The sequence below is a fragment of the Panthera leo genome, chromosome B4, assembly GCF_018350215.1.
Source record: "Panthera leo isolate Ple1 chromosome B4, P.leo_Ple1_pat1.1, whole genome shotgun sequence".
In the NCBI taxonomy this organism is placed as follows: Eukaryota; Metazoa; Chordata; class Mammalia; order Carnivora; family Felidae; genus Panthera; species Panthera leo.
In genome coordinates this window covers 46,421,553-46,565,731 of record NC_056685.1, presented here as the reverse complement: position 1 = coordinate 46,565,731, position 144,179 = coordinate 46,421,553, and the positions used below count along the sequence as shown (strand labels likewise).

At 43.4% G+C, this 144,179-nt stretch overlaps 2 protein-coding genes across 4 annotated transcripts; one reads left to right on the top strand and one right to left on the bottom strand.

Moving 5' to 3' along the window:
- Nucleotides 1-63,857: 63,857 nt before the first annotated feature.
- GSG1 (germ cell associated 1) lies at nucleotides 63,858-79,576 on the top strand. 3 transcript variants are annotated; one of them, XM_042945852.1, is made up of 6 exons: nucleotides 63,858-64,056; nucleotides 73,648-73,969; nucleotides 75,379-75,549; nucleotides 76,238-76,417; nucleotides 77,086-77,197; nucleotides 79,161-79,576. In XM_042945852.1, the coding sequence occupies exons 1-6, from the start codon at nucleotides 64,009-64,011 to the stop codon at nucleotides 79,501-79,503; spliced, it is 1,176 nt and encodes a 391-aa protein (XP_042801786.1). In that variant the 5' UTR covers nucleotides 63,858-64,008; the 3' UTR covers nucleotides 79,504-79,576. The 3 variants fall into 3 exon arrangements, with proteins under 3 accessions (XP_042801786.1, XP_042801788.1, XP_042801787.1); XM_042945854.1 differs by having other exon boundaries at nucleotides 63,860-64,056; nucleotides 75,379-75,426; nucleotides 76,265-76,417; XM_042945853.1 differs by having other exon boundaries at nucleotides 63,860-64,056; nucleotides 76,265-76,417.
- Nucleotides 79,577-80,171: 595 nt separating this feature from the next.
- Nucleotides 80,172-115,746, bottom strand: FAM234B (family with sequence similarity 234 member B). The gene is made up of 13 exons (XM_042945851.1): nucleotides 115,661-115,746; nucleotides 104,504-104,902; nucleotides 101,268-101,366; nucleotides 97,467-97,655; nucleotides 96,306-96,436; nucleotides 92,539-92,686; nucleotides 92,037-92,178; nucleotides 90,895-91,038; nucleotides 90,650-90,731; nucleotides 87,514-87,669; nucleotides 85,036-85,153; nucleotides 83,255-83,475; nucleotides 80,172-82,673 (listed from the first exon to the last, which is right to left on the bottom strand). The coding sequence occupies exons 1-13, from the start codon at nucleotides 115,695-115,697 to the stop codon at nucleotides 82,668-82,670; spliced, it is 1,872 nt and encodes a 623-aa protein (XP_042801785.1). The 5' UTR covers nucleotides 115,698-115,746; the 3' UTR covers nucleotides 80,172-82,667.
- Between the last annotated feature and the right edge of the window lie 28,433 nt (nucleotides 115,747-144,179).

Below are 144,179 nucleotides of genomic sequence, written 5' to 3'. Positions count from 1 at the left end.
AAGAAGGGCGTTTTATGTCACGCAGCCAGGACTTTGACAGTGGCTCAGAGTCTCAGAGGTGTGACAGACCGTGATGACTCGGCCACAAGGCTTCAGTTTTCTGCGGTTCCAGCTTTACTCATCTGAGAAACCTGGGACCTCCTAGCCAGGGTGAAGGAACGAACCCGAGAGAAAGAGTTGCTGATTCAGAAGCTGAAGCAGGAAAGGAGGTGCAGTTCCTGGCTTCTCCTCCTTCCGCATTCTGGCCTCCCTTCTCTTCTCCCCATAAGACTCAGAGCCCGTCTGGCCTGCTATACCACCTCCACTGGCGAACCTCAGATTCGCTCAGGTCTGAGGGGACTGAGCTCCTGGGGGCAACACCCCTTCGGAGTTTTCTCTCCAGCAGGACAGTTTGAGGTGTGGCCTCCAAGCGCGCCGCATATCTGAAAGGTCAGCCCACGTGGGAATGATTCCTTGAGTTAGTCTGGCCCCATGGCGAAGAGTTTAACTTGGATTCCATGTCTCTCATTTCATCTCTCTTCCCCTTGTCCTACTTTCCCGTGTGGCTGGGAGCAGTTTTTCCATTTCATTTTGCAGACATGTGAGGCATCTCACTCCCCCGGCTCCCCCACCCCACCCTTCCACACATCTGGAAGAGCAATATTCACATCTGGAGACCATTCGCATCTGGAAGATTTTTTTTTTTTTTGACATTCTTCTCTTTGAAACTCAATCCATGTAACCTCTTGTTCAAACGGGCCTCTGAACTACTGGAATCATTTGCAGAGGCTCAGGAAAAAAGTCCCGAGTTTTATCCCTACATGGTGGAATTTATGACTCAAACCAAGCCCAACATTATGTTTCTGATTGCTTTCTTTCTTTTCTTTTCTTTTTTTTTCTGTAGTAATTACTTTTCTGAGCTTCATGTTGGAAAGGGCTGGAAGTGCCAGCCTAGGTCACACACAAGAGGAAGGTGGGAAGTGAGATGCTCAGCAAGCACATTGGTTTAAGTCTGGTGCCTAGCTAGGTGACTCGGAAGAAAATAGTCATTTCCTCATCAGTAAAATGTTTTTTTGGGGGGGGGGGGTGTTTTTTTTGTTTTTTTTTGGTTTGTTTTTTTTTTTTGTCTAAAACTAGGTTAATGAACATGCTTCGTTGTCACATAAGATTGTTTGAGCATAAGGTGAGATAACGCAGCCAAACGTGCCTGGTCTCACACCTGGGTAAGATAAGGATCAGCGGGGGTGGGGGGAAGGAAAGACCCCAAGGCTATTGCTCTATGATGTACCACTGAGCACAGAAAGGCTGGAGTCTCTGGAACACGAATCCCACTGTTGGCCACATGCTGTCACGTTAAATGAGTTGACACTGGAGTATTTGATCAGTGGTTCTCCGTGCGCATACAAATCACCTGTCCGTTGTGGAAAAAAATGTAGATTCTGGTTCAGCAGGCCTGGGGAGGGACCGAGGTTTGCACTTCTAACAATCCCAGGTGATGCCTACCCCGTCCCCAGACATCCTAGGTACGAGGAAAGTAGAATTCCCCACCCCAAAACTTCAACCTCTGCTAACAAGTGAATCTGCCATATTTGCAGTGCCAAACCTTAATCTCAAGCACAGTCAGTGGGAGGAGAGGCATGGAGAGAAATGAAATTCACATTCCTGAAATGCACAAAGACCTGTTCAGCATAACTTTGACCCTCTCCTGCCTGAAGGCAGAAGCCACGTGGCTTTGGGCGTGAAGGGAAAACTAACTGCCCTATTTCACCCCATTCCCTGCCTTCGAGTATTTCCCCTCCTGAGTCAGGTTCATGCCAAGTCAAGAGTGCCACAGCTATGGATGGCTGCCTCTGACCTTCAGTGAGCCGCTCAACTCCCAGCCTGGCTGCTATGAAAGGGAGAAAGACCAGTGCCTTTCCGTGGGGCACTTGCAGCCAGCCTCTCTTGCCCCTGAGCTGTGTTGCCTGGCAACCAGAGGGCAGGGGGACCAGGGTGATGGGAGTCTGTAAGGAGGCTGGGAGGAAATAATGGACCAGGAGAGACAGGGCTGAAGCCATCTGAGCTGCGGTCACACAGACTCGCACACCCAGCAGGGTGGAATGTTGTTATAAGCCTCGGAGGGAGGGTCCAGTGGGTGTGAACCTAGAAAGCAGGAGGCCAGAAGTTTACAAACATTCATTTTTCCCATTTTATTATTTTAAAGATACTAATAACAAAAAGGAGGGGGGGAACATCCTCCTTCTTCGATGAGTTGGCGAGGCAGGAAGAAAAAACTGAAAACCTGCTTAAAAAAACCAAGGGAATCATTAAAGGGTGTGGAGAGGAGTGAAAAGAAGTTGGTAAAAATCCTGTACTGAAAACTAAAACATGCCTTGGAACGTGGCCCAAAAATAGTTTATAGTAAGGTTTAAAAGCTAAAATAAGATGCCTGCCCAGGGGGGCTCCTAGCGGCTCCCGAATGAGGAGGGGTGGGGCAGCTCCACGCGGTCCCCCAGAGGGCCAGGGTGATGGACTGCGGGCCAGGGAGGCAGCGAAAGTGGAAGGAAAATTTGCTACTCCATCACCATTTCCTCCCAGGTTGAAAGCCTTCGTTCAGGCCCTGAAGAGTCTCTTTAAGACTGTTGTGCCTGCTTCTGCTCCGGCGCCCCTGCTTCCTGGCGTGCCCACATTTCAAATCCTACCATAAGGATGTCACCATAAGGATGAGCCTTCTAAAACACAGATGGAATCGCACTGCTCAAAACTTCTCATGCTTCCCCGTTGCCAACAAAGGAAATTCCAAACTTCTTAGCATGGTATTCAATGCTTTCCACAGCCCTGCCCCGGTCTACTTTTCCAGAGTCATCTCCAGCTACTCCTACCGAGCCCCAGCCGCCCTGCAGCCCAGACACCCTGAAGCACACCAGTCTCCACCAAGCCCCGAACCCTTGGGCCCTTCTGTGTCACTGCACACTGCGCTAACTCCTCATCTGGCTCATCTCCCAAACAAGCCCTATTTACCCTTTCAAAAATACAAAGCGATAGAAAGGTAAACATTTCAAAGGAATACGTGGCAATGATTTAATAATTTTTAAAGGTGCAGAAGATTTGGGGGTGCCTGGATGGCTCAGTGGGTTGAACGTCCAGCTCTTGATTTCAGTTCAGGTCATGATCTCAAGGTCCTGGGATCGAGCCCCACATGGATCAAGCATGGAGCCTGCTTGGGATTCTCTCTCTCTCTCTCTCTCTCTCTCTGCCCCTCTCCCCATCTCTCTCTGTCTAGAAAGAAAGAAAGAAAGAAAGAAAGAAAGAAAGAAAGAAAAGATAAGAAATAAATTTAAAAGGTGCAGAAGATTTAAAATGCAATGAAACAGTCTCTTGCCTTCTTCCTCCCCTCCCCAGGCCCTCTTCCTCAACCAAATCACCTGCCACTCTTAAATTTTCTTTCCTGGTGGTTCCCTTCATTTTTCTAGAATCTATTTCTTGCTTTATTTCTTATTTCAGCAATTTTACATAGGATTTTTGCCTTCTGACTCTAATAAATGAGTGTTTGGCACACATAGAACATATCTCTGTTTTTTATTTTCCCGGTGGAAACTTTTAATCACTTTAAGATCTGGGCCAAGAATAAGCAAAGTATGATAAAAGACTAAGAGCTCAGGCTAGGAAGTCCTTCTGGCTGGGTCCAGATTGCTAACTGCTTATCATCCCTGTGATCTTAGCCAATTGACTTAACCTTTTCTGTGCTTCTGATGTCTTCAAAATGGCAGAGGATACAATTAGTGTTTTCTTCACTGTGAAATCCGTACTGGTCTCTCCCTAGACCTTCAGCGAAACTTTCATCGGCATTTCTCTTCACTGCTGCTCAAGGGCAGAGGGGCTGTTTCCAGAATCCAAGTCCCCCTCTGGCTTGTTTTACTCTCTCGTCCGACAGGTGTACATTTTCCAATGACTTCCTTAGAGAGATGGTGTAACAAGACTCTCCACAACTCATCCGTCTGAAAATGCCTTTTCTTCTGCCTTCAAAATTCACAATGATTTTTGCTGGATACAGACTTCTAGCTGAAAGTTATTTTCTTTATCATTTGAAGCACTGCTTTATTATCTTCTAATATCTACTGTTGCTCTGAGAAGCCTTGGATGCCCATTTATTTGTGGGTTGTCGCTAATTTTTCTTCATTTCTCTCTCTCTGGAAACGTTTAAGATATCTCTTTCATTATTAATGTTCTGAATTTTTATGTTGCATTAGGATGGCTACTAAGTAAACACTTCTTTCTTAACTTTTGTGTCCTTGAACTCCAGGAAATTCTCTTATAATGTTTCTTCCATAATTCCTTCCCACATAGTTTTCTTTTTAGATCTCCTCTCAGGTGGATGTTGAGTTCCCGGGTTATTCTAAATGTTATTCTAAATGTTGGTGGTGGTCATTTTATACTCTTTTTTCTTTCCTTTTTTCTCTATTTTATCCTCCCTTTTTTTAGTTGGCATTTCATAGTGTCTTCTTCTTGTTTAATTGATGTCGTATCTTCATGAATGTCTCTGCGGTTACAAATTAGTTTCTTTCAAGCTCCTTATTTACCTTGAATTATCTCTTGTGTTCTCATGGGATCTTTTCTCTATTTCACAATGTCTCCTTTTCATGTACCACAATTCTCTCAAATACCTAGTCATTGACGGGATTAGCAAGGCTGACGGTGAACTCCGTATAGACCGACAGGCATTGGTTGAGTATTGGAAGAAATGGAGTATTGGTAGAAATGGAGCCCAGAAGTGGCATTAGCTCCATCACTAAGAAAAGGGTGTTCAATATCGTTAGAGAGGAGCCAGCCGTCTCCCATGAGCTCACAGTGGAGAAGTAGGGGGTTTCTCTCAGCCCAAATTCCTCTCTTGCCTCCCATGAAATCTAGATATTTCTCTAGAGAAATCTAGAGATTTTGAAATCTAGAGTCTTGAGTCCTTCCAGGAATCTTCAAGAAAAATTGCCCTTGATGCCTGCCTGCACTGTGGATAATCTGTACTGCATCTTCCTCTGTCGACTTCATCTGCCCTCAGTCCTCCTCCCACTTCCTACAATCCGTGTATCACGCAATTGTTTATCCTCTGAAGACCTGTCCACATTGTGCTCATTGCTGGTAGTTTATACTAGTTTTTATTCCTTTGCTGTCATGTCATGAGAGCTCAGAAGATTAAAAAATAATAATAAATGTGTGTTTCAAGAAACCAAAAATAAAAATGACAATTCTAAAAGTTTCCGGAGAGAAGGTTTAGATCTCCTGAAAAGGAACAGGAATTCCCAATATCAACAATAGATACTGGCCAAAAGAATAATCTTTCCAGTGTTGAAAGACAAGAACCTTTAACCAAGAATGTTAACACTGATTAAACTATTTTTAAAACTTGGGGCAAATCAATGCTATCTCAGGCATGTGTATAAGGTCCTTTAATATTCTCTTTGAAGAAGTACTCTAGTAAGAAGAGACAGAAATGCAGGAAAACACTATGAGACTTATGTTAATTAAGAATGAATAAACACAGGGGCACCTGGGTGGTTCACACGGTTAAGCTCCGACTCTTAGTTTTGGCTCAGGTCATGATCTTGCAGTTTCGAGAGTTCAAGCCCTGTGTCAGGCTCAGTGCTGACAGCACAGGGCCTGTTTGGGATTCTCTCTCACTCCTCTCTTTCTCTGCCCCTACCCCACTCATTCTTCTCTGTCTCTCTCAAAATAAATAGATAAATGTAAAAAAAAAAAAAAAAAAGAAAAAAGAAAAAAGAAACATCATTTTTTTCCCTGAAGAAGAAACAATAAAATGTAAGTTAAAGATACGGAGTAGGGAAGTAGGACTGAGAAGACTCACAGAGTGTTATATGATACAGATACATAGTGCCCTCCACACCCAGGCACATTACAAGTATAAAGTATCAAAATTAGCAAAGAATGAATTAAAAACTTGCATAGATAAATAACCATTATAGAAATTAAATTATCAATTGCCTGATGAAGCTAATACGTATAAACTTGATTCCAAAACAGGATGAGAACACAAGACAAAATTCTGTTATCTACATACATGGATAATTATATGTCTAATACAGATAAGAAACTCTTACAAAGATTGGAAACTCATAAGCAAAATGAGCAAAATGTATAATACTACGCAATTTAGATAATGGATACCAAGGATGAGATGAGATATGTATTTCTAGGAAGGCCTAGAAATCAGAGAAAATTTTAATACAGTGATATACTACCTTATACACACGCAAGATAGAAAGATTAGATAGATCTGGGTAATACCAAGTGATGGAGAAGATTCAGAGAAGGAGACTTGCTCATGCGTTTCTGAAGCAACATTAAACCAGCCCAGCTATTCTGGAAAGCAAACAGGCAGGTGAGTGCGTACCTTGCGCCCAGCAATCCCCGGTGCTGGGTATGCAGGAGCTCATATATGAAGGGTATTTGTCTTATCATTAGAGAATGCCATATGTGTGTCAGGGATTGGTGGCTGGAGGAAGTGAGAAATGAGGGAGGGGGCAAAAGGGAAATGGGGACAAAGATCAGGGATGAACAGGAAAAACGAATAACAAACTAAAACCAAAGTGCGACCTTGCATTCAGTGTTCACAAACTGCAGAATGTGTTTAACTCAGCTCTCTGTATCTGAGGTTCCACAAAGCAAAGCTCACGATGCACAAGCCTCCATTTACCACCTGGTATCCTCTCCTGGGTCAGGGCACTTGTGGTAGAAAAATAAATGAGCAGGAGCTGCCAGACTGTGTCATAGCTTTGACCAAAGACCTGAGCTGTGGCACGGAGGTCACCTTCCCTGTCCCTGACCTTCCAACCATCTACCTCCCCCCCATTCATCTGGAAAAAAAGAGAAGGCCTCACCTTTGGTAAACAAACCCCTCCCTGGCCCTCATTGATCTCCAGGCTTAGTGTTTCCCACCCAAATCTCCTTTCCTTTGACAGAACCCTCGGGAGTGCATTGCTCAACCCCCAAGGGATCCTGTCCACTTCACCTGAGGTCACACTAGAGCAGTCAACATCTGTGCCCGTACTCACCAGAGCGTCACTGCAGCCACCGCATGGGTCCCAGACCCGTGTGCAGAAGAACTAAGAAAGTAGATGAAGGCAAGACCTGTGTTTTCTGGGGGAAATTATTCTCACAGCTTACTCCTGCACCCTCCTAGGTAATAAATTGCACACCAGGATAAAGAAACTCCACCTCCGGCAGATAAGGATTTGAACGAACTTTCTGAAGTGGCCCAGTGATACAGACAAGACAGTACAAAGGTGAACTCTAAGAGCTGGTGAAGTTACAAGAGGCAGATCCTTTTAATGGGCGCATGGTTGGCCCCTTTTTCCTCCCGCATAGGCCCACGCCAGACTTCTCTTTTAGAACCAAATCTTCAGTTTTTCTATTTCCCCTCGATTCCTCTTCCATGGATCTTGCCTCATCTGATTCCCCAGCTCAGACACCCACACAGCATCATCTTCCCCACCTCCCTCAACTCACCTAGAGCAGGGACCCCCAATCTCAGACATCTCCAGACTTCACCAGACCTCAAAATGGCCTCACATCCTTTCCAGCTCGCTTGTCCTCAGCTACCAAATAGATGATCAGCAGCAGCCCTCATTTGATTTACCTTACAGGCAAAGCAGCACACTGAGGCCTTATGGAGAAAAACTACAGAAATAAAAGTTATATAGATAGTCCTTGCCCTTAAAGACTGTGACTTACTATCTGTAGATCACCTGTTAAGTGAAAGCCATTATCCTCAGCACTTTGATATACTTATCATCGCAATAACCCCAGAAGCTAAAGCCTCATTTTCTCTGTTTTCCAGATGAGTAAACTGAGCCTCTCAAAGGTTGAGCCTCTCGAGCTGGCAAATGGTGAGTCCAGGACAATTTTTTTTTTTTTTAACGTTTGTTTTTGAGAGAGAGGGAGAGACAGCAAGAGCAGAGGAGAGGCAGAGAGAGAGACACACACACACAGAAGCAGAAGCAGGCTCCAGGTTCTGAGCTGTCAGCACAGAGCCTGACACAGGGCTCAAACTCATGGACTGCAAGATCATGACCTGAGCCGAAGTCAGAGGCTCAACCAACTGAGCCACCCAGGTGCCCCTGCCAAGTCCAGGACTTCTGACTCCAAGCGTAGGCAGTGTTCACAACAGCATAGTTGCATTAAAGACAATCAATCTGGGGTACCTGGGTGGCTCAGTTGGTTAAGCATCTGACTTCAGCTCAGGTCATGATCTTGAGGTTCATGAGGTCGAGTCAGGCTCTGTGCTGACAGCTCAGAGCCTGGAACCTGCTTCCAATTCTGTGTCTCCCTCTCTCTCTGCCCCTCCCTTGCTCATACTCTGTTCTCTCCTCAAAAATTAAAAAAAAAAAAAAAAATTTTTTTTAAAGCAATCAATCCTACTTGGAAATTCAGCGCACTGTGCCCTGAAATTGACTCAAAACATTTTCAAAATAGCCTGTCAAGGAGAACTAATGTGTGATAAAATAAACTCTGAGCTTGAGTGTTTTGCTCTTTTCTGTGGAAAGGAAGGGTTCAACAGAGAAAGGTTGCTAACGGGGACACCTTTGAAATCAAGTTTGAAAGAACAGAGGGCTCTAGTATTGGCAAGGGAGAGAAAATGAAGTGGGAACAAGCATCTTCCCTTACAGTTACTTAGACATTCCTCCTGTACCAGAATGAATTTTCCACTCTGTCTCCCAGAGTAAGAGGAGTCGTGCTGAAACGTGGCAGGGTGAATTCAGGTTAAATAACACAAAGAAATATCTCCGGTGATGAGATGGTTAAAGACCAAACTATTTCACTAAAGGAAGTGGTGAAATGTAGATTTTTTTTTCCCCCTTCGATGATTTTTGGCTTCCTCCTGCTGGAGACAGGGGTTGGAATACGCGAGCTCTAGAAATCTCATCTGCAAACGGCAGTCCCACAGCTCCCAGATTACTTTATTATGCTCACATAAAAAGGGTTCAGGGCAGCCTGTGTAACAACAATTACTCAACCCCAGACCCTCCCAGAGAGCTATGGCAAAGGCTTTTCTCACCTTTCCTCCCTGGTTCCCATACTCCAACAAGCATGAACCAGAAAGGGCCTGAGTCACCGGGTCACGTGACAGAAAGTGCACACGGGGCCTCTCCGCACTTGGCACGGCCTCATGAAACCGAAATCACTGGTGCCCTGCAAGCTGAGGAGCACTGGGCAGGTACAGGTTTGTGCTGGGGAAACAGACCAGCGCTGCCCTCTAGCCACTGGAGCTTTAAAGGAAACTCTTACTTGGAAATGATGGAGTCCCAGGCCCAGTGGCCTGGCCAAAAGGCCAGTTGAGTGGGCCACTTAAGGCCTGTTGTTCACATTTAGGGTCTGTGGGAAGCTGCAGGGCCGGGCCGGCCGAGGCGAGGTCTCAGCACTGCACACTGTTGTCCACAGCAAAGGACACTCGCGCGACGGCTCCTTCCCGGCCCTCTGGCTGCTGCTCAGCTGTGTGTCCATCAGTCAGGCAGTCAGTCAGTCAGTTGATGAGCTCATTGATTGGTTAGTTAGTTCGTTAGTTTTCTAAATAGCACAAGGGCACAGCCCACCTCCTAGAAAATGATGTTTCACGGGCTCATTAATGATTTCACTGCCCCTGAGGGAAATCAGAAAACTGCCTGGAACAGGAAGAACTCCTGAAGAAACGTTGCTCCTCCTGCGAGAATCATTTCCATCTTCCCAAGAATCACGGGCTCAGACAGAGACTATTCAAATTAGTCAGATCCTAGGAATCATCTAGAGCAAGCTCCTTGTTTTCCAGGAAAGGAAGCCCAAACCCCGTTGGGTTTGCCTGATATTGACAAATACAGTTTTACACATTTTTGCCTCTGGTCCATGTTTCAACCACCACCATGGTCACCAAACACACACATAAATTGCCCGTTCTACTGCTTCTGAGAACTCACTAAGCCTTTTAGTTCCATGAGAAGATCTTAAATTTATAGGTGCCTTTCATTCCTTCTAGCAGAAATGGGAATGGCTTCTGGCCCACAGAAGGGGGTGGCTATCCTTGGCAAGGTCGGGCTGAGTGGTGAATACAGGGTTTCTTTGCCATCCAGAGTTGTCATCCACCTTCCCCGCCCCCTTCTTCCCTCCCAATTCCCAGAACCCACCTCCTCACCACTAAAGGGGATCAGTCAGGTGTAGACACGTGGGTCGTTGTAAGAGCCAGGGTTTTCAAACCAAAAAGCCTTCATACACGTTAGCTGCATGGCATTACTCAAGACATTTAGTGACTGGAAGCTTCAAATTGAGGACAGTAATGCCATGGTGCCATAAGAATGAAATGAGGTCATATTTTGGGAAAGCCCTTTTGAAATTGTTGAGAGGAAACGTAAGAGATTTTCATTGCCGCCTCTGAGCTGCCCTGTGCCTGATCATTCATTAGAGTTCACAGCCCGAAGGAAGGGTGTCAGCAGCAGGGCTGGGCCAGGGACAGGGCTGGAGATTGGAAACGTAGTCTTCTCCACCTGTGTACACAGGAAAGAGTCTCTTGCCACAGTCCTCAGAGGGGACTCGGTAGAGGCAGGTCGTGTCTGGGGCCAGATGTGAGCACAATCCCAGAATGCACTGTGGCTGCTGCTGTGTGTCCGTCTCTGAAGCTTTTTTTTTTCTTTTTTTCTTTCTTTCTTTCTTTTTTTTTTTTTTTCTGATCTGGGTTCTCATGGAGCATTTTGAAGAGGCTGTGTCACTACCAGCCTGGCCAACTGGCAGCTTGTTCTAGGGCAACAACTCATTTTTTTTTTCTGAGTCTGAGCTTGTGTGAGTGGAGAATACTGGGGATGTGGGCACATATTCCCTGCTGCCCCATGTTCTTCGATCACTCGGTTCACCCTCTGACTCCACTATCTTCAGCACTCTTGACAGGACATGATAGTCTCCTATCCAACGGAGAGTGATGTCCTTCTCCATCTCAAGACTTTGCTCCTTCCAGAAAGAGCATCCTCTCTTACTCAAGTTAACCACGTCACCTATTTCATCACTTCTTCCCAAACCCTCCTCTCTCCCTCACTAAGCATGGCTGACCCCATTCAGCAGCCCCTTCCATTTCTCCTCTCCACAGACCTTTACCCCCTCTGCTTAGGAGCACGTTCAGACTTCTATTAATTTGCAAAATGCTCCTTAATGCTTCTTACCCTAATTACAATCTTATTTTGATTTTCTTTCCCTTGCCACACCTCTGAAATCAGTGATCTACACAAGCAGTGTCTTCTTTTCCTAAAATCAGTTATGTTGCCTTAACCTCATGCTCTATACAAGTGTTACTCCCAAAGGTCCCCAAGATATTATCACAAGATCAATGGCTAATTTTCAGCCCTCGTTCTTCATTGGCAGTATGGATTCTCCACTCAGTGGGATTCACTCCTCCCACGACGTTGGCGGTAACACACCATCTCATGTCTCCATCTCTCTGCCTGTTGCCATGTCCCCTTTGTCAATTCATTTTCCTTTTACTGGCTTCTTAACATTGACGTTTGTCGGGATCTAGCTCCCACGGCCTCTGCTATTCTGTTTATTCTCTTCTTCTTGTTATTTTCACCCAATCTCTTAGATGAGTGTTTGTTTCATTCTGAAAACGTGTCCAAAATCATAATTTTTATATATGACTGCTCTGACCTGAAAATTCCTACTGGATGTTGTCTTCCTCAGGGTCTTCATAGTGATTTGATATATATAAAATTAATTGCTTCATCTTTCCGGATTCTGTGTTTCTTTTAATAATACAACTTCTCTCTTAATTAATCACTGAAGAGTTAACCTTGAGAACCATTCTTAATTCCTCTTTCGTCCCCATATTTAGTCAATTTACCAAGTCAAGTTTATTTTTCTAAAAATTTTTGCAATCTCCTTTTCTTCTTATCCATTTTATTCCTATTGACTTCGCCTTCCCTAATTCAGAAAATTCACTCTTCATTTATTCATTTACCAAATCTGTATTGAGTGCCTATTCTGTGCCAGGCTTTGTGCAGGGAACTAGGCAAGTGACAGCAGACATAGACTGCCCCTGCTTCAGCAATGGAATTTACAAGCTGGTAAGAGAGACAGATGTTGCTCAAGAAAATATTAATGAACATATGACTGTAAGTTGAAATGAGTATTCTGAAAGAGAGGAACGCAATTAAGGAATGAAACATGAAGTATGAGTAGAAGTTGATTAGAAAAGTGGGTGTGGCATGCTGAGAGAAGGAAGAAAGTTATTCACTGATGGAATAATTTATTCAGACTATTTGATCAAAGGGAGCAGAGTAGGTAGGTTCAAGAAACTTAAAAGCGGCCAGTGAGGGTGGAGCTGAGAGGACAAGAGGAAAAATGAGACTGGAGGGGGGAAGGGAAAGGCCATGTCAGGCCTGGTCCATCAGGGTAAGTTAACTGGTTGGACTCCATCTTAAAATTGATGAGGAGCAAATGAAGAGTCTTTACTATTACTCACTTTGACTATAGCAAAGGCTTCCTGCCTGAGAGTCTGGTTTTCTTACTCTAATCTGCACTGTATGTCACCACAAGAGTTTTTATAAGATAAAACTCCAACCTATCTAGATTTCTTTCCCAAGACCAGCTTACAAAACTTGTACATCACAGCCAAATGGTTTACCCTTTGAGCTCTGGGCTATTTGGTGCTTTTTGACTCTGTGCCTTTGCTTACCCCCACCTCTGCTTCAATTGCCATCTGCTGCTCTGCTCTCCCGTACAGCTGCCTACCAGTGAAGGGATCATTTAAATCCATTATTTTCTGGAAAATCAGAAATATCCTGACCATTCTAACTAAAAATGGCTCTCCGTGTGCTCAACAACCGTGATGCTTGCCACCTGCATATTGCAAGAGCCTGAGTTTTAGAGCTAGAAAGTTTTGGGTTGAATCCTGGCTTGGAGCAAATTACTTAATTCTGGGAACCTCAGATGCCTAATCTATAAAGTGAATAAAATCATTGTATTTATAGGCTTATTGGTAGAATCAAATCAGAACGCATTTCTAAAGTATCTAAAAGGGTACCGCACACATAGAAAACATTGAATATTTGTTAATTACCTTGCCCCTATTCAGCTCTTACTTTCCTAAAGAAATGGTAGGCTTTTTAAAGAATAGGATTGTCTGTTATTTACTTTTGCATTTTTACACTTAGCATAGCGCCTGACCTATAATATCCAGTCAAAAATGGTGAATGATTGAAGAATTGTTTAATGAAGCGGAATTCAACATCAGAAAATTACATAACTAACAAACCAGAAAATCAGATTAAAGGGAGGAAAAGTCTGATGCTTTTAATAAACATAAAATAATCAGCCAAAATTTAATTTGGTCATGAAAAAAAAAAATCTTAACAAAGAATAAGATTCAATGTTCTTCATCCAAAACGTGTGTTCATTGAGATCCTATAGATAATGTATTTGATGGTAAAATCTTAAAAGCAATTACATTAAAGTCAGGAATAAGACAAGGATGACTGTAACAGCGTGTCCATTCAGTACTAGAAATTCTAACTAATGATATAAGACAGGGATTAGAAATAGAAAGTGTACAGAGTCCAAAGGAATTTACAAAGCTGCTCCTACTGGAAGAGGAAAGGATTATCTATAGAAAATCTATATAGAAAATTAGTATCAATAAAATTAATACAAGCGTTCTGCAATGTTATTTTAAAAATCAATATATAAAAGTCAATAGAGCATATACATGCAATGAAATACTATTCAGCCTTAAAAAGCAATAAAGGACTAGTATATGATGAAGCATAGATGTACCTTAAAACATTATGCTAAATGGGGGTGTGGGAAAAAAAAAAATAAAAAAATAAAAAAATAAAAAAATAAAAAAAAAAAAAAAAAACAAAACATTATGCTAAATGAAAGAAGACAGTCAGTCACAAAAGACCACCTTTCATATGATTCTATTCATATGAAAATCCAGAATAGGAAAATCTAGAGACAGAAAGTAGATTAGCAGTTGCTTGGGGCTGGAGGAGTGAGGAGAAATAGAGGGATCCGTGAATAACTTAAACATACCAGATTTTTTTTTTGTAATGAAGATGATTGAAAATTACGGTGATGGTTGCACATATATATATACATTTTAATTAGGCTCCACGCCCAATGTGGGCTTGAACTCACGACCCTGGGATCAAAAGTGGATGCTCTACCAACTGAGCCAGCCAGGCACCCTGGTTGCACATATTTTTGAATATACCAAAACCCATTGAATGTACACTTTCAATGGAGGAATTGTATAATATGTGAATTATAATTCAATAAAGCTGTTTAAAAGTCACAGATGTCTAAAAATAATAAACAATTAGCAAATTTAATGGAAGAAATTTCATTCACAAAATCAACAAAATCTGTAAAGTGCCTAGAAGACTAACAAATGTTGTGTAAAATCTTTATTGAGAAAATTACAATATTAAAATGCTTGCGGCACCTAGGGCACCTGGGTGGCTCAGTTGGTTAAGGGGCCGATTTGGGCTCAGGGCATGATCTCATGGTTCTTGAGTTCCAGCCCTATGTCAGGCTCTGTGCTGACAGCTGGGAGCTTGGATCCTGGAGCTGGCTTTCAGTTCTGTGTCTCCCTCTCTCTCTGCTCCTCCTTCACTCACACTCAGTCTCTCTCTCTCTCTCAAAAATGAACAAACATTAATTTTTTTTTTTTTTAATGCTTGGGGCACCTGGGTGGCTCAGTCTAAGCATCTGACTCTTAAGCATCTTGGCTCAGGTTATGATCTTATGGTTTGTGAGCCCAAGCCCACATCGGGCTCTGTGCTGACAGCATAGAACCTGCTTGGGATTCTCTCTCTCCTGCTCTCTCTGCCCCTCCTCCACTCATGCTTGTTCTCTTTCAAAATAAATAAACATTTAAATAAAATCTTTTTTAAAAACAAAAAATAAAATGCTTAAGAAAAGACCAGAATAAATGGAAAAATAAAACATGTCCATGAATAGAATATTTAATATTGAAAAAACATCAATTTTCCCTAAATAAATTCATAAAAGGAATACAATTCCATTCAAATGTTTATTTGATCCTAACATTTGCATGGAAGGGAAAGGGGCTAAAAATAACCAAGACGCTCCTGAAATAGACAAAGTGAGAAACAAGGCTTGCCCTACCAGATATCAAACTTCTCATAAAGTAGAATTATTCACAGTGTATGAGTAAGGAATGGGCAAATGAGCCAACAGAACCAAATAGAGAGCTCAGAAACAGTCTTTCATATAAATTAAAACTTGATGTATGACATAAGGGACCTTAAAAAAAAATCAATGGAAATTTTTTTGAAAGATGGAATATTTAATAAATCATCCTGATACAACTGATTACCTACAAAATGTTATCTCCCCCATCCCACCAACCACAGAAATAAATTCCAAATGAATCAAATACAAATTTGAAAAGAAAGTTTCACAACTTTTAGAAGAAAAGTGAGAAAATACCTTCATGATCTCAGGATAGAGATTTTCTTAAATGAGCAAAACAAGCACTAACTTTATGTGAAAAACTGGATTGATTTGATTAAATGGGTTTTTCTAAAATTCTGCACTATTACAAATATAAAAACAAGGTGAAAAGATAAGTCACAGACTGGGAGACTATATTTTCAATGCATGTAACAACAAAACATAAATGTTCAGAAAATATGAAATGCTTACTTAATTCAATATGAAAGAATAACCTAATAGAAAATGGTCAAAAGAGACAAGTGGGAAATAATACAGGAGAAACCCAAATGGCCAATATACTTATGAAACTATACTCAACTCACTAGAATCCAGAAAATGGAAGTTCTTTTAAAAAGCAAAGCTTGGAGTGGGGGGCGCACCTGAGTGGCTCAGTCAGTTGAGCATTCAACTTCGGCTCCGGTCACGATCTCGCAGTTGAGTTCATGAGTTCGAGCCCCACACTGGGCTTGCTGCGGTCAGTGCAGAGCCTGCTTCAGATCCTCCGTTCCACTTTCTTTGCCCCTCCCCCACTTGCATTCTTCTTCAAAAATAAATAAACATTAAAGATAAATAAATAAAGCTTGGGGTGCCTAGGTGGCTCAGTTAGTTAAGTAACCAACTCTTGATATACACTCTGGTCATGATGTCATGGTGGTAAGATAGGGCTCACACCAAGCATGGAGCCTGTTTGGGATTCTCTCTCTCCCTCTCTCTCTGTCCCTCCCCCACCTCGTGTGCACCCACCAACCCTCTCAAAATAAATAAATAAACTTTTTTTTTTTTTTTTTTTTTTTTTTAAAGTAAAGCTTGTCAAGGGTGCCTGGGCGTCTCAGTCGGTTAACTGTCTGACTTCAGCTCAGGTCATTATCTCACAGTTCGTGGGTTCAAGCCCCGCATTGGGCTCTGGGCTGACAGCTCAGAGTCCAGAACCTGCTTTGGATTCTGTGTCTCCCTCTCTCTCTCTCTCTCTGCCCCTCCTCCACTCATGCTCTGTTTCTCTCTCAAAACAAACAAACAACAACAAAAACATTAAAAATTTAAAAAAAAAAACCTCTTGCAAATAAATAAAATCAAAAACATCCATGATAGATAAATGAGAAGGTAACATGACTGGAGAATTTACAGAAAATAAAATATTGTTAATAAATATTTTCAAATAATTATTGTTAATAAACATTATCAAATAAATTCAAATGAAGAGTAAATAGATATTATTTTCCTTATTAGCTTAACAAAAATATTTTTCTTGGTAATTCTTAATGTTGTCCAAGGTGTGATTCCATGTCCACTCATATGCCACTGCTAAGAGTATAAATTACCATCAATGGTCAGAAAAACTGGCAGTTTGCATTAAAATGTCCAAAATTTTTTATCTTGCAATTACCCCTCCAGTTATCTACCAGAAATAAAAACAGGAATTCAATGAAGATTTGTGTTCAGAGATGTTATGTGTTGCATTGTTTGTAATAATAGTCCAAAAAAGGAAGAAAAAAAAACATAAATTATCCAAAATAAGGGAATGTTTTGGTAACTTACCGATCATAGTTTACCCATAAGATAGACATTAAGAATAAGATAGACATAAGAATGATGTAGTCATTCATTTCTGATGATGTTTATTAAGCATTCTTTTTTTTTTTAATGTTTGTTAATTTTTGAGAGAGAGACAAAGACAGAGCACAAGGAGGAGAGAGGCAGAGAGAGAGGGGCAGAGACGGAGGGAGGAGACACAGAATCTGAAGCAGGCTGCAGGCTCTGAGCTGTCAGCACAGAGCCCAATGCAGGGCTTGAACTCATGAACTGTGAGATCATGACCTGAGTCAAAGTTGGGGGCTCAACCAACTGAGCCACCCAGGTGCCCCGCTTATGAAGCATTCTTAAAGATACTAGGGAATCACTGTGATTGAGGGTGAAGTGATAGGTAGGGGCACAGACCTGCATTAGTGTTGCCCCAGCAACATAAACATACACAGGTGTCCTCGTTATCTACGTGTTCATTATCCAAAGCCTTCATAGTTGCAAAACTTAATGAAACAAGGAGAGTTTATTTGCAGGGCTGTGCAAATCACTAGCAAATAAGGATCTGGAAAGTTCAATCAATTAAAAAAACAAAAAACACAAAGAGAAAATTAACAAGAGTGATGACAAGATGGACCATTCAAAAGAGAATAACTTAAAAGTATTAGGAGAGGCCATTCAGGAAATTAACAAATGCTTCAAACCTCTTTGCCCAATTGGTCCTCTTTATAACTGTGCTACAAAATACTCACGTGTAAAGTGGAAGATGTAGTATTAAGCTATCTTTCCTTTTCTTTGGAAAAATCATCCCACAATCCCTTCCCCCATCATTTTCTTTATTGACATTTTCTTCTAAGAATTAGTGTATAATTGCAAGTAGAACCTAAATTTTATTTGAAAGGTTCATAGTAAAATTATTTGTATAATTTTTATTATATTTTCAAGATAAAAATCACAATCCTTTTCACTACTTACGAAATTTTGATTCTGATTTTAATTGATTAACTCCACATGAGTCTAGGTTCATAAAGTCTTCCTAACTATTAGCTATAGAAAATAAGGAGTAGAACAGCACTGTCCAACAGAAAGATAATGTGGCCCACTGGTGTTATTTAGGTGAAATTAATGTGAATGATATATTGTACTTATAAATATCCAAAGTACAATAATTTCAACATGTGATCAATATAAAAATTGTTCATTTTTTTTTTTTTTTTTTACTATATCTTCAAAATCCAGTGTGTATCTCTCAATTTGAACTAGCCACATTTCAAGGATTATATAGCTCAGGTCTAGAAGAAAATGCACCAAAATGTATTTCCAAAATGCATATGAAATGGTTGCACGTGAATGGAGGGATGAAGATATAAGATACTACCTTCATAATTTTTTTTTAACGTTTATTTATTTTTGAGACAGAGAGAGACAGAGCATGAACGGGGGAGGGTCACAGAGAGAGGGAGACACAGAATCTGAAACGGTCTCCAGGCTCTGAGCTGTCAGCTCAGGGCCCGACGCGGGGCTCAAACCCACGGACCGTGAGATCGTGACCTGAGCCCAAGTCGGACGCTTAACCGACCGAGCCACCCAGGCGCCCCACTACCTTCATAATTTAAAACTTTTAGAACTTCGGCATTTAAGGATCCCATATCTTTAGCTTTCTGTTTTCATTTATGAAGGGTAATATTTTTCTGTATCTCTCATTTGGGGCTTAAATGTTTAATATTTTTTTCCCGTTTCTCTTTATATTTTTTGCTAGTTGCATTTCCTTTTCTGCTTTAGCTCTTCTGGTTTTCTCAGCAAATTATTTCAATTTTTGACCATCCTTTTCACTGATTGCCTGGCAAACTTCCTCTTGTGAGATCATTTTAAAGCAACCCTTGACCCTGCCAATTTAATTTCTTTCTACCCTTTCCTGCTTTCTCATGGATCAAGATCTTTTTTTCTTATGTTATTAAAACCATATTGTTTTCTTATGAAACAGGCAGTTCTCTTAGACCTCTTTGTCTTTAAAAAAAAATAAAAAATAAACCCTCCCCAGGGGACCTTTTAAGCTCTTGGAATCCAGTTAGTTGATTTTCATTATTTTTTTCTCCTACTGATTTCCTTCCTTCCGTCCTTTAGAATCATACATTTATAATGCATTAAATGTATGGTCACTTTCAACCAGGTTGATGAATTTAAATTTTCTTTCCTTTTTCTAATGTTTTATTTTTGAGACAGAGAGACAGAGCGTGAGTGGGGTAGGGGCAGAGAGAGACAGAGAGGGGGACACAGAATCCAACGCAGGCTCCAGGCTCCCAGCTGTCAGCGCAGAGCCCGACGCAGGGCTTGAACTCAACAAACCTTGAGATCATGACCCCAGCCGAAGTCCGACGCTTAACCGACTGAGCCACCCACGCGACCCTATAAATTTAAATTTTTAAATACTTATTCCGTGAACATAAGTATCACATTAAGAGCTGTGTTTTAGATCCAGTGATCTGATTTCTCCCTCACTTGCCATAAAGGGCTATTTGTCCTACAGGAGCCTGACAACTTGGTTTATATCACTTCATGCTGTCTCCTTTCAAAGAAGGTATACACCGAAATTGTCGGGCTACACTGTTGCATTCTGTGCCAAAAGCTTTGGGTAAATTCTTCAAAGAAAGCCGTGGAGCTTGCTCAAGAGATTATGTATCATTTTCTTAAAGGCCAATAGCTCAATTTCACTTTTTTGATGCCCTTAAAATCCCTGAATTGGGGCTTTTGAGAGACAAAAGAATTGAGGAAAGAATTATCAATATACCTATGACCTAAATAATTTTGAAATCTTCCCTGGATAATAGGCAACTGGCACTCATTACTGTAAGAAACCACCCACTCAGAAAGTGGAAGAGTTTGTTTAAAACAATAGAATGGAACTAAAGGGGGGGGGAAAGTAATAGAGGTGGGGGGAGGGGTGCCCAGGTGGCAGCTTACTGAATACTAACAGCTTACCAAAGTGATCCAGACAAACTCACAGATGCTGAAATCCAACTCCCTGAACATCTGCTCAGGAACCCCCACAGGCCACCCACAGAAAACAAGAGGATTTTTTTTTTCTCCCTCCAGGGGTGGGAGTGGAAGACTATGGATAATAGCTTCCTAATGCAGGAAGTAGAAAGATAAAACAAACACTAGGATTTGGGGTGGAATGAATTAATGATAATTTATATTTGATACGCATTGTGGGTAAAAGTGGTGAAATGTACAAGTCAAACGAGATTATTTGGGGGAGGCTCATTATTTGTTTATATTCTGCCCTTTTCTGTGTAGGGCTTGAGGAGATTGGAGGCCACTCTGAAAACGTTAACATTCTATACACGTGAACATATAGAAGGAGATTAAAAAAGAAGAAGAAGAAGAAGAAGAAGAAAGAAGAGGGGAAGGGAGGAGGGTAGAGAGGGAGGAATTTCAGTTAAGCGTATTTCACTTGTAGAATAGGTCTCCTGGAGGGGGAAAAAAACAAGACAAAATATCGGTTACCATGTGATTAAATTAAAAAACATTTACTGAGGGGCTCCTTGGTGGCTCAGTCGGTTAAGCCTCTGACTTCGGCTCATGTCATGATCTTGAGGTTTGTGAGTTCGAGCCCCGCATCAGGCTCTCTGCTATCAGCGCAGAGCCCGCTTCGGATCCTCTGTCTCCCTCCCTCTCTGCCCCTCCCCTGCTCATTATCTCTCTCTCAAAATAAATAAACTTTAAAAAAAAAAAAAGACACTTACTGAGTATTTTCTCTGTGCTAACTTGCTCTGGGTGCTAAGGAGCATTGCAAGATGAGCAGCACCTTTAGATCTCTGCATAAGACAGGACCATGTCCTCCCTCCCACCACCACACGCCCACAGAGGATGGCCCAGTTTTTATCCCATCACAAGGCAGGAGTGCACACCAGGAGGAGCCACCAGGATGGAGTGGCCCCCTCTGAGGCCACTCGGGAGGAGCCCCCGAAAGTAGGAATGATTCCAGAATTTATCTGGGGCTTGCAAGGCTGACCTTGATCTTGAGTTATTGTGAGATCATCAATGAGGGGTCTCTGACCTTTCCCAGGACTTGGCTCTGTCCTCTCATTAACTTCTAAATGGGCTAGATAGGAGATCCCGGGAATGATCCAAATCAGAACTGGATGTTTAGGGAGAACGTATCCATCATTATTTTTGTCTAGGTGGGTTTCTTACATCAGGTCGCTCTCTTTCCCCAAGACAAAGTAGAGGTGCTGTAGGTTAAGGGAAACCCTAGTGTCCGGGGCTGAAGAAAGGAGCCGCAGGGTCAGGAGAAAGCCCAGAGAACCCGGGTATGGGCACCAGTGGCTAGCTGTGCACTGTTAACCAAATTGCTCAACCTTTCATGTCTTCATTTTCTCAACTTTCAAGCAATGGTAACAATCACCTACATCACAGTGTCACAGTGATGATTAAATGAGATAAGATACCCAAACATTCTGGGAACATCTAACACAGATGTTAATTAATGTTTATAAAATCACGAGGGAGGCACCTGGACAGGTGAGAGGATAGATTTCTAAGCAGCGAGGGGAGTAAGCAGGAGAGATTAGACCTCTAAGAAAGCATCTGGAGATACAGAAAGAACCTGATTCAGAAAACCAGAAAGAAGCATCCAAGCCGATGACGGAAACTACCCAAATAATCAGATTCTGCTCTTAATTTGCGAACCTGGGATGCTATTTTTATAATCCCATCGAGCCTACGTGCTGTCTATGATAGAATGATAACGCAAGAACACCAGAAGACAGCCCGAAATCCACTGCTGTTGAAGCTTTAGAGACAAGAAGTGTTGTGTTCCGGAAGCCATAAACATGGGAGGGACAGAGCTGGCCGCTTACAGCCATCTGGCTACAGTTCTACCACACCCTCATCCCCATCCTGTCTGAAACCGCACCCCTGGGGCCCGCCTGAAGCTGAACCAGATTCCATATAAATTGGGGTGCAAAGTGCCTTTTCATAGACAATCACCCAGGGAAACTGTTTCTTCTTGGGTCCCAGTCCTGGGTTTCTTTTCCCCCTCTCTTTGTTCATTTTGCAATTTACTTTGTAAATTGTATCTCTTAGCCACATAATAAAGCTGTGAGGAGACAAATGCTGAAAAGACAACCAGGGCCGCAGAATTGAGCTATCCTGGTGGGTGTGAAGTAACATCTCATTGTGGTTTTGATTTGCATTTTCCTGATGACTAATGATGTTGAGCATCTTTTCATGTGTTTAGTGGCCATTTGTACATCTTTGGAGAAACGTCTGTTCAAGTACTCTGCCAAATTTTTAATGGGGTTATTTGTTTTTGTAATATTGAGTTGTAAGAGGACTGTATATAGTGTATATATTTTAGATCTACTTAGACTTCTAGATAAGAGGTCTTTATATACTCTAGATCTAGATATCTAGATACTAGATACATGGTTTGCAATTTTTTTCCCATTCTGTAGCTTGTCCTTTCACTCTCTTATTTTTTGAAGAACAATATATTTTAATTTTGATGAAGTTCAGTTTATTTTTTCTTTGGTGTCTCCTGCTTTTGGTGTCATAGATAAGAATCTGTTGCCAAATTCGAGATTGTGAAGACTGACCCCTGTGTTTTCTTCTGAGAGTTTTATCTTTTCACCTCTTACCCTTAAGTTCTTTGATCAATTTTGAGTTAATTTTTGTATATGGTGTGAGATAGGGGTCTAACTTCATTCTTTTGTCTATAAATACCCAGTTGTCTCAGTACCATTTACTGGAAACATCATTCTTTTCCTCACCGAAGGGTCTTGAAACACTTGTCAAAAATCAGTAAACGCATGGATTTATTTCTGGATTTTCAGTTCTATCCCATTGATCTACATGTCTATCCTTATGCCGGTAGCATACTGTCCTGATTACTGTTATATTAGAATAAGTTTTGAAATCAAGAAGTATGAGTCCTCCAACTTTGTTCTTCTCTTTTTCTTCAGGATTGTTTCTGTATTGTGGGTCCCTGTAATTCTATATGAATTTTACAGTCAGCTTGTCTAAGAAGCAAGCTGGAATTCTGATGGGAATTACATTGACTCTGTAGATAAATCTGGGGAATATTTTCATCTTAACAATATTAAGTTTTCTAATCCATGAACTTGAAATGAATTCTATTTATTTAGAGCTTATTTATTTTTTAATTTTTATAATGTTCATTTTTGAGAGAAAGAGAGAGAGAGAGAAAGAGTGTGAGCAAGGGAGGGGCAAAGACAGAGGGAGACACAGAAACCAAAGTAGCCTCCAGGTTCTGTCCCAGCTGTCAGCACAGTGCCCAATGTGGGGCTCAAACCCACAAACTGCGAGATCATGACCTGAGCCCAAGTCGGACGCTTAACCGAGTGAGCCACCCAGGCCCCCACAGAGCTTATTTAATTTATTTCAACAATATCTTGAAGTTTTCAGAGTATAAATTTTGCACTTCTTTTGTTGAATTTATTCCTAAATATTTCATTCTTTTTGATACTATTGTAAATAGAATCGATTTCTTAATTTCATTTTCAGCATGTTCATTGCAAGTATATTCTACAAACTAGCTGAACTCATTTACTAGTTGTAATCTTTTTTTGTGAATTTCTTAGGATTATTGATATATAAAAGCATGTCTTCAAAAAATACAGATGGTTTTACTTCTTCCTTTCCAATCTGGATGACTTTATTTCTTTTTGTTGCCGGAGTGCCCTGGCTACATCCTCTAACACAATGTTGAATAGAAGTAGTGAGAGCAACATCCTTGTCTTTTTTCCTGATTTTTAGGGGAAAGTATCTAGTCTTCCAACCTTAAGTATGATGTTACCTGTAAATTTTTCATAGATACCCTTTACCAAGTTGAGAAATTTCCCTTCAGTTCCTAGTTTGCTAGTGTTTTTATTGTGAAAGAATGATGTACTTGCCAAATTCTTTTTCTAAATCTATAAAAAAAATGCTCGTATGGTTTTGGTTTTTTATTCTGGTGTATGATTATATTGATTATACTGATTGGCCCACCAAAATCTCAGGCTCACAAGAGATCCTGAGCACAAACCAACAAACTAATCTGCTCCTGAATTCCTGACCCACAAACACTGCGAACTAATAAATGCTTATTCTTTTTTAAGCTACAAAAATTTTAGAATAATTTGTTATGCAGGAGTAGATGACTAATGCAGTATTGTTATCACTGTTCTATGAACGAAGAAAGTGAAGTTTGAAGTATTTATCTGCTTCATAACCCCGCTCTGGATTAGAATGGAAGTAGAAGTGATTTGAACCAGGTCTTCTGCCTCAACTGGATTTTCCTTCACAAATGTGTATATTTGACAATTCAGCCCAAGTTCACTGCAAATTGTTGTCTGGTAGGCAAGCCCAGCTCATATGGTTGGGCAAGTAGTTCACTGCACAGAGCCAACTGGCTGAAGGGGCAGATAAGGATGCTATTCAGCCGATGATTTTCCTGCCAAGCTGTGCACCTGTATCTACCCAAAGGAAATGGCCCCTTTTCAAACGTGCCCAGAGGCAGAGTCTGATTGCCAAGCCATATACCCAGAGGGTTGATACCCATAGAGGTATTTTTCTTTTTTTTTTTAATGTTTATTTATTTTGAGAGAGAGAGAAAGAGAGAGTGTGTACATGAGCAGGGGGATGGGCAGAGAGAGAGGCAGAGAGAGAACCCCAAGCAGGCTCCATGCTGTCAGGGCAGAACCTGATGCAGGACTTGATCCCACGAACAGTGAAATCATGACCTGAGCTGAAATCAAGAGGCAGATACTCAACCAACTGAGCCACCCAGGTGTCTTGAGGTATTCCTATTTTGTGCGGAGGCACTCTAGAAGTCAGTTAGGTTGTGCCAATAAAATTATATACAGTAAAACCTTGGATTATGAGTAATTTGTTCTGCGAGTATTCCACAAGACGGGCAAACATTTCTAATAAATTTTAAATTGATAAACAAGCGATGTCCTGCAATATGAGTCGTATGTGATGCCCAACATCACATGATCATGACTAAGCCAATGGTTCTTGAAATTCGCTTCGATATACTAGTACTTTGGATTACAAGCATGTTTCCAGAACGAATTGTGCTCACAAGCCGAAGTTTTACTGTAATGAGAAAAAGTTTCGTATTTCCCTGTTTACTAGTTCTACATGCCCATTAGGCAACATTAGTCAACAAGACTAGTCCCAGACAAATGTTTAAGTCTATGACAAGACTTGTTCTCACCACCCTCTCTTAACTCCCACTTCTAACACCTCTTCCCTAGGAACTTGCCTTTAAGAGAAGAGCTTTAAGAAAAAGACCTCTTAATATATGAGTGTCTCTTATATGCCAGTACATGGCTGGTCACCTTTTAAGCTCAATAACATTAAAAAAAATTTTTTTTAATTCTTTTATGTTTATTTATTCTTGAGAGAGAGGCAGAGTGTGAGTGGGGGAGGAACAGAGAGAGAGGGAGACACAGAATCCAAAGCAGGCTCCAGGCTCTGAGCTGTCAGCACAGAGTCTCACATGGGGCTTGAACCCACGAGCCGTGAGATCATAACCTGAGCTGAAGTCAGACACTTAACCAACTAAGCCACCCAGGCACCCCTCAATATCATTTAATGTTGATCGTTCCAAGAAGAAGATATTATCGCCATTTTCCAGATAAGGAACCCCCTGAAGAGGTCAAATAATTTATCGAAGTCACACAAATGGTAAATAGTGACACTGAAGTTAGAAATCAGGCTCATCTGACTCCAGAAACGATGTTTCGCCCACCACACCTCGTTAACAAATCTAAAGGGGCTGTCCTGCCAGGAACATCAGCATTCTTGCAGAGGACAAACAACATTCTGAACAAATCACATTTAAGACCCTAAGATATGAGATTATTGTAGGCATTAGGACCTACTAGCCTACCTTCAACATACCACCTAAGTCACCACTCTGACCTAAAGGTAACCCTACTGACAAGTCTCCACGGTATAATCAGGCAATTCACTGAAGTCCACATCCTGGACCTCAGAGGCTGGTGTCCTCTAACTCTGAGACCAGAGAGAAGATCTGACACAGGAAGGCAGATGTTCATTCATTCCTTTAACCAATATTTATTGAGTGTTTACCATGTACCATGGATGTGGCAAAGAAAGAAGATAGAGGAGTAACCAAGGTAGATATGTTCCCTGACCTCATGGAGCTGAGAAGATAATTGGGCTCCTTAAACTGCCCCTTCCCATTTTCACACACACACACACACACACACACACACAGCTGAGTAGGAAGGAAACGATACACTTAACTCTCGTTATAACCCCTACAGTAGTGGAAGGCTCAATTGACTAGGGCAGAGATTGGTGGTTTAAAAATAAGCAATAGCTGAGAAAGAAGAGATGATGCTTCCAAGAAATCTTCTTATCTTCTCAAGTGAAAACAACAGCATGCACACAGATGCCTCTCAGCAGCCATTCATGAGGCCAGAGGAAGAGGTTCAGACTACCCTCCCCCTGACCTAAGGGTGAAGAGATGGCGGCGGAGGGGTGGGGGGTGGGGGGGCAGGGAAGGGCCTGGAAGGAACACTGAGGAGAAACGACCTTTAGGAAATTTGGCTTTAGAGTCAGGAATGTCAACTTATTATTGCCACAATTTGACCAGAGAATCTCAGAAGGTGGCAGAGTTTGGGTTCATTTCAGAACAACATGTAGAAAGAATTAACTGGCCACCCAAAACCTTATCTGAACCTAAAATGTCTGCAAAATTGGGCAACAACATTCAAAGAAACAGCCTTTTCCTTGCTTGCAGACTTTTAGTGCCAAGACTCCTTCTGGTCCGGTTATAACTGAGTGAATATAGAAGCCAAGAAAATTAAGTGGAATTTTTGGAACATGATCCTGGGTGTGCTGTAAGCTGAGGACAGAGGTATTTGGGTTTATGAAAGTGGGGTGTAGGCTTATTTGCTTTAGGGTCCTTCCCATCCTCCAGAACCTTGGCCAATGTCATAGAGCCAGGCTGGCTTCCAGGCTCCCTGCAAAGACCCAAGTTCAAGGTGATCAGTCCAAAAACTTCTCTTTTTACAATATATTATATGGAGAGTATTTGCTAACAACACCTGTGTAAGACGGAATAGGCCCAAAAGCTCCATATACCAGAAAAACTGGTTAGAAAAATGGAATATGACACCATGTCAAAGAAACAGATACATAAGTACTGATAAGATAGCAATGTGGGCGGTCTCAAGGGCTGCTGCACAGGGCAAAGAAAGGGCCAGTGTGCAGGGATCCAGGCCCTGCCTCTCTCGTCAGCCAGAGCAGCTCAGCTTTCCATCTTCATAAACTGGGGCTCTGGAAAAGATTTAATTGGGGGGAATAAGGCCCAAATAGACGATACAGACAGAGAGATGGATAAAATATTCAAAAAAAGAAAAACCCGATGGTGTAGAATGAATGCTGCATCGTGAGTTAGGAGACTGCTCCTTAGCCCAGACCACCACTGGGTTCCTATATGGTCTTAAGCAAGATCAGAACTTGTAAGTCTTGGGGTTGTTTCAACTGATAAATGCCCAGGGTGGGCTAAAAGTTCTCTAGGGAGCTTCAGCCCCAACATAAATTGACTCTCTGATTGCAAGGAAGCTCTAGACAAAGATTCCAGCTGCTTTTAGTGACCAGGGCTCAAATCCTCCCTTCGTCTCTTCCTCTTGAGAAGATGGACTTTTACATGGAGATAAACCTGAGGACTGTTAAGTCATCTCTAAGCTTAGCAAATCCTTGCAACTGAGCCCAGAATGCAATTTAGAGATGAAATGAGCACTCCACTGGGCTTCTCTCTCTCTCCCTCTGTTTCTCTGCCCCTCTCCCGCTCATGCTCATTCTTTCTCTCAAAATAAATACACATTTAAAAAAAAAAAAAGTAACACAATTAGAAATTCAGCTCCTCAGTCTCACTAGGCACATTCCATGCCTTGCATCATAATTACAACCCAGCACTCACTGTAATAAAAGCACGCTGTTACTGAAAACTCACATGGGTCAGACATGGGGCCCAACATTTCATACATATTGACTCCCCTAATCCCCACCACTTGGGACTATTATTACTCCCATTTTACAGATGAGAAAACTAAGGCTCAACCAGGTTAAGTGATTAGTCCAAGATCACATTGCTGCTCAGATAGCAAACCCAGATACCAATGCTGGGCAGTGTGGTGTCAGTGCTCCTGACTACTATGCCCATTCAAAGTGGAGACCAAAATGGTAGCCCTGTTGACTTTTGAAGACTCATCAGGGGAGGAAGGGGAAGTTATAAAAACAATGAAATGCATTGTCAGTAAAATCCAATGGGATGCCTCCAAGATACTTAAGAAAAGGCTTGTCAAACATACTGAGTTATTGAGGAGCACTGGCTCCACGGGACAGAGGAGAGAGACTGACAAGTAGTTCTCCAACAAAAAAAAAAAAAAAAAAAAAAAAGATGAAATCAGGTCACTGACCATTGGCAGGATGAGGGAAACATAAACAGGGAGGTCCCTACAGACAGGGTGAGGGAGGCATGCTGGCGAAGGGAAACCACCAGAAATTCATGCCAAGTGTCCAAGGGCCTGTCTCCATTGCTTAATGGGTCTGGGACTGTTTGAATGGGTCTTATACACCACTGCATTCCTGGTTTAGGTCTGAAAAGGGGTCAGTCCTGGGTCAAGTGAGCTGAGAGAGTTCTGCCTCCACCCACTGAGGTAGATTTCCTCTGTATTTGTGCTGATTTCTTCAGGAAGGGGTGAAAAGGAAGGGACATGAGCTATCATTTAATACAAGCCCCCTATAACATTGATTTAAATCTCCCACATATTCCCCTTTCCTTTTGTCCCTCAGCCTTTACCTTCTAGCCCAGAATTTCCAGAATCTCTGTCTTTCCCTCTGCTCCCCAGTCTACACTTGAGCTTAAAAATTCCACACAGTCTGCTCCTTTTGAAAAGCATTCACGTTGCCATTCTTTCTGCCCCAAGCAACAATGAAGCATCACGGTCCTTCATAAAGGGTCTGGAAAGGCTAGTCTTGCAGGACAGAGAGAAAGGGTCAGTGGTGACAGAGACCACCCCCCCCCCCAGACTAAAACCAACCAGGAGCAGATGACAGACACAGTTCCTGCCACACACTAAGGACCCCAGTAGTATTTGTTGAAAGGAAGAGAGGGAGGGAGGCAGGGAGGGAAGGAGAGAGAGAGGGAGGGAAAGAAGACAGAAAAGATATTTTGTTTGATAGTTACAGCTGATTTGATGATTTGGAAACCTCCAGACTGCACTCAGGGGCTGCCAGAAGCCAGTGAATTTTTATTTTATAAAATGAATCAGATAATGCATTTCTGTTAGTGACCTTGATGACTGCGTCGTCTATGAATTATGTTCGTATCGCTCTGTCTCCTGTACTGAAGTATAAACTGCTAAAGGCTAATGTGCTAAAATATTTTCTATTTCTATTTGCCCCTCCTTTATCCACGGTGCCTTTGGGAGGCTTGAGCTCTACCCAGGCTCCCTTGCGCCTCATCGAGTTCTCCAATGGGAGGCACCGATGAAAAATTGGAGGGTGAGAAGAGAGGATTTATTCCCACCTGCTAGGCCGTGTTTGGGCCATGGCTGTGTTCTTCTACCAAAAGCCACGACTCTCATCCAACGGCCCTTTTCCAAAACCCACAGCCCTCTCCAGGGCTGATAGCCACTCTTTCCCGTCACACCTTCAACTGAGAGGTGGTATGGGTTTGCCGCCATATTCATATTCATCCTGCACATCACACCATCCCTTCCTGGTTCTCTAAACCTTACCCCAGGGCTCTGTAATTGTCCTTTCATTAAACCTTCATTCGCATGTTTATTCATTACGGATCAGTCACTTAGTATGGAGCTGACACTATGTTAGCAACACGCCATTTTGGTGCTGGAAGTGAGCCCTATTTTGCCTTCTTGCTGCTGTCCTGGAACCCCAACCCCAGCCCTACAGGGACACCCCCTACCTAATTATTTTCCCTGTATTAAAATTCCATTGAGGGTGATTAATATACCTCCGGGTTTAGGCTTAGAAATCTCTCTTACAAAAAAAAAAAAAAAAAAAAAAGAAATCTCTCTTACAATGTAAATATGACTTCTGGGAGGATCACATTCTTATCTTGATCATTATTGGAAGTGAATAAGCTCATTAGAGTTTTTGGGAAAGTGGGTAAATATAGCATGTTTTAAAAGTCTGTGATTTATTAGCCCTTATTTCAATGTTATCGCTTATATGACTCCCTAAACACATAGTACAGCAGATGTTGCTTCTGATGGGGACTAGGGAAGGGAAAGATCGCCCATGGCAGTGCTAAGGAGGATGCCAAGAGTGGGTGACTAGAGGGGTGTGAGGATATTGAGGACAAGCAAAAAGGAGTGTGTCCAAAGATAGGGGAGGACCCTGAAAAGAAACTGAATTCATTCACATATTTGTACAGGGCTGGGCAGGCCCCACCCATTTCCTTCCTCCTCTTCTCCACCCACCATTACTGCTCTACTTGAACTCTACTTCCTCCTCCTCCTCCTCTTTCCCTCCTGTGTCTTTGGGCACCACTCATGTATCGCCTAAGTTACAGAGTAAATTCATGCTCATGATTGCCAAAAGCATGCCGGATACCTCTTGTGTACCATTCAAACCGTTGAGGGTCTGGGGGAAAGGTAGGGGATCTGAAAAAGTGGTTCCATAAGGGCCCCAACATTTGTGGCTTTGCCTGGAATGAGTGTCATCTGGATGAAACATCCCTAATCGGCAGGACTCATCCATCCAATGGACCAAGAACATCCATTCTTCCATATTGGTGTTCTCGAAATACCTGAAGGGGTGGTGCGTTGGCAAGCAAGGAGACCTCTTCCTTCTTCAGCATTTAGATAACACCAGTGCTAATCACATCACACAGGGTTGGGGGTTAATGACTCTCTGGAAGGACTCCCGCAGCTACGTGATTCTCTGAGGCACAGGCTTCAGAGAAGAGGAGAGGTGTCAGCTCTGTGCTCACATGTACAGTGTTGGGCTCTTGCTCATGGGATTTGTGGCAGAGGCAGCTTCTTCCCACTGCAGTATCTTTTCACCTTGTCACCTGGAGAAATAACATTTCCCAGCCTCCACTAAGCTCTGGCCAATGTGTTATAAGCAGAAGCAATGTGTGGCAGCTTCCAGAAATCTCTTTATAAGACAGTTGTCATGTGCTATTTCCACCACCACCACCCCCCCCTTCTTAACTTTCCCTGCCCTCCTTCTGCTATTTAGAGTATGGATGTGATGGCTGGAGTTTGTGCAACCACCCAAGACCATGAGACGGGAGCCACATGGAGAGGATAACAGAATATTAAGACCAAAGACTGAGTCCTTGACTGTGCATGATTGTACCAATCCTATACTGCTTGCCTCTAGGCTTCTTATATTTGAAAGGAAAATAAATTTCTCTTCTGTTTAAAACACTGTAATTTGGGTTTCTTTGTTATATGTCACCTGACCAGATTCTAATTGATAAAACATCTCTCCAAGCTTTAGGTATAATACCAAAGCTATCTTAAGTAAATTCTAGCCCAGAAAGTCCACTGTCATTTCCTGAATTTCTCCAGAGGTGTCTAAATATGGACCTCACTTTCCCTTTCTTTCTGGGTAAGTAAAAAAGGCAATATTCCATGGCCCCTAAAGATGCCCAAGTCAAGGTCAAATGACAAAGCAGAAAGTGCAATGGCATGTAGGGTCCCATCCAGGCCAAGTTCTGGTTCCTACGTTTCCAGAGAACAGCAGTACCCCAGCTTAACTATGGAATAGGTACGTGAAACCCACCTACATTTAGGGCCACGATCGAGATCAGTAATGATTCCATGTCTCTAGATGACTCGGGGACCCTTCATGAGAAGAGGCTCAGGAAACAGAAACACATCCTCAGCTAGAAAACAGCACTCCATGAGTCAGATCCGGCACAAAACAGGTGCATTGGGCCATTTCAGGAAGTAGTTAACCGTGGAGGGAAGTGGCAAGAAAGGAGAAGGGAGGATGGAGAACAGTGAGCTGCCGGGAATGGACACAACGTTCCCCATCACTCTTCCCTGCAGCTGTGCTGGTCACATAATGTGTCTTGATGCCTTTGTGATCTTGCCTGATGAATCTCTTTTCTCATCACACTTCACCTTCTCTGCTACCGTTACACGTGCCCCAAACATAAATGCTAGATCATACCCTGGAGACACTATACCCTCCCATAGCTACAGGCCTCCCTCTGCTCATGCTATTCTGTGTGTTTAGAAAGCTCTTGGCCCCCTACCAGTTGGAATGACACCTCCTCAGGAAAGCCTCCTTAGATTTCCTCAGGCAAAGTTAGAACATTTTTCCTCTGTGTTTTCAGACCACTTTATACAGTCATACAAACTTCCGTTTTAGGGATAACCATGGGGCTGTTTCATATGTACATTTAATTTGCATGGATTTAACTGCACGTGCTCAGTAAACAGAAAGAGGGAAAAGGAGAAAACAAAGAGAAAGAGAAAGACATATTTTTATTCCAGACACCTTACAAAATACAGCTTCATAAAAGAAAAGCAAAATTCTTTTTTAATGGAAGCTCTTGGGGTACATGAGTGGCTCAGTCAGTTAAGCATCCAAGTTTGGCTCAGGTCATGATCTCACGGTTCATGGGTTCAAGTCCCACGTCGGGCTCCACGCTGACAGCATGAAGCCTGCTTAGGATTCTCTCTCTCCCTCCCTCTCTGCCCCTCCCCCACTTGTACTCCCACTCTCTCTCTCCCTCTCTCAAAATAAATAAATAAACTTAAAAAAAAAAAAAGGGAAGCTCTCACTAAAATGTAAAATGCAAAGAAAAAAATGAAGGAAGTTTCTTAGAGTTTACTTACAGGATTTTTGAGGGGGTGACTTTCTAGACTGTCATTTCACTTTATATGCTGACTTTGGACTACATCTTTGAAAAAGATGTGATTTTCTGCATAGCATCACATAGTGACTTCTCTAACTGTCCCTACATAGACTGCTCCAGGCTGTGAGCTTCTGAATGACAGCAATTTGTGTCATTCATTTTGGGATCTTCTGGGCCTCGCACAGTGTTCTAGTAGACAGTTGGCGGCCAATAAACATTTGCAGAAAGGGAAGTTGACTGGTCCCCACATTTCCCACTGGCTACAACTGAATTCGAATCTGGGGGAAACTGTCTCACCCCATTCACCTGTACCACACCTTCTCCAAACAGTCGTCTGGTCCCCTCTTTGAAGACACCTAAACACGAGCCATTCACTGTGCAAAGCAGCACACTTCATTCACAGTGTCGTTAGAAAATGTCTGACAAAGTCCAATCATTAAGAAACAAGGACTGTCTGGAAAGCTCATTGGGGCACCATGAGCATCAAAGGGAGCTTAGTTAACGAATTCTGCATCGCCACCACCACCAGTAAAATTGGCTGCAGGAATCAGAAGCCTTTCCTTACTGAACTGATAACACTGGCTTTCTGCTATTAGAGTTTGAGAAATTGAAGGTCCACTTCACTCTCAACAATGATCCTAAGAACTGTCTTTGATATCTCAATTATCCAGAGCCCAACTTTCAGGAAGGCTCAGAATGGCTGTGAACCTGGAAGTAACAATGGAGTAAAACAGCAACAACAACAACAACAACAACAACAACAACAACACTTTTCATTGGATACATCAACTTTTGACCACCCATCACAATAGATCAGAGAGATGGGGACCTGAAGGTGACAGCTGTTGACTACTTGGCTGAGCCAGGGAGAAAATGAGCTCCAATCACAGCTGGTGCAGAGGACACGTGTAGATCTTGGTGAGAAGAGGAAGTGTTGGTTGGTTGTTTATTTCAGTTGCTTTCTCTTCTTCTATCCTCCCTCTACTTCGCTTTATAGGGGACCAAAAATCTTTGTTTTATATTCATCCATTAATTCAAGAAAAATTTTTTGAATCTCTGCTCTGTGTCAGATACTGTGCGGTCTTACAGGGACACAAAGTAACAGGAGATTTTACAACATTGTGTGGTAAGTGCTACAATGGCATACTAATTAGCATAAGAGAAGCATATATGAGAGGCACCTAACCCCATACTGGAAGACGAAATAACAATGACAATGACAACATTGGTAATTACTAAAGCATAGTAAGCGTTCGCTGGGTGTCAGATGATGTTCTATGTATATATTAACTTATATATTAACTTATATATATATGTATATATTAACTTATATATTAACTTATTCAATCTTCATTACATCTTTAAGCGATAGGTAAGCTTATTATCATTCCCATTTTCACCTGAACTAAAGTGGCAGTGGGGGGAAAGGAAGTAGATATTAAGGCCTATGATGACGTATTCGATGACAGATGTGAACAGGTGAGGGAGAGGGAGTCGTCTAGGGGAAATCTGAGTTTCTGGTTTAAGTGATGCATGGATGGTGGTGTCATTACTGACAAGCAGTTTCACCGAGGAGTTCATGTTCCATCCAGAGCAACCCATCTTTGGGAGGAGAAGGGGAGAAGTCAGCGATTCTCTAACTTTCCCCATCCAATTCTCTGCCATGGTCAGGTGCATGAAGCCATTCTACTGATGTCTGCAATCCAGCCTTTCTGGGAGATTCCTATAGGATCCTCAAGAGTCCAGGAAGCCGAGTGGTCACATCAAAGAAGTTAGCATGGATGTCGTAACAGTGGAGGAAAGACTCACTTGAGACAGAAGACCCTGTCTAGAGCCCGTCTGACCAAAGGCCACACGACAACTCTGGAGTCTTACCACTGCCTATTCTGAGAGGGCTTTTGCCTGGTCACAAGAAATCGTGGGACTGGGCGGGGGTGGTGGGGGAGTGGATCTGCGTAGCCTTTAGCCTAGACTAATAAAATTTAGCCTACAAGTAAAATTTGTAGGATATGTATCAGATGCCAGGTAGTAGCTAGATACCTTTGAGTCCAAGGTTTAAAGAAGCCAGCCTCTGTCAACCCAGTAGGGAGGGTGACTCCTAGAAAACGATCTATGGTATCCATTGTATTGATTGTGAGACTACAAAGCAAAGACTCAACATCAAAGAACCTGAATGGAACAAGAAATATAGAGACAAGAAGGGTGGTTTGGAGGACTGTTCATGCAGAGAAAACATTGATGCTTTTCGATGGCAACTCAGAAGATAAGATCAAGAGGTAGGGGAGCAATTTATGAAATGGTACAGATGAGCTCAGGTGGAAACTAGATAGAAAGGTATAAGAATAAGAAGCAATAAGAAGCACAGCATTGAAACTTACTACTGGAGATGAGGGTCTTTTGGGTCACAAAGGCAGAAAGTCCTTTTTTTTTTTTAATTTTTCTTTTAATGTTTTTTATTTCTTTTTGAGACAGAGAGACAGAGCATGAACGGGGGAGGGGCAGAGAGAGAGGGAGACACAGAATCGGAAGCAGGCTCCAAGCTCCGAGCCGTCAGCCCAGAGCCCGACGCGGGGCTCGAACTCACGGACCGTGAGATGGTGACCGGAGCCGAAGTCGGACGCTTAACCGACTGAGCCACCCAGGCGCCCCAAAGTCCTTTTTTTTTTAATGTTTTTTTTTTTTAATTTATATTGAGAGAGAGAAAGAAGGAGTGGAGAAGGAGGGGCAGAGAGAAAGAATCCCAGGCAGTGTTCCATGAGATCATTACTTAAGCCAAAGTCAAAAGTCAGATGCTTAACTGACTGAGCCACCCAGGGCCCCAAATGCAGAAAGTCTTTAAGAACTAGGGCCCAAAGGAGTAAGAGGTAGGAGATCTAAATAGCATAGAACTCCAGAGAAAGGATATGAACACCAAATAAGAATACAGATGACCCTGAAAACCTGGCCCTGACCATTCTGTGACTACAAGTGAGAAAAGGAGTATCTGCCTCCAGGGACACCAGTAGAGGCACTGTTGGTGGTACAAAGTAGAAGCTGGAGTGACTGGCCAAAAACGAGGTTAACCAGAGAAGAAAACTACAAGTGAGAGAGAAGCAAGAGGGTAAGTAATAGCATAGAAGCAGATTGAGAAGGAGAGTGCGAAGGGAGGGTGGGCATTTATGAAACGAAGTTATAAGGTTGGCAACAATGGCAAAGCCCCCAGTGAATTTAGGAGAAAATGCAATGTAGCCAAGGGGCAGATGCCTACTCTTATAAAATCATCACCCATGGAAAGAAACTATAACCCTCCCCATGACATCTGTGTTGGTGGCCTCACTGCCTGACATGGCCCTTCAGAGGCTGTCCAGTCCAGTGGTACTCAAGAAAAGAAACCTGTACCAGAATATACTCTGAGCAGATTCCCTCATCCAGAACAGAGGTAGGCAAACTACAGCCCCTCCCCCCAGCCCCAAGCCACATCCACCAACACTGGGCACTTCCCAGCTGTGTCAATTTTTGTCAAAAGAAAGAAGAGAGAGAGAGAAGAGAAAAGTCGTATTGGAACACAACCACACCCATTCATACACATGTTGTCTGTGGCTGTTTCGGTACCACTAAACAGCAACATTGAGTAATTGTGACGGACTGCAAAGCCGGAAATATTTACTTTCTGGCCCTTTACAGAAAGTTTGTCAACCTTTGATCTAGAGGCCATATTCTCCTTTTTAAAAAAAAAATTTTTTTAATGTTTATTTTTGAGAGAGAGAGCGAGAGAGAGAGAGAGAGAGCCAGCAGGGGAGAGGCAGAGAGAGAAGGAAACACAGAATCCGAAGCGGGCTCCAGGCTCTGAGATGTCAGCACAGGGCCCAATATGGAGCTCGAACCCACAAGCCATGGGATCATGACCTGAGCCGAAGTTGGTTGCTTAACCTACTGAGCCACCCAGGCACCCCTAGAGGTCATAGTCTAAAATGTTAACAGAACCTAACAGTGTGTTTAATGCCACCATTGATTTAAACTTTGGTGCAAGCGCCCTCACTAGTGATAGGCCGGTAGTGGCCTGTGGGCTGGCTTCTGTGCACACTTTGAGTAGTTCTGTCCGTAGGGCAGTGGGGGAGGATAGCTCCTGCTATCCCAAGGTCAAAAGTGAGTCCAAAGTGCATCCAAAGGTCAGGCTCTAAGGAGACAGAGCCACCGTTCTACCTCTGTAAATGCAGTCACCCAACACTACAGAGACCTAGAACACACTGACACCCTAGCCACCATGTTTAAAAGATAGGGGTGCTCAGAAACCACCGAAAGGAGGCCCTGCCTCGAGGTTATTTTGATGAGAGAAGCGCTTATGTATATTTATGCTTGTTTATTCTCACGGTAAAACTTGCCTAACCATAAACTTCTGAGTGTATACTTCATTATGAAAGGTAAACCACCAAACTCTTTGCCAGGACAACAGTAAATATTTATTTTTATTCTCTGGAAACTTTTGTGAAGTAATTTCTCAATTTTAGCATCTAATTAATTTCCTTGGATCTGACTGTATGAGAAGTTCTAGGCAGGGTAAGGAACCATCTCCTTTGTTTCCTGATGTGTGTGTGTGTGTGTGTGTGTGTGTGTTTTAAATCAAGGATGGCAAGTAATTTCAGAAATACATTTATTATAATGGTAAGAGGGTAAGAAATAAGCTTCCTAAGTTCATTCATTCATTCGTTCATTCAGCATTGCCAAGCCCCATGCAGGAGCTGTTCTAGGTACTAAGGGTACAATGATGAGAAATATACACAGAAAAGATGGAGGTCAACGTAAGTTGGGTGAGGAGAGGACTCATCCATGAATTGATGCTGGCTCTGGTTCTAAATCTGATTCCAGACTAGTTGTTTCATTCATTGCCTTTGGCCTGCTGGGCCCACACAGTTCTCTGACACAGAGATGACCCTGGCTGAATGTGGCCACATTCTGACCCGATCCCTCTGCTGGGTCAGACTCATCTCATTGCCCGGACACCCCTGGTATACTTGACTCACTACCTCACCCAGGTGGCAGGCAGGCGAGTGTGGATGCCCAGAGGAGCTCTCCCTTAGCCACGCCTTCTCCAGCCTTTCCAGAAAAGCCCTCAAGGATTTCTGCAACCAGCCCTTCCAGTTGGGCAGAAATTTCCTGCCTTGGCAATCAAGAGGACTTGGCAATCAAGAGGTATTTTGTTTTGTTTTATTTTAAATGCACAGTACATCCCCAGGCAGCCCCACCCTCTGTTCTCATTCCATTAAATCTATTCCTTTTGGACCTTTATTTTTCTCCATTGGAAAGCGGGACGAGGAGAAAAGTAAGGAGAGAGGCTGGAAAAGTGAGAGTCTTCTATAAACATGAAAATTGAGGGTCCCCTGCACCCCTGTTGGCCTCTTTACTTTCTCCTCCCTCAAATCTGTCCCCTCCATTCATCAAACACCCCAGCTTGTGCCCACTCTCTCACCCCAAGGAGTAGAGGCTGCCTTAATTAAGCTGAAATACATAATGTCACAGGAGCTGGCAATAATTAAAGGGTAAAGCAGACATCTGTGTCTTCAGAAAATAACACATATGCATACTGCTCTTAATTTAAAACTAATAACAATGTCACGCTAATATAATTAATGCCTCATTTATTAGGTCCAGTGGGGAATGAACTGTTCTACATAATTGATTCTCCCAGAATCCTGGAGCCTCAAATTTGGGAAATCAAATTGTTTTAATATCTTTCGTTGTTCTGGAAATCTTTCTAAATACATTGTATTATTCTCTATTTTGCTAAATAAAACGCACCCAATACATTTTGTTACCCTCGTAAGGACAGGACCGTTTCTGACATTATGTACTCAGTGCCTGGTGGAGTTCTCGGCCTCCCAATACATGTTTGTAGAACAAATAAATAACTATCACCTCCAATATTGAATTTTGATGGCAACAAAAACGAACTCTTGGGCTTTGCAGTTATAGGGAGCTCTTTGGCCTCATCTCAGATTGTTTTTTGCATTCTTATTTGTACTTTTATAATTCTCCTGTCTCCTCCTTCACCATAAAGTTGCCAGCTTCTGTCTCTAAAAGTTCCTCCCTGCCCCATTAATGCACTGACTATAATCTGCCATAGATCAGAATTAAGCCTATTAGGTCATGCCTGAAATAAAAGCAAAGAAAAGAAGCAGAATGGCTCTATGAATTTTTAATGCCCATATTGGCCACCCAAAGGCCTTTTTTTGCTTCCTTCTGGATTCTCAGCTGTGCTTCAGATGACTGCTTTTGCTAAAGGAGTAGCTCTCAGATAAGACAAGCGTTACCATGAAAACTACAACAGAAACTCATAATAAATGAGTCTTACTTGGGTTAGAACCTCTCACCATAGGTCATCCAGGAAAAGATTGCCACAGATCATAGGACATCACATTTAAATTAACTGGTTCCTCCACACTTGTGAAGCAAAGCCAACTGAGATCACATTCCAGAAAAGGGCGGGGGATGATAGGCTACAATATTTCTCAAAATTCAGGAGTAAACTTCTGCCAGGATATTTCAAATGGATCTTCCATTTGCTGGTTCTCTGGACCCTCTTTGGGTCCCAGAAACTCCAAATTCATCACATAAGCAATCCAGCAGGACTGAGAGTTTCCCAGAGTTTCCTTGGAGTGGAAAGAATCTCTACTTTGTGCTAAACAGCTCTCTGACAACAGAGAGCAAATGGATGAAAACCCTATTTTCAAGTTTACCAAAAAATCATTTAGCCTTCAATAATATATTCTGTCACTCACAAAGAGTGCAATGAAGGCAGCAATAAACTGGTTCTAAATAGGGAGGAAATAAGGAAATGAGATTAGCTTAGCATCAGACCATTGGCTCCCACCCTTGGTGTGCCTCTCATATCATCTTGGTTCCAAAGCAAACTGGTTTAGGCATAAGTTTTCTTCCCTGTACATGGTCTGGTCTAGGGCCAGAGAGTTTTTGGTTGGTTGGAGTAAGTAAGGGAACCAGGAGGCAGAACTTGAGCCTTACCCCTGAGTCAGCAGCTGTCTCACCAGGTGACCTCAGGCATGCTGTCTGAGCCCTTTTGGATTCTAACTCTCTGATCTGTAAAAGGAATGATGACTGTACCCCTCTGTTCCCAGCATGCGGTGAGACTTGGTTAATTGGTGTTTGGAAAAGCTTGTATCTTTGGATGAAAGCATTTACAAGTTTTGAGCTCTGTTCTTAGCTGAGCCTTTGTTCAGTTGGATTTTCTTGACTGTGGCAATGGACGGTCTATAATCCCTTTGGAGAACTAATTCCTTAACCCTAAGAGTGTGTGAATAGATGGCTTTATAAACCTCTTATGTCTCCCTCTAACTTATGTGTCATCTCATCCATGATCAACATAGATTGCTTCAACTCTAAGAAAAATCCTTTGAAAAGTTTTAATTTTAAAAATATATGGTATAAGCTAGATTTTTCTAAATCAAATTGTGGATTAAATGTGGTAGTAAATGTTCCTTGCTTTAAAATTTCAATTTTGAATTTTTAGAAAAGATAAGGTTTTTCAAAGTGAATACACCACCTTCTGATATTCTCCTTTCTTTAAACAGCTGTGTTGACGTATAATGACATACGATACGATATGACATACGATAATGACATATAATGACATACACTGTTTAAACGATATGATTTGAAAAGTTTTTGCATATATATACATCTATGAAACCATCACTATAATCAAGACAATAAACGTACCCATTATCCTCAAAACTTTTGCCTGGATTCTTTCATTCCGTAAAATTATTTTAAGATTTATTCCATACTCTTAGGTGTATCACAGTTCATTCCTTTTCATTGCTAGGTAGTATTCCATTGTGTGGAAATACCACATCTGCTTATCTTTTTGCTTGTTGATAGACATTTGGGTTGTTTCAATTCGGGGATATTACAAATAAAGTTGCTATGGATATTCGTGTACATGTGTCTGCATGGGTATATCTTTTCATTTCTCTTGGGTAAATACCAAGAAGTTGAATGACTAGGTCTTATGGTACAATATTATCTTCTGCGTACATTCTGAACAAACATATTGTATTTGGAGAAAAGCGTGATACACGTGAATCCCTACATATGGTTCTCTCGATGCCTAAAATTGTTTACCATGGAACCAAAAAAAAATGTATACTTTCTTCTTTTTTCCTTATATTATGATAATAATGGAAAGAATTTGCTTTTGTGTTACACAATGCAATTTAAAAAATGCTTTTGCACACATTATCATAAATATCCTTACAAGTCATTTCTTCTTCTCATTCTCTGATTCACTCCAGTTGATTGTCTCCTGACATAACAGTAACACCTCCAAGACTGAATGAAGTATTCTAGCTCTCCAAAGAACTACATATCCAAGGAGCTTTTTCTCCCTTGTCTCTCCAATAGCAACACTTACCCCAAGTCATACGCCCTTACCAAAGGCTGCCTTGCCCTACTTCGGAAGTGAATCAGCAAGGTGCAGACCAGACCCTCCACTGTTTCCTTCTTTCTCTCTCATTCCACATGTCTACAGATTCATCAATCACTGAGGCTGCGGTTCATATCTTACATTCTTGACTCTATTCATATTCTTGACTCCAGCCCTTTCACAGATGTCCCAGCTGAGAACATACAGAAACTGCTCTTTGGGTAATTCCCAAACAACAACATCTTACCATGTTGTTTTGGTTAGAAAACAATATTATTGGGGGAAATACTGTTGAAAACCAAACTTTACATGTTCACTGTTTCATGCCAGAAACAACTTCATTCAATGGTTGTAGAAAAATTGCAGTGAGACCTTTAGAACCTTCACTCCAAAAATCCCATCCCGTCTCTCTCCGTTCCCTACTATGCTGCCTGTTGCTAAGTCTTACTGATTTTTCTCTCTCAGATCTCCCAGCATTTTTTAAGGTGTGGAGAAAACTGTCAAAGACTATAGGAGATCATTCTAAAAAGAGTATTTAGCTTTGGGACAACTGGTTTTCTGAATGCAGAAGTTAAGTTAGATCCCTCCCCACACAAAAATGTAATTTAATATGGATTTACAAATTAAAAGTAGAACTACCCAAACACTGGAAACATATGGAACTTTTAAAGTAATATTAGGTGGGAGAAGTCTTCCTAAGCAAGACATAAAACCTAGAACGCATAAAGGAAATTATTGATAAATTAAGAGGTTACGTAAATTTTCCATTTATGTAAGTGACAACCATTGTAATAAAGTTGAAAAGTAAGAAGCTGATTGGGAGAAAATATATCTCTTGCAATATATCAACATAGAGAAAGAAAGATTACTACTGTTAATATATTGAAAAGCTCCCTACATTGAATTGTACCCCTAAGATATATGCACTTTGGGGGCGCCTGGGTGGTTCAGTCGGTTAAGCATATGACTTCAGCTCAGGTCAAGATCTCACGGTCTGTGAGTTTGAGCCCCCGAGTCAGGCTCTGTGCTGACAGCTCAGAGCCTGGAGTCTGCTTCAGATTCTCGGTCTCCTTCTCTCTCTGCCCCTCCCCTGCTTATACTGTCTCTCTCTGTCTCTCTCTCTCAAAAATAAATAAATATTTTTAAAAAGTATGCACTTTGCTGTATGTAAATTTTACCTCAAAAAATAAAAAAGACTGTAAACAAATATTAAATCCTATTATTGATAAGCAACTGGAATATTTAGTGTACTGATATCTACAACTTAGTTCAAAATGCACAAAAATAAGGTAAACTGAGGGGTGCCTGGGTGGCTCAGCTGGTTGAACATCCGACTTCAGCTCAGGTCATGATCTCACAGCTTGTGAGTTTGAGCCTCATGTCGGGCTCTGTGCTGACAGCTCAGAGCCTGGAGCCTGCTTCGGATTCTGTGTCTCCCTCTCCCTCTGTCCCTCCCCTGCTCACACTCTGTCTCTCTCTCCCTCAAAAATAAATAAACATTAAAAAAATAATAAGGTAAATTGATAAATTAATAAAGGAAGAGACAGAAAGATATATGATAAAGTAAATATAGCAAAACGTTAATTATCCATCTAGATGGTAGGTGTGTGGATGTTTAAACTACACAATTCTTTCAACTGTTCTGTGCGCTTGAAAATTTTCACACTAAAATGTTGGGGGAAACCCCCTAAAATGAAAAAGAAAATACATATAACTCCTGAGAGCAGAAAACAAAGACAATCAACAGACAATTTGAGATTGTTTAAAAAATGGATAAAAGAAAGGACTTTCAATTTCACTTGGAATAAGAAAACATGTATAATGCTTGATAACATCCAACATAAATACACACACGGGGAAAAAAATATATGCGTAAGGATATTTATTGCTTTTCTGTTTAAAACAGAAAATAAGAAAAGGAAAAAAATAGAAAAAAAGAAAAGAAAAGAAACAACCCAAACACCCCTCCCTGGGGAAATGGTTAAGTAAATGACAGCGTGTCATGGTCCAGAACCCTGTCAGCAGTGACAAAGCGTGAGATAGTGCTTTTGAACTGACACGGAGGACATCCAAGGTCTGTTGTTCACTGGAAAAATGGGCATCACAGAACATTGTGTGTAAATGGCCATCTGCATAAAAAATAATAATAAAACTACGTGTGTATACAAATATACAGAAAAGGTGTCTAAAAGCATACATATTCAACCCATGATTCATCTTAGGAAAGAGTGAAATTAGAGAGAGGGATAGAAGACAGAGAAGGACATTTAAACTTCTACTCGGTAGATTTCTAGATTACTTGGACTTTTTGCAATGAGCATGCAATACTTTGGTAACTTTTTAAATTGCCTAAATTGATCCAAAATGCTAATAATGACTAAAATCTACATATCACTAAAGCGCCCTGTGCAAATCGCAAAATTCAGTCAAGAATGCACATATTTTTCCCCGCCTAACATCAAAAGCCTGAAGTCTTGCAGACAAAACATCTGGTGATCTTTTACAGGATTTTTCTCTACTTTTCATCTCAATGTGTCAGCATTCGTGTCTATGAGCCGAAACAGTCACAAGTCTATAAATCATGTGAAAGCTCTTTCTTCTCCCAATTGCATCCCCCCAGGGCTTCACCCGACTCGGGATACAGTCTGCTCCCAATAGAAGCTCCATTGACAGAAAACTGTTCTTAAACATAATGGAACACATTCTGAGCGAAATACCAAAGACTAGATGGGTCAGAGAGGGGAAAGTTTTACAAAAACACTGCACGCCAAAGGAAAGAGAAGCAAAGATGAGAAGTGAGCAAAAGCAGAAGGAAGATGGAGGCAGGGAGCAGACAAGGCGAGGGGGGAGAGTAAGGAAAGAGTTTCGAAGTTAATGTTTGCAGTATTTTGACCCGTGAAAAAATTCAGAAGGAATTTCGCCACCTAGGCACGCACATATACATGCGTGTAGCGCTCTGTTCAGGAAACCAGAAGAGACTTTCTAGAAGCAGACAGAATGGTAAATCGTTCAGAGTGAGAGTTTTGGGTCTGCAGATATGCAGACATGGAAAGAGGAGCGGGAAGTGTAGAGTCAGGATACATTCTGAAAGATTGCATGCCTGCAAGGAACAGGTTCCCTGCCCACGGAGGGCCTCGGGGCATACTACAAACATCCTTGTGAGTGGGGAGGGCATTCAGCTTCTTGCCCAACTGCAGCTTCTCTGGTAGGGACTGGATGGTTTGCATCTGGAATCTGGCAAAAATACCTATGCTCAGGTGAAGATGTAATGTAACCAGGACCAAAATGCCTTTCGCAAAACATGTTTCTCACTACCGCTGTTTCTTACTACCATGGCGGGGGGGGGGTGGAATACCCCTCACCTCATGCCATGCTTTCCAGGGAGGCAGCGGTGCCCTGTGCACATAAGTCCTCATTTCACACTTCCATGTAGTCAACACACACATATTGGGTACTTAATTCATGCCAGACACAGTGCTTTGTTCTGGAAATGCAAAAATGAGTCATATGACCCTCTCCCCAAGAATCCCACAGTCTGGTGGGTAAATATTTACCCACCAAATAGGACAGATGTTTGCAAAAGGCACAGTGACAGCACAAAGTCAATCTCGAGCAACTGCTGGGGAGGGGAAGAGTTAGACCCAGTGTCACAGAAGGTGAGCTCTGAGCTGTGCTTTAAAAATGAATCAGGGCTCAAGAAAATGAGAAGATAAGCCAAAGACCGGAAGAAAATATTTGTAAAAGACATCTGATAAAGGACTCTCATCCAAAACATGCAAATAATTCTTAAAACTCAACAATAAGAAAACAAACAACACGATTAAAAAATGGGCAAAAAACCTGCTCAGGCACCTCAGCAAAGATACACAGATGGCAAATAAGCATAAGAAAAGGTGTTCAACATCATATACCATTAGGTGATTGACAATTAAAACAGCAACGAGAGGGGCGCCTGGGTGGCTCAGTCGGTTGAGCGTCCGACTTCAGCTCAGGTCACGATCTCGCGGTCCGTGAGTTCGAGCCCCGCGTCGGGCTCTGGGCTGACGGCTCAGAGCCTGGAGCCTGCTTCCGATTCTGTGTCTCCCTCTCTCTCTGCCCCTCCCCCCCATTCATGCTCTGCCTCTCTCTGTCTCAAAAATAAACGCTAAAAAAAATTTAAAAAAAAATATTTGATAATATATAAAAAACAGCAATGAGATATCACCACACACCAGTTAGAATGACCCAAATCCAGAACACTGACAACATTAAATGCTGGTGAGAATGTGGAGCAACAGGAACTCTCACTCACTGCCGGTGGGAACGCAGAATGGTACACCTACTTTGGATGACAGTTTGACACTTCCTTATAAAACTGAACGTACTCTTAGCAAATAATCCAGCAATCACACCCTTTGGCATTTACCCACGGGAGCTGGAAATGGATGCCCACGCAGAATCCTGTATGCAGATGTTTATAGCAGCTTTATTCATAATTACCAAAACCTGGAAGCAACCAAAATGCCCTGCAGTAGGTGAGTGGTTAAACAAACTCCAGTACATTCAGACAATGGAATATTATTCAGAGCTAAAAAGAAATGAGCTATCAAGCCATGAAGAGACATGGAGGAATTTTAAATGCATATTGCTAAGTGGGAAAAAAAAAGCCTTACAGCTACACACGGTATGGTTCCAACGATGACATCCGTCCCCCCAAAAAAGGTAAAACTATGGAGGTAGTAAAAAGATCAACAGTTGCCAGGAGTTGGTGGGAAGAAAGGATGAACAGGCAGAGCCCAGAGGATTTTTAAGGGGGTAAAACTATACCATACGTTCCTATAATAGTGGATACATGTCATTACACATTTCTCAAAACTCATAGAATGTGCAACACCAAGAATGAACCCTAATCTAACGATGGACTTTGGGTGATAGTGATGTATCAATGTTGGTTCATCAATTGTAATAAATGGACCACTCTGGTGCGGATGCTGATAGTAGGAGAGGGTGTAAAGGAGAGCCAGGAAGTAGATGGGAACGCTCCGTGCTTTCCACTCCATTTTACTCTGAACTTAAAAGTGCTCTCGGGGCGCCTGGGTGGCTCAGTCGGTTAAGCGGCCGACTTCGGCTCAGGTCATGATCTCGCAGTCCGTGAGTTCGAGCCCCGCGTCAGGCTCTGTGCTGACAGCTCAGAGCCTGGAGCCTGTTTCAGATTCTGTGTCTCCCTCTCTCTGACCCTCCCCCGTTCATGCTCTGTCTCTGTCTCAAAAATAAATAAACGTTAAAAAAAAAAAAAAATTAAAAAAAAAAAAAGTGCTCTAAAAACTAAAGTCCATTTAAAAGAGAAAAAAAGTAAATAGGAGGTATAGCACTAGCTACCACACATGTCAATGCAGGTTCCCCCTGTAGGTAAAAGACACAGGCGAAGTCAAGCCGTCTGGATTACAAGTGAAACACTCATGTGAAGAAATAAAAAATGTATTTTAAAAACTCATAATTGTATCTGATGAGTTTACCACGTGACCAAGGTCGAGGAAAGCCAGATGATGAATATAAGGCACTAAGCCCCGAGAATGGTATGTTATAAATTCCCAATACATGGTGGCTGTTGTTATCATCCTCCTTTGCTTCATCATTATCATCATTAGTCAAAGCATTCCAGGGAGGGGGCCACCTTGTTAAAGGCACAGAGACTAGAAAAAGAAAAAACAGACGTGGAGCTGTTGAGTTTATAGAGAGTGTCTCTGGAACACAGAAATCGAGGTAGAAGCAGTAAGGAGACAAGCCAGGTCTTGTGAAGCCATAATTTACTCCCAAAGAACATTGTATCCTGTAGATAAACAGAGATGGTCTAACGCAAGAGAGTACTTGAGATCAGATGTGCAGTTCTCAAAGACTGGGAATGGGAGCCAGCCTGGAGGCTGCTGCCATTGTCCAAGAGGGGAATTGTGCACCGCTCTGGAACAAGTAGCAGGAATGAGGGGTGGAGACGGAAATTGAACCAGTAGAAATGATAGACTTTAGCGACCACTGAGATGTTAGAGGAAGAAGAAGAGAGAGAAGTCTAGAATGGCATTTGGGTTTCTGGTTTTAGTAACGGAGGATGGTGGAGACACTAAGGGGAGGCACAGGTTGGGACAAGGCGGTGAGGTAAGGAGAAAAGAGCAAACAGTATATGAGCTCTCTGCCCATAAGTACACCCCAGATGGCCACGGGCATCATGGCACCACCGACGACCAACATAGGTGCACGAAGCACTAAATATGGCCCTGCCACTCTGCTGAGCCTTCTGCCCACACTATCTCATTTGATCCTTCCAACAGCCTTATAAAATAGACACTGCTGTTATCCTTGTCTTACAGATGAAGAAACCAAGGCTTACAAACTTGCCCAAAGGCAAGCAGTAAGTCGTGGAGCAGAGCTCTAAACCCACGTCTCTCTGACTGCAAAGCTCACATCCTCTAAACCAAAATGTCTGATCTCGCTGAATCGCCAGCACCTCCAGCCCTTTCTCCTTGTGACCCGGGACATGCAGCTTCATCCTCTAGCACAGCCAGTCCCCACATGAATGCGTAGCTTGGTGAGAGAGCCCACTTCTCTCAGCTGGGGACCCTTGGCGGGACACAGCCTGCCCAGCTGTCCATGGTGGCCCAGTGTTCTATTTCCTAAGCACAATTCCCTTGTTCTCATCCTTGGGCAGGACTGGGACAACCGGAAGGATTTCAGCCCTATAGGGGGGCATGTTCCACTTTGGCTAAACGACACTTCCCAGAGAAATGGTCTTTTTCTGTGTGTGCCGCTGTCCCCCTTGTGTGCACTGCCCTGGAACTAAATAAGACATCATGATGAGGTGATTTTCAATAAAAAAAAAAAAAAAATACACCTAGGGATAAAAACTGTACCAAGAGGAAATAAAAGATGGATGTGTATTTGGTACCTTTGTCATGAAAACCTTTGGGACTCTGAAATTTGCTCTCCTCAGCAATGTGCAGCAATGGCAATTGCAATAGTTAATTAATGACTCTGACTTTTCGCATAGCAGTTTCCAAATGCTAGTCCTCAGGCCACGTAAGTGCTTGAGGAAGTGTCACTACAAGATAGAATGAGAAAAATAAGCACACTGCAAAATGCTTGTGTGTGTGCGCAGGTCTGTGGCATACATAGGTACATCAGGATAACTTTTCTAACCGCCTTTCTTGGGAAGAACGCTCCTTTATTTTGAGATTATTATCTTCCCATTTTTAGAGCAGTTTTTACATTCTAAGCAGCAACTCCAAAATTCTGGAACAACTATTGCCGTTAGCCAGCCTTATTTCATCATTTAATCCAACGTGCGTTAAGCGTCTACTCTCTGTGCGGCTCTGGGGATGTCCCAGGGAGCAGGTGCCACCAAATGCTGCTCTTCAAGAGATTCCTGGCGGGAAAGATGGGTATTGACGATGTCATCAGAGCACGAGGAACACCAAGAAGGAGAAGCACGGGACATTGCAGAAGCATGTGACAGGCAACCTCGCCTCGCTGCGGGGGGATCTGGGAAGGCTTCCTTGAGAAAAATGGCATTTAAGATGAGTAGGAATGAGTAGGATGAGCAGAAATAAACTGAATGAAGTAGCCCTAAGTGGCAGCAAAAAGTGAGGCAGTTTCGAGGAACAGAAGGGGCTCAAGAGCCAGGGGGCTGGCTATGTCACAGAAGCACTTTATTGTTTACATCTAGATGGTCTATGGCTAAAGAGGAAAGTTCCCCCACCACAGGGTAAGCCTGAATTAAACCCATAGTCTGCATCTCCCAAAAATGTTCCTGACTGCTTGCAGCAACATCACCAACGAATAAATGCCTGACTGCACACTATCAAGTAGTGTTTGAGAAATAAATGTTCAATGAGTAAGATTCTGTCCCTGGCTGAGGAGGTTGGACAAACAGGTTACTTTGCTGATCACTCTGTGCTTTGTTTCGTTTTGTTTTTTGTTTTTTTGCTTTTTTTTCCCGATGCCTAAAATAAGAGGATTAGTTCTTAGTGCTCTAAGGTCTATTCCAGGGCAAATATTCCATAACGATAAATGTGTAACAGCCACCATTTATTGAGCATTTAAAAATTGAAGTCACTGTGTTAGATGTTGTATCTGTATTATCAGTAATCCCCATCACAGCCTCACGAGATAAATGTTATTACCACCATTTTATGGATGAGAGACTCTGAGACATAGACCAAAAGTTCCAAGGTCATGCTCTAGTACATAGCAGATCCAGGACTCAAACCCAGTGCTGTCTGATTCCCAAACCCATGCTCTCTCTTATCAGTTTGTGCACACTACCGTGAAGTCTTGTGATGTTCTGTGATTCAGCTCCTTGTCCCTTTGATATTCTTCAGCATGGCACTCAGAGTCTCTTCTGAGCCACTCTTCCCCCTGGCTGTAATCACACTTGCCTTGGGGCTGGTCCACGATACTCATCCCCCGGCAGCACTCTGCTTATGATGTTCATCCCTGATCCCCCCATCACCACCTCCTTCCCCCACTAGAATAAAATCAAGTAAGCAACTGGACAATGGCCCGGAAATAAAACACACTGAGTGGGGTCATACAAGCACACAGGAGCAGACGTTTTAAGAGAAGCTATTTGAAGTCCAACCGGGCTGATGGATGGAGTAATTCCTATGGAGTGAGTAACAGGATAAAGGTCTTGGTGGGCCCGTCAGCATCCAGAATCTCCTACAAGTGTGACAATTGGACCACATACACAAATATACAGGCATGATGCTGGCCAACAGTGGCCCAGGATACAGCGATGAAATTCCTGAGACTGTGGGACTGGGTGAACGACCAAGGCAGGTGCTTCAGCCCTGAGGAGCAAGGCAAGAAAGAATGGAGCCCAAGACTAGGGTTTGGCTCATGGGACAAAGAAGGAACCAAATGATTTATGAGGGATGCCTCATATGAGCCAGAACAGCAACAGAACCCCCCCCCCGCCCCCAAAACAGGACGAGGGCTGTTCCCAGGTGCTAGAACAAATTTGACTCTGATGTCTTGGACAGGGAATCAGTGAGATCATTACACTTCTCTTGGCTACTTTGGTTCTAACCCTAGCCCTGATGTTTACTAGCCGGGCAACCTTAAGCAAACTAGAAGACAACTCTCCATGAGTCTCTCAAGTTCACACGTTTCTATGAGAGAGGTGCTGATTACTCTTTGTTCCAGATTTAGCTCTTCAAAGACACTTGTGTAACAAACAGACTTGGAAGATAGAGTGCCCCTTGGAACAAAATACAAGGCTTATTGCCCTTTATAAAAGATTTGGGTCCCCTAAGCTCAAGCTTCCTCTTTTATAGTGAAACCCACTTCAGGTACAAGTATCATCTGGTCCACCTAGCAGATTTACTCAACAAATTACATTCCTTCCACCACCTCTTTCAGAGAGGTGGTGAAAGGATCCTAAAAAGCGCTCACCATAAATGCTAATGTGCTCCATTGTTAATAATTGTTACTAACAATACAAACCCTACGACTTCAAGTCCCAGCTCATTTCTCTGTCTCCATTTTGACCTTTTCAAATAGGTGTCAGGACAGAAGTTAGTCACATAATTTACACATATTGTCAAAAATGATTATGCTTACTTCTTAAGCATAACTTTTAGCTCCATGACTTGATTATTAGTGTTTGAGGGCAGGGATCATATTTCCCACCTCTTCTGGATCGGGTATCTACACTTAGCTTTATGATAAAGATGCCCAGTAAACACTTGTAAATGATTGAGTCTCATATGTCATCGTTCTACATACCTATTACCAGGAGAAGCTTAAGGAAGGTCAATAGGAAAGAATGTTAATTGTTTTTAATCAGTTTTACTGTCTCTGTGATACAGGCTTTATAGCCTGGAAAGAGGGCAGGCTGATAAAAACTGTTTGTGGGATGGCAAGCCCATTGAACTTATCTGAAAGGCTGATTTAGCAGTTAAGATGTTTATAGGATACTTGCGTCAAGTGTATTATTGAGCACGGGCTTAAGTATTTATATATGCAAAGCAAATTGCAATAATTCACATGAGTTTTTTCCAGCAACTCATCATGTGGAACAAGCCATCTGCCCACCTACAAGAAACAGTCAGGGTCAAACCTCAGAAGCCACATCTTCACCCTGTTCCTGGGATCTCTGAGCCACAATGCATGTCATCTACTTCAAAAAGACATTAACAAAATTAAGCTCTAAGCTATTAGGGTCAGCAAGCAATAACTCCTATGAGAAAAAGCAAAACTAAAGCAATGAGAACCAAAATCAAGCTTATTCTACAAATAGTTACTATGCTATTACTATCATTATAGACAACGGGGCATCCAGGCAGTTTATTTTCTCCAAGACAGTTGTCCTACAGGGTGATAGAGGTACCTGGGTGGTGGCCTCCTAGTCTAATGGCTATACGTCTTGGACACATGGTTAGTAATGAGTTGAGAAAGCTCTCTCAATTAGTTGTGCTAAATATACGAAAGTGTTCCTAGAGTCACCAGGACAAATCCAAACCGATGCTGTCGTTGAATATGACAGTCCACAAAGTAGTATGAGTATATCATTTCACAAACCTGCAAGTGAGGATTGGCACTCAAAAAGCGCCCAAATGTGGAAGTCTACCCGTGTTATAATCTGACACATTATCAACAGCCAAATTATGGAAAGAGCCCAAATGTCCATTGACTGATGAATGAATAGAGAAGAAGTGGTATACACACACACACACACACACACACACACACACACATATATATATATACACACACACACACACAATGGAATATTACTGGTATATATTTATATTACATATATATTTATATTATATATATAGTTAGTGGTATATATTAGTATATTAGTTTTATATATATATGTGTGTGTGTGTGTGTATATATGTATATAATGGAATATTACTCAGCCATCAAAAAGAATGAAATCTGTCCATTTGTAACAACATGGATGGAGCTAGAGTACATTATGCTAAGTGAAATAAGTCAGAAAAAACCAAATACCATATTTTTCACTCATATGTGGAATTTAAGAACCAAAACAGATGAACATAGGGAAAGAGAAGGAAAAATAAAATAAGACAAAAAACAGAGAGGGAAGCAAACCCTAAGAGTCTCTTAAAGATAGAGAACAAACTGAAGGTTGCTGGAGGGGACGTGAGTGGGGGAGGGGATGGGCTAAATGGGTGACGAGCATTAAGGAGGGCATTTGTTGGGATGAGCACTGGGTGCTTTACGCAAGTGATGAATCACGGAAGTCTACTCCCGAAACCAATATTACACTCTATGTTAACTAACTTGAATTTAAATAAATTCTTGGAAGGAAAAAAAAGAATCTGACCACACTTCAGCATGTTCATCTCCTGTGAGTAGAGAAATACAAGAGGCCCTACTTTCTGGTCTGAAGTACAGATGGCCCACCACATTCTTTAACTTGGATTTTCAAACACTCACACACACACACACACACACACACACACACACGGCTTTCAGGTAACATTACAACCTGGGAAAAGAAGTGAAATCATGTATGTGATGTTTCTGATTCATCATTAGCATTCACTGAATGTTCATGCAGTCCTCTCTTTCCTTTCTCCCTAAAAGAACCAGAAATGAGAGCTAAGAACGTGCCAAGAAGTCAGAGACAGTAAGAGACCACAGCCCGCTTCATCAAATGCTACCTCCATCCTGGCCACTCACACGTGGGGCGGAGGGTGAGAGGAAAACCCAGACCAGACACCTGCTGCCGCTGAGAATGGAAACACTTGTCTTTAAAAGCTTGTGCTGTGATGAGACCCGCCCAGATAGGTCCAGGTTAGCATCTCTAGGCAGAGTGCTCTCTTGGGCCATCAGAAACAGAGCTTTCCCATCTCTTTCTTTCACCAGAACATGAAGCATTTGCAGTGCGAGTGAACTAGACTGAGAGCCAGCCTTTGGTCCTTCCCGGTTGCTCATTTGACAACCCCTACGTCACCCACTACCGCGCAGGCAGCCAGGCGAAGCCGCCCAGGATCGGGCAAACTCCGGCACATCCTCGATTAATGAACCCCGCGGACTTCATTAAAAATCAGAAAACGTGGGTCAGGTCTCACAAACAAATATATTATTGTCATTTGTTTCCAGCTAAGAGGTGAAATTCCAACCTTGGGCAAGTCAAAATACAACCTTGGGCAAGTCAAAATACTCTCTCTATAAATTAAGTACAATTATGCCTGGCGGCAGATATCAGATATGTCGAGTATAAATAGCTTTGAGATCTCAAGATGAAAGGTCCAGTTCTCTTTGCTCTTTGTGATGTTATTTGCAAGAATCCCCAGATACTGCCCTTTTCCTCTTTTGCCCTGTGCCTTCCACTCCCCTCCCCCAACCCCTTGGAAACTGAGCTCCAGGGAATGCTCCAGACCTTTTGCATCCGATTTGCCACAGGGGAAAGAAAGATGGGGGAGCTCAGGGTTAAATTCTGAGATTTAGAGATTATTTGGAATAAACTCACCCCTGCGAACCAAAATTTCAGATAACGAGCAATTTTATGAAGTGCTGTATCAGAACGACTTGTGGTAGCTGCCATACAAAAGGTAATGTTTTAATGAGTGTTTTTGCTTCTTTTATTCAAGGGCCTTGGAATCCTTTAGGATGAAAGGTCCTGGGAGCCTGAAAGGGATTAATGACAGGCTTTGCGTGTTATTATCCTCCCACAGAGGCACCTACAATCTAGAGTGCAGAAGGTGAGTTTTCAGCCTGAAGCACTCAGGTGACACGCCGTTTTTGCTGCTGCAGAAATCCTCCATGAGAATGACCCTCAGTGCCAAGAAAATAAAAGGAGGGCAGGAGAACAGTCACCCTCATCCCAATAACAGCATGCTGAGGACAACAGTTTGAATTTTACATTTTCCAGATGAGGAAACTGAGGCAACAGGAGATTAAGTAACTTGCTCACATTTGAAGATCTTATAAGTGGTGCAAAAACCGAATTTGAATCCGGGGGCACCTGGGTGGCTCAGTCGGTTAAGCGACTTCAGCTCAGAGCCTGGAGCCTGCTTCGGATTCGGTGTCTCCCTCTCTCTCCGCCGCTCCCCTGCTCCCTCTCTGTCTCTCAAAAAACAAACGTGTTAAAATTTTTTTTAAAAAAACAGAATTTGAATCCAAGTAGTCTAATTCCAGAGATGAAGCTCTTGACAGGGAGACAAAGCTATTTAATCCTGTCCATTTCATAAAAGACCAGCTCAGGTGGGAATAGAGTCCCCATACTCCTTCCCTGTTCCTCCCTCTGTACCTCTGCTCTCAGTGTGGGGGAACACCCATCCTACCCATGAGAGGAAGAGAGGAAGAGAGCAGGCTTCTTCCCGAGAGAGGAAGCTCAAGGAAAGGAGGGGGGAATCTGCTGAGCATTGGCTCCTCGAGTCTGCCTCAGAAGCTGCTGTGTAAAGACAGATTGAGAGATCTAATAGCTGGAGGCTGAAGGAGGGCCACACTGAGCTCTGGACAGACGCTTTCCAGCCCAGACCATGCGGAGCTCATTCAGAACAGCCAGGATGGTGAAAGAACAGGATACTACACCCAATAAGGAATTGCTGAAGGAACAGGGCATATTTAGCCCGGAGCAGAACAGACTTAGAAAACAGGAGGGCTATCCTCCCGCACCTGATCTGTTCTCCTGGAAAGAGAGATGAGACTTTGCCTGATGAACCCAAGGGAAGAATTTACGCTAATTTTAGCTAATGCTCAGAGCTGTCCAAAGACAATCGCACCGCCTAGTCTTAGCAAAGGTGTTTAGGTACGAGCCAGAGGCCCACCGGCATCCTTGTTAGTAACACATCCTTTCACTTTCAAAAGGGTCCTGACTTGGGTCTACAATACTGGTCACCGGAAAGAGGGAACACAGACCCTGAGCTCCTGGATGACCTGTGTAGGTTTCAAAACATTTCTAAGTGTGTCATTTTTAAACTCACATATACAAGATTTTTTGAGATAGTAATCCCGTTAATGATTCGTAACTACAGGGACTATACTTTTTATCTACTTTTCCATCATTTCCATTGTGGTGATGGAGCATAGTCCTTCACAGGCCTGCTCCGCTTTCCTGTCTGTGCGCTCCCACCGGCAGAGGAAACAAGCCCAGGAATGTTGTGCTGAACGGAAAAGACAGGAAAGTTCTGTTTGACTTGGAATTCTGCGCCATGTGGCGGCAGGGTGGAGGAGTGACTGAGCTCTCTGAACAGGGTGTTCTTTGGGGCCTAGAAAACTTGCTGAAAGAATCTAAGTTCCAAATAAACCGGGAGGGAAGGGCGGAAGGGACAGGCAGGGACCAGGCCAGGGGAAAACAGCGTTCGGGGACACAGTCTCACCCTTTGGTGTGGCAGCACCACTTTGTTTTGCTTCGTGCTCTTTCTTTTTTAAAGAAAATACATCACCAGGCTAGGGGCTAAAGCAGCCATTTGAATTACAGTGTATAGGGAGGGAGGGAGGGAAGAGAGGCCTCAGAAAGGAAAATCATTTAAGAAAAAGAAGTAAAGAGATCCTCATGCGGTCTAGGTACCAGGTGCCTCCATCAGAGGACGCGAGCTAAAGTTCTCTCAAGTTCCTTTTAGTTTATGATGTGCTGATTTTTGCAAAGAGGAACTGCAGTCCCGTGCAGTGTGAGAGAGCAGAGAACATTTGGCTGGGGTCACCACTTCCCTGCTTGATTCTGGGGCTTTCCCTAAGTCACTTCACCTCTTCGAGCCTCAGGGTCCGCATGTGTCCACATGAAACCTTGAGGACACCATGTTTCCAAGGCCGCTTCTTTTTTTTTTTTTTTTAAGTTTATTTATTTTGCGAGAAAGCATGAGCGGGGTAGGGGCAGAGAGACAGGGGGAAAGAGAATCCAAAGCAGGCTTTACGCTGTCAGCGCAGAGCCTGATGTGGAGCTCGAACTCACAAACCGTGAGATCATGACCTGAGTAGAAATCAAGGGTCCGACGCTAAACTGACTGAGCCACCCAGGCACCCCACCAAGGCCCCTTCTAACTGAAGTTCAGTGATTCTATGATTAAAGTCTAAAAGAGCTTGTAATTGCCCTGGGCACGTCCTCCAGGTAAGGCAATGAGATGGGAAGAGCGGCAGGAAGGGAATCTGTCCATGAGAGTTCTTGACAAGCTTGTAAAAAGGAACTGGGCTGATGAGGAATGCAAGCAGGGAAGCCCCTAGACTTTTCCTCTTACTCCATGTCTGATGATCACCAAAGAGAAGGGCAAAAACCACTTCAATGGCCCCCCTCTCCTCTGGAAATATCCTCGAAAAATGAGATAATGGTGACAACTGATAGCATCCCTTCTTCTGAGGGGCTGAGGAGGCACAGACAGGAGGCCTATATGACATCATCAGCTGATTTTATCAGAGGCCAGCTCAGGCTTCAAGCTCCACGGACCAGGCGTAAAGTGAGTCACCCAACACCACGAGTTAAGGCAAAGAATCGGGAAGGAGCAACCTGGCAAAATGTGGAAGGGAAGAGGGGAGGTCTCAGGGTAGGCATATTTGTAGAAGACCCTGAAAGCCCCAGGAAGCCAGAACGGCTGGGGACTAGTTGCCTTCCCACACGGAAGTTCTGTTCTAGGTCTTCAACAGCATCCCCAAGGCAGCCAGTTGCCTCTTAGATGCCTACACAGGCTCTGGACAAAACAGTCACCAGTCAGTGCAAACACACACATCAGAGTGAGGGGAACATATCTGAGCACGTCTCCTGCTGCTTCTGGAGAACCAGGTTTGGGTCTGTGCTGTCTGACAGCCCAGTTTGCGAGCCGGAGAACTAAGGCCACCGAGGGAACACATCCGCTAACGTGCTCTGTACAGCAATCCCTCCCGAAAGCCAGTGCAGCTTTGAATGTAGCTGTCCCCTCTGGGCAAGAAGCCACCAATAAAGCCCCATGCCCTTAGGTGAGTGACATCATAATAGTAGCTGTGTGTGCAAAAGCTTGTGTGTCAGGCTTTACTGTGTGCCTAGCTTTGATGTATGCTATCTCATCAGATGCTATAACAACCCCGTGAAGTAGATAAAACTGATCCTGTCACCCCTATTTTAAGAATAAGAAAACTGAAGCTCACAGTGACCCAATGACCTAATCAAGCTCCCACGCTAGGGAGTGTCCGAGCTTATACAGACTTTGGTCCCAATTAACGAATGGCAATACTTCAAAAAAGAAAGAAGGAGCCTACCCACTCCTCTTTGCTTTGCTTTGGAATTTACTTGTATTTATGCCACTGTGGCTGTGAGCCCCAAGGAAGAGAAGTGTGTGCGCTTTCCTGCACAAGAGGCTCTAAATACCTGGCCAATCAGTAGCGTCTCCCTGCTCACTCCTCCCACACACTACACACAACTCCCCAGAATCACACTGGGTGGAAAAGTTAATAACGATCCCTGCCGCACTCCGACACCAATTAGTACCTAATGTACGGAACACCCACGCAGTCCTCACCAAGCCCTGCAGGGCTTTATGGCCACAGAGAAAATGCTGTCTTTATTCTCAAGGAATTTACAGTCTTAAGAGGAAGTAGGAGAAGATGCATATCAAGTTACGCATGGCATAAAATGCTTCACAAAATGCCAGGATGACTGGGAGTACCCGAAATCTACACATAGGTGGACGATGTCTCCAGCGGGAGAGCGTCCTTGGGGTCGGGTCACACTTCTACGTCCAAGGCTAATTGCTTGACCAAGCATATTTGCCTTGCTCGCTGTCCTTAGTAAATAAAAATGCACGTGCATACTTTCAAAGGCGTGCTTAGATTTCACAGCCTTGCATTTACTACTACGATAGCTAATACGCTGCACACTTCCCTTTACCTTTTAAATGCCTTTTGTGTCAATTAGGACTATTAATAATAACAGCCTCCATTAAGTAGATGTTTACTCTGTGTCTGGCACTGTTAAATGCTTTGTATTTGCTATCTCATTTAATTTCTTCTAAGACCCTATGAAGTAGCTGTTTTTAGCTTCACTCTTCAGATACAGAAACTGAGGACTAGAGAGTTTTGAATAAACCGACTCAAACTCATGCAGCTTATAAGGAAAAAGTAGATTTGAACCAAGGTCTGTCTAAATCCAAAGCTCCTAAGCTTAGAGTCTTCCATTTTAGCTTTATGACACCTTTATGAAGTAAGTAGGAAAGGTTTTATTAACCCCATTTTAAAGATGAAGAAATGGATTTATCCAGAGTATCAACAACTTACCTAAGAGTTTTGGCACTAATCCTACAACCCATTCCACTTAACAGTCTATCCCATCGTCTTTCCATGGTATCAGCCACTACATACATGAAGAGGGAAAGCCAGAATATTATAATCAGCCTTGAGACCTATCATAAGCAAGAATGCAATCCATATGTTTTTTAAATTGTTATTTGCTACATGAGTAGCATCGCATCCAAATGTTAAAAATTCTACCCTTTACCCAGTAGAGAATGCAGGTGGTTTGGACTCTTCAAAGCCAAGCTGGAAATGACCTACATTTGAGAAAACTCATGTCCTGGGCTCTCTCAAAGCCACACGGTGCCAGAGATGGTTGGAACCTTGAGCAGACTCGTTTCAGCGCTTACCACTCGAAACTAGCAGTTACGTTGGAATCGCCAATGATTCAGACTCCAAACTCCCCCGGAATCCCTCCCTGCAAGCCCTGTCTGCTCTCAGTTTGCCTCCATAGAGAGTCACCTTCTCTGAACTTCCGCCATGTTTGTTAGTCATCCTAGTAAGTTGGGTAAAATGTGCGTTCAGGCTGCGATACTTTCGCTTCCACAGAAACCCTCTGAGAGCTACAGTCCTGCTGTAACTTACCAGAAATTCAAGGGTCGTGATCTATACAGTCATATCCTCGGGTTGCTCATGGATAAAATAATATTAATGAGTCCACCTGACTGCATCACGGGGACTAAATGAGACAATGAACAAAAAAAATCCCATAGCAGAATATGTTGCAAGTAGTCAATAAATACCCAATATTGTATTACATCACATTATACCGTATTATGTTATTAACAATGTAATATCATTATATTATTACTACTCATGAGGAGTTTGAGTATATTGAATTTAATTAAGGAGAGTATGACTAATCAGTATAGGCAATTGGCTTTTTTCTTTAAAAAACTCTGAGTAGGATCCTTTCTCGGCCAAACAATGGTTTAAGAAAGGAAAAGACAAGAGGTAGAATTATTTGTATAGTCAATTTGGATCACGTTGTGCCTGTGATGTCTGAATGGATCAGGGGAAGAAGGCAAGGTTGAGAACCACCTACCTTTCATATATGGGAGGGAGAAGAGGCTTACATGAAGAGCTTGTATTTTGGGGACCTTTGCTCCTTTACTCACAGAATCCCTACGTATTCCATTTTCTGTTATAAATTAAAAGCAGTAAGGCACAGAGAAGACATGCCTTCCTGCAAGTCTGTGTATGAGCTGGGAGTGAGGATGGAGACTGAAGTGATTTCCATTTCTACCACTGTATTAGTTTCCTAAAACTGCTGTAACAAACTACCACAAACTTGGTGGCGTTTTAACGCCAGAAGTGTACTGTCGCCGACTTCTAGAGGCCAAAAGTCTGAAAGTTATTCCACCAAGCCAAAAGCAAGGTGTCGGTAGGGTTGCACTCCCTCTGGGGGCTCAGGAGTGCATCCTTCTTTGCCTCTTCCAATTCCTGGCCACCGCCATATTCCTTGGCTTGTGGCCACATCACTCTGGCCTCTGCCTCCACGGCCACATTGCCTTGTCCTCTTCTGTGTGTGCCCAGTCTCCCTCTCACATAATGTTCAAAGTTCATCTAGTAACAACTTTGTCCCATCTCTGGGATTGGCCATTTCTTTGAGGAACTCTTGGTTTTACAGGCCAAGATTTGAATGCTAGTGCTCATTGCTACCGGGGAGCCTTTACTTCTAGGCCCTTTCAGTAGACAAAGCTAGAAAAAATATACATATATTTATGCATATACATACAAACATAATACATAGGTGCATATTATACATATACACACATGCACACACATATGTACAGGTATACATATTTAGGTGTCCATATATATTTATATGCATACATATGTATATATGTATACATATAATATATATGTATACATATAAATAATACATATGTGTATATATAATACATATGTATATATGTATATATATATAATATATATACAAATATAAAAATATATATATATTTTTTTTCACACTGATGCCTCTAATTACAGTCCACCCAATAAGGTTCCTTCTTGCCTTCCCCCATTCCATAGTTTGATGTCACTTTCCCATATGGAAATTCTAGCTGCCAACTGCATTAACCATGTTTCCATTTGCCCAGTGCCACAATACCTCTGAAATGTTTCAAAATTGCTTGACACATCTACCACAAGATGCATTAAGGATATTTACTAAAAGGAGTTCAAGAGGTGGCTGCCATTCTCCTCAACTGAACTTCACCCAAGACAGAAGGTAAATAGTCACGAGTTACTTGGATTTGCTCTGTTCCTTTTTCCCCTTCAGGGTGGTTGCAGTGTTTATATGAAATACAATTGCCTTCGTTTGTTTCCCGTTTGTGTTCAGTTGTAGGTTTTTCTTTCCCTTCCCATCTTGTTTTAATTTTATTTTTGAATACGTAGAACATTAACATGCTTCCAAAAGTCAAAACGACACAAAAAACATTCTTCTCCACGAAGTGTCACTCCCTCCTGAATCACTTCCATCCCTGCCCCCCACCAAGTAATCAACTTCATTGTTTTTTGGTTTATCTTCCTGTTTCTTTGGTAACAATAAGCAAATATTTATGTTTTATTTGCCCTTCTTTCTCCCACAAAAGACAGCATGTTCTATATCCTCTTTTGCACTTTCCAGTTTTCCAGTTAATATTTCCTAGAAATCATACTATATCAGTTCATGGAAATCTCCCTCATTTTGGTGTTTTTTTATTTTTATATAGCTGCACAGTACTTCATTGTTTGCATGTATCCATAGTTAATTCAACTAATCTATTTTGGGAGATTCAGGTAGTTTCCAATATTTCATGACTGCAAAGAGCACTGCAATGAATAACTTTGTGCATATATATTTCCATATTGTTGGAGGTGCATCTTCAGGGTAAATTCCTAGAAGTGGGATTTCTGTGGTTAAGGGATAAACACATGTGTAGTTTTGTTCAATGTTGCCAGTTCTCCTCCAAGGGGCTGGTACCATTTTGGATTTCTACTAGCAATGAATGAAAGTGCCTATTTCCCCCCACAGCCTTATCAATAGGGTTATATTGTCAAGGTTTTTAATTTTGCCAGTCTGCCAGATGAGAAATGAGATTCCATTGTTTTTTTTCCAATATGCACTACTCTGACTATAAATGAAGGTGAGCATCTTTTCATATATTTAGGGCCACTTATATGTCTCTTTTCTTCAATTGCCTGTTTCTTAATTTTGCCTGTTTTTTCTAAGGGAATTTTGATCTCTTTTCTCCCTTCATGTCTGAAAAATCTTTGTATGTTAGGGAGAGTAGCCTTTTATCTGTCATATGTATTACTCATATTTTCTCCCAGTTTATGATCTGTTTTTTACTTTGTTTATGGTGATTTTTGCCATGGAGAAGGTTTTTGTTGTTTATTTGTTTTTTAATGTAGTCAAACTTATCAATCTTTTCTTATCTAGTATCTGGATTTTTAGCCATAGTCTGAAAGCCTCTTTTTCACCCAGATTATGAAGTAATTTGCCCACACGTTCTTCTGGTACTTGTATAATTTCATTTTTTTTACATTCAGATCTCTTGTCCGTTTAGAGTTTATTCTTGTATATGGCATAAAAATGGATACAATTTACATTTTTCTAAATAGCTAGCCAACTGTGTCCCAATGTCATTTGTTAAGAAGATCATCTTTGCCCCAGTAATTATGGATATCACCTTTATCATATACTGGGTGTCTATATGGAGCTGTGTGTATTTCTGGACTTCCTCTTCTATTCCATTGATCTGTTTGCTAGTTGCGTACCAGCACCACATTGTTTTCATTATAGAGGCCTTGCAGCCTGCTTTAGTATCTGTTAGGGTTGGTCTCCCTCAGAGCTCTTTCCTTCCAGTATTTCCTAGCTAGTGTTGTGCGTCTGTTTTCCTAAATGAACTTTAATATCAACTTGTCTTGCTCTTTAAAAATGCTCACCGGTATTTGTATTAGGGTTACATTAAATTTGTAAATTAACTTAGAGAGAACAGACATCTTGATCAAGTTGAAACATGCCAAGAACAAGGCATGGTAATTCCTTTTGTTCAAGTTGTCAATAGGTCATTTCAATCTGGTGTCCTCCCTTAGGCATTTACTTAGGCATCTTAGTTAATACGAAGCTCCCCATTGTACAATCGGATCATACATGCTATACAAGTTCAGAGGAAAGGGAGAGAGGAGACTACTAGAATCACAAGAGAAGGCTCTGGGCTGAATAGAGACTGGAATCACGCGTCCTGAAGGTTGTGTAGGATTTAGGAGGGGTAGCAAAGAAGAGGAGGGAATGCCAGTGAGGGGCACGCAGGCAAAGCTCAGGGGTGGACTGAGGGTGACCTGTCTCACAGGACAGAAAGCCCCCATCCAGACTCTTAGCTGGAATAATGGGAAAGACACCACCTTGCTCTTTAAACCTCAGAGTTACGTCTCAGTGTCAATAGCTCCCAGATCCTCGTTATGTATTATTAAAATTGTATTAGTGAACATCAACTAGATTTCCAGATACTGGAATGATAATTTCTGCACATTCTTGCCTTTTCTGGGAATGGTCTAGAGCTGTGTTATCCAAAACAGTAGCTACTGGTCACGTGGTTACCGAGCCCTTAGGTGACTAATGCAACCAAGGAATTGAATCTCTCTTTTTTTTAATAAGGTTTTTTTTTAAGTTTATTTTTATTTATTTTGAGAGAGAGACAGAGAACAAGCAGGGGAGGGTCAGAGAGAGAGCCAGACAGAAAACCAAGCAGGTTCTGAATTGTCGGCGCAGAGCTTGATGCTGGGCTCGAACCCACAAACCATGAGATCATGACCTGAGCCAAAATCAAGGGTCAGACGCTTAACTGACTGAGCCACCCAGGCACCGCTGGAGCTCATTTCATTTTCATCAGTGTCAGCTATTTTTCCATTGAACCCAACTTTATTGCTCTGAGGAGGACTACATTTTATTCTGGTGATACCACCGCATAAGATACCATTGTCACATCGCAACATGTGTGTCCATTTTACTTTTTTAAATGTGGCTCCTAGAAAATTGTAAATTACATGTATGGCTCATATTGTATTTCTCTCTGACGGCACTGGTCTAGAACCTCCCGCCTCAGTGCGGTCAGCAACGTGTGGGAACCATCCCAGGCCTTCAGAATCTGCTGGTTTACAAGGATCCCCAGCAGGGAGCGTGTTCTTCTGCCCAGGAACAGCAGTCCAGGTTTGGATGACTCAGAAGATATCCAGGTCTCTGGCAGGTACCCCAGAGTGGCCCCCCCCATCCTTCTGGGGGTGGCGAGAGGAGGCGGGGGGGTGGGCAGCAGAGATATCCCTACCTCCCACTGTGATGTCACAGAGAAAACCTCTTGTGTCAGCCAGCCCCACCCGCCCTGGGCCACAGGATATCCTTTCCATCTCCGGCAGCCCATCTCACACCACCTCACCCCTCTGCTGGCAAGAGGGGACCTGATTCGTCTTCACACCAGAAACTCATTCCGTGCAACCGATTAAGGCAGAGCCGAAGAGAAACGGAAACACCCTTGCCTCAGAGCTTCAAAAGTGAATGAGCAAACCCTCCCAACTGACTCAAAATGTTTGTCTCACCCAGAAGGTAGGTACCCAGACTTTTTTTTTTTTTCGGTTTTATTTAAATCCAGTTCGTTGACACACAGTGAAATGGTAGTTTCAGGTATACTGTATAGAAATTCAACAGTTCAGTACAACAACACATCATCACAACAAAATTTTTGAAATCTCATGACTCTCCCCTGCATCATACCCCTTATGGTGGATTTGTAATACAGCATATAAAAATTCACTGCCTTGTTTCACATGCTCATGGTAAGGAGCTTGAGAACACATTATGGGATTATACAAAACCGGATCAAAATGTGTTACTCAAGCCCCATTTTTATTGATAAACCTGGTGATGTCCATACCTCGGCCTTGGGGTTTTTTTCATCTTCTTCCATTATACTTCCCTTCCCTCCTCCTTTGCCTCTTCATCTTGCTTTTCCTTGCTGCTCCCAGGACAACTTAGAGCCCTCTAGTTCTCCTTTCTTCCCTCCCATCTGTATGATTCCCGCTGCCCAAATCTGGTTCCTGGTAAAAGGCTCAGCGGTAGTGGTAACCACAAAGCTGTGTATCACTCTAACGAAGAAAGAGCAGATTTTAAGTTCTCTGCCAGAAAAAGGTGAGGCATCCCCATGGTCCTGCTGGTAGTGAGCTTCGATCTGGAATCTACTGGAACTAAGGACAGCACAACCTTAGTTGGGCTCTTTCTGGTCTCAGGGAACCTGGGAGTATCTGCAGGGATCCTTGCAGCTCCAGAAAGACCCTCACGGTCGGCAAAAGATGTCTTGGCTTGTTTAGAAGAACTCACATCTGGAAATGACTTGCCTCCCATCTGAGATAGTTGGGAACTGCCATCTTTCCGCTCAAAGGGTTACTAAAAAAGCAAATGTTCATTCTCATACCTCTTGCCTTTCTCGGGAGAGAAAAATGAAGCTTACAATTCGCCAGAGAAATAAAACCCGCACGCACACTCACGCACACAGAGCAATGTGGTGTGCTGTTAATTGGCTGGATATTAGGGATCACAAAAGAAAGGATAGGAACCCAAAGTGAATAGGTCATAAATAGGAGAACCCACAGAAATGGGCAAGAACGCGATAGAAAAAGCCAGACATGGTAAATTTTATTGATTATTGATTTAGGAGAGACAGAGGGGGTATGGAAGTTTGTATATCTGAAGTATAAAACACAATGCGTCACATCATTCTGTGTACGTTTCCATAATCTGTCCTGCGATCCCTGTCTTTTGTTTAAGTGTGTGCGCCTCCCCTTTACGGAGGGGCAGCCTGGGGTTGAAACAAGAGACTTTGAATATTGACTCCACCATTTACTAGCATTGCGGCCTGGAGCAAGTCAAATGCTCCCTCTGGAAACCACCTGTCCTTCAGGCCTATTGTGAGGGTTCAAGGAGATGTTTGTGAGGAGCCTAGCAAGGTGTCCGGAACACCGTAGATTCCCTTCCCCTTCCTCCACACTTTCACGAGGCCTCTTGGTCTTCACGGCGGGACGGTGAAGAACAACTCTCTCCTAATTTACTTCTGAATCACTCAGGTAGGTTGTGTAACTTGGCCGAAATCGTTAGTCCAGCGGTGGGCGGAGTAGTAACGAGAACCCAGAACTACTGAGGCTTCTCGGTGTCCCAGTTTCCCCTCTTGGGCCCACGAAAGGAGGCAAAGACACAGTCTTGCTTTAGAACAGCGGCCAGGGGCCTGAGCCTTTAGGGGAAGGGCGGGGGCTGGGAAACGCCGGACTTTGGGCTCCCCTGCACCCCGAACCTCCTGACCCTCAGGCCTACAGGCCGGGGAGTGACGAGATGATCGGATGACCCGGGCGGCGCAGGAGCCGCCGCCGGCCAGCAGGCCAGCCCTGGGCACCACGTGGCGGCGGCCCGGCCTCCCTCCCGCCAGCTCTCGCCGGCTCCTGGTCTCGGGAGGCCCCGGGCCGCGGCTGTCAGCGGACGCAGGAGCCTGGAGAGGAAGACCGGCCCCAGTCCCCGGCCCCAGTCCCCGGCCCCACCCGCTCGCGTCCCCAGCGCTCAGCCGCTAGGGCGGGGCCTCGCCAAACAATTCAAAACACGCTCGGGGCGCGTCGCCATGGCAACGCGCGCCCGCTGCTAGGCGACCGGGGAACCATAGTAAACCGGGGGCGGAGGTGTTACTCATGGAGGGAGGGGGGCTAAGGGAGTCGGCGGGGACTCGGCGGGGCTCGGACACCGCGACTGCAGGGGGGAGGGAGAGCAGAAAAGTAGGGACGAGGGGGGCGCGCGCGGAGTGCAAATGGGGCGGCCCTGCTCCGGGCCCTGAGCATCCCTGGGGAGACCGCTCCCCTTCGGCGCCCCTTCCCGCCCCGCGGTCCCCAAGAGCCCCCAGCCCCGGCAGGCCCCGAGGGCTCGGTCACCCGCGCGTGAGCGATTGCCCCACAGGATGTGCAGATGTGGCTGCCGCTCTGATTCACTCCAGCTGCTTAGGGCATGGAAGAAAGGCCGCTTCCTCTCCTGGAAATGACTGCATTAGCAAAAGCCCTCTAACAATTCCACCAACAACGGAAAGGGAAAGGCGACAGAGGAGAGGCCCCCAAATGCTATTCTTCAGTCCTTCCCACTGGGCATAAGTAGAAGCGTTCCCAGAACTCAACTGGGGACCCATGTTAGAAAGGAGTCGTATTTATTCTACACGCCCCTATTCTGGGGCCATGCGGACCCTAAACACTTGCGGGTGAGGTTAACCTGAGGCTGAGAAATCCCACAGCTAAGGGTCCTATGTTAATATTTTGGACATTCGGCATGGGCACTTTGGTGACATGACTCTTCCCTTCTGGGCTGGGAGGCCTATCAAAATGTCCTGCGTGAAGACATTCCTCGTTTTATCAGTGATTCTGTGAGCTGTGGAGCTGTGAAATCTCAGATGGCTCAAGATATGTCATCCGAATGGGTTCCAATCACTAGGGAATCACAGAGCTTGGGAAAGGACATGGCATTTCCAATCCGTCACTGGCTTTTAAGCAATCTGTTTGTACCCTGCTATCTGTGAACCAAAGATAATACTCGTTCGTGAGATCACTGCTGTTTTCTGGGCTTTGCTCATCAAAAAGCAGGAATGTTTCCACAGGTGGGAGGAAATGTATTGGCAGAGGATCTGTTCAGTGAAACTGTGGGTGCATCTGTGTAGAAAGGCACAGGGTGTGTCTGTGGACCTGTGGACCTTCTACCTTCTCACTGTTCTCCTGTATGGGAATCAGGAAGATTTGCGCGTCCCTTAACAATAAAAGACTGTTTGGGACACTTTTCTTTATTCACATGTGCTCTTCACCCATAGGCTTCCTCATTGTATTCTGAGCCTGGTTTCCATTACAAACCTCATTCACTGATTCCCGGATGTTAGAAAGTGCTGGGCGCTGAGGATCAACAATGAATAAAACACAGCTGCTCCTGTATCTAGCGACTTAAAGTCAAGTGAGCATGTTATGAGCTGCCTGAGAGGCACACGGTAGAACATGCAGGAACAAAGAACAGGGGCATGTAGATCGGAGCCAGCGACAGGAGAAACATTTCGCATTCCGCTCCAGCTTTTTGTCTGCTGAGTAACAGAAAGGGATTAGTTAATGGGTCATGGGTCAGATACTCTGACTCCTGGGCAAAGGACAGAGATACTACTGCTAGGGAGGGCAAATGAACCTACCCTGGGAGAAGAGGCCACTATTGATAATGGGGCGGGGGGACAGACAAGAAGGGATTTGCCACGAGGCTTTGCCTTAGGGAAGTGGTATGCTATGCAATTTTCTCTGGCTCAGCATTCTTACCCATTGTTTTAATCATGTCTAATGGACACTGTATTCACAAAACAATAAATTGGATTCCTGTTTACAGAGTTTGTGTGGGTGTCCCCAAACCATTGTTTCCCTTTGTGTGTACTTAATAAATATGGTTTCGTACAGTGCAGGGAACAGGGACTGAGGACCTTAGCAAGTATAGGTTAGTCCCAACCCTTGGTTTGGTGATGTCATAAATGCTGAGTCACCTATACATCCCCATGGGGAATCGTCCTGACATGGTAACAGTCCAACATACCAAAGTTAAATACTGTTTTGGGATGTGGAATCTTTGTGTCTGTCCTGAGTCATGAGCTTCTGAGCCCAACCTAATTATAGTCATGGTGCATTGACTAGCAATGACTTTTTCTGTTCTAAGAGAGGAAAGAGAAGAAAAAAATATTAACATGCCTAAATTATAATGAAAGGAAGTGAGTGGGATGCCAGACAGAGAAACTCATGGTTCATCAAAAAGGGGAAATTAGACATTGTGGCATAGGGTCCTCGGGGAGGGAGGGTGTCCTCCCTGGATGGATCACAGCTAGTAGCCAGCCAGCCCAGCCATGCAAAGAGCCAGGCTTCGAAGGGGTGGATTCAGGCTTTGGGGAGGCCTAAAATAATGTAACTTTGGAGGCTCTCTTTAAGAAGAATCATACAAAATGAGGAGTATGTAACGGTCTGGGAAAGGGGCTGAGTTAGCAGAAGACCCCAAAGCCAAAGTGTCCCTGGCTTCACTCAGTCTACCTCTAGGCCTCCTCACATAACCTCCAGCCTGTGCCGCTCCCATCCCCTTTCCCTTGGAGAAGGCACATTTAATGCTATGAGGGCAGAGGGGGTGCGGTTTCTGAGCAGAGGCAATAAAAACCAAAGACATCAGACTGTGCCAAACAGTGACTCAAGCGGGGTATGAGAAGTGTCTGCAAGTATTTGAAGGGTGTAAGCACAGAGCAGGGAAAAGAATTGTTCACTGTTCTGGGGTGGAAAAGGGAATGAGGATACGATTCAATAAAGAAAAATGTGCACAAAACTCATCAGGAAACCTTGGCGAACTCTATTTTCTGACACCGTGGAGTTGTATGTCCCATGGGAAGTATTTGAGGATCTATTGAGTCACTGGAACTGGAACTGGCCACACACACACAAAAAAAAAAGTGTGCTACAGGAAATAATCCTGCGAGATGTCCTCGAGGGAGCGGCTGGATACTCCCAGAGTTCGTTCCGAGCCCTGAATTCCAAAAGGCTGACACATGGCATTGTATAGATTAGTGAGTGGGGAGGAGGCCAAAGGAAGAAAAAAGAGCCATCCCCCCCGCAGGGAGGGACAACCACCTGCACCCCCCTGACTGGAGTTCAGGACGGAAGAGGAAAAATATGAGGAGACAGTGCCACCCAGCGTCAGGACAAAAGCTGTAGCCAGTTGAAACGTGAAAAGTGACCACAAAATTCCTCCTCCCTTCTCCCAGAGAGAGAGCTCTGCCACAATGAATTAAGGGTCCTTTGGGTGAAACGGAGAATCAACGCCTGGGCATAAGCACATGCGTGTCAAATGTGCTGTTACATCAGTCCTAGAAGAGTAGGAAGCAAGATCCAGAGACACCCATCTGGCTACAATCTGGATTAATTCTGTCAGAGGGGAGCGGGCCTTTGAGTCCCCAAACTAACTGTACAAATACACAACAGGAAAACCATGGCTTGGTTGGTGGCAAATCTGGAAGAGGTGGGGGAGGGCCGGGGTAGAACACGAAGGGTTTCATTAAACCTAAGCCCAAAAAGGAATCAAACAGGTATTACTTCATGGTACATTCATTCCCTGGCTGTATATTTTCCAGTCTGTTCGGCCTTTTCCTCGTTGTAAGGCTGAAGTGGCAACTTCCAAGCTCTTTACCTGCGGAACCAGAAACCAGAAGTCCATCCCTGGGTATATACGAAGAGTTTTCTACAATTGCACATTCCTGGACCTCACTCAGCCTTACTGTGGAATCTCAGGATGGGGCCCAGGAACCTGAGTATCTTTCAGTTTTCTGATGCTCAGAGGTTGTTCTGATGCTCAGGCAGAATTGAGAACCTCTGCTCTCCAATTAAAGAGTGGCCTTTTGAGGACAGGACGATCAAGCCAACTAACATGAACCACAGAAAGCATTACGAGAGGGGTGCAGTATGGAAGGACAGAGAGGAGGGGGTTGTTCTTTGAGAGAAAAGAAACATTTTCCAAGAATGAGTGGCCTTAACACTACTCTTGATAAGAGGCAGATCGGGGCGCCTGGGTGGCTCCGTCGGTTAAGCGTCCGACTTCAGCTCAGGTCACGATCTCGCGGTCCGTGAGTTCGAGCCCCGCGTCAGGCTCTGGGCTGATGGCTCAGAGCCTGGAGCCTGCTTCCGATTCTGTGTCTCCCTCTCTCTCTGCCCCTCCCCCATTCATGCTCTGTCTCTCTCTGTCCCAAAAATAAATAAACGTTAAAAAAAAATTTTTTTTTAAATAAAAAAATTAAAAATAAAAAAAAAATAAAAAATAAAAAGAGGCAGATCGCCAGATAAAAAGGGACTGAGGACATTCCAGGTAGAAAAAAGAGCGCCTGCAAAGGCACCCAGGACAAAAAAAATGTGTGGCATCGGGGATTTGGAGAATCAAAAGCAGCTGCAGAACGAGCTCCATCCTTGCTATCCCAATTAATTGGTACAATTTTTGAGGACGGAAAGAATTCCTGGTTCTCAGGTGGCTGGCCGCAAGAAGCTATGCAATCCACCCTTTACTGATTTGTCAAGTTACTTTTTTAAAGTCTTAGAAACACTTTTTAAAAAAATAAACATTCTTCTTCCTATGCCCTGTAATATTTTCTGTGACTGCCATAAAATCAAGCCCAGTCCCACCAGCTACCGAGGGAACGGCAGTCAGATGGAAACTGAATCTTCACTTACTTTTTAAAGACCCGTCCCTCTGAGAATGCAGGTCCTTGCTTCTTTGTGCTTAATCCTGGATCCCTATTGGCAAGCTCTCCCATGTAATCTTCCAGAACAGCTGGGCCATGATTGCGTTGTCAATTATTAAATGCCCACGTTCCCTGCAAGGCAGCGGTTTAATCAAGAGGCACTCCAAAAAAATAGGAGGTAGAGGAGGAGGGAGGGGCCGGGAGGTGGGAGGGTGGGAAGGCAGTTTCATTCTGTCAACATTAAACCAAAGGGACTTGGGGCACAGATGGCATCCGTGGTCCTTCAGACAAGCAGCAAGTCGCTGACCATGGCCAAGGTAACCCAGCTTCCCATTCTTATTGCTCAGAACGTACATTCCATGGTTATTTTGCACCTGATTTAGAGGTGTGTCTGTCTCATCAATGTGTTGTCTATGTTAATTCTGAGTTTTTCTGTTAACCTCCGTCGATGGAAGAATTAGTGACGTTTTGGCACCTATGCACTTCCAATTGGTCTGAGCCAGAGTGTCAAGGGAAGCCACTCTCTGCCCCTTTTCTCAAGAGTAGAGAGTCACCTTGGCGCGGGACTTGTCAGCACATGCAAAGATAAAATTTTCTTATGGCTGCTACCCCTTCATGATGACCTTAAAGAGACCATTGCAAAATTAGACTTGGCCTTCCAATGCAAGAGGTACCTGAATCCTGGAGAGAAAAGGCCATGTTTAGAGGAGAAATAAAATACAGGATGAAGGGCGCAGTACTGTAAGTGTTGAAGATGATTCTCGAAAAGGCTCTTGAATGAATTCCCATTCAATAATCAAAATAATTCTTGAATGAGTCTCCTTGCGTCCGTCCTTGGTAGGACACTCCTTCTAGAAGCAGCTTCTTTGAGCTTTACTCCAAGCTGTAGTTCACCCTTTGTCTCTCAACTCACTGCTTCCTTAAATTGGTTATCACCTTGGTGCTGCAAAGTGGTCATACCATGGTGTGGGGTTCATTATCCTTATCTCTGGCAACAGTCTGCAGAATAACTTACAAATACGTGTAACTGGAAATGGATTGAGGGTAAAGAAAAAAATCTGATGTGATAGTAGTCAAATCTCCAAGCCATAAAGTTGCTGAAAATATAGAATTGCCTAAATCATTAGCTCAGTCTGTATACAGAATGATTAATGAAGATGTTTCATCTGGAAGTCCATTGCCTGTTCAAGCAATGGATATGAAAATAATTAGATAGAGTATACCAATAGATTTCAGAACTAAAAACAAGATGAAAGCATTCTTTTGGGGGGACAGGAGCAATATGTGACTTCCATACCTGGTAATATAAGATCTTTCTTCATTCCTGATGCTGTGGTTTTCAGTCTTTACCAAGGTCACCCAGAGTCTTGCACAGACTGACAATTCTTGGGGGATTTAATTTGTTGAGTGCTTTTTTAAAAAAATCATATTAGCAGATTGCTTTCCAGAAGTCGTTTTATCATGTATTTTATGTATTGATTTTTATATGCATATGAACCTTATATATTTCTTATTGCCATAAATAATCTGTCCTTTATCTGTGGTATGCACTGTTTTAGTCCCTGGAAATTCTGAAGAACAAACTGTTATATTTCTAAGATAAAGTTCTCTGTTAAATGTAGAAAATGTTAAGCTGGAGATGATGAGGCAGATTTATGAGCCTGTCCCATTTAGCTATGGTTTTATTTACGTTTCTTAAGCTAAGAAGATTTAGGTCTGATTAATTCTGATATGAGAGATCCCCCGGAAAGCTTAAGATGGTTTACTTAAGAAGCGTCTGTCAGCAACTAAATATGGGCTTCTTTTCTGTTCCGTATGTATTAATGTAACAGTATAAACAGCTCCATAACACAAAAGTGCAAGACCGGTCAGATTTCTTTATTTTCTAAAGTTCAGTCTGGCTCCGAGCCACCACTCATCAGGGTTGAAATATCTACTATTAGTCATTTTTCAGCTGGCTCTCCTCTTAGGCTAAAAATGAGGAGGAGGTCAGGGGCTCCGGCCAGAGCCACACGGGCCACAGATCTTTCTGCGGCCACACACTGTCCCCGCTGTGAGGCAGGCACCACTGCTGCCTCAAGCAGTGGAGATGCCCCTCCAGTTCCTCCCCAGTGGCCAAGGGCATCCTCCCTGTGGCTCCATGACCATGACACTTGGTGTTCAGTCTCCACGGGCACCACCCGGATACCTCCCATTTGAGATTCTGTCATCTCTGTGGCAGTGTGTGAAAGCCGGACCCAGATCACCATCTCTCAGAACCTATAGCCCCATCTCCTCTCCCGGGGTCTCAACAACCCCGCGTCCCAGTTGGTCCGCTGCCTTCTTTAATCCTGAAGGCCCTAATCCTTGCTCCCCGCCCCCTGACTGGGGTGAGCCACTTTAATGTTTATCAAGACAATATATCCCCCTTTCCTCTCCTCTCAGAGGAATCTGTCAGGCAGAGAAGAGGGCAGCAAAAACTTCTGCTGTTACAATAACAAATACCTCAGCCCATCAGGACTACTACGTTCCAGTGAAGACAAGATCAAAACAATTCTCAGCAAGAGCATTAGAGTGACCACAATTCTTTTACTCAGCTTGAGATAGACTAGCTCAGTGGCTTAATCGCATTCTGACTGAGGTTATTATCTGATCCTTATTCAGATCATCCTCAGTAAACATGTTCGTGTAATAAGGTCCAGCTTAAACAAACAGCATCGCCACGGTGTCTACTCCGGGCCACTGCTAAAGCTGAGCCTCCACACGGCTCCTTGGAGAGAGCCCCCGGGGCGGGCTGTGCCTGGCACAGGGGAGGGGCGTGGCTTGAGCCCAGGGAGCCTCAGGATCGGGCACCCTGTCCAGATCTCCGAGGGGGCTCTGCAATCAGCTTCTCCGCTCCTGTTGGTCTGTTACAGGTGGAACTCTCGCAGGGCTTCTATGGCCAACGGGCATTCCTATCTGCCATCCTCAACATGCTATCACTCAGCCTCTCCACAGTATCCCTGCTCAGCAACTACTGGTTTGTGGGCACACAGAAGGTGCCCAAGCCCGTGTGCGGAAAAGGTCTGGCAGCCAAATGCTTTGACGTGCCGGTGCCCTTGGATGGGAGCAGCACCAACAACACATCATCCCAGGAGGTGGTGCAATACAGCTGGGAGGCTGGGGATGACCGCTTCTCCTTCCATACCTTCTGGAGTGGCATGTGGCTATCCTGTGAGGAAAGCGTGGAAGAACCAGGTGGGCTCCTCACCCAGGGGACCTTACGCAGCCAAAGAACCAGAGGGCAGTGGCACTCGCCATCCCCGGCTGGGCCCCACCCCCGGACTCGGCATCTCCCACTTCTGTGTTGTGTCCCTTCTCCTCGGACTCCCTTTTTCTTTCTTTGAAGTTTTATTTATTTTTGAGAGACAGAGAGAGAGCGAGCCCACGTGAGCTAGGGAGGGGAGGGGCAGAGAGAGAAGGGAGAGAGAGGGGCGGAGAGAGAGAATTCCAAGCAGGCTCCCCGCCGCCAGCACAGAGCCCCAAACCCACGAACTGTGAGATCACAACCTGAGCAGAGACCAAGAGTCTGACGCGTAACCAGCTGAGCCACCCAGGCACCCCAGGACTCCCTTTTAATAGGGTCAAAGGCCATCTGGATTTTCCCCTCCTGACTGTCTCATAGACCCTCTGGTTTAAAATAGCATTACCCTTAAAGGGTTTCATTTAGACTTGTAACATCATGAGAATTCCCACTCTAGTGAGTTAGGATTGCCGTTTGGAGACCGAAGGGAGGAGAGATGATTCTTCTAGAAAAAGCCCTGGCTCTGCCTAGCTGTGACCTTATATGAGCAGCTTCCTCTCTACAGACCTTGATTTTCTCACAGGTGAGATGAAAGGATCAGAGTAGGTTACCTGTACAGCCCCTTCCTCCCCGCCCCCAAAAAGGGTTTTTTCCTTCTAAGTATTCTCATTATAATTTACCAGGTCAGGGAACTGAAGCCCAAAAAGAGTAACTAGACCCTGTAAGGGTGCCCTCGACCCTCCCAGGTCTCCTGCCACTCAGCGCATACTGGCAGAGCGGTGCCCTGTCATTGTGCATTCCTTCACTTGTGGGTCTCGGTCAGGAGCAGTTGGCCTAAGGACACCCCCCTCCCCCCTGCGCAAAGCATTCAGAGGTCACTTGCTAGTGAAGTTTCTCTAAAGCCCAGAATTGTGTACAATTAACCACATGCTATTTCTCCCAATTTGGGCTAAGGGAAAAAGGAGATGGAAGAGAAATATAAATGCGTGTATATTTAGATTTAGTATGAACGTCCCGCTTAGCACTCCTCCAACCCCAGTCCTGGGAACAATCGAGAGCCATTCAGACCAGTGGTACAGCGGCAGCAAAAGGTTGACACTAGGATTGTGAACCCTTCCTGGCACGAGAAATGGGGACGTTTCCCCGCGGAAGCCCTCTCAGCGATGTTCTTGTCTTCACTGTCTGGAATCGGGACGGGGCGGGGCGCGGGGGGGACATTAATCCTGAGGAATTCTAGACTATGCCATTGCCTGCCTACTGTATGCGGGCAGGCACTGGTCTGAACGGGTGGAGCTGCACCAGGTGGGAGACTGGGGGCAAAGTTTTCATCCCTCCCTGACGTCAGGCCTCGTCTGTGTTTCAGGGGAGAGGTGCCGAAGTTTCATTGAACTCACGCCACCAACCGAGAGAGGTGAGAAAGGACTACTGGAGTTTGCCACGTTGCAAGGCCCATGTCACCCCACTCTCCGATTTGGAGGGAAGCGGTTGACGGAGAAGGCTTTCCTCCCCCACCCTCCCCCGGGGCTTGTGGCAAGTATGTGGGTTTGATAACAAATTTAGTTGCCGTTGACTCGGGCCTCTCTGGCCCAACTGTGCTCTGCATTGTACTGTCATCTCCTTTTCTCTTCTTCTGAGCCCCACAGGCTGACACGCGTTGCTTCCAGAGTTGACGCTCATTCATATTCAGGAATGCAGAACAGGAACAGCAGGAACAAATAAAGTTCACAAATAGAAAACCGCTTCCAACCAACCTCTCTAACTTCCTCTTATTGCCTAGTAACCATGTTGAAAAGCTTAGAGGGTTTTTCCCTCCCATATATACATATAAATATATTTTTTTCTATATATATATTTTTAGTGGAATGGAATGAAAAAGGGGAGGGAGGGAGAAAGAAACAAAATTGATCGTTCCAAATTCAATAAGGAGAAAAGAGAGACAAAAATGACCCATAGCAGTCATGCCCCTGGAAGATTTTATGACCATTAGATGGTTTCTTCTGGAATCTCCCTAACGGTGTTTCCAGCCAATCAAGTTTACTTGATTATATATCAGGTAGTGAGCAGAGAGAGCCGAGGGGCTGACAGCAAAGGACCCAAATTGGAGGAAGCTCCCAAGCAGGTTCCGGCTCTGTCTCATTCTCCCCTTCTCTGACTCCGCAAGGCTTTTCCCTTCTGATAGTCATCATTTGTACCACGTTCAGTTATTTAACTGCCTGGGTGAGGGCTCTTCTTCTTCTGGTTTCTGACAGAGATCCTATGGTTATCAATGGGAGCCCAGTTCTCCTCCATTGGACTTGAATTCGTCAGCTTCCTCCTGCTACTGATGGACCTGCTGTTCACTGGGAACCCGGGCTGCGGGCTCAAGCTGAGCGCCTTTGCGGCAATCTCCTCCGTCCTGTCAGGTGCGTGCCTCCCGGGCTGGAGGGGGTGGGTGTCCTGGCCACCTTTGAGGCACCCCCGGAGGGTGTGTGTGTCTGCAGGGAGGGCAGGAACGGGGTGCCCACAGGCGGTATAAAGAATGGACGTTGCAGGCATGTTTAAGTTGAAATGAAATTTTGTATTAGAGCATTATGTATTCTGCAAAATGATTTATCTCTAGGTTCTTTTTACTTGCAAGCTTTCCCAGTATGTGAAATATGGTTTGGTTTGCTTTTCAGTTGTACATATACACACACAGCTTTTCAAGACTCTTTTGGATCAAGTAAGAGAAAGAGATGCTGATATCTATCTTATATCTTATATATGCAGATATAAGACAGATCAGGAATAAAGCTCACGTACAGGGCCTGGGTAGGAAGAAGTAAAAGCCCCAAATGCAGCATTGACGCAGAAACTTTTCCCATAACCCTACACCTAAAGCCTGGGGCAGCCTATTGGAAAGCTATGCGTTCAAGGAGAGGCCCCCATTGCAGATGAGTCTCCCTGGGAATGTGGTGGCAGCTGGGTAATGGAACTTCTCAACCTAGGCTGCACCTGATGCAAAACAAGGCGGTTGCTCCAAACTCCTATTCCCTGTAGACGGCAATGCCAGTGTCTCTCTAAAGGCGCTGCCTTCCTCTTCCCTCTGTAGGCCTTCTGGGGATGGTGGCCCATATGATGTATTCACAAGTCTTCCAGGCAACGGTCAACGTGGGTCCAGAAGACTGGAGGCCACATGCTTGGAATTATGGCTGGGCCTTCTAGTAAGTGCTTACCGTCTCCTGAGCCTTTTACCCCCTCCTCGGCCAACCTGCATTAGATGTTCTGCCCTTAAGCAGGTGCTTGCTCCGTGTCATCCTATCTTCTCTTCATCCTTCATCCCTCATCAGGGGTCTGTGGACCAGCGGGCTGGCCCATGAGGTCACATCTATTCTTTCCCCACCTCCTGGGGAGCTATGGAAGGGATTCTGTTTTTCCGATGATACGGTGGTAGCAGTTGCTTCTTCGCCTAATACACATGTTGCTTTGGGAAACGAGACTGGTTTTATGTGACTTACGGAAGCGATGCTCCATGTTTTATGTATTTTGTGGCTCAAGGTATTGGAGGACAGAGCAACGAAGAAATAGCCTTGAGATTTGGTTGGAATCCCATGGGCTGTGAATGGCTGACTCTTCTCCTGTAATGAAGAGTAACTTCCTCCTCCTTCCATTCTTATCCCACCAAACTGTGTGAGAAATAAAACCTCCCCTGCTGGTCATTCCCTAACCCTTAAAGAATGAAGGGGCCAGTTGTTTTCGATTTCTCTTGAGGAGAAGCAGCCACCGTGACAAAATAAACACCAAGTAAACATTCCCTTTAAGAGTTCCTCGCCTTCTCCCTTGAGGAACATGCTGTCTCGGCTGCCCAGGTGCCAGCTTGGAGTTGCCCTACTGTCTGGGATTAAGTGTGAAGTACTTTCATCGTGCTGAAAAGACACGGTGCTGGGCTCAAGGAGGCGATATGGAAGCCCATCCATGTCTGTTAGGAGATCCTATCCCCTTTTCTCATGATAGGAAACAGGCCATTTGATTCAGGCGTCTTTGGCCTAATCCACCAGCCACCAGAACTTATTTTCCAGACACATGGTTTTGCACCTTGTGTCTATCTTTAAGCCATTCTTGGCATCAACATCTGCGGGGCTCAGACTACAAAACTCCCATCAGAAGCATTGCCAACCTGAGCCCACTGAGTCTGTCAGAGGCAGCAGATAGGAACACACTGTGCCAGTGTGTGGCCTGGCTTTAACCATCACTTGACCTCCTGAAATTCCTCGCTAACCTCACACAACTTCCTGTTTCCTGGGCTTCCCAGAATCATGGGGAGATTTAGGGGTTGACTTTCCAAGTTTTTAGGAATGTGTTTGATACAGTTCCCTGGTGGGTTTTTTTTTTTTTTCCTTGTCAAATCCATCCAGCTTCTCTTAAATCTCCGGCTTCTCTTCCATCCATTATAAACTCCCTTAAGCCAAGAACCACACTGTTTTCATAATAGGCAAATTCCACTATTACAACCTATAATACCTCCAGATTTGTAGTGAGTATTTCGTGAACGACTCTGAGAGGCTCAATTTGTGAACCCTAAGAATGCTAACCTCAAAACGAAGAAGGCAGAGGAATGATCACTCTCAGCATCTGATCTGAACAAAGGAAAATCTTTGGCAGGGTGTGGGGGGTGCTGAGGGGGTGCGTTGGGCTGCATCCACTCTACACGGCTGAGCTACAGGTTTGTGGAATCTCGGGAGATTACAAGGGTATCTGCAGCTTGGGAAGCAGTAGTCCAGAAAACTGTGTGTGTGTGTGTGTGTGTGTGTGTGTGTGTGCATGCCATGTGTGTTTACATATGTATATAAAACAGGCACACTGGGAATAAAGGAGCTCAGCACTGACAACGGATCAATCCAGTGAAAACGAATCTGTTAAACTCCTAGTCTGACTCTTAACACTACTGACTACAAGAGTCATTCCCTTGGACTACAAAACGTTCAGAACGTATCCTACTAAGACAGACCAAATTAAGGCCTCGTGCCCATGGTTCTTGACCTACAACGTAGTGGAGGGAGCACACGCAGGTCCCTAAACCCTGAGGGGCATTGGCCTAGTTTGCTGGTAGGAAGGAATCATGGTATTTTCCCTGAAACCTGTAAGGAGGTCAGGTTCTTACTGCCCAATTTTTTTGTTCATCCCTAGCACGGCCTGGGTTTCCTTCACCTGCTGCATGGCATCGGCTGTCACCACCTTCAACACATACACCAAGCTGGTGCTGGAGTTCAAGTGTAAGCACAGTAAGAGCTTCAAAGGAAACCCGACTTGCCTGCCACATCACCACCAATGTTTCCTCCAGCAGCCATGTGCAGCCCACACAGGGGGTCCTTTGACCAGCTACCACCAGTATCCCAATCAGCCCATCCGCTCTGTCTCTGAAGGAGTTGACTTCTACTCAGAGCTCCGCAACAAGGGATTACAACAAGGACCCAGCCAGGCTCTTAAGGAAGAGGCGGCGGGGTCAGTCGTAGAGGAAGAACAGTGTTAGGAGTAGTGGGGGGTTTAGAGGGCAGGCTGAACCCAACCTTACATGTTCGTTATCAACATGTACATAAGCCAAAGTCTGTGTCTTAAGCATGGTTTTGATGGGTAAGAACAAGAGTATCTTAAAGTACAAGACCAAAGGGGTGTGTGCCCAGGTGCCATCGCTCCCTTTTCCTTTCCCACTCCGTCTCCTGTCTCATTTCACTGTCCCCCTATCTCCCATGTTCAGAATCACCTCCTCTCCTTTACTGATTGCTTGTTATGTGCCAGGTTCTGGGCTAAGCAGCACAGTCCCTGTCCTTTAGGAGTTTATCAGTTTGGTCATCTATCTGGGATTTGGAGGAATGGAGGTGGGCAACTCAACAGGTGATTGTGACTCACCTTTCCACGATGCACTTGAATTTTCCTGGAAGCCTCAGAATGGAAAACGAAGGCCCTTCTGGGAGCTTGGACATGTAGGACAGATGTCCTCCACACTGCCTGCTGCAGTGTCCTGCATCCACGTAGGAGGGTACCCAATAAAAGTTTAATTAGGTATTAACCCAGAGGCCACCAGGAGACTAGTATCCTAGTATCCGGAAAAGATGCTTCTCTTTTCCGTAAGGGAAAAGAAACCATTCTAATGGCTAAGAAGAATGAGGATAACACACAAGCATGTTTCTACACATAATTTTTATTTGTTCTGCAACAATTCACATTTTTAATAGTGCTTCCTGACCATATACCAGCTGGCTCTTCTGTAGTATGGGCAATAAAAGTAGCAATTCACATTCAAGGGGGTTGGTATCAGCATCCCACACTGCCAAGGAGGAGTAGAGACCATCTACGGGATGGGGGGATGCCGTCTAGGATCGAAGAGGCTGTAAGGATAGCAAGGAGGAAAGCTTGGGCGAAGGAAGCCCCTTGCATTTGCGGAAGTCACTACTATCCCTAAGTGGCAGTCACGCTGGCCTTGCCGGCTCCCCATGTTGTGAGTGGGGGGAAGGGAGGAGCTCTTCCTATCTTAGATGTCAGGTTGGGTGGGTGCCTGTAAGGAGAAGGAAGTGTGGGGACCTATCTGACAGACCAGCACCCAAGCTGGTCAGATGAAGCTTCCTCAGTCCTCAGCCACCATTTCTACCCTCTGCATGGCTGCAGGAGGGACGACAGCTTGTACTGTGTCTAGTAAAAAAGGGAAAATTATAGTCAAAACAGCCTATGTTAAGTTAGTCTGTAAACACATCACGAAGAATGTAGGGATGTATGCTTTCCTAGCTTCCTCTTACATAGTTCTGGGACTCACCCAGCATAAACACAATCTTCTACCAAAAAGGATCCCCCCAGAGCAGGTCCTCCGTAAATGACCTTGCATTTTATTCCTCTACCTAAAGTGGCTGGCTTCCCAGAGAGCCTCAGCATGGTAGAGAACGAAGTTTAGGCATAGATGGCTCAGCCCAGGCCACAGGACCACAACCCAAGCTTTAGGTATTCAGTTGACTATAGATTAGTCCTTAGAATTATCTACTAGGCCAAACAAGATCCTAGGCTCTTCCACCCAAGTAGATTCAAACCCTAGAAGTGAATCTAGAATCATCCCCATCCTCTTGGGTTTTCATCTAATTAATTGTTTCCCCAAGTTTACAACAAGCTGGACCCACACGTGCTTCCCAAAGTATTGAAACCAGATTTGCTTTCAGAGACTATGGCAAGGGGGTTTCCAAGAAACATCGCAGGCCAATCTGCTAGTGCTACCAAACTCGTGTTATGTCATAATGCCAACCAGTGGGCAAGTAATATACATCCCTTTAAATCTGGGATCCCTAAATTTCTGTAATCTCTAAATTTTCTGGACTCCCTTTATTAACACAAGCTAAAAACACAAAGGCTCAAGCAAAGACAGAACCTGAGTTGCACTCGGGCATGACCTATCAAAATTATTCAAGAAGAAAAGCAGTTCTTCACCGGCTAATGTGGGATTTTCTGCTATACAAACAATGACCTAGAAGTTTAGAAGAAAACTTAATAGAAGTAACATATTTATTGAAGAAGGAAGAAATAAGCACTGGAAGTAATTCCAAAGAACTTAATTATAAAAGTTATAATATTTACATGGGAATTTTCCCAAAATACAGTGCTTCCAAGGCTCTACAAGGAAGGAGATGTGCAGGCAAAATGGTTGCATACTGGACTCAAGCAAGAGTAAAAATCCAGAAACAGCTTTGCTGTCATGCAAGCAAAGCAAAAATATCTCGGCAAGTGAGAGGCGCTAAGGAGGATGCCCCGTAGGAGATGCTAAGAAAGCAGAGTAGAGATGAGGCAGGGATAAGCCTACCCACCTCAATCGTTCCTGACTTCACACACGTAAGGACCACACACACACAAGCACTCCTGACGTTACTGCCGTGAAAAGGTCATGATGGGCAGGGCAGAACAATCAAGACCACATAATACCATTGTTAGAGGTCGGTCCCCAACTATACTTCTCTGGCTCCCCTTCTGACAGGAATATGGTGGTGGTTATGGTAACTAAGAATATAGAGATGGAAAGTGTGAGGAGGGAGGCTCTGTATGATAAGAAAGTGCTGGATGGCTACCTCAGCCCCTCACTGCCAGTCTTCTCCCTGCTGTTAAAGTAGGGAAGAAGCCAAGGTACAGGTGGTGAGAGAATACAGAGGGAAATGACAAGTGGCCCTGAATATTGGAGGCAGGGCACCTGACGTCTCAAGATGACCAAATAACCCAGATGTATTTCAGAAGGACAAGAAACCGGGTCCCTGAAGCTTAAAACAGACCTAGAAAATATTTCATCACAATACTAATACATACACACGCGTGGCATGATGCAAAACAAAATGTTCTGGGGAAGAACTTCACTGGAATTTCCCAGTGAGAGTTTATAAATTAGACATACAAAAAACAACATGGAAGATTCACATTTGCATACTATCCACAGAGTGCCCAGAGGGGGTTAACGCAGGGACTGAAAACGTAGGTCAGATACCCCAGCCAAATGGATGGTGCTGTCATCAAAGAACTCTGATGCGCCTTCCAAAGTGCTTTGCAACAATTGAGCAGACGTGGTCAAATGAGGTTGAAGTCTTCCTTCTCTCCAAAGCACTGACTCTGCGCTGATGGGGGGGAGAGAGTACCACCCTGCTCACTTCTTCTGAGACTGAAGATTCCATCAGACTATATCTAGGGGCAAGAGTGCAAGTATCAGAGACTTTATTTTTTTCATGGTAGAGAACTGGAGGAAACCTAAAGGTCAGGCTATTCCTCTACTTTTCTGTCCTTTTGTCTAGCCCCAGTAGTTCATAAGTCTTTCCGGAAAGGTCCAGAGACTTTACCTTTTTCCATGACAAACTCATCAACACTGAACTAGACCACAGTATTTGAGGGGTGGGGGGTTAGCATTTTGAGCAAGATAATCCTCCGGAGTAACCACCACAATCACTGCATGACGTTAGCACCACTAGGCCCAACCCAGAAAATTAAAGTAGAAGCCACCCACCTCCGTCACTGAGACGGTGAAAACCATGAGCCCACGTTTCCAAATGTCCCCTAAAGGAGATGGTACCATTCCCAGCTAAAAACAACTGAGTATTTCTGAATGGTCATGAAGCACCCTAAGAAAAGAGTGCTGCTCTAAAACAACTGGTTCTTGGCACCCAAGAAGACTCCCACTCTCCCTACCTTCTAGAGAACAAAGTCGGAGTTGGTAGTATTTGCCCCAAACCCTCAGTGGTAACCAAGTATTTCTTTCAGAAGCGATTCACCTGGTAGGGAAGATCAACAAACTTTATCCTAGAGAGGAATCTTCGCAGCTCCCCGCGGCCAATTTTGGGGGTGGTATCCTCGAGTTGGACCACCTGGCCTTCCATCAGCGCCCACCGTAGACTGAGCTTGCTGACCACCAGGGGTGCTGGGTGGCCTTCGGAGCTGGGGCCTGTTGTCCTGGTAACATAAAAGGCATCTTTCCAGAGGTCGTTAATTCCAACTGAGGAAGGACAAAAACAAGAGCAATTAACACAAAGACCAAAAACTTCTGCTAACAGGAGAGTGGCTCGGTTCAGCAGCCAGATTCATTCATTCATTTACTCTTCCATTAATTCATACACAAAGTTTATTGAGCACCTAACAAATGCAGGGCACTGAGCTAGGCAGTGGGTGCACAGTGGGAATGACTGGAGGCCGGCAAACCAGCACATTCCTCTCGGTCTCTGAACCTTTCCTTCTCTGAAGCTGTTTCCAAGAAAACCCCAAATCAGGAAATGAGGATATGCCAACTCTGGTGACAATTTGGTAAAAAAGTGAGCACGACAAACTAGAACTTCTGAGAATTCCTGGACTGTCAGTGCATGGTCACAGAAGCTATGTGCCTCCCCAGTGTTTATTTGGCCTCATCCTTAAAACAGGGATCATAAAAATGGTCTGGATTCTTAATCACCATCATTTAGCCCTCACTGAATAATATTTGATGCTAATATTGAGAAACGGCTCATTTAGATCCAATCACAGGATTCTCCCCCACCCCGGCCCCCCACCACACACACAGCCAGCAGGCCAGTATGCCTGCAAGTTCCAGATCAGGTGTTCTTCCCGATGTATCTCAACAAACTGAGAGCCACAATCATTGGCTTTAACTTCAAGGCAAATGAGTTTGTGCACAGTGAGCCAGTCTGTGAATGGCAAGAGAACACAGAAGTAAAGGAAAAGGGGCCAGTCTGGTCTTCCTCTCCACAATACCCACAGCAAGGACTACAGACTCGCTTAGGCCAGAGAGAGGCAAAGGATCTCGGTGGAGGACACCATCAGACACTTCCAGACCAGGAGGTGGCAGTGGCTGAGTTTCCAGAGCTTTGACCACCTGAATTACAGGACTCCAATACAGGATCCAGATTTTGCTGTATGGTATTATTTACATACATATATAAAGCTGAGGAATACTTCTAAAATGTTAATAGCAATTATGAGTGGTCAGATTCTGGCAAATTTTTTTTTTCTTTTTCCTTTGATTTTTCTCTTGGCAGCCACTTCTATGCAATGGGCATGTTTACTTGTACTAGTCAAAAGAAAGCCTCCCACTGATCCTAGACCAATATCCTGGAGACAACATGCTATCTCCATCATATCCCTCACAGTTAATTCTAAATCCTAAGCTCTTGGAGGGTCGTGAAACCAGTCTTATTTGTATTCCTAGCACCCGGCACGATGCCTGACATACAGGTGATGCTCAGTGAATGTCTGCTGAAGGAGTGGCTGTGGGAATCACATCCCCCCAAGAACCTCTGGGACATGGGGCTGCACTGGCCCTTGGCTTTCAGGCCTATTGAGAGAATTGGGTCCTCAGCCTGTGAGCCAAGTGCTCCTCCCAGAGGGAGCACTCCGGCCATGGCCCTGGGCACCAGGACGCCAGGGAAAATGCATGGGAGTGCTCAGCTGTCATTTGAAAGTACACATCCCTCCGCTGGTAGGACGGTGGTACCCTCACACACACACAGCCGGCACATCTCCTCCCCTCGCCGTGCACACAGTCCCCACTGTCACTGGGACTCACCCTCTGAAGCCGTCACTGTGCCCGTGGCATTGGCCAGATCGAGAAGAAGAGAGGGGAATGCTGGGTGCAGGAGGTAGAGGTGGTGAAGGCTGGGTGGCCCAGTTCCCGGGATGGCGTCCTGACAATGAGAAGCAAAAAGGAAGAACGCAGGTAACTCCACGTTCCCACATGTGAGGTCCTCAGACGAAAAGGGCAGAGGGGACAGTGATTACTCACTCCTCTCTGATGCTATGACCTGACCCCAAATAAAAGCATGTGTTTGAGAAAAACTCCCATATAAAAACTCCACATATTTCAAAGGGCTCGAAACAGACTAACCACTAATTTCTTCAAACCACTAGAGCTGGAAAATGCCCTCTCCCTTATGAGAAAAAAAAGAACGGAAATGTGCATGCCCCAGGAGAGAAGTTTGATGGGGCGGCTCCCAGTCTTCTGCCCGTGGAGTATTACAACACTGGGTCATCTCTTGCAGTAGGTGGGGCTTTGTGGAGACAAAATGTATGTTTGAAAAGACATCTGTCTCCTCTCACTGGATATTAAAGCCAATTACAAGTGTCAAGCTAAAATCCACAAAACTCTTCTCAGTTCCTGAGATAAACAGAGCATTGGCCACACAGAAGCAAATCATTAAAAAAAAAATTCCAAGGCCCAAGTGTCAGTCGTCTTTGTAGAAGACATGCACATTGGCCCTTCCTTTACCGGTGTGACTTTTGCGCAGAGATGACATTCCACTCTTGCACGTGTGCAGCCATTCGGTTGTTAATGCACAAAAATACCACGGATGGGTTAGTAAATGACTGCTCTACCAAGCTCCTCGAGGACCTCCCCTCCCCTGGGAGCATCCCGGGGCTCTGCTAGTGGAGGAAGTGGAACCCCATATTCTTAGCATAAGAAGTCCACTGAGTGAGGAGAAACACAGGCGGGAAGCTTGCAGCCACGCTCCCACCACCACACAGAAGAGGACGTTTTCCACACACACGCTCAGGAGCCCAGGCTTGAGAGGACAGACCTCTGGCTCTGTCCACGTGACAAGCAAGGAGTCAAACTCCCTCCTCACTGCCTAGGGAATGGAGCCCAAATTCCTAGCCTGAAAACCAAGGTCTTACGGCATTTAATCCAAATCTGCCGTTTCCAGCCTCTTCCTACAATTATTTACCTGCCCACCCATGCTTCAGCAACCTCTACTGCCCTTGCCCTCTCTAACCTCTGCCAACCTATTTCCTCCTTAGACTGTCTAACAATCCCTGCAGCCCATTTCCATGCATTAATACAATTCTCAGCCTTAGGTCCCACACCTAAATGCCACCCCTTTCACAAAAAGCTCTCTAACTGCCCCAGACAAAATTAATATCCTCTCCTTTTGTGCTTCCACCTAAACCTCTTATTTGTGCTTCCTTTGCGGCATTTGTGACACGCCTTTGTTTTGTGGTTATTTATAGACACTTACATTTGAGAGTCACTTGCTCCAATCCCCTCATTTTATTAAATGAGGAAACCGGGAAGTTTAAAATGTTAGGCAAACTATCCGTGGGCACACGTTGGGGCAGAACAGAATTAGGACTAAAACCTAGATTTTGAGTAAATCTGATCCTCAAACTGGGGGAACATATTAGCATCTTCACTGACAGATAAAGAGCATGAGGCTCAGAAAAGTGAGGTGGCTCGTCCAAGAGTGCACGGTTGATGAACTCAGGACTCTTCATCCTTTGGGGTCCCCCCCTCATCTGGGGACCATCTGCCTTCTCCTCTAGAGGACCAGCACTCTTTCCAGGCTATCCTTAGGTCCCTACAGAGAACACGGCATCTGGCACAGAGTGAGTGCTGGTCAAGACGTGTTTAATTGAACTCATTCAGGGTGGGTCTTACCAAAAACTCCCAGGCACCTAATACAGGTGGCACCCTGCCTCATCAGCCCCACTGAAATGCTGTGTATAGCACTTGACACATTCCAAAACCTGCCTTCTGGGCATAGGACCCTCTCTCCCACACTTCCCCTGGGGAAACTCTCAACCTCAGCCTCAGCCTCGTCATCCTCTCCAACTGCTTGCCATCCCAGCCCCACACCGTTTCTGCAGGCTCCATTTACTCGCCTCAAAGCCCAGCCTCACCCTCCATGAGACCTCCTCTGCCCATTCCACACCAGTCACAGTTAGTTCTCTTCGACTGTGGCACAGATGGATCATCTGGAAATCTGGACCTTGTGGCTTTAGAAGACCTATCCTTTATCTAGCCTCCCACTGTCAGCAGCCAGCATCCAGGGGCTGTCAGCTTGCACAATGCTTGGCCGAGAGGAAGGCCAGGGCAAGCAGTGCTCAGGAGGAAGCAGGGTCTTGCCCTGCCTGCTCCAGTGCTGCTGTGATCCACCCCTGCCCCCCGGAAGCAGGGCGGCTCCATGGACCCCCGCAGGCCCAATCAGCCCAGCAGAGCAGCTATCACCTCACCAAGTGACAAAGGCCCCCACCCCCCAGGCCCACTTACAGAACTGGGAGATACCGCCGACATCCCCTCGGCCCAGAAGAGGAAGACAGACTTCTGATCTGAAGTAACCGCTGAGGTGGTTGGCGTTTCCTTCATGTGGCAGGGAGCGTTGTAGGTCCAGGTAACAGAGCCCGAGTCCCCATCCACCACCATCATCTGCAGAAGAGGAGCCTGTGAGTACAGCCCGTCTCCAGAAAGGCAGCAGGCCAAGAAAACACACAGAGCAAAGAAAACCCGCAGAGATCCAAATAACACATGTATTAACAGGTTGAGCTTATTACATGTGAACAAACTGGGTGTTCGGAGAGCATTATATAAGGCCTAGGGACCAAGCCCCACTTTTCAGCAGCCGTTGTCTCCATTTTGTAGAGTTTAAAGGATTGTAGAATTCTCCAGTGGGAAGGAGATATTAATCATCTGATCCACCTCTCATTCTCAGGGTGAGAGGGTGGAGGCCCGGGACAGGAAGAGACTCAGATTGTTCAGGGTCTGTGACAGTGCTCCGACAGAGAGCGGCCCTTGGAGGGGAGCACCTCCTCCCGCTCCTTCCCTCCCGCCACTGCAGCCACCACTTTAGGGAACAATGACTAAGTGGACGCAAGTCCTACGGGCTGTGCTAAAAGCTTTCTGGGTTTGATGATGTGACGACACATGTAGCTCAGCCCCAGGGTGGTCTCAAATTCAAAAGAGCACATCTAAACAGATGAACACATAAACTAAGAGATTCACTTAGTTTACTTAGATTTACTCCTCAGCTGCGTCTCTCGAAGGACAATTAAGGGGCCTGAACTCATCATCCCTGACACACTGCTATCTCCTTTCACCCCAAATACCTCATACCTCACAGTTTTAGAGCCTCTTCTCGGCCAAAATCCACAAGAAACTCCCCATCCACCTCTAGCCCCTGTCTTTATGGCCCTTCTCCTCAAGGGTCTTTGTTGCATAAACGGAAGGACTATAGCTCTGGCAACAATCACTTCCCTGTTCTTCCAGCCTCTGGGTCCTGCCCTTCTTTGTCCGTGCTCGGACTCTGCCTCATGGAAGGTCCTGGAACCACACAGAGGGACAAACTCCCCTGAGCCAGCAGTTCAAGATTCCCTCCGGCAGTCTGAGGAGAAAAGTCTTGAGACACCACACTAAAAAATTTTATCCAGTCACACATATTATTTAGCTGTCATAATAACCCTATGAAGATAGGTGATACTCCCACTTTATAAAGCGATGTAGAATCTGCAGTTGGGTGAGATTATGTAATTCACCCAAGGTCACTAGCAAGTAGTGGAGCCAGGATTAAATTCCAGGTCCAAACCCTCAGCATCTCAGCTCTTAAGCAAGCAACATATCCCCTTCTCCCTTAATCCCGCTGGAATGCCCATGAAAATTCCAATCTCTACCTGAAATCTTTTTGAAACACAACCAGACATTGCTTCCTTCCTGGACAGCACTGCTGGAACTGCTCCCTGAAGTGATGCTTCCATCATCGGCTCTGTCCTCCACTCATGACCAAATAACCCTACTGCCTCCAATACATCACCTAAATTCTGCAGCCTTGCTTTTCAGGGCTCCCCATCATCAGCTGAGCTCACTCTGATCTCTCTGGAGGAAATGCCCCTTGGCCTACCCTTATATACCGACCCAGCAAACCACTTCTCTGCTTTCATGATTTGAACATCTCACCTGCAACCAACATGAAGCACCTCTTGACTCCCTGCACTCTATCTGCTCCCCACGTCCCCATGGCATTGGGCAGACCTCCTTTACCTACCCACCATGATGTGGTAGGGCTGTGTGCATACAGGCACCCCAAAGACTATGAACTACACAAAACCAGGACCTTGTCTTCATTACTGCTGTGCCTCCACAGACATCATCTGTGCATCTGGCATGGAACTTGGCAGATATTAGAGGAGATGATTAAGTGTTGTGTTTGCTCACAGGGAACAGGGCATAATATATAAATATATATGTTACAGTAAAGATAAACTGAAAAGATTGGTCAGTTATAAAAAAGAAATTTTAAAAACTCTAATTCTCCCTGTAATAAGAATGAAAACTGTCTATCCAACCATTATAACCTCATAATATGCAACCTCACATAAAATCAGGAAGACCTATGGAGCATGCCATACCATTCTCTCTCTGGGCCACTGGTGTCAGTGTTTCTAACCTAACAAGCCTTCCCAACCACCCTTCCTCATATAAATGTGGTTCAGCTTTCCAGGTTCTGCTCATCATCTTTCCCTCCTTTGTTAAGTCTTTCATAACAACCCAACCACCCCAGATATCCTGCCTTCTCTGAAATCTTGGGAAGATATGTACTGAAGTATTAAGTTCATTTATGCCTGCCTTTCCCCACCAAGAGACTTCAGAAGGTTCCTATTGCCTAACTGTGAGTTACGAATCCAGAAAGGGGGGTGGGGAGGGCAGCGGGGAGGCGGGCAGCACCTGGGTGGCTCAGTCAGTTAAGCATCCGACTTCGGCTCAGGTCATTATCTCGTGGTTTGTGAGTTCGAGCCTCACTTCAGGCTCTGTGCTGACAGCTCAGAGCCTGGAGCCTGCTTCAGATTCTGTATCTCCCTCTCTCTCTGCCCCTTGCCTGCTTACGCTGTCTCTGTCTCTCAAAAACAAATAAACACTAAAAAAAAAATTTTTTTTTAATTTTTTTTTTAACGTTTATTTATTTTTGAGACAGAGAGAGACAGAGCATGAACGGGGGAGGGTCAGAGAGAGGGAGACACAGAATCTGAAACAGGCTCCAGGCTCTGAGCTGTCAGCACAGAGCCCGACGCGGGGCTCGAACTCACGGACCGTGAGATCGTGACCTGAGCCGAAGTCGGCCGCTTAACCGACTGAGCCACCCAGGCGCCTCCAAAAAAATTTTTTTAAAAAGGAAAAAAAAGAATCCAGAAGTGGGAACTCATGTACAGGAAGGAAGTTAGCTAGACAGGCTTCCAATGCTATAGATTGTAGCACCGAATTGTGAGTTTTCATTTTATCCATCAGCCAGAGTTTGAGTTCTCTGAAGGAAGGGACCAAATTTTAGGTTCTTTTTATTTCTCACAGGGCCTAGCATACGGCTGGACACAACATATATACCTTATATATGTTTCAATTGATTTGAGTCCCAAAGTTTTACCTTTTTCATCCCAACTCCATCCTGTATCTGTAGAAGGAAGTCCAACGTCTGATCATCAGTGAAATACCCAGGAGTAGGCTGGCTGCAAATGAGAACACAGTGATCAGTGGTGAATAAGAAGAAGAGGAAAACAAGGAATTCTCTTCTCCTGCATTGCCCCACATATCAAGCGATTGTTCTGAGGAATTTTGACACATGGGAAAGTGGATCAGAACGGCAAACACACAGAGGAACACGCTGCAAACCTGTGCAGGCCTTGCAGGCTCAATGTCCAGGAAGGTGTCAGATTCTGCCCCCGCAGCAGGACAAGGCCTTGTCTGGCTGTAATCAGGAGGTTGCTGCAGTTGGAATCAGGTGCCTTCACCATCTGGAGTAGCTCGACACCATCACTGAATTAAACAAGAGCCCAACAGTTAGCCTCCAGCTGGGATGAGATTCCCAACCCACCAGCTTGGGCTTTTGGTCTTGGTACTCTTGTATTCATCTCCCACCATTATCTCATCAGGTGGGCACTCTGTCATTCCAGGGAATCTCAGTTTAGAAACCAAACATCCCTAGAGAATTCATGCAAGTTCAAAAGGAACTCCCAGGAGAAGCGCTGCAGAGCCATATCTCTGATGTTAGACGCCCTGGGAAAGATAACAGAGCCAAGGATAATGGCAAGGAAGGCGGATGGAAACCTGGACAGGAGGCCTGAAACTGTCACTAAGCTTGGACAGCAACTCACTTGACACTGCATCAAATTATTTCTGTCTGGACAACTGGGACGATTCTATTTAACAACTGCCAAACTGACTGAAACAATGTGATACTGCCAGAGAAAATGCTAGAAAATGATTTGAAACTTCTGACAGAAAAGAATGAAGACAATTACCATCCAGGCCTGGGGTTAAATGGGTAAAATCCACTCCATGTGGAAAATGGCATGCTTTGGATTAAGAAATAAACAAAAATAAAAAATAATATTTCATGGATGCTAGCCTTGCTTCTGCCAAAATGAGTTTTTAACTAAGAGAAAAACACAGAAGAAGAGTAGGGCAGATGCTTCAGCACAGTTTTACAAGCAGGTCTTTTAAATAAATCTGTCTCCCTACCTGAAGGATTCCCAGTCTCACCTATCCCTCTCAGAACCCTAAACAAATATCCTTCTTTGCAACCTATGTGCAGAGTGGTCACAAATCATGATCACCAACACACAGCTATCAACACATTATGTTACCAAGAAAAGAAAGTTTCTAACTCACCAGACCAGAAGATGGTATATTAAGGGCAGCACTGTTTCCCCCCAAACTTCTGCCCACTTATTCACCAGCCCAACCAAACTTGGAGACTCCATAACACATGAGATCTCAGATCTCACTGTGACAAAGTCAGACATCTGCCCTACCTGTAAATGTCAATGAGCTCAGACAGGTTGATAGATCTTCGCTTCTCCCATTCTGGCTCTTCTATCTGCAGAGAAGGTGGTAAGCTGTCTCGATTTTGGGCCTGAACAAAAATGTCCCGCAGGGCGACAGCTTGGATATTTCCTAGCACCACAGGAAGAACCAACACTGAGAAGTTGAATTTACTAGAACTCTCCCAGGGTGAGGATCTGAGCAAGAGACACAGAGCCGAATCAGATGGGTCTAATATAGCCCACCCAGTACATATCCAACATGGAGTGACTGGAGAAGTGATTAAGTGGATGCTGCACAGTCTTTGGAGAAGGCAGCTGAGAAAAGCAGAGTTAATAACCCGCAATGGGTGGGGGAGAGTGAGAGGCCCCTGGGACAGGAGGTGGCAATAGGGCTGGTGACAGCAATTCCCGAGCTTTCATTGTCTCAAAAGGGAGGCCTAACACACACACACAGATGGGGAACAGCAGCGAAACTACACTTAATTCTTACCAAAGCCAAAAAGGATATAGACAGCCCCGTTTGTGGTGACATAAACCTGAGGACCAATCAGATTCCCCACGCCCACGATGTTGTACTTCACAGGTCGGCCCACCGGACTCCCTGTCCGGCCAGACACCAGCAGAAAGCACAGATCTGGCTGAAGAAGCAAAAAAACGGGAGTCAATAGATGTCATATCATCTCCTAATCAAGTAGCTTCTACAGAAGTCACTGCGCTCTGATTAGCTAAGGGTTCAGAAACACTTCCCAACGTTGCACAGCACAAAGCCAAACCTGCTTCCCTTTTTTTCCCTGGAAGCAAGAAAATGAAGCCAATGTCCCATTCCTTGTTAGATATGTGCAAAAAGCATCTTCATGGTAGCTCAGGCAATTTCTCTGAAGCATGGTTGTTGCTGATTAACAGTCCTCTGAGGCACAGAGTTCTAGCCGAGAGCTAAGTATAGGACAGCTGACTGCTGGGTCTCTATTCTCATACCCAGAAATCCCCAGTAATATTTGGTCCCAACTAAAATCAACACGGGCAGTCTCTCCCATCATAACATTACATGTCTAGCCTGGCCACTATCAACCCTCAAGCAGAGATCAGCAAACCTATCCTGTGAAGAGTCAAAAGGTGGGTATTTTAGGTTTTGCAACTCAGATGATTTCTGTAGCAACTAGTCAACCACCATAGTGTGAGAACAGCCATCGATAATAATAAATGAAGAGGCATGACTGTGCTCCAATAAAACTTTAGAAAAACAAGCAGTGGGCCAAATCTGGCCTGCAGGTCAGTTTGTCAACCCTGCCCTAAAGGGTTTTCTTTAGGAATAGAGTCACCGGTCACTACAATATGAGGATTGTAGTGATATCCTGACTTAAGTAAAGCTTTTGACGAAGTTTAACATCATGAATTCTTCTGGACAAGATAAAAAGATATGGTTTTCAGTGCACCTAGAGTAAGAGTCAATGCCAATCCAGAGGGAGACTTTTGGTGGGATGTCACAGCACTCTGCCATTATCCCATTGCTACTAATCATTCTCATCAAAGACTTGAATGAATAGTTTATCTCAAGCTTATCACAGAACTGAAAGTGATAGCTAATATGCTATATGACAAACTCAAAATTCAAAGAAGTCTTAGGCTTGGAAGATGGGTCAAAATCTGAAAGAAGAAATGGGGCCACTAAAGAGTTGATTAAGTAAAAGGTGTGGGTGCTTTAACGGATTATAAACAAAAACTAAATCTTAGAAAGGCTATCGCAATCTTCAGCTGCATTAATAGAAATATAAAGCCTATATCTAAAGAAGTAATAATTTCCCTATGCTGGTAAAACTGGCTATATCACAAATAGAATATTGTTTTCAGATATGGGTACCACATTTTAAAAGAGATATGGATAAAATGGAGTGCAAAGGAAAAGAAAGCAAGAAAGAGAGGGGTCTAGACTTCATTTTGTACAGAGTACAGTATAAGAAATTGGAGGTAGCCTTAGAGTAGCAGGTGTAGTGGGACGAGGCTAAGGGCTCATAGGCCTACATGAAAGCATGTAGAAAGAGGATTAGATTCTTTCAGAGTAGCTTTGTGGGGCTGAAGCTGGAACAGTGAGTGGAAGCTATGAGAAAACAGAATTCTCACCAATGTGACAGAATTTTCTTGACCAAAAATGAAATGAACTGCCTTACAAATCAGTGATATTCCCATTAGCCTGAGTACTCATGGAGAGTATGGATGCCAATGTGTCTAGAATACCGTATCAGACTATAGCACAATGGAAGAGGGTTCACCACATGGCTTTTAAGGTCCCTTCCCACCTAGAAGATCCAAACTGTTCTAGACCAGATCAGTTCCTCTCACCCCAAACCAGGTCCCACTGTCCCAAGCCCACCTCACTCTAAACCCAGATCTAAGAACAGAGTCACTCTAAGTCATAGACCTCGTATGTTCTATTCCTCAAGAAGAAAGAGCCTTCTATACTGTAGCTTAGAGTAAACCAGCTTAAGTTTCCCAGGTTCTTTGTTGCTGGCATCATGGTCAAGAGAGGTCAGTAGAAAGATGAGGCTACTGCTGTAAACCCATTGCTTCACTAAGATTTTTTTAATCTATCAACCATCTATCAACCATCTATCAACTTTTCAGGCAGAATGTGTAAATAAGTAAATTCTGTGACACAAGTTGGGCGATACACATTTTTGCTGTTTGGTTAAGACAAAAAAAAAAAAAAAAAAGCACAGAGTTGGAGCAGACAAGAAGCTAATTCCTCTAATAGAGGCCACCTCACTATGGAGGGTCCTTAGAAGCCAGAACCTCTAGCCTGTCAACCACCTCTGGCTAATAAGCCAAAGGGGTATTAAGGCCGAGATTTTTAAACTTATCCAGGATACAGAAACTTTTTCAATTTCTTGCTATGCCTCTGCTAACCATACTTCCATTGAAAAGAAACTCCCCATACTTTCCACTTTGGCACCTTCAGATAATCACTCCCTGATGGGCATAGTCTTCAAAAATTTCCCTACACCCTGGTCTCTTTATTCACAATGACTGTAATAAAAAAGGTTATGTAAACAATAGTTGAGTTTTGGGTTCAATCTACTTTGAGACCAACTGGCTAGCTGAAGAAAAACTAACAGAAAGTACCCTTAAAACAAACTAGCCTTCAGAAATTTACCTAACTTCTTTGTTTTCATCTTACAAAGTATCACCAGGTGTCCTAGAGCAGTGCTCCTCAACACTTGTGATTGGTGAAGCACTTTCAGTTAGTCTCTGGTGCTCCTGGCAGAAAACCATAAAACACTGATAGATTTCACGCTATTCTAAATAATTTTACTTGCAGATTTTATAACTATACTCTACGCATATGCGTTACAAAAATCACAGCAGCAAACACAAGGTCTACTAAAAATTAACATATGCTACCAAATAAAGCAAAATCATCTACATCCACAGTTTTCCACAAATGTTATCTGCCAATTGTTCCTGGCAAACTCACATAGGAAGTCTGAGAAAAAGACTTAGAGGAACTCTGACACAAGCTTGAGGAAAAGCTTTAGGAGTAAAAACTTAAAGTTGAGATAAATCTGTTCATTAACATATTCTTTCCTGTGAATCAGGAGGGAAAACTACTGTTATTTTAACTGTGCACAGAATAACTAGTTCCAGTACCCCACAGCTCCAATAAAGCAGAATTGAGAAGCGTAATTTAAGGACCAACGTACTAGACTCAAAGTCTGTATTATCATAGCCTGCGTTACAGCTATCCTTTCTTAGGTCATTGTTGTTATTACTTATTCAATTTACAACATGCTCTATGTACATGAACTATCAGCCTATCTTATTGTTTTATGTAAAATAAAAATTAAGTATACATGACTAACAACACAAACGCATGGTCCAATAGGCACTACGTTAGGCACTTAAATACATTAGTTCCAACTTTCACAACAATCCTGTGAGTAGACAGAACCTTCCCATGTCCAGGGCCCACCTGGATCCCATGGCTTGCCCACGGCCACACAGCTACAGCAGAGCACGAATTGAAACACAGACCTATTTGGCTCCAGAGCTCTACCATGTCACAGTCAATGGGAACATAATGAGGCTGCCGGGGAAAACGAGTTCATGATCGTAATTTATTCATTAAGTCTCACAAAGACTATTTGCTTAAACCCAAGCCCTCGTAAAAAGCTTTCGAGCAGCATTTATAATAACAACACCAGGAGCTGACTAAAGTTGGAACATTTCCTACGAGAAACACAGACCATTTAATACAGGGCATACCTGCAATTCCCCAATGGCCAGGACTACAAGATCTCGAACACCATCTTCATCCAAGTCTGGCAGCACCACCCCTGGGGCAGCCAGGGTACCGTTGGATAAGTAGTTTGGGTTTAAAGTCCAAATGGCTTTCCCTAGGGGAGGGCAAAGAGGCTGATCACAATTTACAGCTTTCGGACTCTGGAAAAGGCAGACGCCATGCTCCCAGATCAGAAAAGAGAAACCCAATGGGCAAACGACAGACAGCAGCTCTTCCTTACTTTTTTAGTTTTTATCTTACAGGGGACAAACAGAGCAGGGAGTGTAAGCTGAAATCCTCAAGTGTCTGACTCATAAACCTGTGTGATAACTTCATGCCTAGATTTTTTAGATAAAATAGAAGTGCTGAAATCTCTTCAAGAAAGAGGAGCCCACTTGTCTGGGGCAGAGAAACTGATCTGTAAGAGATTATTACAACTACTAAGGAAACATCCAGGGGCAGCCGGCCAGACCAAGTCTCCCTCCCGCTACCACATGTTCACATGAGCAGGGAAATTGTAGGAGGTTTTCAAAATGACTTCACTTCTGCAGTTAACTCACATTTAAATTTTTTTCACTCAAAGTTACCCCACTACCAAACTCCAACCTCTAAAACTGGGAAGGTTGCTATGCATTCATTCAGCTTCGCTCGAGTACACTTATGGTGGTGTCGGGGACCTTCATTATATTTGATTCTCTTTCACTCCTTGTGTCATGGATGTCTGAGTATAATAAGAAGTCAAAAGGCCAAATCAACATGCATCAACAAACCTTAGTTTCTTCCCTGACCTTTGCTGAGGTGGTTAATGGCCAAGTTTACACAGGGACCCTGTATATATCAGATACAAGAGACAGAGCTTGGCTGTCTTTTGTACACAGCAGGAAAACTAGAAACCAAAAGCCTCAGGGTAGTTTCTGTTTGGGCAATTCAGTTTAGCCCCAACCTAACACCAAACAGGTTTAACCATGGATCTATTACTCAATCTATTCAAACCCTTTCTCTATCTACCTTAATACTCACCTTCCCAAGTAGTAAAATCAGATTTTCCATCATGCGACAGTGGTAAGGCCCCCTCCACACGAGACTGTTCTGACCAGAGACTGTGACTCACTGGAACAGAGGCTTTTGTGGAAAATGATCTTTACCTGAAGTCGCATTGAACGCACTGAACATCTTATGCGTCCCTGTCACGAGGCAGATGGTCTCAGCCACGCTTCCCGGTATCAGATCCAAACATGTAATATCTCGGGCCTCCTCGGGGAGGGGACTCAACCAGAGTGTGCTGCCATTCATCCCCGAAAGGCACACAAGGATAGCAGCTGGCCTTGAGACACCTAAAAGCACTCGAGAGATACAAGAAAAGAAAGGAGACACAGAAGATAAACAGTACAGGTGAGAAGGAGGCCAGAAAACCAAAAGTAAATGGTGCCGAAGCAGCACCTCACACCTGCGTATTCTGCTCCTTCCCATATTTCTGGCTCCAAGTCTCAACAACAGAGTTCCTCTCATATCTGCCCAACACACTTCTCACGTAAGACAAGAGGTGTGGACCTCATCCGGGCCACCTTGTGTGCATGTTGCACCTCCCCCAACACGCTTGTTTACATGTCCGTCACCTCAGCCCCCACTAAATAGCAACACTCGTAAGGATAAAGACTGTCACATTTATTTCTGTATCCTCAGTGCCTCACAAAGCACCTAGCACACACAGCAACCAATCGTTTGCTGAATAAAAGACAGGAGCAAAATCTAGAACATGGGAAAGTCACTGCGGAGAACAAAAGCAATCAAGAGGGTAAGGCATGCTCAGAAAAGTCAGACTGAGCTAGAACATGCACAGAGCAGGGGCAAAGAAATACCTGAGTTCTGAGACGCCGGGGTGGCTCAGTCAGCAAAGCCTCTGACTCTTGATTTCAGATCAGGTCATGATCTCACGGTTTATGAGATTGAGCCCTACATCGGGCTCTGTGCTGACAGTGTGGAGACTCCTTGGGATTCTCTCTCTTCCCCTCTCTCCGCCCCTCCCCTGCTCTCTCTTTCTCTCTCAAAATAAATAAATAAACTTGGAAAAAAAAAAAAAAGAAAGAAATACCTGAGTTCTAATCATTGCTAGCAAGTGCTCCTTGAGAGCAGAAAAAATAAAACATTTTAAAAATAAAATCCTGAAGATTACATGTAGCAATGATCAGTAGGCCTTCCTGGTCTAGACTCCCATGGAATCAGCTGATATAGCCCCAGTCAGGAAAGAATACTTGGGAAAACTTAATGTCTATGTTCAAGGACAGCTGGTAAGGGATCAGAGTAGCTCATCTCTTTAGTAAATAATCCTTTACGTCACTTAATTAACAATTAGAATAACAACTTTCTCTCTTGCCAGTTTTACATTCACCTTCAAGATAGGGATGCTGACTCATCTCAACACTTTCCACTTCCAGCAACAACCAATATGGACAAAGCAATTAAGTTTTAGAGCTTCACTGTACCTATTCCTCAGCACTGCTAATTAAATATACAACCAAAAAACAAGAGACAAGCTGTGGCTCACTGTTTCAGACCCTGTTGCCAGAAGCATTGATACACATGACAAATTACAGTAACATATGTTAGCTTCCGGACTTCCCAGGGTTGCTGTGATTAATATACTGTGCTGTCCTTCCTCCTTAAGGACCCTCTGAGACTCCAGATCAATTCTCTGAATCATCTTTTTCCAGGTGGTAATGGGCTATCCGTTCCCCACCAGACTGTGGCTCCTTGAGGCAGAGACCACATTCATCTTGTTTAGCTTCAATATGACTGGCACAGCTCTATGTAAGGTGCACAGCAGGTATTCAATTCATAGTTGTTGAATAAATGGATGCACAAATGAATAAATAAATAAGTAAATAAATAACATAATCCTTCTTGTGCTCAGTGGCACAGATCTTTGAACCCACTGGCTGGGGTTATGGGCACAGCAGTTTGACATGAGGGTCAAGGATGTGAACTCCAGAGACTCTCAGCTATACAGTTTGATCCCAGCTCTACCATTTACCAGCTATGGGACTTTGCCAAGTTCCTCAAACTCCCTATGTCTGTTTCCCCATATGCAAATGGCGAACAGAGGGATATTAGTCTACCCCATAGGATTATGTTGAGAGATAAATTTGTTCATAACATGTTATACACTTATACCAGTGCATAGTATACAAGAAGTACCATATGTTAGCTCCAGTGTTTTCATCATCTGTAACAAAATCAGACTAGCCTGCATTGTGCCCAAACCCATGGCCTTGCCATTAGGAGTCCTGATATATAGCAATCTGTGTAAAACAATAACTAAAAAAAAGTCTCCAGGGGCGCCTGGGTGGCTTAGTCGGTTAAGCGTCCGACTTCAGCTCAGGTCACGATCTCGCGGTCCGTGAGTTCGAGCCCCGCGTTCGGCTCTGGGCTGATGGCTCAGAGCCTGGAGCCTGCTTCCGATTCTGTGTCTCCCTCTCTCTCTGCCCGTCCCCTGTTCATGCTCTGTCTCTCTCTGTCCCAAAAATAAATAGACGTTAAAAAAAAAAAAAAATTTTTTTTTAATAAAAAAAAGTCTCCAAATCTAAAGGGGATAGGGAAAATTTTTACTTCAAAGGCTAATAGTCATAGACAAAAAAAAAATGTAATTAAAGTTCAATCATATAAAAGTCAATTAAAGTCAAAAGTCAACCCTCTAGGCTGAAGTTTCTCTCTGCAAACAGATCTATTCCTAAATTGCTTCTACAGATTACACAAGACCCAGAAAGTTTTTTTCTAATAATGTCAGAGAAGAGGGCAGCTTAGCATTCCCTAAAACATACCTAGATGTTTATTCCAGGGCCTGGATGATTAAAAAGTAGCTACTAGGGCATCCTCAGCCTCAAACCAGAGTTCCTGTATCAGTTTACAGACTACAGTTTGAATCCACTTTAATGGATGCTGTAGGACAAACCAGAAGCCCCCATGTACCTACACTGAAAATGCAACTTTTTTTTTTTTTTTTTTTTTTTCCTGTAGTTGACATATATCACACACTCAATCAGGTTAAGTTGTGGTAAGGTTTAATAAAGAGACTGTTTACAAAGTTGTGGTCTGGGTACAGACAAACCACAAGGGATAGTGCAACCCCTTAGAACTGTTACCACTCCCAGGCACAAAGAGACAGGAGAGGAAGTGATTCCTGAAATCCCAAAAAAGAAAGTCCTATGAGAAGACCACCTTAAGAGAGGATGTGACCTATGATCAAGGATGTAGCCAGCCTGAGTTCACCCTGGCAGGGAGGGAGCCAAGGGAATAAATACCCTCCCCCCACTCTCTTCCTCTCCTCCAACTTCTTGCCTGTGCTTCCTATTGGCCAAACCCAATCAGAAGTTGGTAAGCAAGGTAGCCTGTTGACATAATGCCTACTGGTTGGCCTTCCAGTGCAGAGAGCAGGGTGGGAGACCAGAGAGAACGAGAGAGGACTAAACACGAGTAAAAAGAAAGCACCTGGCCAAGATATATGTGTGTAAAAATATGTTAGAACATGAACAGAAGCTTTCTGCTGGGGATGGGAAGGTCAGATTGGATTAGCATTTACTATAATCTAAGAAGCAATGGAAAATTGGCCGGGAGAAAACTCAAGAACCCTGAGAACTAATGCTGTTCATTGGTGTGTAGACAAGTCACTTCCTCTCTGGATCTCAGCTTCTGTATTATGGGACTGGGCGACCCACTAAAAGTTCTTCCAGCTACAACTCTCCATGATTCCTTGAAATGAGCTTTGCTTACACACAGGAGCTTTCCAATAAGGTTAGTCACATATGATAGACCCATGATGACTTTCTATTGACTCCAGATCCTTTTCTATAGTGCCCTTCCGGAGACAACCCTCATGTTTTCTCTTAGTTCACAGCCCCTCCAATCAATGAACTTCTCCTGTAGCAGCCTCTATAAGACATGTCTCTTACCGACCGCACTCCCATTCCTTGAAGTTACGAAGGAGAGAAGTACATCGCGCAGGCCATCTCCATTCACATCAGCCAATTCCAACGGAGACAGGTCCCCACCTGATGAATACATAAAAACAAAAAAGTCCTGAGTTAAGTCACCACAAACCAGTTCTCCCAGGTTACAAAGGGAACAGACACAGAGCACTGCCAGCACCTCCCTAAAAAATAGGCAGACTTCTGGTTCCTAGATAAGACAGAGTACACACAGTACTGCCTATTCTTCTAAGTGCAGCTCAAGTCCCCAGGCATTACTGAGAAAACAAATGTAAGAAGACTCTGGAAGGCGCAGAGAAGGTAGCATGGCTAGAGATTGCAAAACCCAAGGAATGACAAGGTGATGACTCCCCTGGGCTTTCTTTTGGCCTGAAATGTCCCAGACGAGGTGCTGCAGAAGCTGGCAACCAGAAATGCCAGCAGGTACAGACAAAAAAGGTCCAAGAAAAGCTGGCTCCCCTAGCCAAAGGACCAGAAAAGGAGCAGCATAGCAAGACAGGCAAGTTTTAGATGACAAGTGTTCTACACCAACCAAACACCATACAGATAGAACTGTGCCCCCACCCCACCCCCACAGCAAAGGCCAAGTGAGAGCCTAGAGTTCCACTTTGCCCAGCTGTAATAAGGCACCCTTCCCCCACCCCAACCAAGGTCACATCGGAGAAGGCCAGGTAGGGAGCCAGGACTTTCATCCCTGCCTAGTGCCCTCCACACACACAAGGGAAGCCTATAGTTTTACCCCTACCTGGCATGAATGAGGCAGCTCGCACCGCCCCTGCCTGGGTGGTGTCAGCAGAGGCCTAGCAGGGAGTTTGGGCTTCCCACTGAGCGGTGACAAATAGATAGTGCCACCCTACCCCTCAACAGTGTGGAGTCAGAGGACACCTGCCAAAGTTGGAGAGAACTCATGCACAGCTGGTGGAAGTGTAAACTGGTACAACCACTATGGAAAATAATTTAACGTAAATTGAACACACACACACCTTATGACCCAGCAGTATCACTCACAGGTGATCTAGAGAAATGCTCACACACTGCATCAGCAAACATGTACAAGAATCTTCTTAACAGCATTATTTATTTTTTAAAAAATAGAAGTCACCTAAGTGTTCATCAACAGTAAAATGAATCAATAAATCATGGGATAATCATACCATGGGAAATCAGTGATGAAAATGAGTAAGGTCCAGTTACAGTATATCAATATTGATGAACCTCAAAAAGCATTTTATAAACATGCTAAACAAAAAGAAAAAACAAGTCACAGAAGCCTGCTTAATTACATTTATACAAAATTCAAAACGGGAAAAATTACTTTACCATGTGGTAAAACTTTAAAAAAAAGTAAAGAAATAATGACACAAAACTCAGGGCAGTAGAACTCCGGCAGGGAGAGGTGGCTTTGGTGAGGAGGGACACATGGCGATTTCAACGGTCTTTATAATGTCTTATTTCTCAAACTCGATGGTGGATACATCAATGATTTGTTCCTAGCCTTTACACCATATACAAATATTATAAGAGCTCACTTAGAACCATCAAAAAAGGAAAGAAGAGGTGTGCCTGGGTGGCTCAGTCAGTTGAGCATCCAACTCTTGATTTCAGCTCAGGTCATGATCACAGGGTCATGGGATTGAGCCCTGTGTTGGGCTCCGGGCTCTGAGCTGAGTGTGAAGCCTGCTTAAGATTCTCTCACTCTCTTTCTCTCTCACTCTCTCTCTTTCTCTCTCTCTCCCCCTCTGCCCTTCGCCCCTACTTGAGCTCTCTCTCTATATAAAATAAAAAAAATTTTTTTTTAATAAATTGAAATCTTTGAAAAAAGGAAGACAGGGAGAGATATCCTGTGTGGTGGGAATACAGCATACGTCACATCTACCCAGTCTTGCCTTAAGAGAAAGTAAAGGTGAGAACACAGAACTCATCAGAAGCTAAATCAACTAAAATTAGTGAAGTGTCAGAGGTAAAATACTTCTAAACGAAGATGATGTAGGGGTTTGGGAGTATCGTAGGGGAGGGAAAATTTCTCCTCTACCTTCTTAGGGTTCCTAGCTGGGACTGAGTAATAAAACATAATGAGATAACTGGTTAAGAAGACAGACTGACGTGACAAAAGGACTCAACGTTTACTGAATGAAATTTCACATGTACGTGGGAGCCCCCACAGAAAAATAAAGACCTGGAGAAGTGCTTACGTACTAGGTTGAACAAAGAGTGGTAGCCATGGGAAGGGAGCTAACACGTCTAAAGAGACTAAAGGAAGAGAAGAGTTATTTTAACAAGGTCTCTGTTTGCACAGACTTCCCTCAGCCTCAACCCCCTGTCTCTGTTGATTAGAAGGCTTCTTTCCTCCTGGTACTGGGAGGGCATCTTTCACATAGGAGTTTCATCTCCTGCTTCAGGGAAGAATTAAAGGTCAAGGTCAGAGTGCCCTTCTTGCATCTGCTGCTATTCATGTGCCTTCAACTCAAAATAAACAATATTTTGTTTGCTGTGACATATTTTGGGGTGGTGTTCTGAACCCCCGCACCCCAAGGCAGTTCATAAAAGACAGGACTGTTTGGCACTCACAGCTCAGATGGAATCGCATTCTGGACCCAGAGCAAGCTGTTTTAAAGAAACCTGCCCCAGAAAGAGACAAAATAGCTAGAATTACTTGGGTGGCACCAACCTAACCATTAGGAGCAAGAAAGAAAACTTACCGCAAGAAAACAAGTCGACTTTACTTGAAAGAAATTATTTCAAAATTCAAATTGGGTGAGGCTCCTATAATCGACAAATGCCTGAGGGTCCTACAAAGCCCTGGCCTCTGGTCTGGCCAGGCCTTGAGCCTTACTTTTCTCTGTAAATAGCCCGTCTCACAGCTTTGCTCTCCCCTGACAGTGTTGGCTGCACTGCAAGGACCCAGCAAACCAATGCTCTGTCCTATCTGCATCTAATTAAGACCAACGCCAATAGAAACACAACAGAGCAGCGACCTTCCCAAGCTTCTGGAGCTGTATCAATCTTTTTGTTTTATTTCCAATTTTAACCTCCTAACCACCTCCACACACAGGGAGAGGAATGCTATATGACACACATTTATTTGTAAAGACCTGGAGGGAATTTTCAACGTCATCAGCATACAGTTTTACAGAAGTTTTACAAAATTACATGTAAACTTGAAGTTTTCCACAATTGGGGCTGGAAATCCTGCAACTCACCTCTCTGGGGGCCCAGGTGGCGGCTCCAAGTGCTGTGCAGATCTCTGGGGGGACAGGGGATCAGGAAAGCACACACGAGCACCAGGATCATGGAGATGACCAAAGTTAGCAGGAAGACAGATGTGCGTACGTAAGACACGATGGAAGAGGTTGCCTTCTGCTCCAGGCCCCCAAGAGGTTCTGAGGGGTACCCCTCTGTGGCGACTTCTGAAAGATGCGGCTTTGCAGCCCCCACAGCCTCAGCATCTGAGTCAGGTTCTGGCACTTCTCCCAGAGAGCTCTTCCCGTTTTTGACCCCTCCATTCTTCTGCTGCAAGTTGAGCACAAGGTCATCCTCGCTCTCGTCACTGTCGGCCTGTGTGAGGGGGTCATACTCCCCTAGATCTGGACTTTTCTTCCCTGAAACACAGAAAGACGGAATGTCAGGAAGAACTAGGAAGGAAAAATCCTCAACAATTACATGGCAACTGTGAACAGCTAAAAGAACACACAGAAAACAAAATAACTTAAGTTTACAAACTTAAATCTTGATGGCTATCTATAAAACAGATGCCAGCAAAATGGGGAAAGAATGGGGGGGAAGAAAATCAGTGTTCTAGAATTATTGCTTTTATGACTTTAAAAAATTGGAAAAGAAACAAAGTGGCAAATTTCAAATACCTTTTTAGTTTTTTTTTCAATATATGGAATTTATTGTCAAATTGGTTTCCATACAACACCCAGTGCTCATCCCAAAAGGTGCCCTCCTCAATACCCATCACCCACCCTCCCCTCCCTCCCACCCCCCATCAACCCTCAGTTTGTTCTCAGTTTTTAAGAGTCTCTTATGCTTTGGTACCTTTTTAGTTTCAAAAAAAAAAAACTCTTAATTTGTGTGAATCTCACTAAAGAAAGACAAGGCTCTTATATCAACCTTCCATATGCCTTATGTGCAGATTTCCTTTGATTTTCTTAGATCTGTGATGTTCCAATCCTTCCTGGAACTTGCCTAAACTTCAGAAGAATCGTTCTCTGGGCACTGCTTCTCACAGTCGGATATTCGTGGCTTCCTAATGGTCTCCACAGAAACAGCTTGCAAAGTAGAACACTGTCACCTGAAAACTCACTTCTGAGAAACTTCCTATGATTCTAAAGCCCTGTCAGTACATGTTTCAGTAAACACTGTTTACCTTTAAAAATGCTATTCCGACCAAGTATTTTAGGAGGGGTGGGATCAAGCAGGAATGCAGCGGTAAAGGATTTTTCTCAAAGCTGGCTTACACAACAAGCGCCCTATTTTTACTTAGACTCTACATTTATTTGGGGTGGCTGACAGGTGAAAATTATAGGAGAGCTGGAGCTCCCTATGTTGTTGGGAGCAACACTTGCTCCCAAGCCACTCCTTGACCCTCACCGCCAATGACTAACTGCTTTTATGCCTTTAGTTCATGCTATCACCATGCAAAAACCAAGAAAAAATTTCCAGTGTTAGAAATTACATGGTAAGTTGTACTAACATAAACTCCATTGTTAAAGCTTTTATTAAGAAGAAATGTAAAGGGGCACCTAGGCTCAGTCAGTCGAGCGTCTGACTCTTGATTTCAGCTCAGGTCATGATCCCAGCATCGTGGGATCAAGCCCCACATCAGGCCCCTGTCAGACTCCATGCTGAGCATGGAGCCTGCCTAAGATTTTCTCTCTCTTTCCTTCTGCCCCTCTCCCAACTCTCCCCTCCATCAATCAATCAATCAATCAATCAATCGTGTTTAAAAAAGAAATATAAAAAAGAAAATACGACCCAGTTAATTAAAAAGGAAAAAAGAAAAATTCTTGATGTTGATCTCTGCCTCTTGTCACTGTGATCTTGGTGATGTCACTCCATATATTATGTCTCATTTACTCAAGACATAATATGAAGCAATAAAACACTATATAGAAACCAATATGGGAAGTAAAATCTTTAGTGTAAAGCTTAGTGCTTGGTACACAGAAAATCAATAAATATTTTATTAAAAAAATAAACATTGATGGGTATTGAGGAGGGCACCTTTTGGGATGAGCACTGGGTGTTGTATGGAAACCAATTTGACAATAAACTTCATATATTGAAAAAAAAAATAAACATTACACAGATATACTTTATAACATTAAGTATTTTACAAAAAAAAGCACAGAAGATACTGAGCAAACTGGCATTCTATTAACTAGACACTCCTATGTATTTTCACTTTCAAAGCTATTCATTTTATCAACAAATATTGGATTTGTCTTGTAAAGGCACAAATTGTAAGAAAATAGACCAATTATTAGGAATTTAATTCAAAATAGTATTTCCAAATTATGCTATAAATTCAGTACAGGTTTTAAGCTAATCTTCTACAATTTATATGTCTACTCCGTGAACCAAATTATTTTATTAATTAGGGTACCCCATTTTCTAACTGTCCCATATAATTTTAGTTATAATAATCTGCAAACAGAACCATAGGCTGTTATAATAATATTAACTCTAAAACTTAAAACAAACAAATTTTTTAACTAAAAGGATATACCTGATGGGATTAAAAATGTGATATATACATCCCATGGATTACTATCCCACCTTAAAAAGTAAAGAAACTCTAACATGCTATATAATACAGACGAACCTTGAAGGCATTATGCTAAGTGAAATAAACAGAGACACTGTATGATTCTTATATGAGATATTTATCTAGATTAATCAAATTCATAGAAACAAATTAGAATGTAGTTTCCAGGGCCTGGGAGTATGGGTAAATGGGGATTTGTTATTATTTAATGGGTACAGGTTTCCCTCACTATCCAAAAGTAGAGTATTCCTGTCAAAATCCTCCTAAGCTGTAATAGCATAAAACAAAGAAGCAATTATCATTAATTTATATGGAAAATTTTTTTGAGCTTTCCCAGACCCAAGCAATAACCTCTCCTAGGCTTTTCTGATACCTCAGGGCACATCTTGCTAATGGATGCACAAAATAAGTTGGGATGAAGCACAGATGCCCCCAGACACAGTTCAAAGCCCTGGCGGCTTGGGGCTGAGATGCTGAGGGTGGTTCCCAGGCAAGGAGTTCGGCGGGACCCCTCCCACGGCTGGGGTGAGCGCTGCCTCTCTAATGACTTGCTGCAAAACAAGCACCGAATGCTCTTTTCACTTTTTGCCTTTTTTCACAAAAGCGAAAATCCTCTTTGGATTTCTTTAGGTTAGTGAAAATAGGCACTGACACAGGTCTTTCATAAAAGCAAAGGGACATAATGCAAACTATCAAAGAGCGGGGGATGCCTTACAGAGTTTCAGCTTTGCTAGACAAAGTTCTAGACACTGGTTGCACAACAATGTGAATATGCTTAACAATACTACATTTAAAATTGGTTACATTTTAAACGTGCATTTAAAAATGGTTGAGAGGGTGACTTTTATGTGTATTTTACCATGATTTCAATTTTTTTTTTTAACGTTTATTTATTTTGGAGACAGAGAGAGACAGAGCATGAACGGGGGAGGGGCAGAGAGAGAGGGAGACACAGAATCAGAAGCAGGCTCCAGGCTCTGAGCCATCAGCCCAGAGCCCGACGCGGGGCTCGAACTCACGGACCATGAGATCATGACCTGAGCTGAAGTCGGACGCTTAACCGACTGAGCCACCCAGGCGCCCCTAAATTTTTTTAATTAAAAAAAAAAGACTATATCTAACAAAGAGGAAATCAAACACCCACCATGCAGTCACTCAGCATACACCTGAACATAAGCAGTGTGAGGGAAACTCACTGCCCTCCAATCCAGAAAGCAGTTCCATACACTGATTCGAGAATCTGTTTCTGGCCATTTGCCGATTATCTGCCCTAGTTCTAACTTCTGGGACCCCTCTTCCACATGCAAGTCCTTCAAAACGTGAAGACACCAGTCATAAGAAAAGTATGGCATGGTGTTTAAGAGTTCAAGTCTTTACAGGCAGACAGACAGACAAGACAGACAGTCAAATCTTGGCTCCATCTCTTTTTAATCATGTGACCTCAATTAATTTCTCAGCTTTAGTAAGCCTTATTCTCCCCATTTCTGAAATGGGGCAATTATTTTTCCCACCTCATGCAACTATTTTTGAGGATTAAATAAGATAACATATGCATGGTCCTTAGGGTCTGGCTTATAGTTGCAGTCAACAGATTTCAGCTTCTATTATTACTGCTGGCATTATTTCTCCCAACTGCCCAATCTTGTCTTCCCCGGGTTAAATGTCTCCACCTCCTTCAACTCGTCACTTGAAGAAGCACCGTTTCACGTGTCCTCAACATCCTGGTCGCTCTGCTCTGGACACAATGTGATATGTCAGCGCTTCTTAAAGTATGGTTCTTGGAACTGGATACAATCCCCAGGGTGCAGTCTGACCAGGCCAGGGGAGGGAAGAACCATGTCCTCCCTAATCTAGAGAATACGCTACAATTTGATTACTGTAACCTAATATCTTGCCAGCTTTCTTGGCAGTCACATCACACAACGGATTCAACTCAAACTCCCAAGTATTGTCTACATACACTCAGGCCATCTTATATAATGGTACAATTGGATTTTTAGCATCAAGTGAAAAATTTAGCATTGATACTTACTAAATCCAACCTTGCTTGTCAGTTGCCACCTTGCAACAAATATACCAGTCTAAAACAGTCAAAGTAAAACCATTACTAAAATATTGGCTAACAAAACAGTTTAAAAGAAATGCATTTTATGATATCACACACTATCACAGGCAGGAAGAGAACTTGGCTGCTTATGCTACAGAAACTAGTAAAATCTTTACTAAACCTATAAAAATAATTTGCAAGCATCCTTTGAAAATCAGCTGCTCTTGAAATGGTCTCTGTAAAATACTATATACTTCCAGTTGATGATAGCAAAGGAAAGCATTTCTGTCAGTAGTCGTCCTAAAAACTGGGGGGTGGAGGGAGGGGTGTAATAAAATGGGAGAAAAGAAAACAACCACATTCCCAAACTACAATTTATGAAAAATTGTTGCCAAATGCAGCAAAACTTGTATCCTATTGAGGAAGCACAGTAAGAGTAGATACATGCATCTCAGGTCCCCACCAGTGAGCAGAGTTCACAGAGTTAATAATGACAACAATAAAGGTGATGGCAATGATGATAACTGAAAAGTAGGAGTGCCTACTATCCTGGGCACTGGTCCAAGCATGTTAATTCATTCCATCCTCATGACAACCCTGGAAGGTAGGTATCGTTGTTGTTGTTGTTGTTGTTGTTGTTGTTGTTGTTGTTGTTATTCCCATTTTACCAACAAGAAATGAAAATATAGAGAGATAAGTTGCATAAGATCACAGAACTAGGGAGAAAGAGAGCCAGGATTCAAACTCAGGCAATCTGACTACAGAATTCACAATCCTAACCAATCAATTGTATTACCTCCCTTGTTCCATGGATATATAGCCAAACTGGTTATTTCTTGCTTAGAAAGACAAAGTCCGGGGTCCCAAAGGCATCAATGGGCCCCATTCAACACCACAGACTCAAAAGCAAGGTAAGAGTAAATGAGAAAGGCTTCTATGTTTACAGGAAGCAGGCTGTCAGCCTGGCAGGTAAGAAAAGTAGCTGTGCACAGTCAGACCTGAAGAGGGGGATTTTTTTTTTTTTTTTAAAACAGGCTGGGGCCCAAGTAGATTAAATTCTAGCTTCTAACTGCCCTGGCTCACTCCCCCAGCCTCTGCCTGCATGTCAGCCAAGAGCTAGCTATAAAACAAATGACCATTAAATATGATTTATAATCAGAAAGAAGCCATCATTAGTACTTATTCTATGAGATACTTCAAAGTTCTGCAAATATTCAAGAAAGAAGTTACAAAAAAACATAGCCAACAAAATCTACTGAGGAACCAATGCTGGACAAATTATGCCACAAAATGGAAGAAATAATGAACAGATACTTCCCCAGGGAATCCAAGAAATTAAAGAAAACAGTTTCTCTGAAATAAGAGTACACACACACACACACACACACACACACACACATAATATTTCTAAGAATAAAGGACAACTGAATAGAGAAGATGAGAAGTAAACAAGCAGGGCTCAGAAAAACAATGGAAAAAATAATAAAACAAGTTTAGAAAAGATACCCTTACTGGAATGAGCAAACAGGCAGACATGGCTGAAAAGAGTCCGAGATATAAAGGGCAGACTGGTGGAAAATCAAGCAAAATGAAATGGAAACAAGAATGGCTGGTAGTTCCAAGCACTTAGTGTGCCCTCTTCCACACCCTTTTACTGCCTTATCTCTGCAAATCTTCATAACAACTTTTGGAGACAGAAACATTATTATCTCCGTTTTCAAGATGAAGAAACTGAGGTTTGGAAGTTTAAGTAACTGGGCCTACAGTTAAACAGCAAGTAAGCAATAATGCAAGCATTCAAATCCAGGCAGTCTGGTTTTGAGGTCTCCCATGGAAAAGATCAAGGCTTTCAAGAAGACTAAAAAGGCATAGATACAGACAGCAACAGTGACCCAATATATGCGTAACTGAAGAAGACAACGGAAAAGAAAATGGAACAAAAAACAACAATTAAAAGACATGCCAAACAAGCTCCTGTAATACAGCAAGACCCAAAATGGTAAAGGGTACACTGAGTCCCAAGAAAAACTGATACAGAATAATCAATACTGAAATGTATTGCAAAAAAGGGGCTAAACTTCAAGGACAAAAAAAGAATCATATACGAGCAGCCAAGCCAACGGAAAGAGAATCCAGTCACTAAAGATAGGAACAAAAACCAGGCTAACTTAGTAGTGCAATTGCTGGGTTGTAGGGCTTTGAAGGGGCACATGCACCCCAATGCTTACAGCAGCACTATTAACAATAGCCAAAGTATGGAAAGAGCCCAAATGTCCATCTACGGATGAATGAATAAAGAAGATGTGGTGTACACACACACACACACACACACACACACACACACACACACAATGGAGTATTACTCAGCAATCAAAAAGAGTGAAATCTCGCCATTTGCAACTACGTGGATGGAACTAGAGGATATTATGCTAACTGAAATTAGAGAAGGACAAATATCGTATGACTTCACACATACGTGGAATTTAAGATATAAAACACATAAGCATAAGGGAAGGGAAGCAAAAACAATATAAAAACAGGAAAGGGGACAAAACATAAGAGACTCCTAAACAGAGGGTAACTGGAGGGGTTGTGGGAGGGGGGATGGGCTAAATGGGTAAGGGGCATTAAGAAATCTACTCCTGAAATCACTGTTGCGCTATATGCTAACTAACTTGGATGTAAATTTTAAAAATAAAATAAAATAATCAGGCTAACTTCTCATCAGTAACCTATATTATCAAAAGATAGTGTATTTTTCCAGACATTACACAAAGCCCAGCTTAATTATTCCAGACTATAAACTTGATCAGAGAACTCCTATGTAAATATGTTTGCTATCTTTCACAGAAAGACAAGGGATTGTGAAGTATAAAGTACACCAACTTGCCTGAAGTTATAATCATGATCAAATCCACACTTCAGAAGGCAGGGCACTTTAGCACTCTTTTCTCTACTGATTACAGCCACCACCCATATTTTTAATCAATGAAAGGTTTTCAAAGAATAAAGGAGAGGATACTGATTTCATAATGTATCAACATAAATGAGCTTTCCACAGCTATCACTTTTCACCTTAGGAAGACTGAGGATGCCAGTTAAACAGCATTCCCAAAATGGTACAGAGGAAAACAGGAAGGAAGTGCAACTGTATCTTCCCCAGGTATGTTCAGGAAAATATGGTGTAAAACACACCATTCTGTGATATGTGATCATAGATTAGATTATCCAGGGCCCATAACGATTCTAAATTACACATAATAAAACAAATCATTACAGTAACATTGCGCTCTGATATACCTTTCAGGGTTTGACCTTCAAACTTTAAAATGGACTAAAAAAAATATTTACTTAAGATAAGTTGTTCCACAGGCTGCTTTATGAATGTCACATTGTCCTTCTGTTACTAATTTACCCTATCATATGCATGTGAGCCAAACATCTTTCCATCTTGGGCTTAGTGGAAGGGTAAGAGACTGAAATAGATTCCAAGCAACTGTCCTTTCTTCACCAACTTGATGACATCTGTCATTAGCTCACTGTTACATTAGGCCTTCCTTCAGGAAGCACATTCCTAAATGAGCCTGGTGCTAACAAAGATGATAATAAGAACTAACACTTACTGAATAATAACAAACCTCTTCAGTACATCCATTTCTTCTACTAAGACAAATAATCCCAGGGCGCCTGGGTGGCTCAGTCAGTTAAGCATCCAACTTCGGCTCAGGTCATGATCTCACGGTTCATGGGCTCATGCCCGGTATCCGGCTCTATGCTGACAGCACGGAACCTGGAGCCTACTTCAGATTCTGTGTCTCCCTCTCTCTCGCCCCTCTCCAGCTCGCACTCTCTCTCTCTCTCAAAAATAAATAAACTTTGGAAAAAAAATTTTTTTTATTTTTTTTTAACATTTATGTATTTTTGAGACAGAGAGAGACAGAGCATGAACGGGGGAGGGTCAGAGAGAGGGGGAGACACAGAATCCGAAACAGGCTCCAGGCTCTGAGCTGTCAGCACAGAGCCTGACGCAGGGCTTGAACTCACGGACCGCGAGATAATGACCTGAGCCGAAGTCGGACGCTTAACCGACTGAGCCACCCAGGCGCCCCCCAAGAAATTTTAAGCCAAATAACCCCATGAGGTAAATATGTAGCAGAGTGTGCAGTACCTAAAGAATTTTCCACAATAATAGTATTACGACACATGAACAAACTAAAGCTTAACAAGATTAAATAACCAATCTGGTAAACACTGGACTTGAACCCAAAGCTGTGTCATGCTCTTAGTTACCATTCTAGTCTGCTTCCTTACACATAGAAATAGTGAGGATGTCACTGTGGTGATCATTTTGCAATATATACAAATATCGAATCATTACGTTGTATACCTAAAACTAATAGGATGTGTCAATTAGACATCAGTTTAAAAAAAAGAGACGATGTTAACTAAGGTAACATAACACAGTAGCCCAAACTGGATAACAGCCTCACAGTCCCAATCACAGGAAATCCAAAAAAAGTTATTAAGAAGGCAACTTCTACCTAATATAAAAACTAAAAATTGTATTTGGGGCAGTGGGGAGAAACGACAAAAGGGAGACAAGCAAAAGTACTAACAAAAACAAACAAAAGAAACCACAACCCACATCATCGAAGAGAACACATGGCCATTGCACCCGGGCCTTAAAAAGTATGGAACATACCTGTCTCTTCAGGTCCAAGGCGCTGTTCAAACACAGGCCCAAGGACCAGACTATACTTTCCCTACCCTGTCAGCTGAGTTACTGCAACTGAATACTCCAGGGAGTGATAGTGTCACAGCCTTACGATGTGAGAATGCAAAAGAGCTCAAGAGTTTCAAAAGCGTTTTTCTTGCATTCCCATCCTTAGAGAAGAATAATTATCTATGCCGGAAAAAAAGAAAAGGAACTTAAAAGAAATAAATCTAAATATGTCTGACATCTCATTATCCTTGGAGAGGATATCATCCTACACTAAGGATATACAAAGGTACTCTCTTTAAAGTTAATTAATCCTGGGGCTCCTGGGTGGCTCAGTCGCTTGAGTGTCTAACTTTTGATTTCAGCTCAGGTCATGATCCCAGGGTCGTGGGATCGAGCCCCACGTCCAGCTCGGTGTGGAGTCTGCTTAAGATTCTCTCTCTCTCTGCACCTCTCCCCTACTTGTACTCTCTCTGCATTCTCTTAAAAAAAAAAAAAAAAAAAAAAAAAACTAATCCTGCAGGTAAAGGCACACATCCATCCCCCACTTCATTCCAATGTTACATACACATTCCAAGACAGATATTATCAATGTTCCTTCCAATGTTCTAATGAGCCCATGTCGGGGGAAAAATGTCTCAGGTCACGAAGTCTGGGGACAGAAATGCAAATTCATACCCATCCCAGTGTCATCCATGGCACAATGTGGCAGCAGGCTGGAAGCTCTTTTAGAATAAAGTCCCTGTGATACACCCTGTGATGCCATATGCTGGATTATCCACCAGACACCAAACTAGCCCTTTCTTCTGATGCCAGTGAAAGCAACTGTTTTTCCTACTAACCCTGCTTTTCCCACTATCACCGTATCAGCAAATGCATGTTTGCAGCTTAATGTTCAAATTTTATTTGGGCAGGACAAATATACTTTTATTTAAAAAAGCAAGCTTGTAGCCGCACAGTCCCATTCTGGAGGTTTAAGAGAAAATTTTTAAAAACTTGAAGCTGCTGCCCAAAGTACTGAATTAGCTCTAGAAGTTGTCGACACTACGAGTGTGCCTCCTTAAAAAACATTCCACAATTTATCTGTAACTTTCAGGGGCCAAATCCTTTCCCTCCTCAATACTTAGCCTTGAGAGCCAGAGGCTGATCAATAGGAATCAAACCCCAGGATCTAGAATCAAGAGACCCCAGAGGTTCTAGTCCAGGCGTTTCCAATACCGTTTTTGCGACCTTGGGACAAGTCAATTAGCCAAATAACTCTCATTTTCCTCTTCTGTAAACCAGAAGGGGTAAACACCTGTCCCCCTTACCTTATGGCTACGTCAGTGGTGTCATTAAGCGGAGAGGCTGCTCCAGAGGGTGGCCCGCTGTCCTGCAGCTCCTGTCCCCCCCTCGCCCGCAGGGCCAGCCCAAGACAGAAAGAACTGGGGACCCTGCGGTATGTGGTCCACGGCGCTCAGGAAAGGATGCTCCCCTCACCAGCCCTCCCTTTGGGATGGCGGCGACGCGCGCTCTGACTGCCGCCCTCGAAGCAACGCCCTCCTGCTCCAGGCCACCAGCCCCGCGCGCCTCCAGCGCTCCCTCCCTTAAGTCTCCCAAGCTCGCCCCGCGCCCGCGACCCCCGACCAGCCTGGCGCCCCTCTCGCCCCCTGGTGGTGACAGACCCCCAGCCCGTGGGGGCTGCACCGGCTCGCCTCCGCGCGCCTGCATCTACGCTGGGGCTGGGGCCAGGCCCCGACCGGCTTCGCCTCCAGCGCCTCGCCTCCCAGTCTCCCCAGGGCCCGCGGGAGCAGGGTGGTCGCGAGGCTGCGACTCCTTACCCGGGAGCTTGAGCGCCCTGGACAGCACAGTCGCCATGGCGGAGGCCCCGGTGCGCGTGCGCGCGCCCGCGTCCTGCCGGGAAGTGTAGTTCGCAGCGGGCCGTGCGCGGGACTGGGACCGGGGAAGGTGGGAGCCGCGAGGCAGAGCAGAGCCGGGGGAGGCGCGGGGTTGCGGCACCGGAGTCCACGTGCACGCTTCTGCCCGCTCTCCTCCCGCCCACTCGGAGCCAGACCCCTTTCCCGGCAAGTCACTTCACTGCTCTGAGTCTCACTTTCCTGCTCAGTGAAATGGGGAAATAAGAACTACCCCGGAGGCTTCCAGTGAGAATGGAATGAGATAGCAGGTATTAAAGCAGGAACTGGTTGTGAAATGAGCCTGGGCTTTGGAGTTAGACGGGATTTGAATCCTACCTGCATACCTTGCCAGCTGGGCCATCTTGGTCAAGTCACTTGGCATGACTAAGCTTCAGCTTCGTTTTTTAAATGGAGACCCTACCTAATTCACAGGCTTATTGTGAGAATTAGATAATCTGTTTAAGACACAGGGCACACACACAGTAAGCGCTCAGTAAATGTGTTTCTTTATGTTTCTTAGGTAAAGGGTGAGGTTTCTTAGGCCTCTAACCCTCGTCTGGTGTTTCCAGTTCTTCCCAGGTATCTACTGGACACTCTACCCTGCAGCTTCTAGCTTGAAGGGTGTAGGAAGCAGGAACTGACCTGCTTCTTCCCCACAGGCACCAAGAGATCAGCATTTTAGCGCAGGATTGCTGAAGATGTTATTTATCTTAGACTTGGGACGGGTCTTAGAGGTCACCTAGTCCACCCTCCTTGTTTCTCTGAAGAGAAAACTAAGATCTAGAAAGATGATGTGACTTCTTAGTGTCAAACAAAAGCTCTAAGATACCTCTCTCTTGGACTCTGCCCCATTCCCATGAGAAACCGTCAGTGGGTATCCTGTGGGTGTAATTCACATCCCATCACCCTTTTCCATTCAAAAATATGTCATGGACTCTGACAGGACACAGTCTGGGGACAGGCCACTGAGTTTGAATCCCGACTCCACCATTTCCTAGCTGCCAGATCTAGGGCTTCTTGCTTAATCTCTCTCTGCCTCAATTTCCTCATCTGCAAAATGAAATAGTTCTAATCCCACAGAGTTGTCCTGAGAATTAAATGGATACATGCAAAGCACTTAGAAGAGTGCCTGGCACCTAGTACCTGTCATATAAGTGTCAGTGCTTCTTTTTATTAATAAGTGATTAATTTTTGACAATTTAATAATTTAATAACATAAATTTAATAATAACTTAACGGATTGGTAATTTATCCATTTATTCTTTCAGAGTTCTACAATACCCCAAATGTTTACTCTTTGCCATATCTCTGGAGGTATGATTAAAAATCATATTTTACATCTATGTAGGTCATCCTGGACCAACAGCACTACAGATCACAGTAAGCCAGTAGCGGCTTGCCTGATACCAGATTAGCTAATTAGAACACATTCTTGAGATATGGAGACTGAGGAAAATAACTTTAAAGTGAGCAGGATGCGGGGTGCCTGGGTGGCTCAGTCGGTTGAGCGTCCGACTTCGGCTCAGGTCATGATCTCATGGTCCACGAGTTTGAGCCCCGCGTCGGGCTCTGTGCTGACAGCTCAGAGCCTGGAGCCTGTTTCAGATTCTGTGTCTCCCTCTCTCTCTCTGCCCCTCCCCTGTTCACGCTCTGTCTCTCTCTGTCTCAAAAATAAATAAATGTAAAAAAATATATAAATAAATAAATAAAGTGAGCAGGATGCAGGATATGTCAGTGTTAGCTGCAGAAGAACAGGAACTTGAGTTTCTAGGAGAAAGCAGGTGGGCTGGAACAGCCAGGGTACACAGAAAGGAAAGAGATAATCTATCCACTTTTCATAGTAAAAGGGTATATGCTTCTTATGTGATGGAAGTAAAAGTGTACAGCTTAAAGTTTGATTAAAATTCTGCTTCAAAGGGCATAGTCACCAAAAGCACCAACGTGTGTACATAATTACCTGTGAGCACATAAACGCGTGTGAGTGTACACATATCCCAGAGCTGTGTCCTCTCCGGCCCCTCAGCTTTCCATGCCTAATCTTTGTGGCATTTACAATCTCCCTATAATCACCCCAGCTTTGCCCAAATGATTTTCAGGGGGAAGCAGATCGCTGAAGACTCCTTCTCAGCTCCCTGAGCAGTCCCCCCTCTTTGTTTTCCTTGGCCCTTCCAGAAATCTCTTCCATCCTCCATTTTTTTTTTTTTCATCTTAACACAGGACCTCCAGCTTAGAACATTGTTTCTCAATTTCAATGTGCTTTGCTTCCAAATGAAGGAAAAAAACCTCAGAGCAACCACTAAATGAATCAAGATCCTGGCCTTTTACAAAGAGGAAACCTGCAAGTTCCTCTCTCGTTACCTGCAGGAATGTGCCTTCAGTGCCCAAACACCCATTGAGGTCACTGTGGAAAACGCAAACATCCTGGGTTTCCTGACTGCCCAACTTGGCTTGCCTCCTGGAGAAGTGAAATAAGGGGTGGCCGGGGAGGGATGCCTGCGGACAGCCTAACCTGCCTGAGTGTTGTGCCTGCTACGTGGAGAAGAAATTCTATTTCTGGAACTCATTAACTGAAGCCAGAAGGGCCCCTTCTCTTCTTTCTACATGATCTGCATTGGGAGAGATCCTTCCCAACCTTCCAAGGTTCCAATACTTGGTAAAGGGGACCCATACTTGCTGCTTCTTATTACCATCATGCTTTCCCAAGTTTTGCTCAAAATCTCGAAGCGTCCTACATGGGTTCATGATCCTATCTGGTCATCTAATCCTTAACATTCCCTGGATGCTGTCACCACTTCTGCTGGCTGTGACCCTCGCATTAGCATTCACCGCTTCCCCTGGGAACCCGTACTGCTGTGTCCACCAGCAGCTACAACCCCTCTCTCTTGGTACTACTGAGACCTCCAGGCCTCCTGGCCATTTCTACTTCCTTTTAAAACTGCTCCTTCTTCCTCTGTCTCCCATCAGTTAACGCCACTTCATATTTTAATGCTGTTAACTTGGCAAAGCTGTTTGATGCAGTGGCGACTAGGGAAGACTGGCTCTCTTCTTTTTTTATGTTACTCTTTATTAGAAAAATACTAACGCTATGCTGCCCATTCTTCAAGGTCAGATGCAGTATTTTCATTAAACAGAGATTTCCATTTTTACTTAGCAAGTCAATCAGGGCAAGGTTATTGCTGTTAACAAACAACCTCACAATTTGTATGATTTTAGAGGATAAGAGTTCATTCGGGCTCATGTCACCATCAAGGTGAGAATGGGGATAGTCAGCAATGGGGTTCTATTCCTCCCATTTATTCAGGGCTTCCATCTGGGGCTTCATTCTTCATCCTTAGGGCCTTGGATTCCTCCACTGGATTATCTGCATCCCCAATCATGCAGGAAGTTTCATGTGCCAGGCCTGGAGGTGGTATATGTGACTTCTGTCCACATTTATTTGGCCAGAAATCAGACAGAGAGTATGTATGCCAGGAAGGTATGAGCCCAAGAAGGAAAGGAAACAGTTCAGTGAGCGTCTTTTCAGTCTGTGCTATAGTAAACACCCTACCTCTTTATAGCATATAGACCTGAGTTCTTGGTAGTGGGGAGGGGGTTCAGCACTGCTCTACTTAGAATTACCCTTCTCCTCTAGAGGCTAAAGCTTTGCTCCTGAGCTGAGCTTGTTGTCCCGAGTTAAGACTTCCCAATGTGTGTCAGATAAGGAAGTCTTTCCCAGGAGGTTCCTCAATCCCTCCACAGACTGATGTCCAGGAGGCATTTCTACATCTGTCAGCAGGACAGAGACAAGTCTGAACCCATTGGTAGACCCATCTCAGGCCCATCTCTACCCTCTGCTTCACTGGTGCCAAAGACATAGATCAGGAAGCAAAAGAGAAGCAAATCGCAATGACAGCAGGGGAACTGAGAAGAGCAAAAGAGGTGCACAGCAAAGATTACTTTGGGGTTAAATGCCAATGTCAAGAATCCTAGGAAATCAGCCTTGCATCTGGATCAGGAAGTTCTAAAAGGGCCTGCGCAAGTGGCATATTCGCTTCTCGTCACAGACGACTTGATTCTATGACCAGAAGTGCTATGGCTTATTGCAGGTTTATGTTCTCAGAGCGTCCTTTAGTAAAACACAAGGGCTCATCCAGCTTAGATTCATACACATAGAACTTTCTAGAGTCTAGACTATAAAATGTTTCCTGGGCCCTGAGATTTAAACAAATGCTTCTTCTTCTCTGGCTGGAACACATGTTTAAGAATGACAATATAATTAAGGACAGACCTGCCCAGGGCAACTTGGCTCTCCTTCATCTGGGCCTTCATCATAGCTTGTTCCTATGTCTACCAAAGCACTTGTGGTAGTAATGGGCATGCCGATAGTTACCATGTACTGAGTACTGATCTCCTACAGGAGAAGACATTGTTTCGGACCCTTGCCAACCTTGATCCAAAACTCAGCCCTTCACCAGCTTTCAAAAATAAAAAAAAAAAATTCAGTGGACCAAGTATATTGTGAATTGTGTAGTTTTCCTGAAGATTTAAGGGGGCCAGAGGGTGGAGTCACAGGGTACACATAGCATTTCACCAAAAAATATTCTCCCGGGCCCTTGTTCCTGGATCCATTACTGTGTCTTCCTCCACCAGGACCCCCTTGTGTCTGTCCCACGTTTAAGCTAAGCTCTTTCTTCTCCTCCCTTTCATGCCTCCTGCTGCCCTTAGCCTTGACATAGGCTGGAATCTTACCTCCATCCTACAGTTGGCATGATCTTTGCCTGGAAGGCATCACGTCACACAGTGGAATTCTGACACGATGTGTGCCATGCTGTCCCTCCTTAATTCTCACAAGGGTCCCGTTCCTTAGGTCTTACCCCAATCTTACGATGAGGATGTATAAGCTAGATGGATAAAGCCACTGGCCCAAAGTCTTACAGCTCCTTCACACTGGAAGGAGGATTTGAATGCAGGTTTATGGTTTTTATTTTTTTAATTGTTTTAATGTTTATTTACTTTTTGAGAGAGAGAGAGAGAGACAGAGCATGAAGAAGGGAGGGGCAGAGACAGAGAGAGAGAGAGAGAGGGAGGCACAGAGTCTGAAGCAGGCTCCAAGCTCTGAGCTGTCAGCATGAAGCTCGATGTGGGGCTTGAACTCACAAACTGGGAGATCATGACCTGAGCTGAGGTCGGACGCTCAACTGACTGAGCCACCCAGGTGCCCCCAGGTTTGTGTTTTTTAATCACAAGCAAGGACATCAAATACATGACACGTGGACTACAGTTTGTCTTCCTTCATCCCTGGCACACATCAGTCACCACCACATTCTTTCACGGTGAGCCTACACACAGCTTCCAAATCCTTAACTCAGCTATCTGGGGAGTCACAACCTATCAATTTCTAAAAACTGGCCTAAAAACTGAAAACTATTTATAACCCTTGCCTCACTTATGGCATGGTAACCACACTACACACCCCTTTAAAGATGGTACCTGATTCTCGACAGGTGTTCAGTGTTGAATGTAGCTGATAACCGGCCAACAATTGCTCTAATTGGTCAGGAGTCCTAGATGATTAGTCAGACAGGTTCTGATTGGTCAGGACCTATGTGGTACTGGTTTGTTAACATCTAGACTATACCCCTGGTTGAGTCTTTTCAGTTCTGCACTTCTAGCTCACTGGTTAAGTCCTAAGTAATGCTCTAAAAGTCAGTAAACTAGGTTTTTTGTGTAACTAACTCCTTTTTTCTGCCCTTCTTAGAGTATCACAGACAACTGCGTATTGTAATCATTTGAATATATGTCTACCACATTAAAACTCCCATACAAAATGTTGACTTCTTAAGAAATAGAAGTGAGATTCTTGTATCTTTTTTTAGCCCTATACAATGCAGAGGACATTGCTTTCAGATGTTTATTGGATAAATGTGAATTCATGAATAAATGACTCATGTGTGAATAGGATGAAATCAATTTAGCAACAAGGTCTTTAAAACTGAGATCCTTTTTATAATGAAGGAAACCTTTTTCCCCCCTAAGTTCACATTCCTCGATTCATGTAACCCAAATGTTCTTTCACCACTGCTCATGCTGCCAGGGCCATGGTCCAAGCAGCCAGCCTGCCTGACTTCAGGAAACCCAGTCCCTTTGCAGATCTGCCCCTTAGTAGTGCTTACACACACCACATATGCCTCGTGCTGTTACTTCTCCCCCATCACTCTGGTTAGGTGGAGTCAGCTTATCTGATAATTACCTCCGGTATTCTCATCTCTGCATTTCCATAAGGCATCATACTACAGAACAAGAAGCATTGACACTTATATCAAGTGCCTTGCTCCTGGAGTCCACAGGCTATGTCCTTCTCAAGGGGCCACTCCTGGCCAATTCTTTCAGCAGAGCTGAATGTAAAATACATTCACGGGGCACCTGAGTGGCTCAGTTGGTTAAGCCTCCAACTCTTGATCTCAGCTCAGGTCATGATCTCATGGTTTGTGAGACTGAGCCCCAAATCGGGCTCTGCAGCTGACAGCATGGAGCCTGCTTGGGATTCTCTCTCTCTCTCCCTCTCTCTCTGCTCTCTCTCTCTCCCCCATCTCAAAATAAATAAACTTTTAAATATAAATAAATAAAATAAAATAGCGAACAGAAGCAGCAAGGCCTTGCAATCTACGGGGAGAGATGGACATCAAGCAAGTAATAAAACATGTATCATTACAAATGGTGATAAGCACCATGAAAGAAAAGAACCTAGTGCCATGAGAGAGAATTACAGGGAGAATATCGAATAGGTAGGGACTGGGGGGGGGGGGGGGGCATGGGCACAGGAAATGGCTCCCTGGGAAACTGAGACCTGAAGAACAGGTAAAGGTTGGCTGAGGAAAGGCTGAAGAACAGTGCATGTGAAGTCACGAGTCAGACAGGAGCTTGGTTGTATGGAGGAAACCAGTGTGCCTGGAGGACAGTTGCAAAGAGCTGGTGGTGAGAGCAAGAGGTGATGGGAGTCAGACCAATCATGCAGACGCCTTAAAAACTGTGACATGAAGGACTTCAATCAAAAAGCGATCTGATCTAGTTGGCTGCTATGTGAGGAATAAATTGGAGGAAAATAAGAATGGACACAGAGGGAGCAGTTATAAGAAAGATATCATGGTGCATGAGGTTTCTCATGCGTTGTCTTTCAGACAATATATGCACGGATTCTGATTTTTCACCTGCTTTCCTGTTCTGGAAAAAAGAAAATATGGGGATTATCTATTCTCCTCGTATCATGCAAACTATTAAACCTCACAGAACTCAAGCGTTTTCTCCTGGGAGCCTGACTGTAGATGGCACAGTTAACCACACCCAGCCTGACATCAGCAGCCAGCCTCTCTATAGACACAGGCAGCTTGCATCCATAGGAGTCCTGGACCAAATCACACACAGACATAGGCTCCCTGGCTCTCTCACACCCTGAGTGATGCCACTGGGCTGTGTGGAACCATTGCCTTAGGTGACAGCCCAACATGCAATGTATGGAAATAAAACTCTTTCCCTCTATATTGATCTGCCATGAGGGGAATATAAACGGCTGCCATATGAAATATACCATATAAAACTATGTTTTTCTCTAACACACAATTATGTTAAATACTATCCAGGGGCGTCTGGGTGGCTCAGTCAGTTGAGTGTCCGACTCTTGATTTTGGCTCAGGTCATGATCCCAGGGTTGTAGGATCAAGCCCTGCATTGGGCTCCAAGCTGAGCGTGAAGCCTACTTAAGATTCTCTCTCTTGGCCCCTCCCCCACTTGCAAGCACATGCCCACTCTCTCTAAAAGAAAAAAAAAAAAAAAATAGAGGCACCTGGGTGGCTCAGTCCGTTAAGCACCCGACTTCAGCTCAGGTCATGATCTCATGGTTCATGGGTTCAAGCCCTGCATCAGGCTCTGTGCTGACAGCTCAGAGCTTGGAGCCTGCTTCGGATTCTCTGTCTCCCTCTCTTTCTCAAAAATAAATAAACATTTAAGAAAATTTTTAAAAATACTATCCATTATTTTCATTCCTATACAATTAACACTTTCAGCTTTCCTTATTTGAAGCACATTGTTGTAATTTAATGAATTACGTTAAACCTAAAAATCATTTCTGAAATCTTTGTCCTAAAATTATGTCTTAAATATTTTTAATTATACTCTTATGACCAAAACTTATTTCTTAAATAGGTTTCATTATGATCTTGCCTCTAAGATAATCTAATAAAACCCGATTACTGTTTACTTCCAGCTGGCTTTCTGGGTTTGGCAGTGAGCTTGTCTGGTCAGCCTGGAGTTTACTATAACACAGGACTTATTGTGATGCTTCATTTCTCTCTAGAATGTTCTTTGAGGTTTCGAGAGGACTGATCACAATGGCAGAGTTGACAGCACGTATGTAACTAGAAACCCTCCAAAGGTTGGGAGACAAATACATCCACCCTACCTTTGCCACCACAAATATTTTCATTCATTCTTTTTTTTTCTTTTCTTTTCTTTTCTTTTCAAGAGTTGGTCCTTGGGGTGCCTGAGTGGCTCAGTCAGTTAAGCGTCCGGCTCTTGGTTTCAGCTCAGGTCATGATCTCACGGTTCGTGAGATTGAGCCCCATGTTGGGCTCCGCACTGACAGCACAGAGGGGATTCTCTCTCTCTCTCTCTCTCTCTCTCTCTCTCTCTCTCTCTCTCTTTCTCTCTCAATAAATAAAGAAATAAAAAGAAATAAATAAACTTGAAAAAGATACTTAAAAAAAAAGAGTGTGTCCTTAAAGAACTAAAGGCTCTGAGAAAATTTTTCAGAAACTCTATATAAAGCTGATTTTTTACTTACCCAATTCATAAAATCACATTCATTTATTTTTCTTCTTTCCTATCACAAATATCATTCTATCTTAATCTTCCACACCTGGGAATTTTATTTTTTCACCTGAGTAACAACTTTTTATTTCCTTACCCCGGCCTTAGAGACCAAAAGTGGGTTGCTTAGAGATGACATTTTGCATACGGTTATGTCCTCCTTCCCAACACAGATTGTCTCATTTTATTTCTTTCTCTGGGTTAATCTTAAGAATTTGAGTTTTGTTCTTCACCTGGAAGTGAAGGTTTTGCATGAAACCAATCTTTTTGCCACTTCCCTAGTCTTAAATACTAGTGCTGGTCTTATTTGAGGAGATGTTTTATAATAGGTTGTTATGTTTTTTCCATCACTTTTTGGGGGGACACTTATTCCCCAATGCTCAGATTTCCTTACAGAGGGATTTCCACTAGAACATCATGGAAGAAGTGAGTTTTCTGATCCGGTGAGATCAGAAGAAGGAGGGCATGCTTAGCATAGCTGTTTCTCCTTGGGACTCATACATTCATTCATTTTAAAAATTATTCATTCAACCAATATTTGAGTGATCACTACTTTCCAGGCCCTATTCTAGATGCTGGGGATAGAAGATCAAACAATACAGACAACACTTCTTACTCTCTGGCGTATGTGTTTGTGGGAGCAGAGGAGCCAGGGAGGGAAAAAGGTAGATAAATAAAATATATGCTGTGTCAGATGGTGATATATGTTATGTAGACAAGAGAGAATAGGGAAGGGGAAATGAAGGATGGAAGCTGTAGGTGGTGAGGGGGGCAGAGTGCCCAATTTTAAGTGGGATGGTTAGAGAAGATCTCAGTGAGAAGGTGACATTGGAACAAAGATTTATGGAGGCAGCATGAATAGGAAATGAAAAGTCTTGGAGGCAGAAGCCTGGCCTATTTGAGGATGAGCAGAAATGTGGCTTGAAGGGATGGTTCTAAAGAAAGATTAGTAAGAGATGAGATCAGACATGGCCCGAGCAGAAACAAGTTATGCAGAGTCTGTGGGAGACCCAAGGAAAGATTTTTTGGCATTTAGTCTATGTTAGGTAGGACTTCGAATGTTTGGGGGCGCGGAAGTGTTGATTTGACTTAGATTTCAAAAGGATTCCTGTGGATCACTTTCCTGTTCTGAGAAAAGATGATGGGGATGCTAGGGTTGATGAATGCTTTTGGCTAGTGCAATAATCCCAGTGAGAACTGATGATGGCTTAGACAAGAATGGTGGCAGAGGAGGGAGGGAGAAGTGGTCAGACTCTTAATTTATTTTGAAGACAGAGCCCAAAGGATTCTCTGATGAATCGAATGTGAGCTGTGGAAGAAAGAATTAAGGAGACCTTGAGGCTTTTGGCGTAAGTGACTGGAAAAAAACAATGACAGGGAGACGGAGAGGACCAGGATGGAAAGAGGAGGTCAAGGTTTGGCTTGGGGTTGCCAAGTTGGACATCCAATTGGATGTGCAAGTAGAAATGGCAGTTGGGCAGTTGGATATCAGAACATGGAGACAGGGAGAAGTACTAGGTGGAGATGTAAATTGGGGGTTGTTAGCACAGAGCCCATATTCGAAGCAGGTCAGCATAAGGAGTGAGTGTGGCTGAGGAGAGCAGGGAAGGGGAGGGGTAGCAGAGTGAGCCCTGTGGCATTTCAACATTCCTGGTTGTTGGAGAAGGGGGAGAACCAGCAGAGGAAGCCAGCAGGAGTCGCCAGTGAGATCAGAGACTAACCAGGAGAATTTGGTGTCCCAGAAGCCAAGAGAAAAAGTATTTGGCAGTGGGAGTGCATCAATCCTTTGAAATGCAGCAGAGAGACCAAGGAAGAGTAGCCTAGGAGTGATCTGCCTGCTTTCAGAGCGTTTATTTTAGTCTGTTCTCTGCAGTTGTCCTGCTGGGTAGGTCTTTCTAATTCAAAGAAAAGAATCTGCAAGCCCTTTTCGGCCCCAGATCTAAGCCATGTTATTCAGTATAGCTTTCTTTTAATAGTGAAGCCAGTATTTTTGTCTCCACCTTCCCATCCCTTTGCTCTATCCTCAGTTCAGTCAGAGCTATGCAGGGAAGATGGGTATCAATTTATTGTCCCCCTAAACCTTCAACAATCAAAAATATTCTTTTTGTATCCCTCTGCCTGATGGGTGTCTGTTCTCTCATATTACGTTTCCAAATGATGTTATTTCCTCTTCTTGCCCTGTCTTAGGTTCTCTCCCAGGCTACTTTCTTCTCTAGCCCCCAGCTTTTAACACCTATTACAGGAGCTACAGATACCTTCACGTGGAGCCAGGCCCTGATCTAGTCACGGAGCGATTCCTCCTTCTAATGGGGAGCCAATGGAATTAACACACCATTCCTAATTATTGTTCTTAAACAAGGTACTACAAGATCTGTAAACCTCTTCCCAGAAGCCAGACTGTACATCAGACACAAAGGAAAAGAAGGCACATTTCTTTTTTTTACACCGTCACCATTAAAAGCCCCTCCTTATGGAGAAACCAGGCTTGTATCTTTTCATATTTCTAAGAGGACAGGAGTAAACATACCCCTTGGTGACCCAAAGGAAGTGGAGGAGATGATGGGTTATCTCCATGATCCCACAGTATCTTCTCTGAGCAAAGTAATATAGAGAGTGAAAAACAATCCTACTGGTTGAAAAAGTCACGAGGTCATGCCTGCAGGACATTCAGATAGACAAAGACGCACCAAATCTGGGCCAAGGACCCCTGGGAGCTTTAAGGAAGACCCCCTGAGGCAGACGACAACAGCAAGGAAGGTCATAAAGGTGTTGGGCAATCCTCTGGTAGCCTCTGGCCCTTGGTGTCTGGAATTTCCCTCTCAAGATCAAAAGCATCAGAACGCAGTCTAGCTGAGATATGGCACTTGCCCCAATTTTGGAAGAGCCTAAAAATAAAACCCATTAGGATTTATTAGAGACATAATAGTGCGTGGGACTACTCTTGCATGAAATTAAACTTATTTATTCTTCATTCTATCTTTTATGTTGGCGTTAAAGAGCTTGGATTTTTTGTTGTTGTTGTTTGCCTTGTCATTGCTTTACAAACGATTAAGTAGGATTCTTAGATTTACATGAAGCTATTTTCTTATTATCATCAACAATATTTTCATTCTAACCTCTCCCCCGGGGGCTAAGATTTTATCCTTTTATTCAGGAGACAGTACCCGAAGCTACATTCTCATGCCTGTGAAAAGCCCTTATTTTTATGTATTTACACAAAACATTCTCCTTCAGTAATAGAGTCTTAAAGTCAGGTAGATTTCTGACAATGGGCATCTCACATAATGCCAACCCACTCTTAAAAGTACAAATTTCCTTTTCTTCTCAGCCTTAAACATTTATGATTGAGTTCTTTTACTGAGAAAATCTGTGCACATCTCTCTTTCACCTTGAAACTGGGTTAGAAATATTAAACACTGGAGAATTTATTATCCTTTGGCTTTACATGATATAATTCTTTCCAAGTGAAATAACAATTTAATTTTCGATCTATCTTCCATTACATCATTATGCAGGTTTTAAAATATTAATCTCATCGATGATATATCATCTCCTCCAGATCCTGGTATATGGTAAACTACATGTTCTTCAGTTTTCATTTAAATGAAGAAATGGAGGGGTGCCTGGGTGGCTCAATTGGTAAAGTGTCTGACTTCAGCTCAGATCATGATCTCATGGTTTGCGGGTTCTATGCTGACAGCTTGGAGCCTGAAGCCTGCTCCAGATTCTGTGTCTCCCTCTCTCTCTCTGCCCCTCCCCTGCTCGCTCCCTCTCTCTCTCTCTCTCTCTCTCAAAAATAAATAAAACATTAAAAAATAATTAAAAAATTAAAAGATTTAAATGAAGAAGTGGAGGATAAAACTTGGCAAAAATCTAGTTAAAAATGGAATAAACAAAAACACTTCATTAATCTTCATCTACCAAATTTAATGTTATGCCTTCTAAGTAAATCCAGAATGAGAATTTCAGACGAAAGGGCAGTAAGTACAGCCTTCACACCAGGGCAAACAGGGTTCCTGTTCTGGGCCTTACAGCTCAGAGAACACCCAGTTTGAAGAGCCTTCCTTGATATGTCCTAAGTTCCCTCCAGCGCCTGGGACCAAGTGGGTGCAATGCATTGTTGTCACTCTCATTAGGGGAGCTCTGCGACCCTGCCCCCACCCACATGCCCATGAATTTTCCAATACTTTTTCAATCAAACTGTTTATATTGATGAGGCCCTGCTAGAAATATTTCCCCAGGTCATCCCCCACCCACCAATAGCCTCCCCACCACAGAGAGACACCCTACCTCGCTCCCCGCCAGGTCCAGGGCCAGTCTTGCTGAAGGGGATTTGAGGGTTTGGGGTTGTTCCTTTTAGTAACATTGGATCTCAGTGTTGGAAGGGATTCCAGATGTCTGCAAATCTAACCCTCACCAACTAAGAATTACTTCTGTACTCCCCAGTCATTTCATTTCTGCTCAGGTATTATCAGCCTCTGAGAGCCCGTGGCGTGCAGCAGATACCCGCTGTTGGATAACTTTGCGACTCCCCCCCGTGACCCCCATCCAGCAATAGTAACGCTTCCTTCCAAAGCCATAGAAGAGGCCTAATCCCCATGCCATATGGCAACCCTTAAAATGCCTGACATACGAGGCAGTGTTCTCAAGAAATTTCGCTTGAAGTTATTTCCCCTTTTCTATCAAAAATATTTTTCTTTTTCCCCCTCCCCTTTGCCTTAGGTATATGAAGTCTTGTCTCCCAATATAAGAGGTTCACTTTGACGTTAATTTCTCCTTTCAGCAATCAAGCCTCACATTCCTTAGAGAGAAGGTTTTTTTTATGGAGTTAATCCCCCCTTCCTCTCAAAACTGTTTTCTCTCAATGCATGGGCTTTAAATCCTTAAAGACCTTAAATGTGTTTTCTAAAAGTTGAAAACGTCCATTTCCACTGGTCAAAGCTTGACGTTCAAGAAAGGCTTTTTTCAGAGAAAGGAATGTACCTAGAGCTACTTGGACCTATCCCATTCCATCACAGAACTCTCTCTGTTTCCCTTTCTATGCTAACCTTAAAGAACCAAGTTTTTGTCCTCACTTCTAAGAATGAAGCTCTGTTCTTCATTAGGCCAACCTTAAATAAGAGAAAGCACCTTAGAGAAAGGATTTTTGCATGTTTTTCTGCCTATCCCATATAATCCCTTACAAATTCTTTCTTTCGCCTTAATTTTAGTCCTGCAGTGCTGTTCCCTCATCTGAGAAATTGTTGAATATATTTTCCTCCACTCCCCTTTTTTTTTTTTAATTTTTTTAACGTTTATTTATTTTTGAGACAGAGAGAGACAGAGCATGAACAGGGGAGGGGCAGAGAGAGAGGGAGACACAGAATCTGAAACAGGCCGACGCGGGGCTCGAACTCACGGACCGTGAGATCATGACCTGAGCTGAAGTCGGACGCTTAACCGACCAAGCCACCCAGGTGCCCCATCCCCTGTCTTCAAGATCAAGGATGCAAGAGTCCATTTGCTTCTTTTACAAATGTATTGCTTTCTACACATTTGCCTTATAGATCCACGGATTTGTTCTTTTAGTGAATGAGCAAAAAATACAAGCTGGCAATTCAGAGAATAGATACATCTGGGACCAATAACCAGATACTACTTATTCAGATTATATATATAATATTTTCATTTTAGAAGAATAAAATAAGGGTATGGTTCATTTAATTTTATCTTTTTGTATATCATTTCAATGAAATAAAAATGTAATTCATTACATTTGGGAGAAGGGTGGGTGAAATAGGGGAAAGGGATTAAAAGGTACAGACTTCCATAGGGCGCCTGGGTGGCTTAGTCAGTTAAGCGTCTGACTTCAGCTCAGGTCATGATCTCATGGTTCCTGGGCTTGAGCCCCACATCAGGCTCTGTGCTGACAGCTCAGAGCCTGGAGCCTGCTTCAGATTCTGTGTCTCCCTCTCTCTCTGCCCCTCCCCTGCTCATGCTCTGTCTCTCTCTGTCTCTCAAAAATAAATGTTAAAAAAAAATTTTTTTGAAAGGTACAGCCTTCCAGTTATAAAATAGTAAGACACAGTGATACAATGTACACATCGGAAATATAGTTTATAGTATGTAATAATTTTGTGGTGACAGATGGTAGCTACATTTATCATGGTGAGCACTTCCTAATATGAATAAATGTGGAATCATCATGTTGTCCACCTGCAACTAAGTTATAATACAGTATGTCAACTTCCTTTGATACAAAGGAATACATGATATAAAATATGTTACAATTGTAATTATTTAGCGGTCATTCATGAAATTGATACCCAATCTAACAACTAAAACATTCCCACTGGTTTGTAGCCATGTGTTTTTTCTCTATTCTATTTCTCTGCTTCCCACAAGTGATAACCAAGATACTGAAGATTGCCTTTCAATTTCCTTTAAAACATGAAAATGTTTTAATACATGTGGATATATACCTAAACAATAGCTGTTTAATTTTGCTTGTTTCTGACTTTATGAAAATGGTATCACATATTATCATCTTCTGGACTTGTTTTTCCCTTAAACAAATATTTCAAGGATTCATCCATGTTATTGTAAGTAGCTATATTTCACCGCCTTTTCTATTGTCCATTGGGTGAATATATCGTGATTTATTTTGCTATTCTCCTGTTAATGTATGTTGGTTGTTTCTGTATTTTCCCATATATAAGAGTGCTGTTGCGAGATTCTTGCTATTTGAGGGAAAGTTCTCCTGTAATAGACACCTAGGGGTGGAATTGTTGTGTTGAAGTGTATGCAAAGTACAACTGTATCAAAAATAAAAATTTTTAATTTAAAAGTTGTAATACTATCATTCCCACTAGCAGTGTATTAGAGAGTCTGTTGATGTACATACATCATTGTCAACACATGGAATTGCCAAAACTTCTTAAAGTTTCTGCTAATCTAAAGGGTATATGCAGGGGCGCCTGGGTGGCTTGGTCGGTTAAGCGTCCGACTTCGGCTCAGGTCATGATCTCACAGTCCGTGAGTTCGAGCCCCGCGTCCAGCTCTGTGCTGACAGCTCAGAGCCTGGAGCCTGTTTCAGATTCTGTGTCTCCCTCTCTCTCTGCTCCTCCCCTGTTCATGCTCTGTCTCTCTCTGTCTCAAAAATAAATAAACGTTAAAAAAAATAATAATAATAAAGGGTATATGCAGCATGTAATTCCCTGATTACTACTGAGGTTGAGAATATTGTCCTATGTTTCTTCTCTTATGTGCTTCTTTTTCTGAGAATTGTTAGTTCTATCTTTTGCCCATTATTCTACTGAGTTGTTTGAAGTAAAAAAAATAGATTTCTAAAAAACATAATTTGTTAGTATGTGTGCAGAATGAAAAAAATAATGATGTAGATCTAAATGTAGTAAGATGGGAACATATCCATCATAAGTTTCAGAAACATATAGACAATGATCCTGTGTGTGTGTGTGTGTGAGTTAATGTACATAAAAAGATGCAATGGACTGAATGTTCGTATCCTCCTACAATTCATGTATTGAAACCTAATCCCCAGTGTGATGGTATTTGGAAATGAGACCTTTGGGAGGTGATTATATAAAGAGGGCAGAACCCTATGAATGGAATTCGTGCTAAAAGAGACCCCATAAAGCTCCTTCACCCCTTTGCCACCTTAAGACACAGCAAGCAGACAGCCATCATGAGCCAGGAAGCAGGTTCTCACCAAACACCAAATATGATGGCACCTTGATCGTAGACTTCTCAGCCTCCAGAACTGTGGGAAATAAATTTTTGCTCTTTAGAAGCCACCCAATCTGTGGTATTTTGGTTATAGCAGCCCAAACGGACTAAGACAGGAAAGATAAATCTAAAACTGTCAAAAGTGGTTATCTCTGGGAGGAATGTTGCGTTACATCACGAAGGGAGAGTACCGTTACAGAACTTTCACTTTTGACTCTGTATTCAGTTGTGTTCGTGGGTAATAAACACATATTCCCTATAAAATATTTTAAAGTTGCCACCAGAAGAGAAATAGAAAAGCAAAATTAAATATACTAAAAACATTGAGTCAATCAAGAGAAGTTAATGTGGATATTAATTTCTATCAAAATGCTTTTCTAATACCTAATATTAGATATTAGATATCTAATATTTAAATTTTATTAACCTCAAATTATGTCACGTAGTTTAATTTTATAGTCTAATGGTGATTGTATTTAACATTGATTCCAGTTTTCCTGTGAAATAGTCTGTGATGAACTTTGGTATCTCTCCTCCTGCATATTGAAGACTAGGGCTATATCTCTTAAGGAAGCATTATACATGTTTTCCCACCGTGGAATTTCAGAGTTTTTATATCATAAGAATTCTTCACAAAAAAATGCTTTCTTTTTCCTAGCGGTAGTCAATATTTCATTTTCTCACCCAGCATGCAGTTCCCAGCTTTGCTGAATGCCTGTTTTCCTCAGCTTGACTCTAATCAGGTTCAATTTCTCTGGGATGTTGCCATAGAAAATTTGGAAGAGATGATAAACCAGCGTTTCCCCATATTTTCTCTCTTAAAAAAAATAAATGTCCCTTTCCCTTGTTTAATTTTAGAAATCAAATAGAATGTTTACTTCCTGCAAAGATGGAAACCTGGCACAGATTGCTGGCTCCCTTCCCCAGGTGATTCAATGAGGAAACAGTTGAAGGGGATGTGAATTCCAGGAACTAATGACATGGATAGTCAGAAGTTCTGGGGAGGTAGGAGTTGTGCACCTGAAGCGGGTTGGGGCACATGTTGGCCTGGGGCAGATGACTGGCAGCGAGAAACAGATTAGTGGAAACAAGATACATTTCCTCTTGCCTCTTCCTTATTCTGCTTTGAGGCCATGACTGTCTTCCCATTTGCCAGGGAAATCAGTGAAATAGGGACCCAGCGGATAAAATCAGGCAACTGCAATCTCAGCAGGAGTTACGAGTTAATGAAGACAGGGGAGGACTGACCAGCCTGAAGCATTTACTCCTCCAATCCTTCACCATCCTCTCTGGCTATTCACTTACAAGTTACATGTCCAGGCTGGACCTTGCCCCTGAACTCCAGGCTCAGATAGACAAGTGTCTATTCTAACTCTCCCTGGATATGAATAGGCATCTCCAACAAAACGTGTCTTCAATCGCACGCCTGATAGTCCCCTTAAAACCTGTTCTTTTTGCAGTCTTCCCCCTTGCAGCAAGTGATAACTCTACCCTTCAAGTTACTTATTCCAAATCTGTTTTATCTGGATAAATTCACACTGTGGAGAACTATGCAGCTGTAGAAAGGAATAAGATTTCTATGTACCACTATGGAGTGAATTCCATATGTTTATTTTAGTTCAGTGAGAAAAGCAAGGTGAAACATAAAATTCTACTATTCTAAATTTTACATTAAAAGTGAGGAAATATATTGGGGCTTCTGGGTGGTTCAGTCGGTTAAGCGTCCAACTCTTGATTTCAGCTCAGGTCATGATCTCATCAGTTGTGAGTTCAAGCCCCAAGTCAGGCTCTGCGCTAACAGTGCAGAACCTTCTTGGAATATTCTCTCTCTCTCTCTCTCTCTGCACCTCCCCTGTTCGCATTCTCTCTATATCTCTCAAAATAAATAAACTTTTTTAAAAAGTGAGGAAATATGAAAAAATGCATATATTTTCAAAGATGGAAGAACAAATTAAAATGTAATGGAAAATGGTTACTGTTAGGAGGAAAGAGGAAGCAGGTTAAAGGAAACAGGGCTAGAAGCCAAACTTCTCTGAACTTACTTTGGGTATAGCTTTTAACTTAGAAACCATGTCAATGGTTTACATAATTATAAAACAAAATTAAATCAAGATGGGAAAATATCAGTCCCAGAAATTGAAAACAAGATATCAAATATATCAAGTTTATGTCATAACTATATAGAGAAGATTTAATTTAGTAACTTCTAAATATAGCAATTTGACTATATTTTCCCAGTGGGATGTATTCTAAAGGGAAAATAAAATTTCAAAGAAACCTTAAGTTGTATTCAGGGCTCATATTGCTAATAACAATAGTATGAGACTATTATACACATGTATATAACAGGATAAAGCCAATATGTAATTTGCAAATGATGTTTGAAACTATTATATATACACACAGAGTAAACTAAAGCAAGTTAAGTAATGAGTTATGTTAATGAGTAAGAGTAAAGAGATACAAATATAAAATAAATGAATTAGGTAAAGAAAAAGTGTAATGTTTTGAGTTGGAAGTATGAGAATTAACTCTCATGAGGTATTTTTCTTTTTCATACAAGAATACATACTTCTAGTTCTGTCCAAGGAAAACGCGATGGCCAACCCAATGAGGACCCCTAGTGCCCAGACTGAATCTCTAAATACTACTGCTTTTGAAAAGCAACCAGTACTCCTTGGAACAATAGAGGAGTTTCAATTGGGAGCAGGAATGAGCCTGTAATATCTAGTCATGCTAGAAACAAGGAAGCTATTAAAGTCCACTGGGGTCATGTTGAAAGGTCACAAGAACCAATCTGAAGGAGCTCCCAATGGTCAAAACTGCAACAATTTGGGGGCACCTGGGTGGCTCAGTTGGTTGAACGTCCAACTTTGGCTCAAGTCATGATCGTAAGGCTTGTAGGTTCAAGCTCCACGTCAGGCTCTGTGCTGACAGCTTGGAGCCTAGAGCCTGCTTCAGATTCTGTGTCTTCCTCTCTCTCTGACCCACACCCCCCAACCCCCTCTCTATATATATAGAGAGAGAGAGAATGCGAACAGGGGAGGTACAGAGAGAGAGAGAGAGAGAGAATTCACACTGTCTCTAAGAATAAATAAATATTAAAACATTTTTTTAACTGCAACAATTTGAAGGGGCTCCCAATAGCCAAAGGTGGAACGTTATCATTAAGAATCATGACTGCAAGAGAGTGAAACATACAAAATATGTTAAAATCCATAAGTTTGTAATGACACATTAAAAAAAAAAAACCCTTACTGGTCACTTTTGGAGGATACAAAAGGATGAAATAATTTTTCTAAAAACTGGAAATGCAAGAGACTTAGTGCCCCATGGGACAACCCTCATACAAGAACAGGAGGCGATGATAAATATTCCCTTCCCTTCCCTTTCAAGCAGACAGTTCTCACACACATTCTTCCCTAGCAGGGTTCACCTCGAATTCCTCACAGTGGATCAACTCAGTGAGGTTCTCTTAGGTTATCTGTTCTTCTTTTCCTGCTTCATTCTTCCTTCTTCTGCTCCTGGAAGGATCATTTCCCAAAATAATGACCATCAAGCAAGTCCTTGTCTCAGGCCCTGCATTTCTTGAAGACCATCGGCTAAAACAACGGGCAGTAGAAGTAGGTCTGGAAAGCAGACCCTCAGAATGAGATTCTGGACCTGGGTCACCTATAGGTCAGCCATGGGTAGGGATTCCATTAGTGGTGATAAGTAAGAAGGAAATAATTATAAAGACTGTGGAGTTGGCTGGCTTTTGTTCATAGCCTTAGAAGCCTTGAAGAAAAAAAATTAAATTTAAATTTAAATTAAAAAAAAAAAAAAAAAGATGGGCTCAGGTTAACCAGACAACTCAAGACACCCTGGGAAAGTGAGAAAACCTCCATGACAGTGTTTAAAGAAGTGCTTATCCTTTGTAGCCCAGGGGGCAGACCATGCTGAAAATCAAGTCCAGAATTTCATTACTAGGCTAGCAGGGCTCAAAGAATACTGAACAGCAGCCTAAACAGGTCTCCTGTCAAGGTCAAGGACCTTGTATGATGATAGTGAGAATCAGAGACCTAAGATGGGGATATCTGGATGCATGAGCCTAACAACCTTGAACCCTTATACCTCTTAACCCTCCCAGTATGCAAAAGCAGCCCCCTCCCCGTGGCTAAAGGAGAATTAGCCTCCATTCCATCGGAGGCTCCAAAAGACCTCAGCTGAGGCAGGCACTTCACGACATGGTGCCTGTCCTTCTCAAGACCCGCCTCCACCTTTTCTAACTTCCTCCAAACCAATGACTAGGGAAAAGTCACAGCTCAGCCCCAATGGGTAACGCCTCCTCTGGAAACATGTTGTTTCCTCTTGGAAACATGCAGCGAATGAAAATACCTGGCCAACAGGTATCAGCAGGAATTTTTTAGATGTCTTTGCACGTGTGGGAAAGGATATGTGTAGGGAGTTATTCATTCCAGCATTGTTCTCATTATCAAAAGTATAAACGGCTATTGACTGGCTACTTTTTAAGTGTGGCACCTCCACGCACGGGAATCTCCACAGCTGTGGGGAATATGAGGATGTTCCTGATATACCAACACGGAACGAATTCATTCTGTATTGGCACATAAAACAGTTTATAGAAACCATGAGTATAGCAAGCTACCATTTGTGCAGCAGGAGTGGGGAGAACAATAGATGCACGTATTTGTCTATGTAGAAAAAGAAATCTGGAAAAAATATATCTGAAAACAATGTAACAATATATGCTTCCGAGAAAGGGAAGTAGGTAGCTGAGAAACAGGGGCTACAAGGAAACTCTTTACTACATATCCTTCAGTACCTTTTGGGTTTTTGAAATGTATACGTGACTCAAAAAAAAAAAAATGGCATGAAATTTTTTAAAAGTTAACTGTTTTCCTGTTGTCCTCTCCCAGAGATTTTGATTTTGGGCCAAGGAATCTGCATTGATACAGAAGATACAGGAGATGCAAAGAGCACACTGTGAGAAACTCAGACTGACATCACAGGTCCACATATCAAAGTATTCTATGTGAGGTATCACCAGGAAGGGACAGTGAGGAGAGACAAAGATGACGTCCAGGTGTTGGTACCATAAATGGGGAAATTAGAACACAGTTCTGAACAGGATAAGATGGAAGGGGAATTTCCCAAAATAAAGGACAAGCCAGTCCACTTAGATGTAATTGGGAACTAGATCCTTTTTGCCATTGTAGCTACAATTTTCATAGAGATTCTGTCATCAAAAAGAAATCGCTGACATTACAATGGAGTTATGGGTATGTCAAAAAAGTTCCTCTCTTTTGATTCCTCTTTTTCCCCAAAACTGCTGACTATGATCAACTCTGTTTCAAACAAGCACATTTTTACAGCTTTTTCCTTCTCCCTCCTAAAACAGTGTACTTGGTTGGTATAGGATGGAACACGAGACACACACACACACACACACACACACACACACACAGTCTCTCCAATAACTGTGCTCATGTTGCCCACTTTTCTCCTAGAGTCCTGCCCCTCCCACTCTCCCCCTCCCATCCTCTCACACCTCCTCCCATCTTCATTCATTCAACAAATATATATTGAGAACTTCTGTTTCTGACACTGGGTACTGGAGACAGAGTCCTAATTAAGGTTCCTTCTCTCATGATATGTACATACTAGTGGAAAGAGCTAGAAAAAAGAACGAAAAGTATAGAAATTAATTAATTAAATATTTTCAGATCACGGTAAGTGTTCTGGGGGAGAGGGAACACTTTAGGTTGGGTAGTCAAGGGAAGTTTCTCTGAAGAGGTTATCTGAGACCTGAATGATGAGAAGGAGCCAATCAAGTGAATTTCTGGGGCAAGAACATTCCAAGCAAAGGAATAGTCAGTGCAAAGGCCCTGACTCTTGAGGAATACAAAGAAGACCAGTCTGGCTGGGGCAGAGTAAACTAGGACAAGGGCACAAACGTATTAGGCGAAAGAAGAAGGCTATGTGGATGCGTGTGCATAGCTACTATAATTTACCTCCACATCTTTTGATAGTAGGCTGCATATATCATGCCATTTGTCACCTTAATACTTCAGTGTATGTTTCCTAAGAACAAGGATATTCTCCTGCACAATCACAATACAGTTATTAGTTTCAGAAACTTTAACGTTGGTACGTTTATCTAATCTACAGTCTTATTCCAATTTAAACAATTATTCCACTAATGTTCTTTATAACATTTCTTAGTACAGAGTTCTTCATAGTATTTCTTAGTACAGACTCTGGTCCACAGTCACAGACAGCATTTACCTGTCATGTCTCCTCGTTCCCTTTAAACTGGATCAACTTCTCAGCCTTTCTTTGTCTTTTAACATACTGGCCAGTAATTTTTCTTTATTAAGTTGTTTTTTGTTTGTTTGTTTTCAGACAGAGAGAGAGTACGAGCACATGTGAGTAGGGAAGGGGCAGAGAGAGGGAGACAAGAGAATCTCAATCAGGCTCTGTGCTGTCAGGGTAGAGCCTGACGTGAGGCTCGACCTCACGAACTGTGAGATCGTGACCTGAGCCAAGATCACGAGTCAGTCACTCGACAGACTGAGCCACCCACGTGCCCCCCAGGCCAGTAATTTAGAGGATTTTCTCTTATTTGGTTTTTCTGATATCTTTACCATTCGATTCAGGTATGCCACATATGTCACATGGGCAATTTTCCATCCTCAGAGCATTAGTCCAGAGGCACGTCGTGCCTCGTTGGTGACGTTAATGTTGACCATTTGTGGAAGGGATCATCCAGGTTCTCCGCTGTGCTGTTACTTGGTGGGGAGATACACATTAATTTATATCCAACAAAAAATTGACTGTCACTCCTGGGTTCGATTTTATGGAGTAGTTAGAAAAAAAAATTTAACCTTTAGTTATGTCAGTCAGGGTCCAAAAAAGGACCATACAATGCATTCGGTTGCTATGTCACCGCCCTGTCTAAAGTGGCATACACAATGGGGCGCCTGGATGGCTCAGTCGGCTGACCATCCAACTTCGGCTCCGGTCATGATCTTGCAGTTCGTGGTTTCAAGCCCCGCGTCAGGCTTTGTGCCAATAGCTCGGAGCCTGGAGCCTGCTTTGGATTCTGTGTCTCCCTCTCTCTCTCTGCCCCTCCCTCACTCGCACTCTGTCTCTCTCTCTTTCTCTCTCTCTCTCTGTCTCTCTGAAAAATAATAAAATTAAACAAATTTTAAATAAATAAAGCAGCACACACTGACACACCTCTGGCTCAACACACACCACCTGCCCTATCATATATTTATTGGTGCATTTATTTACTACCTGTCTCCCACATTAAAAATGTTAAATCCAAAAAAGCAAGGGCTTTTGTCTGTTCTGCTCACTGCTCCAGTACAGAGCCTTCCTGAAACAGAGCACTTCAGGAAGAAGTGCTGAAAATTAAAGGAAATGACCTCTTGTTTTTGTAATTTGGAAGCAAAGGCATCACTACCATGGGCAGAGAGTGGGTCTTCCCTGAGGTTAGAACATGTGCACAGTCAAAAAGGACAGGGTAGGATATTGTTGATGAGAAAGGCTGACCGGGGAGGCAATCTTTGTGCAAACAGGGGAACTCATTAGAGGGGGGAACGCCTTCCTCTCTGAGCCTCAGTCTCTCGGACCCGCACTCAGAAGCCTCTTGGTTACACCAGATGACCCTCTCTGCTAACGTGAGTCAGGAACACCAATTATTTAGCCCCCCTATGTAAAAATCTTAGTGGGATAGATCCCCACTACCTGGACCATACACTCTAGGCTTCCTAGTATTGCATACAACCGTGTTCTCATGCCTTGTCACCAATTACGATTTGGTTTGCCGATGCTTTGCCTCTAGGGAAAAAAATGGTGCCTATTCTGCCCTGTACCTGTTCTATTATTCTCATAATCTACTCACGGAGAAAAGAAAATCTTTCTGACATGGGCTCCTATACCTTCCCACATGCAACCTCCAAAAGCATAGACACCTATACTCATCTCCTCCTTTTCTCTTTGCATAATGGAAGATACGTCCTGATGTACGTCTTTCTTAACTTCTCAGAAATATCACTCAGCCAACCACCTCACTCCTGAATCTTGACATCTTCCTCCTTCCTAGCTCCTTTTTTTCAAAATTAAAGTAACTTGCTTCAGTCTCTCCATGGTTTAAAAAAAAAAATGTATCTTGACCTCTCCTCATTCAGCTGCTGTGTGTTACCCTCATTGTAACAACTAGACTGTGCTATCTGCTTCTGTACCATCCACAACCTCCTTGGATCACTCAAGGATCACTGATTTCTGCACCTCTCAGCCTGCGGTGTAACTGTTCTTGCCAAGATCAGAGGCTTTCTTGTTGCTACATCCAGCCAATGCTTCCCAGTCTCTTTCCTACTTGGCTTCTTAGCAGCATTCGACACTGTCCATCAGTCCTTCTTGGGACACACATTCTCTCCTCTGGCTTCTTGGCTTAGTGGCTCCTTATGTCACAACTTTTTCTCATTCTCCTTAGTACAACTGTCCCCCACTTCTGCCCCCTTGAATGCTGGCATTCCTCAGTGTCGTGTCTAGGCTCTCTTTTCTTTTTTTTTTTTTTTCTTTTTTTTCTAATTATTATTTTTTTTAACGTTTATTTATTTTTGAGACAGAGAGAGACAGAGCATGAACAGGGGAGGGGCAGAGAGAGAGGGAGACATAGAATCTGAAACAGGCTCCAGGCTCTGAGCTGTCAGCACAGAGCCCCAGGCTCCAGGCTCTGAGCTGTCAGCACAGAGCCCGACGCGGGGCTCGAACTCACGGATCGTGAGATCATGACCTGAGCCGAAGTCGGACGCTTAACTGACCGAGCCACCCAGGCGCCCCTAGGCTCTCTTTTCTTATTCTACCTTCTCTACTTGGGGAATTTCATCACTTCCAAGGTGCCCATGAGTACCTGAAGACGCTAATGACTTTTCATATCTGTTTCTCCAACCTACCTCTCCTCCCTGAGGCAACACAGTTCTGCCCTAATTGTCAGCCTCAGCTTTTAAGGCTCAGAGACTTGGTCTACCTGCTTTTTAAAGTGGCTTTTTCTCAGAGGAAATTAAGTTATAATCGTCACATAGTAAAGATGCCAAAAATGTTAGGAGCTATTGTCATTGCACTGATATTATCAGTGGTATCGTTAGCATATTCATCACAAATATTTTTAGCGTGCAAGTGATTTTTAAACAATAAATCAAGCCCATTCTGAAAGGGGCAGAGGGACCAAAAACAAAATGGCTCGTCATGCTTGACTGCAATAACCTACAAACAAGGGAACACGTCTCCATTATTCTGTCCTATTTGAAGGGAAAGATGTCATATTGTACAACCTCGGTGTAGAGTGTGTTTCTGGACTTCAATTCACAGGAAGAATAAAACTAAAAATCAAGGCCAATCAAATGTTATCCAAAGTAACTGAACCTTGTCTCCTTTTAACTAAGGCCAGGCTCAACTCTGACTTCCCATGCGACCCCCTGACTTGGGAAAGTATGTTGGCTTAATAAACGTTTCCTGCAAAGAAGGAAGAGGCAATTATCGTATGTTTCAGGGAAAAAGAAAAAAAAAAGCCACTTCCATTTAAAGTGTCTTTCCTCAAAATCTTCCTCTCTCCTCAGTAGCTGAATTCTCCCTTCTTACCATGCTCACTTCACCAGACTCCCTTCCCACAGCTCCTGGTCTCGCTCTCTCTTCCCTGTAAATGGTTAGTAGGCAATTCAACATGCATACAACTTTGGTTGCTAGAGCTCTGCTTTGTTTTGCCTTACACATAAATATTACTACCTGCATGATTTCCCTCTCGGCCTAGGTAAACCCTGCTTCTGAGTGTTCCTCCCATCAAGCTCCAAATTTTGAGTGGGTTCTTCTGCTGTAGATATCAACCCCCGCATCCACCCCCGATCTCATGAACTTGTCTCTCTTCCTGGGTATCATTTCCAAGGAAACAAAAGCAGCTGTAGCCATTGCTGTGATTCATTGTGAAGTCTCCGACTGCCCTCTTCCCCAACCTCTTCAGCACTTGGTGACTTGGAAATTGGGGGGGGGGGGGGGGGTCACACTTCCTGCTCCAATGCCCTAGATATTTATAGAAGCATTCAGAGCAGCATGACTCTGGCCCTACAGTACCTGCCTTTGAACCCTACCTTCACCGTTACTAGCTGCCTGCTCTTAGGTAGATTACCTAGCCTTTCTATGCCCCAATTTCCTAATCTACAACACTGGGGAAGTACTAGTACCTTCCTCCCAGGGTCAAGGTTAAAGGAGATAAACCAAATAGAGCACGTCTGATGCTTACTGGTTCATATACAGCCCTTAAGGAGTGTTATTATTATCCCTCTCCTACCAAATTCTGCTTCATCATAACATTGCATCCTTAAAACCCCACTGCCTAAACAATCCATACGGTATCTTTTGTCTATAGTACACACACGGTCAACATTATTCAATTTTAATAGCTAATAAATTGCAAAGGGAAGTATCTCACAACATATCAAAGTCTTCAGAGAAAGGAAAACTCCTAATAATCTGTGCTTTAAAATGATGCATCCATACAGTGCTCTTGAAGCAGCTGGGGTCAGTTGTAGGTAGTACAACCAACTTAATCCTAGGAGTAGGGAGAGTCTAGCCCTTAACAGTCCACACAGTGCTTTTAAGTGCCTGAGCAATTTCTATCCTGCTGACAGCACTGTAAAGGGACATTATTACCCCAACATTGCAGATGTAGGAACGGAGGCCTGCAGAGGCTCGGGAATTTGCAGAGGAGACTAATCACACTAGCAGGACAGAGCTAAATTGGAATCCAGATCTTCTGACCCTATGTTCTTCTGATTCCCAAATGTTCTTGCTACTTGACCATGCTGAGAAATAGGCCCCATTTCACTGTAACTAAAACAGATGATTAGATCTAATGTCAAGAATAATTCTGTTGGGGCTCCTGGGTGGCTCAGTCGGTTGAGCGTCTGACTGCGGCTCAGGTCACGATCTCGCAGTCTGTGAGTTCGAGCCCCAGCGTCCAGCTCTGTGCTGACAGCTTGGAACCTGGAGCCTGCTTCGGATTCTGTGTCTCCCTTTCTCTCTGCTCCTCCCCCGCTCATGCTCGCTCTCTCTCTCTCTCTCTCTCCCTCTCTCTGTCAAAAATAAATAAATATTAAAAAAAAAGAAGAAGAATTCTGTTAATCATTGGAAAGCCATTGAGCAACCCTTGGATGAGGGTAACGCTAAAGAAAAATAGATCTTTGCCCTTTAATAGATTAGTTTGTAATAAAGGGGACATGGCTATGAGAAGGAAAGACCCAGGAACTCTTACAAAGCAACATACAATCTCTTCCGAATCGTAAACTGCATGCTATTTCACATTTTAATGTCCCTGGATGATTTCAAATCAATTAAATATCATAGTTTACCAGGTAACATTTGTTTTCTTTCTTGGTGGCACATAAAATAACAGTGCCTCATAATCAGTGTCATCAAGTAATTAAAATAATTAAACAGTCATTTATTTTATAGTAATCAACAAATATTAGTCAAAAGTAAATCTTGTTTATACACAATAAAGTTAACATATGTTACCACAAAACTGGACGCCATCAGCATCACCATTATTGATCACCACTATCTGGCTGAAGTTCAAGGTCCTCTCTGTCAAGATGCAGGCACAGCAGGAAGTCCTTCAAGATTGGGGCAGAGCGGCCTGCACAAATGAGGCTAACAATTAGGTTAACAACTCCAGATGACAATGATTACCAGTGAGTTAAAGGTGCATTTAAATTCCTCATATGGGCAGAACACTTTGAATAAACAAAATGGTGGGTGAGTTCAGACAGAAGGACCGCAGGGTGTTTCCAGGGACACAATGAACGTTGTACTG

Excerpts from the sequence above, each read along its gene's own strand:
- FAM234B (XM_042945851.1), bottom strand. The coding sequence starts at position 115,697 with ATGGCGACTGTGCTGTCCAGGGCGCTCAAGCTCCCGG. Across the intron at positions 101,367-104,503 it reads CCACCTGGGCCCCCAGAGAG|GTGGGGACCTGTCTCCGTTG; the intron begins GTGAGTTGCAGG and ends TGTATTCATCAG. Across the intron at positions 91,039-92,036 it reads GAGCTCATTGACATTTACAG|TGATGGTGTCGAGCTACTCC; the intron begins GTAGGGCAGATG and ends TGTTTAATTCAG.
- GSG1 (XM_042945852.1), top strand. The coding sequence starts at position 64,009 with ATGAGCAAACCCTCCCAACTGACTCAAAATGTTTGTCTCACCCAGAAG. Across the intron at positions 73,970-75,378 it reads GGAAAGCGTGGAAGAACCAG|GGGAGAGGTGCCGAAGTTTC; the intron begins GTGGGCTCCTCA and ends TCTGTGTTTCAG. Across the intron at positions 77,198-79,160 it reads AATTATGGCTGGGCCTTCTA|CACGGCCTGGGTTTCCTTCA; the intron begins GTAAGTGCTTAC and ends GTTCATCCCTAG.